The sequence below is a fragment of the Eupeodes corollae genome, chromosome 2 (genome assembly GCF_945859685.1).
Source record: "Eupeodes corollae chromosome 2, idEupCoro1.1, whole genome shotgun sequence".
Taxonomy (NCBI): domain Eukaryota; kingdom Metazoa; phylum Arthropoda; class Insecta; order Diptera; family Syrphidae; genus Eupeodes; species Eupeodes corollae.
In genome coordinates, this window is record NC_079148.1 from 152,143,208 (window position 1) to 152,287,386 (window position 144,179).

The window sequence follows — 144,179 nt, forward strand, 5'->3', positions numbered from 1 at the left end:
GGTAATCGTTGACCTATAGCGATGGCCGTTTATAATGATGGCTTGGCCAAATTCATCAAGATACTGGTAAACAATTATGGTTCGATGCTGAGTGCCGAAAAGCCAGACAAAAATCCTTTCCATTCTTGGGGCTCCTAAGGAAACAAAATAAAGATTTCTTTAAAATTATGTACGTATCAGCTAATAAAAGCTTTAAAAAACTCTGTCTATCCAAGAGGAAACAACTGGAGGAAAAAAAAGTTGCTATCATGAATTCATCAAAATCTTCTTCTGAATTTTAGGAAAGCCGCTAAAACTATCACTGGGAGAACCAACACAATTTCAGCAACATTGCATGCGTTTAAGCTCCGTGAGCATTTTAAGAGCCTACTTAACACTCCGATATTTTCTCCGCTTATGCACTATGCAGCCCCTTTTTTTAGTGATGGTTTCCTAGGTGCGCCGTTAACAACTGAAAAAAAGGGAAAAGCTCCATCTGACAACTGAGCCCAAGCGAAATTGTATACAAATTGTTCTTTTGAATTCGTAGTCACCTTAACAAAAGAATATAATATAATATTTAAGACAGAATCTGTTTCTGCAAGCTTTAAAAGGGCAATTATATATCCACTGCACAAAAAAGGATCATACGATAATCCCGAAAATTACAGAGACATCTCAGCGGCGAAGCTTTTTAGTGCTCTGATTTGTAATAGGCTTACGCAGTGGGTAAGTTACAATGAAATACTGTGGAAATTTCAAGGTGGGTTTAAGAGAAATTGCTCGATCTTAGATCAATTATTCACCCTGTTTAATATTGATCTTTTTTCGTCGATTTTCATTCAGCTTTTGATACAAGCTATACAAATTAGGAATGTCCTCCAAAATTGTAGTTCTTTTAAAAGCAATGTACGAGAACAATGTTGCATATGTATGGGATGGCGAGTTTGTTTCCGGTGGAGGAATTCAGTTTGGAAACATACCGGCTTTAATGTATGCTGATGACATAGTTTTTTTGTCCGAATCTTTCGAAGGAATACAGCGAACGATGAACCGTCTTGAAAGCTACTGTACACTTTTGAATCTGTCCGTCAATCTGGAGAAATTTAAAACGATGATCTTCAGGGAAGGAGGTGGTAAGCACGCAAACAACGAAAAATGTGGATATCAATGAGAATATGTTACAATAGTGTGGGAGTATAGATACTAAGGGATGATAGTCACTGCAAACCTCAGCGTGAGAAAACATTTTTAAAGTAAGCTGGCCGATGCAAAAAGGGCAGTTTCTTCAGTGTAGAACCGATGCATTGATAATAAATACGTTGATCATAGTTCGAAATTGAACATTTTTCATGCGGCTGCTGCCTCCATACTGCAGTATTGCTATGGGGTACAATTTTGGGGAATTCGAAGAAGTCAAAAGGTTTCTTAGGAATTTTTGTAATGGATTTTTCGATTACCGGCATGCACACCAAACTATATGCTGCATTTAGAAACAACCTTTCCACCATTATTTTTGGACACTTTTAAGATTCACTTTGAACATATTATTAAAATATTGGAGATGGATGAGGGAATGTTACCAAAACAAATACTGGAGCACATTTTAACTACTAGTCATGAAATGGGAGGAGCCGGAAAATATGGCAGAAATAAGTTCTATGGACCTAAGTAACGTGTTTAATGGGATTCTTCATAGAATAAGCCACACTCATTATGCAAAATGTAAAACGGAAGCATAATCATTACAATACAAAATGATCTACAGCAAACTGAACTTCGAAATTAAAACTAAGATGGAATTATTAATTTAAAATTATTTTGTGTTCAACTAACGAACTAACTATTGTAAAACCCTTCATTAACTTCGATAAAAACCTGGCCAAGTCTGATATTTGATTACCATTGAACCGACTTGTACTTACTTTTCCATAAAAGATTTTGTCTACCAATTTAGACCACTTTCAAAAATAGAAACAATCAAATTTATTTAATTTATTTTATTTACATTATTTTATCATACATACACTTAAATTATTTACATAATATAAAAAAGAGACAATTTTGTTAAAATAAAATTCGATTACATTTCGCTGTTCAAAATTTGTAATTTTCGTAATAGTTGGTTTTTTCACTGAATTTCTTAAAATAAATAAAATTTTTAAATCAAACAAAAAAATGCCAACGAAAATATGGCAAATGAAATAAAAAGATAAACTAAAAACTTCGTCGAGGCAATAAAGGAAAGGATACAATAATTCGATCAGGAATACAAAATAAACATTAAAAAAAATAAACAAAATTAATTTAATGAAGGTCACAGACTGCAGACGTGCGCTCATAAATTCTGATTAAGTCTAAAAATCAATCCGAAATCGAAAGCGAGAAAGAGTTTTATTAAATTCTGCGTTCGTTCATCTCCTAATTTTATTCGATTCGTATGAAAATGAATTTGATTGTGTCTGGTGATGATGCAGTTTGTAATTTTTCGAAATTGAGTATAAATCGTCTTTGGAGTAGTTGATGACTTTCGGTGTTGTAATTTTGATTGTGGTAGTGGCGGAGCCGCCGCCAGTGCCTGTGGCAATGGCGGGTGTAACCGTTTGAGGGTTCATGACTTCGATGGTGGGTAAACGAAATGGTTGAGGTGCTTGGAGTAGTGGGAGTTGTTGTTGATTTTGGAATGACAAAGCTGACTGATCAATGATATTCGAATACTGTAAATGAAGGATAATATAGGGAATGCTTTTGATTTTTTGTCAGTAGAATGATCTTAAACTTACGTAAACACTTGGATTGTATTTGGCAGCCTTTTCGAAAGCCTTGTATTTCTTAGTCTTAACATTGTACTTGCCATTGAATTTGTTAAACTTGTCATTGTAATAGAGATCAGTGTTCTTGGTGTAGTAGGTTTTTTGTGTTGACGGCACAATGGCGTGGTACTTGAAGCCATAGTTTGGTATGAATTGTGGCGAGAAGGCGGACACTGTCTGGGAATGGGGGAAGAACGAGTTGATGTAGTCTGGAGAGATGACCTTTCCGAAGACGAATTCTCGCGGCTTCTGATGGCCTGCAATGGGTTGTGATGATGATGTCTTGTAGTTGTTCGTTTCAGGTTTTGGCCGTGATGGAGGTGGGAGGACATATCTATTTTAGGGGAAGACAAATTTATATTTAATTTGTAAGTCATTGATGTGATTAATTTACTGATATTTGTTGGGATTTGGAATATCGTTTGATTGATCCTCCCATACTGGTGCTGGGTTTCGATATGGCTGTGGGGCTGGTTGCCGTGTAGTTGGAGCAGCAGGAACTATGGGACCACCTTTTGTGCCAAAATCAACCCGAATGGCTGTTGAAAGGGTTACACATGTCACGAGCAAAAGAACTTCTGGATTAAACTGAAAGAGAACAAAGTACAATAGAAAGAATTAATGATATAATCTTAAAAAAATATAAATCTTCTTAATAAAATTCGGGAAAATATAAAGCCAATATTTTATAAAAACTTTCAAATGTTATGCTTGTCAAAAAACAATAATGCTTGACTTTTGATTTAAAGAACATCCGTGTTTCTTTCCTAAAAAAAACATACATACAAATTGTGTACCTTCATGAGCTTAAGATTTTATAAAATCAATAATCGAGTTTGTTTCTCAGCTCTTTTGTCTGAAAATATTTCCATTCAATAATCAATTTGATTAATTATTATTTTTCAACAATTATAATGCTGCATTTTTAATACAAAAAAAGATAAAGAAATATAAGAACAAACAATGTCCATGCTCTTTAAGTGACATAATCTTGAGGCGAGGTATAAGACCGGTTCCAAAAGTGTCCGCTTGAATAGGAACAGCCCTTGGCTCTAAAAGTTCTTGTATTGTTTTTTAAATTTATTTTTTATTAATTATCTCATATCATTAGAAAAGTGATTAATATAAAAACCATTTGTGAGTTAATTCTGCAAGTTTATGATGATAAATAAAAATAGGTGAGACAATAGAGCACAATCGTAGAAATATAAATATGTTTTTGTTGTTGTTTTGTTCATGTTAAAAGCACAAATGACACAAACAAATATAACGTATGATAGTTTAAATTAATTCCGTAAATAATAAAACACATCAATAACAATGATCTCTTATCTGAATGATGATTAATTACAGTGATTTGTTTAACAAGTGGATAATGAAATGAATTAAATAATAATAATACAAAAAAAAATATATAAAGCAGTTGCTCTGCGCTCTCGCGGACATAACGAAGTGCGAAATAAATAACAATAAATATATGTTTGGAGTTCAACCAAACTTGAACTTGAATGATTTTTTTCTTATTTTGAATTGAAACTCATTAATGGATTATAGTGAGAGTTGTTATTTAATAGTTCATCATATCAAAATAATAAAACCTTAAAAAGTGATGGAGAATGTTATATTAAATGGATTAATAAATGATAATCTATTAAATTAAGTCTAAAAGGTATAAGTTAGCTTGAATTACAGTTTATTTCTTTTTTTTGGTTTATTATAAGCACTCTTGGAATTTTGTGTGTGTAGTAAATGTTCAGTAGAGATGAGTTTAAAAATTATTGAAAAGTAAAGTCACAAGGTTAATGGAACAACATTCTTGAGAAAATTGGGAATTGAAACCGTTATAAGAGCTGCTTCAATTAAAGATCGATTTGATAATGAGTTTTTGAAAGTATTTTCAAAATGTATACGCTGTCAACAAAGTCGTGAATTTCAGCATGAGCTAAATTAATATCTTAGGGTTAAACAGAGTTTTAAAGATTTATTATGTAATTTACTAATGATTTAAAGTGAAGATATCTTTGGGCTTGTATGTGAAGAGGTTTTATCGTTTTGACTTGCGACATATGGGATCTATATGACAAGTTTTGCATTCGTGCAAAATTTCGAACTCGAGATTTTAATCAAACATGATATTACGATGCTAGAGAAATCGACAAAAGTGGGTCCCACGATTCCGTCCGCATTTGTTTGTCTGTCTGTCCACGCTCCTACAGTCTAAATCATTGGGTCGATTGAGTTCAAACTTGGAAGTTAAGGTAATTAAGCAGATTCGTTTTAGGTTTTTTTTCATTTTTTTTTAAGATCAAAACTAACAGTGGCTCCCATAAAATTTGTTTGGTCAACAAACGAAAATTCGTATTTTCTCAATTTGGCTTCTTTAATAAGAAAAACATATTTATGTACAGCTTAGGAAAAGTACCGCTTGTAGAACCGTTTTTTCGTTTCTTAATTTTATTAACAACTTATCAACCGTTTTCAAATAATTTTGTTTGTCAATTAGCTCTTATACGGCCTCAACTATATTTGATATCAAAAGTGCAATTTTGTATTGTTTGGATTTAAAAAAAAAAATGAACTTTTTTTTCAAAATTCTATATCTCAAAAATAGGTCAATAGTTTTTTACGAAATTCAAATGTAGAGCGTATATTTACAATCACTAAATAACTGCATACCAAAAATATTTTTAGAACAATATTGAAATATTTTATATACAATTCATTCATTCATTTATTTAAAAAATCCACTTTAAAGATTTTCTAAAAAAAATTGAAAATTCGAGGATGGCCTTTAAATTTTTGGAGACAAACTTATATTTTAGGTAAAATTTTGAATCTTAAATTAGTTTTTTTTTAAAAATTATTTTACTTGTTTTAAATATAACCCCTCCCATCTCATCAGATCAAACCCTTTGCATGATCCCCGAAAGAGCGCATAATTTTGACAACATTTTGAATACACTCCTATCTTTTATCCAAATTAATGCATTTGGTACATATTTATGTATTTTATAACTATAACTATTGTAAATACCAACAATGGTCGTCCGTGTAGCGCCACTGCGTCGGATTAACGAATAAGATATGTTTAATCAACAATCTATTTTAAGTGTCTATCAAGAAGTATTATCTTGTTACCTTGGTATATATGAGTTTAAAATATTATTCTTTAAAGATTAGGTTGTTTCACACATATTTTACTTGCCTTCAGCTTTATAAAAGAATAAATACTTATTTCAAGTTAAAAAAACGCGCCAGAGAGAGTATATGAATTTTCTATTGTTACAACCTCTGCGACTACTGCTTCCGCTTGACCTCGTAGCTAAAATTCAAAACGCATAAGAGCCTGACAAAATTAACCAAACGTAATAACTCCATGTTTGCCCTGAAAACTTGTACCTGCCAATAACATTCCTCCATTATCATCATAAACATGTCCTTATTTATCTATCTGCATAAAGCTGAGAATGCCAATGAACTATTAACTACACAACCCTTAGGTGACCGCTTTACAATTTAAAAACAAATGTTCTGCCTCTTTCTTATCTTCAGATAATTTATTTTCCATCCTGGTTCTTCTAATATGAAATTAAAATAAAGCTATCCAGAGGAAAACCTTTGAAAGAACCAGTTAAATACACAAACAATTGTTTTGGTTAAGTATGCTTACAAGTATTTTTCATCACCGGGATGAGTTGTCCTTGGATGAGCTGTGTCTTGGGATAGCTAGCTTACCGACAAAACATGGTGTGTATTCGATAGGTTCGTCCAGACTAAATTTCTATTCAATCACTAAACAACTGTATAACCTGCTCTGAAGGCGCTTTGTATTGCGGACAGACCACGCATCGCTTCGGTGGTTCCTCAACTTTAAAATACCAGGCAAATGGCGAGATGTTTTGAGAGGCTACAAGAATACGACTTTCAAATTCTTCATAGACAATGGCCAAACATGGAAATGCGGAATTGTAAAATTTGTTCTCAATCTTCGAATAACACTCTAAACAGTGGAGGAAAGGCCACGTGAAGATTCTACTTTGTCAAGGGTAAGAATTTGGTTAGAACAAGCAAGTCGAACTTCAAAAGAAAACATTATCAGAGAAAATCCTGAAGTCAAGGCTTATTGGAGCTTGTTTGGTAAACTTAAAATCATCGACAACGTTATCTTCCAAGTCTTAGAGGAGGATTCTGACAAGGTGAGTGTCCGAGAAGTTGTTCTCAAAAGTTTTGTTCCAGACGTTTTGACATCGCTCGACAAAAGGGCAATTGGGGGATTATTTTGGACAAACAAAAGACTCTCACCAAGGTAAAGAATAGATATTTATGGGTAGGAAGGACGACTGACGTCAAGATCTGGTGTCTTGGTTGCCACCAATCTGCAACGCAAAGGACCCCCTTGCAGAACATGTGGAAAGCTTCAACCTAGCTACTATTCAACCTTCAACCTAGAACTATTTTACTAAGTGGCCTGAATGCTTTGCCGTGCCGAGCCAGACCGCTGAGCTAATTATTTTATTCCCTCCGACCAAGGTCGGAATTTCAAGGCTGAGCTCTTTGAAAGTGCTATGGACACCCTAGGACTAGAAAAAACTCAAACATCACCACTGCGACCTCAGCCAGATGTAATGGTTGAAAGGTTTAACCGAACTCTTTTGGACTAACTCGCTAAATTCACTTGTCAAAATCAAACAGAGTGGGACAATTATCTACAGCCAGCGCTCTTGGCTTATCGCACTGCTCAGCATGAATAGACAAAATTTTCTGAAGCTATGGTAACGTTTGGTCGGGAGCTGAGACTACCTATTGATCTGTTGTGTAGTACTCCACCAGGAGAAATAAAGACAACGCCAATCATTGTTTTTGAATTACGAAGTAAGCTTCAGAAAGTCCACCAAGTTGTCCACGATAATTTACAGGTAACGGCAGACTCCATGAAGGCCAGTTATGATTTGAAAGCAAATCCAAAATCTTTTGCACCGGGAGAAAAAGGATGGTTTTATAATCCTAAAAGACGGGTGGGTTTTTGCCCTAAACTCCAATGTGATTGGGAGTGTCCAGTCAAGGTGGTTAGGTCTCTTTTAGATCTAGTATACCATATACAAATTCCAGCAAACGAAAGTCGAGGGTAGTCCACTTAAACCGTCTTGCAGCCTACAGCGAGCCAGTTATAACCCAGTCGGATCATTGAGTCTTGAAGGGGGGGCAATGTTGCGAAAATGACTTAGTCCATCATAAAAATAAACAACACAAACAGATATTTTTTTCTGAACTCATCAGAAACAATGTTGCTGCGAAATGTCAGATGAAGGAGAACGGCTGATTGGTTATTGCAAAGAAGACGACTACAGGATTCAATTGGAAATTTTCATGGAGACTTCGGAAGGCATAAAAGGCGCGCGTTAAATGAAGTGCGCTCTCTTTTTTTTCTGACAGATCCCTAAGCAGCTAGCACACTTTCATAACATCAATCCTACAAACCAATATTACAATTTATCCATACAAAATTATACCTCTCGGAAACCAGAGGCTTTGAAATAAAATTTATTTTAAAGCTACAAATTGTTTTATTTATTTTCAAGGGTTCTTTCTTTCGTTGATTTTTACATTCTTGTTGATTTTTGCTTCAATGTTTTAAAGACAAAATGCAGAAATTTGTATATATAAAAAAGTTAATTTAAATAAAAACCATCTAAAGTTTTTTAACAAAAAAATTGAAAATTGGAGGTTTTTTCGACAAACATATATATTATTGAATTTTATATAGGGACTTTTTTAAACAGACTTTTTGCATAATAAAGTAAGTTTGTGCGATCCAGTAGTGCATTTTATTTAAGTAATGTCCAGATATCTGTGACAACTACTTAAATAGAAGGCTTTTCAAAATGAAACCTCTTATTGGAAAACCCTTAACACATACAGTATACTTCTTTATTATGCAAACAGCAAACGTTTCTGTGTGTAAACAAATAAAACAAAAACGTATTAAAAAATCAATAAATTAAAAAACTAAAAAAAGTGCGTATACGCCTCAGTGTACCCAAAATAAAAACCACAATTCCTAACAAGTTCCTAGCACCCCACTAATTCTTAAGCACAAATCATAGGCTATCACAAATGGTAAAAGAATAAAACATAATAAAAACTGGTTTGATGCCCATAGTAAAGCCGGTTAAATGTTTTAGAAACATTTGATTGCAAATTAATAAAGTCTGCCTTAATTTTAATTGTTATTATAATATAAATTACAAATTAAAGAAAACACGCTGAATTTTCACCAGAAGTAAAATGAGAAATTATAAACACGTTTAAACATCAAATAACATTTTGAATGCATTAAATATTTTTTTTTTAAATAAACCACTCGAAATCCCCTTGAGAACATTTAAAATACTCTATTTTTGCTTCCTTATTTTCATAAATTTGCCCATTCAGAGTTGAAAACCGGCGGCGGTGACGACGCAAGGCGTCATAGTAGTTTAACAATTTCTCAATATATGCTAAACAAATCCACTCACTCATTCAATGAATAAATCAAATCATTTAGATTTATCCATTTATGTGCTCATTCACATAAATTGGCAGTTACATATTTCAAATGACTCTGAACTTTAAACTGCAAATAAATAAACAATTGAATAAATTACTTAGAGAGTCATCTAAATCATGACTAGTTACTTAAGAATTTCTTAAACAACCAAAATGCATTCAATATCACATCACTTAAACTTGCAATGAAATAAATTGTTGCCTATTTTTTAATACTGAGTTCAATTTATCAATTTCAATGATTCTAAAACGCGTGTTCATTAAACAAACATGTTAATTTTTTTGAATGCCGATTAAATTGACGCCCCATATTGAATGTACTTGCATCGGTGCTGCTGCTGCATGCTCTATGGACTCGCCTCAATTTTGTAATATAATTGTTTGGTTATTGTTATGGCTTCAAAAAAACTCCTTTATTAACTTTTTTGATCTCTCAATTTAATTTGCACTTATCTCGCTCTTAGGAGTTAGGAGTGTGTTTAAATTTACCTACTGAAAAACCATTCAATCCGTACATTTAATTTTCATGCAATTTATGATGTAATCTGACCCCCAATTTTTATATTTTGTTGTCTGTAAAAGATTTTTCCAGATTACCACATCACAAAGGTGCATTGTTTAGTTGCACAGGGGAGCATTGAGGTTTGATGGAACTTTAAGGCGAATCTTTTTTAAGGGCCTTACATAAGATCCATTATTTTGATGTTAAATTTCAGGACATCTCATAATAGCACGATTTTTCAATTATCTTTCCCACCTGTTGTTCACACCTCTCAGGTTTTTTAAACCAAGTAATCCACCCATTTAGGAAGGTATATCTACCCAACCCTGTGTAAATTGCAAGCCTGTTTATGAGCGTACATACATATCAAACCTTTATGATCATTATCTCTCAAGCCTTCGTAGTTCTCCACATTAATCCACGCTTTTGATGCATGACTACTTCACAACTTACATAGATACACGAATTCATGTCTTGAATTTTAAGTTAACACCGGGATCGAATCCAGTTAGCGTTTACTTAATTTTCAACTTTGAATTGTGGCTGGTGTGGTCACTTTTGGACATCTTTTGACGCGTCGCAATCAAAAGTGATATCCATAAACTTATCTATCCAGGACGTGATGTGGTTATAAAAACCAAACGTAAACGTGACTTTTTATTTCTCATGATCTTCGATGATGGACAAAGATGGGCTTTTACTTTTCATCGACTTCTTTAAGTATAACCAATGAACTCACATTGTAAAAGAGACCCCCAAAGGTTTTTTAACTTTAATTTTAAGAATTTGCAAATTAAATTGTTCATTGTTGTCTTTGGGATAGAAATAATAATAATTGTTACTCTTGTGGTAATGAAATGACCTTCAAAAATGGCAAAATATGCAAATAAAGTCTTATTTTTCTTGATTCGTGAAATCGTGATGTTAAGTACATATACATATATAAATGCTTGAAGACGTGTTGCCTTCCGGTATTTGTATATAAACATGATTATTTCAAGTGGAAGAGGTGTCAAAGAATGTATTCAAGGTGAGACTTAAAAGCAAAATTTGAATTGAAGGTGAAAAGTTAAATCGGTTTGGCTATAGGTTGAATTAGTAATGTAGGGTTTTTTATTTTTTATTTTTATAGCACAAATTAAGATGTTATAATGTTCTGTTTTGTTATTTTTATGAATTTTTAATTATTTGCACAATTTTTGGGTATTCAAATTTTTAATTTGTAGGCCTATAAAGTAGATCATTTTTAAGATATAAATTAATAAGGAAATATCTAAGAAAATAAAAAGCCTATAACTTTGTATTCAAAAGCAACCACAGCTTACAAATTGAGATAACGAGGGAACTAAACCTTGTTATCGTTTAAACGTCTTATGAGGCTGAAATTATTAAAAAGATAACACATTCGAGGATTGTCATAATTTATCATAAGTTATAATTTTCTTCTTTCCGGATATTTATGAGTCCATGTTTTTTGCAAATTATGAGATCTTGGTTGGTAACGCAGTTCAAGTGCAGTGTTTTTAAGCAGCATGAGAAGTTTTGATAGTTGTTGACTATTTTCAAAATGTGTTGAATTTTCTGTTCAGTAAGGTTGCTGCCATGCATCTTTACCTTAAGAACGAAACTTCCCAAATGTAGAAGTTAGTTTCAAAATGTGTCCAAATTTACGGTGTTAAATGATGGACCTTGTTTATGGTCAAATGACTTCTTAAATTAGAAATATTAATAAATTTCATCCATTAAAATTGATTTTTTTGTAATACCCGTGACATGATTGTTAGTACGTTGGACTGTCATGCCAGAGGTATTGGGTTTAATCCCTGCCTGTGCCATTCTAAGTTTTGCACGGGTACTGCCTCTTGCGAGAAAGCGACAAATTCTCCAAGAGTAATTCTTGTCCCAAGGGTACCAGCCACGAACCGAAGCCTGTAAAGACGATCAAGGGAACATCGTAGTAGAACCGCAGTCGATGCTGAGAATATGGAAAGACCACTTCTCCAAATTATATAACGGCGATGACGAACCGAATTTCGCTGTAAGGCATATAGAACCACTCAACCTCAGCGACTCAGATCAACAATTCCGCCTACCCGACCTTGACGAAGTAAAGATAGCTATATCTAAACTGAAGTCAAATAAAGCTGCTGGAGCTGACGGCATCGCTGCGGAACTATTCAAAGCAGCAGGCGATGACTTGGTACGGAGCATGCACCAACTCATCTGCAAAAGCATGCCCGATGATTGGAATCTCAGCATAGTGTGCCCGATACATAAGAAAGGAGACCCTCTAAACTGCGCCAACTACAGAGGCATCAGTCTCCTTAACATTGCATATAAGATAGTCTCTGCCGTATGTGAACGTTTGAAGCCGTACGTCAACAACCTGATTGGTCCTTATCAAAGTGGGTTCAGACCAGGAAAGTCCACTATCGACCAAATATTCCCACTACGGCAGATCTTGGAAAAAACCCAGGACCTTCAAATCGATACCCACCATCCCTTTATCGATTTTAAAGCCGCGTACGACAACATCCATAGGGAAGAGTTCTACAGAGCAATGTCCAGTTTTGGCATCCCTGTCAAACTTATCCATTTGTGTAGAATGACGATAAAGAATGCACGTTGCTCTATCAAGGTCGGAAAAGATCTCACCAATGCATATGATGTCAAAAAAGGTTTTAGACAAGACGATGCACTGTCATGCGACTTCTTCAACATCTGTCTAGAAAGAATTGTGCAAAACTCAACCGTCAACACTAGAGGCACAATCTTCCAAAGGTCCATCCAATTACTCGCATACGCAGATGACATTGACATAATTGGAAGATTAAAGCGTGATGTCAGTGGAGCGTTTTTGAGCATTGCGACGGAAGCGAAGAAGATGGGTTTAGTGGTCAATGAGGGCAAGACCAAGTATATGCTGTCATCAAAAAAGGACACTGAACGACGACGTCTTGGACAAAACCTCACCATGGACAGCTATAACTTTGAAGTAGTTAGCACCGCTATTAACACAGACAACGCTGAAATGAAACGAATAATAACTCTTGCTAATAGTGCTTCTTTGGTCTTAAGGCAATTGAGAAGTAAAGTCCTCTCTCGAGCATCTTAAATCACTATATAATCTATAAGACACTAATCATCCTGGTTCTCATTTATGGCGCTGAGGCCTGGACCCTTTCAAAGAAAGATGAGAGCGTCTTAGGATGCTTCGAGAGAAAAATTCTTCGGGTGATTTTTGGTCCCGTACGCATAGATGGAGAATGGAGAAGAAGATATAACGACGAACTGTACGGGCTGTACAGCGACACTGACCTAGTTAGCAGAATTAAAGTCCAACGGCTTAGATGACTAGGTCATGTAGAGCGGATTTACATTAACGCTCCAGCCCTGAATGTCTTCGAATCCAATCCGGAGGAAAGGTGCAGTACGCGACTCAGGTGGCGCACCCAGGTGGGAGAGGACCTCAACCAACTTGTCGTGCGAAACTGGAAACAGCTAGGGACCGAGCTGGCTGGAGACGCATATTGGTTGAGGCCCAAGTCCGCCCGGTCTGTAGCGCCACCTTAAGTAAGTAAGTTATTCTTGTCATGAAAAGTGCTTTCTATCAAGTGCAAATTATCCGTACGGATTCGGTTTACCCACACTGATAACTTCCCATACTGTCTGTCGATTTGTCTTGCTTAAAATAGTTGTAGGTCTTCGTATTTTGTTAAAAAAAATTGTCAATTGAATTATTCTAAAAGAATTAAAAACTAAGAACAACATTTTGCATATGATGAAATAGTTTGGTTTCAAAATCTATATTTGTTAACATCGTTAACTAATTTTAGTAGTTTTAATTGGATTAATAAAAATAATTTTAAGTCAATACCTTCTATTCTTCAAGTGATATCGAGAACCGAACATCATTTTTACCAAATGTTCGTACTGTTTTTTTTGTAGATTTTATTTTTTATGAAAAAACGGACAGTTGAATTTGTATAAAACTACTGAATATCGAAAACAATATTTTTTGTGAAATAAAAAAGTTTGAAGACAATATTTTTAATTTTTGTAAAGCTTTCTGAGTCGAAATCTAATTTTTACCATGTATTGTTTGTTTGAAGTTTGTTTTTAGGTGTAAAAAACCTCTCAATAAGATTTTTCTCAAAATTTTACTGAATGTTGACTATTTTCTAAAGATGAAAGTAGTTTAAAGACAATATTATTTTTTTATTTTTATTTTGTTATTTTTTGTAAAAATACTGTCTATTCGATTTTTCTCAAAATTTTACCAGATGTTAAAAACGTTGTTTTTCGTTGCACAAAACTGTTTTGGATATAAAATCATTTTGTATTCGAAAATTTTCGAGGTGACATATATTTTTCCAGTTGTTTGATTTATAAAAAAAAGAGTTAATTATATTATTTTCAAAAAAAAAGTATCTGTTAGGTATCACGTTAAAATATATTATATAAAATTTAATTCAAGTCTCCAGCGTTTTCAGTTCGTAAGATATTTAGGGTTAACCAAAATGTTTAATTTTCTTGAAAGCCCTTTCTGGATCATTCTGCATTATTATCTGCATAACATAATTTATTTGAAGTCGATATCTCATCTGGTTCTTGAGCTATGGACAACGAAAAAACGTCATGAACGTACATACGCACGAACGTACGAGCACACGCACGCACAGACATCTTTCTAAAAAAAATTTATTTAGACTCTAGGGACTTTGAAACGTCGAGAAATGTCAAAATTTTCAATTTGACAAATCGGACCGATTATAATAACTTCCTATGGGAAGTCGAAGAAGGATACCAATTTGATGTTATATTAACTGATTTTGCGAAGGCTTTTGATAGAGTTAGACATACTATTTTGATTGAAAAACTGAAATAATTTGGTTTTCACTCAAAAATATTGAAATGGTTGGAGTCGTATCCAAGGGTTCGTGTACAATTCGTTTGTATTGATCATGTGCTCTCCAATCCAATTATTGTTACCTCGGGTGTCCCGCAAGGAAGCCACCTTGGTCCCCTTCTTTTGTTAATATTTATCAACGACCTGGCTGATATCTTCTTAAATTCTAGTACACTTTGCTTGCATATGAATGATTGTATTCTTTTGCAAAATGATCTCCAAAAGTTAACAGAAAGGTTTACAACTAACCAATTATCCTTGAAAGTTAATAATTGTCAAATTGTTTCCTTTTGTAGCAATTTTTCGAAAATTTCTTTTGATTACAAAGTTAATAATTTGTTCTTGAAAGAGTTTTGGAGAAAAAGGACCTTGGTATATTGTTAGATTCAAAACTTAACTTTAGCAAGCCTATAGAATGTATTGTACCTAAATCCAATTCAATGCTAGGTTTTATTAAACGTAATTCTAAAGACTTCATGGACCCTTTTGTCCTTAAATATCTATTTTATTATTATGTTAGATCAAACTTAAAACTGTTGTATAATTTGGAATCCTTACTACAATATTTTTCAAAAAGAATTGAAATGATCCAAACAAAATTTACAAGGTTTATAATTCAGAAATTAGTTTGGAACGTCGAAAATCAGTCGTACTCAACTGATAAATTTCTTGGAACTCATTCCCTTGAAAATAAAAGTAAAATGTTTTCAGTAATCTTTACGAGTGACATTTTGTTGCATCATATCAAATGTTCTTTCTTTTTAGCGTTGATAGATTTGTATGCAAATAAGAGATCGTTGCTTATTCCGAGAAAAGGAAACTATGCTCGTAATGAACCTTTAACTCGCTGTGTTAGAGAAACTAATCTCATTTCAAATCATATTGATTTTAATTTTCTTATAAACAGATACACTTTGAAAAATAATATACACTTTGGTTCTTTTCAAATTAATTAATCAAACCATTTTTATATAATTATTATTTTCAACGCTTAATTTAATAGATTAGTACGAATATTTTTTTTGTTATAAATGATTATTTATTTCTCGAATTTTTGTAATTTAATTGTAGATGTTAAGATTTCTAATGGATGTGAATACATAAATAGTAAGACGATTATGGAAACCATAATGTCCTCTCAAAGCACGATATGTGGCTTTGGCGAAATCACCATTTTTGTAGAAGAATGCATTGAGCGACAGTTAAGCGATCCATTTTCGTAAATGTCAGACTTTCAACTGAAAATAAAATTGGGTTAACAACTAAGTTTTACAGATGTTGAATTAAAACCCATACTTTTGAAACCGCAAAATGGAAAACCCGTTATAACATATCAAAGAATTTAAAATACATTAGTTTTAGGAATGTTACAGCAATTCTCTTTAAAATAATTTCCAACTGATTTCCTGAGAATAAAAAACCTTTTTCTTTGTTCCACCGCGTTCGACAGGTAATTGAAATAAAAAGAAATATGAAAAATGAAGACACAAATTAAATACCCACATAAAATAATTGCACCTAGTAGCACACACCTCGGACTCTAATTATTACTTTAATTAGTTTAATTGTAGGGCAGGTGGCCTATACTGTCGTCTATTATAAATCATATCGACTTTTTATACAGGTTTACGATTCTCAAGTATCTTAGCTAATAAAAAATAACACCACAAGACAAGAGTGGACATTATAATTCTCTGGTAATTCTTTTCTTTTAGCTAATCTGAATTTTTTTCTCATTTTTCTTTTAATAATAAATAATAAAAGCAAACCGTTAGAGTGGGAACGTAACTAATTATTTCTACCGGAAAAAAGCAAACCAATCAGAATTAAAATTAATATAAACTTCAATATAACGTAGGTACTCTGTCAATCAATACGTGTACATATATGTACTAGAATGAAGACTGATCAATGTTTTGAATAATTTAATTCATAAATTATTCCATTCCTTCCATTTTAACAACACTATGTTCTTGGAGTGGTAATTTCTTGTAGCTGCTGCTGGTTAAGAAAAAAGAAAACTAGAGTAAGGCAGTGAATAAATTGATTTGATTGCAAGAAGTTTGATGGGGCTATTAAAAACTGCAAATACCTGGTGGGAGTTTGATTTGAATTTCAAATTAATTTCTATATGCATTGAAAAATGTTTGTATTCAATTTTTTTTGTTTGTATTTTTATGTGGCTTATGAATGAGTTAGAATTTTTTTTATTTTTTTCATTCCAATAATAATAATTGAAGAGTCGTTCGATTAGTTGTTTTGATTGACATTCGGCATAGAATATGAATGGCTTTGAGATCACATGGAAAAAATATGTGGCGAACGTGCAATGGAACAGATAGAAATCAAAGTTGTTCTACGAATTAAATGAAGCTCGAGGGCTTAACGTATTGTGACAGTGTGAAAAATAAATTTTAAGCAAAATGATAAGATGCCTCACAAAATTGCTAGAATAGATTTGAATTCAGAAATTTAAACAAACAAATAAATTTTATCGGATATTTTTTTAAGGGCATGAAAACTTTAGATAAAAAATAAGGCTACAAGTTACATAGTCATTGCCTATTAAAATAAATCTAGCTATATACTTGTAGCTTCAGTATTGGCTTGAATATTGGGTTTCAATTATCAAAAGCTGCTGGTTTTCGACATAAACCTAGAGAAAATAGAGAAACCTTAAGTTGCACGAGTGAGGCAAACAGTGGAAATAAAGTTACCTAAAAATTGATGTTGCAAGTTAAACGCGTTACCTGCCAATTTACAACTACTGACTTTAATTAAATTTCGTCAATGATCCAGTGAACATTTAACTCTTTTCTATTTTAGAAACAAATGAGGACTGATGATGCCGCCATGCGGTATACCACACCAAAAAGACAATTTTTAACTTCCCATAGGAAGTTATTGTAATGCATCTGATGTGTCAAATTGAAAATTTTTTGCATTTCTCGAAGTTTCAAGGTCCCTAGAGTCGAAATAAAAGATTTTTAGAAACATGTGTGTGTGTGCGTGGGTTCGTACGTTCGCGACGTTTTTTTCGTCGTCCATAAAAAAAAGGTGAAAATTTTGGTTAACCCTAAATATCTTACTAACCAAAAACGCTAGCGACTTGAATTAAATTTAATATAATATATTGTAACGTGATATAACAAAAGTATATTTTTTGAAAAAAATACATTCGGATTATTTTATAAATCAAAAAAACCCCAAAATTTTACGACTTAGATATGATTTCATCTCCAAAACAATTTTGTGCAACGAAGAATAATGTTTTTGACATCTGGTAAAATTTTGAGAAAAATCGAATTGGCAGTTTTTTTTTATAAACAATAAAAATCTAAAAAAAAACATTACTCAAAGTTGGTAAAAATTGAATATCGATTCAAATGTCTTTTCAAAAACTTGAAATTTAGTCTTCAAACTTATTTTATCTTATAAAAAGTATTGTTTTCAACATTCTGAAAAATGTTGAGAAAAATCGAATAGACAGTTAAACTTAAAAAAAATTAATAAAAGTTGGTAGAGATTATCGACTCAAATATCTTTTTAAAACTTTGAGATATTTGCTTTAATTTACTTTATCTTTAAAAAATATTGTTGTCAACATTCAGTAAAATTTTGAAAAAAAATCGAATCGACAGTTTTTTTTTACAAAAATTTAAAACCGACAAAAAATTAACAAAAGTTGTTAAAAATTGATTTTCGACTCAAATACCTTTTTAAAACGTTAATATATTGGCTTTAATTTGATTTTATCTTTCAAAAAATATTGTTGTCAACATTCAGTAAAATTTTGAAAAAAATCGAATTGACAGTTTGTTTTACAAAAAATTAAAAACCGAAAAAAAAATTTTTACAAAAGTTGGTAAAAAATGATTTTCTACTCAAATATCTTTTCAAAACTTCAATATATTGGCTTTAATTAGCTATTAACTTTCAAAAAATATTGTTGTTAATATTCAGTAAAATTTTGAGAAAAATCGAATTGACAGTTTTTTCCCAAAAATTAAAAACCAAAAAAAAATGTATAAAAGTTGGTAAAAATTGATTATCGACTCAAATATCTTTTTAAAACTTTGAGATATTGGCTTTAATTTACTTTATCTTTAAAAAATATTGTTGTCAACATTCAGTAAAATTTTGAAAAAAAATCGAATCGACAGTTTTTTTTACAAAAAATTAAAAAGCGAAAAAAAATTAACAAAAGTTGGTAAAAATTGATTTTCGACTCAAATATCTTTTCAAAAATTTAAGACAATAGCTTCTTACTAATTTTTACTTATAAGAAACATTGTTTTCAACATTAGGGCAAATTTTCAGGAAAATCGAATTGACAGTTTTTTTTCCAAAAATTAAAAACCAAAAAAAAATGTATAAAAGTTGGTAAAAATTAATTATCGACTCAAATATCTTTTCAAAACTTCTAGATATTGGATTGAAACTAATTTTATCGTTCCAAAAATATTGTTGTTAATATTCAGTAAAATTTTGAAAAAACCGAATTGCCCGTTTTTTCCCAAAAATATAAAAACCGAAAAAAAATTAACAAAAGCTGGTAAAAAATGATTTTCGACGCAAATATCTTTTCAAAAATTTTAAATATTGGCTTCTTACTAATTTTTTCTTATAAGAAATATTGTTTTCAACATTCGATAAAATGTTGAAAAAAACCGTATTGAAAGTTTTTTTTACAAAAAATAAAACTCTAAAAAAACAATGCTAAAACTTGGTAAAAATTTACTTTCTACTCAAATAGCTTTTCAAAAATTAAAAAAATTAAAAATATTGGCTTCAAAGTTATTTTATTTCCCAGAAAATATTGTTTTCGATATTCAGTTATTTTTATATAAAAATCCAACAGTCCATTTTTTCATAAAAAATAAAATCTACAAAAAAATAGTATGCAAATTTGGTTAAAATTGATACGAGTACATATAGACAAACTTTAAGCAAGACAAACCGACAGACGGGATGGGATGTTATTAGTGTGGGTCGCATCCCAGCCTTTTTTTAAGAATAATTCGACTGACAACTTTTTTAACAAAACACGAAAACCTACAAACTTTTAAGCAAAATCGACAGACAAGATGGGAAGTTATCAGTGTTGTTGCATCCCAGCCTCTTTTTACTTGCGACATATAGGAACTATATGGCAAGTTTTGCATTCGTGCAAAATTTCGAACTCGAGATTTTAATCAAACATAATATTACGATGGTAGAGAAGTCGAAAAAAGTGGGTCCCGCGATTCCGTCCGGTCGGTTTTGTCTGTCTGTCCACGCTCCTACAGCCTAAACCATTGGGTCGATTGAGTTCAAACTTGGAACTTAAGGTTTTGAGCAGATTCGCGTTAGGCGTTTTTTTAATTTTTTTTTTAAGATCAAAACTAACAGTGGCCCCCATACAATTTTTTTGGTCAAAAAACGATAATTGGAATTTTCTCAAAAACAAACCGATAGATTTTTTTTTAATTTTCTCTAAAATTTTATTTTTTAACTAAACTTCTTTTTATAAGAAAAACATATTTTTGTATTGCTCAGGAAAGGTACCGCTCATACAACCGTTATTTTGTTTTTTAATTTTCTCAGTAACCTATGAACTGATTTTAATAAATTTTTTTCTGAATAAGCTCCTATATTGCCTTAACAATATTTGATTAACAAAAATTCAATTTTTAATTGTTTGGATTTTTTAAAAAATATTGAATTTTTCTTTTTCAAAACTCTATATCTCAAAAACGGGTCAACAGTTTTTTACGAAATTCAAACGTAAGACGTATATTTACAATCACTATACAACTGCATTCCAAAAATATTTTTAGAACAAAATTGGAAAATTTTATGTATAAAAAATTAATTTAAAAAAAAACCGCTCTAACGATTTTCAAAATAAAAATTTGAAAAATCAACGGTTTTTTTATTTATAAAATGGCATTTAAATTTTTGAAGACAAACTTCTTTTTCAGGTAAAATTTTGAATCTTAAAATATTATTTTTTAAATTATTTTAACTGTACATGAACCCGAAAGAGCGCATTATTTTGACAAAATTGTAATTACATTCCTATCTTTCATCCAAATTAATGCATTTGGTACACATTTATATGATATATTTAATCAACAATCTATTTTAAAGAGTCTATCAAGAAGTATTATCTTGGTAACTTTGTATATATGATTTTAAAATATTATTCTTTACGAATAAGGTTGTTTCACACATGATTTACTGGCCTTCGCCTATATAAAAAAATAAATACTTAGTACCTACAAGTTAAAGAAACTGGCCAGAGAGAGTATATGTATTTTCTATTAGAATCACTTTTTCAACGCATACACATTGTACCTATTTATAAAGGTATTACGTACAACTTCTACAACTACTGCTTACGTGTCACTTCTTAACTAAAATCCAAAACGCACAAGAGCCTGACTGTAAACAACACATGAACAGCAATTTCTTGTACTTGTTCGTATGCTTGTTTTTTAAAACTTTAGTGAAAAAAATAGATTGAACACTAACTCCATGTTTGCGCTGAAAACTTAAGAAGGAATGTAGTATGTTCCTTCTAGCCACCAATAATATTCCTTCATTATCATCATAAACATGTCCTTATCTATCTATCTGCATAAAGCTAAGCACGCCAAGTGAACTATTCTATGGTCGTTTTAGACATATACCTGCTACCTAACTACACAACCAATAGGCGATCGCCTTACAATTTAAACATTAATGGTCTGCCTCTTTCTTATCTTATTTATTTTCCATCCTGGTTCTTCTAATATGAAATTACAATAAAGCTATCTAAAGGAAAAGAGCTTTTAAGGAACAAGTTGAATCTATATGAATCGTATTGTAGCCATATAGTTAATAGAAACCATTTTGTATATGTTACCGGAAATGTATGAAACGTAGGAATTATATACAATTCCTAGGAAATATATACAATGTCGAGTCTATTTAGGAAATGTATAAAAAGATTTATAAAAGATTATTTACAGTACATTTTTTCTAGGAAATGTATATATTTCCTAGGAATTGTATACAACTGCTTAACAACGCTAGGAAATGTGTTAAATTAATATTATGTATGTACTCGTATATCAAAAATCTGGAAAAATAAAACATACTAACTAAAAATGAAATAAAAAGAGTTTTCTTAATTTTTTACATTATTTTTAAACGAAAGAACTTATTTATTTTTACAGGGTAAGCTGGAGTGACACTTAGAATTACATAGTATTTTATTTTTGAAGCACAAACATTTTGATGAGCTACAACCCTTCTTGCAAAGACATGTTTTGAATCCTTGTCCAGTCCCAGTTGATTGCATATTCGCAACTGTGCGTAGTGAAATTTCGGTACTAGGTACCTCTTTGGTATCCAGAATATTTGTAAGGCACACACTGAATTCAGATCTAGAACACAATTGTTTTATGATTCCATTTTTTGTTCCAATCTGATAAAGCTCGTTATCTGTTTTATTTAAGATTACACCTATAATATTTCGGGCGTCACCACGTCCTCGGTCGACTTCTGGTACGGAAATCCTTACAGAAGTTCCTATGAACACAGAAGGAAACTTGTTGTCACTTGTTTTTAACAATTTTGCCTGCCTGTTGTTGCAGATTTTGCTTAGCAGAATGACGATTTTTGTGCAGTATTACATTTTTTGAACATAATAGACAGAGCAGTTTGGACCCCTGTCCTTTCGTTACCTCTTCTGCTACAGAACAAATTGCGTGGAGTAAACATCCGCATTGTCTACAAGTGTGAGCTTCGGTCGTTTCTTTTGAATAGACAATGCATTCCTTATTATATGCACTGGCTGAAGGTACTGTGCTGGTCTCACACTGATCTAAATTATTACAGACTGTGATTGGTTCTATCATATTTACATTAAGTTTAGCCGTTGATGCCTTGGGATCTTCTTCACCATTCTGTTGATAGTTTTCAATGATTTTCTCTAAATCTTCTTCAGTTTCGATGTTTTGCGTGAAATCATTTGGTAACTGTAGGCCTACCTTAATTTTACATCCAAAAAGGGCTTCATAAGGAGTTTGCTTAATTCCAGTGTGAAAAGCCCTGTTTTTCATGAGTTGAACAAACTTTATACCCTCGCTCCAATGCGAATTATTATTGTCTTGCATCCAAGTGGTAAGCATATTTTCGATATCCTGATTCTTTATATACAATTCCTATTGCTGCTTAGGAGATTTATAGAATTCCTAGGCAATGTGTATAAAAAGAATTAATTCACACATTTCCTGGCGATTTTTGGCATTGTATACATTTCCTAGGAATTATATATAACGACGGATTACATACATTTCCGGTAACATATATACAAAGATCGTACACAAGTAAAAGCAGACTTATGAATGGAAATAAAAACAAATATCGGTAAAAGATCCTAAACAGCTGACTTAAGCATGCAAAAGTTTGTTTCATCCCCTTATTATATACAATAATAAGCCATTTTGTTTGTTATATAAAGTGCATTGATATAAATAAAACAAAAACAAATTCATCAACATTCATATGAAAGCTCTTTATGTGAAAACATATACGAGGATAGACTCAAATAAAATGAAGGAAATTGTGTTGACTTTTTGGGTCGAAAATTAATTATATCCCTTATTCTGCTGACTGCTTATAGGAATGGAAATAATATTTTTCTCTCGCTCCCGCTGAATTTCTCTACTTTCAAAACTAAAGCCACGCCAACGACTCGGCATCTGGTCCTAAAAGTTTCTGCTCATAAGATTACTATGGTTTTCATATACAAAGATCGTGCGGTTTTTTTTTGACAAATTAAAAGGCATTTATATCTTTGAAGACAAACTTATTTTACAGGTATTTTTAAAACTTATATAAGTACTTTTTTAAACAGACTCTTAGCATACAGGAGCAAGTTCGTGCGACCCAGTCGTGCATTTTATTTATTTACGTTTTGAGATCGCAAAATGGATAACCCTGTGTTTAATTATAAAAAAATCTAGTAATGATTGAACAACTTACAAATTTGAAGTAAAATTTGATTTTCCATAAAAATTCGACCGGTCTTTTGATGACGAAAGGAATGTGATGAATATGACTGAAAACCCGATTTAAAAAAATGATTTTAAAGAGTTTTTTTTTGTGGTCAAAATACTTAAATCTGATTTCATAATTTGAAAACATTTTAATCAACTTTCAAATAGTACATATTATGATTCAATCAAGTACTTTTGAAAATTGGCCTCATACAAAATTGGTCAGCATAAACCAATGACTTAACATAGCCGCATAAAGAAATAGAGATAACTTATTTTCTCATACGTCTTGCTGTTTTAAAAAATATTGAATACGATTTGAGTCCATACGAGAAGTTAAACAAATGCATAATCTCTAAACTAAAAACGAAGTTTAAGTGATTTTATAAATAAGATCTTTGATGCCCAAGTATCCAATATCAATACTTCTTCATAGAGCAATTCATTGATCGATTTAATTTGTTTGCCTACTGGACAACGACATAAAGTTCGATTGATGTGATGTAATTCTCTTTGCCTCCTGTCCATTTTTTAAACTGTCTCGAATATAAAAATAAAAATTCAATCTCAAAGGTGAAACCAATTTCAATCTCAAGGAATACAAAAAAACAACAACCAATCCATTAAGACGTCGCGTCGTCGTTGTTCTCTCAGGCAATTGTAAAACTACAACAACAACCAAACGAAAAAAAGGAACAAAAATACTTTAAATTCCCATCGCGTCTATTTGAAACTTTGATGAGGATATGTCAGAGGCAAACACTTGATCCATTCATAGCGAGTTATGGCATCTTGGGAGCCAACGCCGACTTCAAACCGAAAAGAATCTAATCACTATTATTAGACGTAACTTGTTTCGTGGATCATCAATTTGACTCGCCATCTCTTGACCAGACAGATAGACAGCTCTAGACATCTAGACAAGACAAGACGAAAATATAATAGCTTAGCTGGAGAGGGTGCACAGATCACAGGAGAGTGCAGCGATGGAATGGCAATTCACAAGGTAATCTTGGTTTTTGAAATATTTGCTCGTGCTGTCCATCGATGATGATGGTCGCCGTCGCAATCGCCGGCCGTCTATCGAGACAAGACATCCAAGGGAGACAATTATGCTAACTGGCGGTGACTTATGTGAGACCTTTAGCATCCAATCAGGACCATGTCAGAGATTGTGAACTTTTACTATCTCCAATATGGAACAACCGTGGAATTTCCCAAAACTAAATTAGTTCTAAGATAAAAACCAGGTCAGTCACTTGGCCAACAGAAAATTGCATATGGAATTTTTATATCAACTTTCAAATCCAGCTGTTTATGTTGATAATGGTGATTTGAGATGAAATCTTCGGAATTCATCAATATTGCACTATGGGGGCCTTAACGTTCCAACTACAGCCTGGCCTGGTCAGGAATTACTGCCCAAAAACGACTATCGAAAAAGGAGACCCCAGCATGCGACATTTGCCACATTAGGCATGATTACCTAACTGTCTGTCTCTCTAAAGCTAAAGTGTACAATTTGCTACCATCACTTCTGAAATAGTGGAAGGTGTTGTTTTGTGGTTATCATGGACGATAAGTTTCTCACAAAACATGTCTGCAGCATGTGCCACTGAAGAAATGCGAATGCGAATGCGAATGCTAACGCAAACACAACTTCAAGTCAAATTATTGTTATGCAAGGTGCCCGTCGAGTCGACCTTCAGTTGGAATACATTTTTGTCTTTAAATTTAAATGAGCATTTGAACTGAACGTGCCTACCTCATTTCACAGTTTTGGGTTAACTTAGAGGGTTTAAAATGTTAAGCTATCACTTTGGGTGCAATGGGTGTCGTTTAACAAATCTACACGTTTCTTTGTTTACATTCAGTTTTTCAGGGATTGTAACGCTACGTTTTGGGGTCTTTTTTGAATGTGATTTGAATATCATGCTCAGTGATTTCCATCATGTGGTGTGTCTTATGATGTTGAAGTTTTGGTTTTTTTGGAAGAATCTAAAATTAATTGATTTATGGAAATAATTTTGGGTGTTTTTTTGTTTTGCTGTTTTCTTCCGTCTTTCGGAAGTGTTGACTACAAAGTTGAATTAATCTTTGAAGAGTCGAGAAAAAAACCTTCATGGTGAGGTTTGAACTGATGCATGAAGGCGCTTTGGAAGTTGATTTTAAAGACAATGACAGGTAGATAATAAATCAGAAACATTAAGAAATTATGTGGGCGTTTGCTTTAGAGAATATTTTTTTGTTTTTATTTTAGTAAATCGTTTTTACAAGTGTTAACATTAGGGGTATTAAGAATTGAATAAATTTTAAGTTAAATAAACTAGGTCTTGGGAAATATGTGCAACCTTCTTTCTTTCTCACAACAATTTGTATTCTTTGAATTTAACAAAAATGAAAGATTTACCTCGCAAATTTTAGCAGACTTTTTGGATTTGGCCATCTTTGAGACTGAAAAAAACCACCACAGCGATAAAAAGCAACAAGCATACAAAACGACGCTTTACAGAAGAACCAGAACTACTCGGGAGCTCTATGAGCAGAAGAGGAGAGAAGAACACCGGCTTAAAGTTTCGTAAATTTTACCAAAAGAAACAAAAAACCTTCCAGTATTACCAGCCACGAATCGATGCTTTTATATTTTTAGATTCTTGGAAGCATTCTCTGATTACTCCTCGGCATAAATCTGAATCTAGGAAATCTGTGGAAAATTATGGACCTATTGCTAAACTTCAGTTAATTCCAAAAGTATTTGAAATGTTAAAAATATCAAAAGCATATTTTTCAGCATCAGCATGGCTTTGTGAGTGGTAGATCGACAGCGACTAATTTATGAATATTTCCGAAATATTGTTTTGGTTGTTTAGAAACTCGCTTCCAAGTCGACGTTATTTACATCGATTTTTCAAAGGCATTTAATCGTGTGGAGTACAATATTCTTTTGAAAAAAACTTGAGCTAATAGGGTTTCACTCTTCTCTCCTTGGCAGGATTAAAAGTTATTTGGTTGGACGTAGTCAATATGTTAAAATTGGTGATGTTTTATCAAATAAAATAATAACATTTTCAGGTGTTCCTCAAGGCAGCCACCTTGGGCCACTCCTTTTTATTCTTTTTATTAATGATTTGCTAAATTATATTTGTTATGCAAAGTGTCTCTTATTTGCCGATGGTCTCAAGATTTGTAGCTGTGTAAGATCGCCATTAGATGCTAGTAAAATTCAAACTGATATTGACTGCATTGTTAACTGGTGTAAGAATATTTAAATGTATTTATTAATTTAATTGTAGTCTCCATAGAACCATGTTACTCCAAAGATGAAAATAAATAAATAAATACAAATGGAAAGACCACTTCCAATGTACATAACGGCGATGACGAATCGAATTCCGCTAGAAAGGAGATAGAACCACTGAACCTAGTCGACGCAGATGAACAATTCGTCTTACCCAATTTCTACGATAGCTTAAGATAGCTATATCTAAACTAAAGTCCAACGTCGCATCAACTCATCCAAAAAATATGTTCGGAAGAAAGCATTCCCGATGAGTGATACACAAGAAAGGTGAACCTCTAAATTGCGCCAACTACAAAGGCATTAGTATTCTGAACATTGCCGTATTATGTAAACGTGTTTAGCCGTTCGCCAACTACCTGGTAGGTCCTTATCAGTTTTTTTTAGACCAGGAAAGTCCTTCATTAACCAAACATTCACATTACGGCAGATCTTGGAAAAACCCCAGGAACTTCAAATCGATGCCTAACATCTATTTATTGATTTGAAAGCCACGTATGACAGCATCTATGAGAAGACCTCTACTGAACAATGTCTAGTTTTGGCATCCCTGTCAAACTTGTCCGTTTGTGCAGAATGACGATGGAGAATGCACTCTGTCAAGGTTAGAAAAGATCTCACCGATGCATCTATCAAGCAACTTTTCAACATTGTTCTGGAAAGAATTGTGCAAAACTCAACTTTCAACACTACAAGCACAATCTTCCGAAGGTTCATCCAATTACTCGGATACGCAGATGATATTGACATAATTGGAAGATGAAAGCATGATGTCAGAGGAGCGTTTTTGACCATTGCGGAAGAAGCGGAGAAGATGGGTTTAGTGGTCAATTTAGTTAAGACCTAGTTATTAAAAAAAAGATATTGAACGACTAGGTCTTGGACAAGACTTCACCATGGGTAGCTAAAACTTTAAGGTAGTTGAAGACTCTGTCTACCTAGGCACCACTATAAACTGAGACAACGAAACCAGCACTGAAATCAAATGAAGAATAACTCTTGCAAATCGCTCCTTCCTTAGGCTTAGAAGGCAATTGAGTAATAAAGCCCTCTCTCGAGCATCGACAGATTGAAAATAATCTTGGTATAGTGAGTAGCGTCATAAGATAGGATACTGATAGGATTGGGACACATGTGTACACATAAATACCCGAAGATAGCATGGAGTGGAAATGTGTATTCTAATCTTATCAGTATCTTATCTCATGTTCCTTAGATTTAAGTAGGTATAAATAGTTGTAAGTAGATTAAGAACAATTGAGTCGAAATAAACATTCTCAAGAATTGAGACGTATCTTTTATTTCTCTCCATAATTATTTTCGTTGGTCCTTCGAGCCGGATTATTAGTTAACGATTGAACCAACAAGAAAAAATTGAAGAAGGTAAAGAAATTCAAACTAAAACAAAAAGCCTTAGTTAAAAACTAAGCAGGGTTGGTATTTTGAGCACAGCAATTGAGCTCAGCTAACATAAAAAAAGACTTACAAAATTCTAAGCAATACAAAATGATTTTTATTTTGTTCTTAAGTTTCTCCCACCAGATGAAAGAGACTAAGAAACAAAATGATCATTAATTAAAACAGTGTTGTACTAAATACTGACTAGCGTAAACGTGGCTTAATAACGTTAGTGAAAAAAAGGATTTGCTGTGAATGTAATTAAATCTAATTCAGGTATATCCAAAAAAGTGTCAATGTAAGAATAAAAATAACTTACGTCGATACGAGTTGTGAGTTGAGGCACAGCTAGGTCAATCTGGTGACCAAAACAAAAAGACTTCCAACGAAAATGTTTTAAAGTTCTTTGGATTAAAAACAAAAATCACCAAATCAATATGGGTTTAGAAAAGATTGCGGCAGCAACTCGGGATCTTGATATAAACTGATTTAAAAGGAGAATAAATATCCTTAAAAGAAAAATCGATGACTTTCGAGTACTGGAAGCAGTTCGTACACAACAAATTAGGTATTATATTTATATATTATTAATTATATTAGGTATATATTTTGTTTGAAGAAATGGAAAATCTCTATACAAGTGTATGATTGATACTACGAAATACTAGAAGAGTATTTCGAAGAGCTTCCTTAACTAAAATATGGTTTGCAGAATGAAGAGTTTTAAATTGTGCACTGTCCAACAGAATGAAACATAGATGGTCTCAAAGTTAATGCGCAAACCACAGAGAAGCCTAAAAAATTAAGACTATAGACCAGGATACCCTTGGACCCCAGTACCAGAATTCGAACGCAGTTAATGATGAAAAGTCGTTATTCGAATTGGTATCAGAGGCTACACTAAATGTATCCATCAACTGTGAAGAAAACGAAGAAGTAATTTGTCTGCACTTGACCAGATTGCAGACTGATAAATCGCTTGAATATGATAAAAAACAATTACACAATAAGGTATTGCTAACGCTTAATACAATGACTTCAGCGAATATCAAACTGGAAATGGAAGAGATATGTACCGAAGAAAGAACGGTTGACGAAAATGGTGTGTTCTCATCATCAATTTTCAGAATCGTTAAAAAAATATGTTAGGTTCCAAAAATCAAATTGTAATTGATTTCATATTCTTGAAACCGTCATTGTTCTTGTAATGTGTATTTTTTAATTAAATTCTCAATAACTTTAAACATTATGTAAACAAATCTAGACTAATTGAAGAATCACCCTTGTTCTAAACCAGTACTTGCTTTGTGTATATGTTCATATTAACTGACCATCAAAATCAAGTACAACTTCTCAAATTCTCCAATAAATTTTCCACTGATCCACTGACTGACTGAAACAATTTCCATGCTAATGTATCAATTTAAATAAATTACATGCGGCAAAAATAAAAAAAAAATGTTAAATGCAATGTGATTATTCCAAAGCTAAATTAATTTAATAAAACATAGAATTTTCAGTTAAAATTATTGTTGTAAGTTGCAGCGTGAGCCGTGATGTAACACTCAACTTGTGGTATTAGCTATAAACCGCAACAAGTTATGTTCACTACAGAGACTTCCTGCCTCAAAGCACCCTGACAATGAAGCCATACAATAAATACATAATTGCTTTAAGCCTGGTCATAACATACATATATGGCCATGATCTTGTATTTTGTTATTTCCATTGTCTCATGATCATGATTCAGATGATGTGAGATGATTCCACAACATGTAACTTAAAAAAAAGTCAACAAACAAAATAAAATTGAAACTTCAATCAATGGCGACAGCAGGGTTCACATAATGTGTCTCTACTTCCCCAACTTCACTTAAAGTCACGGGCATTGTCAAGACTCCATTACTTTAACTATGACCAAAAAATCTGATAATAACAACAATTATATTAAATAAATCAAGTTCAAGAAGGGATAATTGTTTTGCTGTTTTTGTTGTCATCAGCGTCGGAGTCACTTTGTCGTCCGTCGTCGTCAGTTTTTCTACAGAAAAACGTGATAAATTAGAATTAATCATCTAGAATTATTGTAAATACAGCATTCTTGAAATCCCTCAGCACAGCAAGCGTTCCCCATACTTCATCAGGGTAATAAAAATACAGAAGTGTTATACAGGGGTTTTCAATTTAAATACTTGTTAGACTAGGTTTCCTCCAACAAGTCTTGTTTTATTATTTTAAACGACCATAAGGCAATCACGCATATACTGATGACGGAAGATAAATATGTGATGTGATATTACATCAATTTACACATCGTAATATCGGTAATAGACGAGACGAGTTAGAGCAGCTACTTGGGCTTCCAAGCCTTGAAGAAAGCAATACATAAATTAATTTATGAAAATTAATTGTTTCTTTGATTTTTTAAAGAAAACGTAGTTCAAATCAACGTTTATGACGACGAATTCTATAAAACATCATATTGAAAATTTACTTGTGATTTGAGGAAGATAACTACGAAGTTTTCAAGCCTGCCGAAAAAAACTGAAGTACTTGTTTTGTTTGTGGAAATAATAGAATTAAAGAAGCCATTAAGCTATTAAGTCTGCTGGGAAGTTTTTACTTAAAAATGAAAGTTTTATTTTTAATGTGTTATATAAGACAATTACGAAGAAGGAAACTGTTCAAATTACTAACGATTTAAAAAAAGACATCGGAAATCTTAATTAGGAGATTCTTTGGGAGTTAAGAAAAGGTACTTTGGTAACGACTTCATTTGGTCTTTAGTTTGAACAGAGACTTAATTGTGAGATAATTAGCTAAGCACAAGAATTCAACTGGTACACTTGAGCTTAGAAGTGGTAATTCGGTGAAGAATTCATTGTAATGAATGATTTATAAGACTTTAATCTCAAAAATGTTATTATACATTTGATATTTTAGCAAATAGTATAGAAACAATCGAAAAAGCAATTGCCGAAACACTTATATCACTTGGCATTCTAAACGGACCGGCTAATAAGGTTTTATTGATTTAAAAAATAATACTTGGCGAACTAAATTTGAATCTGGTTTTAAAATCACTCTATCACATCAATTTTTTGAGTTAGGACCGTTTAAAACTCGAAATACAAATATCTAAAAAATAAGAACCCGAAGTTTTGATTAAACACAATATTATGACGTTAAAAAAAAGGCTTCGGCGATTTTGTCCGTTTGAATGTCTGTCATCACCCTTATAGCCTAAGCCGATTCGATGCAAACTTTTAAACTAACGTGTTAAGTTGATTGGAATAAAGCGTTTTTTTCATTTCTTAAGACCAAAAATTGTAGTAGCCTCCATACGAAATTATTTGATCGAAAATCGATAGATTTTTATGAAACTGTCGCACAATTTTGTTCCTAATTTGTTAATATAAAAAATATGTTCTTGTTTTGCTCCAGAGGTATGTTGCCCCTTAAAATTATTAATTTCTTTAATTAATGGACCGATTTAAATATTTTTGTTCAGAACAAGATCTTCTATTGCCTAAAAAATTATGTGTCGCAGCAGTCCGGTTAGAATTAGGGCCTAGTGACTTACCACTTTCAATCTTTCCTGTGTGCGAGTAATGTTGTCAGGAATGGAGGCGACCTTCAATTTTAAGCCGAATCTGAACGCAAATTTGAGAAAGAACTTTTCATGATAAGAATTACTCTTGGAAAATTTGGCAATTCGTCTTTACATAGTTTTGGAGAAAGTAAGATTATTGCACTTAATATTTCAAAGGGATTTGATAGAGTTTGGCATCAAGCTTACGAAAAATGCGTGCTATTGGTACTGATGAATCTCTTCTTTGTTGGGTTAAAAATTACTTTTCGGACCGTTCAATTCAAGTAGTATTGGATGGGTTCATATCTGATATCCACGAAATAAACGCTGGTGTGCCTCAGGGCTCCGTTTTATCTCCGACTCTCTTCCTTACATTCATAAATGATCTGTTGTCTGAAACTTCTAACCCACTGAAATGTTTCGCTGATGTCAGCACCCTCTGGTTTTCATATTCGTTTTTATATTCTTATCCTTGTTCTTCGGATGTGGACTCATATGATAAGCTCATTACATTCTGATCTTGACAGCATTGTTTAATGGGAATTTTAAAACAGTGTAGAATTTAATTCTTTGAAAACTCAATGCTGTCTGCTGTCACAAAAACGTGACCCTCCCTCAATGCAACTATCTATGGGTGTTCCTTGCATGGAGGAAATTGAACAACTATCAGTCCTAGGTATGTGCATCATAAAACACCTGTTGTGGAGTGATCACATATTTGATATGACCAAAAATGCAGCTAAGTGTTTAGGTTTTCTCCGACGATGCAAGAAGTTTTTTTACCTTTTCTGATCTGACTATAAATTAAAAATTTTTTATTCGTCCCTAACTCCAGTATAACTCTCATATTTGGGCTGAAACCACAATATCGTACCTGAGTCTTTTGAATAGAATTGAAAAAAGAGCTCTAAAAACTACAGAAGATCGTTTTCTCTCCGAGACATTTGCTTCTCTTAAACACCCCGTAACTTCTCATGACTTTCATTTTTGTATCGTTATATGAACAATGCGTAATACCCGTACTGCTAGGAATGGCCATCAGTTTACCCTTGAGCCTATTCTCAGACGTACTCTTAAGTACATAGATTCTTTCCTTAGCCGCACTACACGAATGTGGAATGATTTACCAGGCTCAATATTTCCCACTCATAACAATGTGTAGACATTCCAAACCAATGTGCATCGGTTTCTCCTTTCTAATCCAGTCCTCCTTTCCTAATTACTCGCACTATGTTTAATCATTATAAGGGTATTCATAACCCCTTTAGTGCGCGCACAATGTAAAAAACAAGAAAAAAATATTTTCGATACGCAAATCAAAATTTTTGTATCTTTTATTTCTACTACTATTATGTACAACTTCAATGTTCTAAAAATTTGACCATATGTCAATAACGTTATTCTTTGATCCTTACCATTTTGGATGTATTTGGAGAGATATTTGGGTCAATGAAATGTTGCACTTTTTGTTAAATTAGTATGGTAAAAAAACGAAGTCAATATCCCAAACGCTTCTTGAGATATACTCGAGGAAAAGAGGTATCTTAAACTTACGTTCTCTCTTAAACCATCCAATATATGTTCTAGGGACTTTGCAACGTCGAGAAATATCAACATTTTCAAATCAACAAATTAGATTGGTTACAATAACTCCATTGAGAGTTGATAAAAACCATTGTGACGATATAAAATAAGATTAGGTTTTTTTGAGGAATAAAATATAAAAATAAGTTATTTTCTAAACAGATTGTTTTGGATCCTTGAAAATATTAAAAATTGTATTTTTTAATCTGTACCTAAAATCAAAGTTCAACTACGAAAATAGCATTTTTTTACTGTAAAACCTTTTAAACTTTTTTAAAACTTTGAATAGATTCATGTAAAGACTCATAAATTAGGAATTTCTGGAAACTAAGTGATAAGGTTCTAAAAGTATTAGAATTGTATCTGTTGAGAACTATGTTTTGTTTAGCCAGTATAATGGAAATGGCAATAATTTGAAACAAATTACTTGATAAAGAACTCATAAAGTTGCATAAGAGTGTGCAACGTGAACTTGAAAGCCTAAATGCTGTATCGCAGAAAGTTGAATCACTTCTCTACGACGTCATTAAACAACCCGGCATACCGTCGTGTGATATTTCGAACGTATCCATTCGTGATGAAATCCATGAGGCAAACCTGGCTGCTGACCCTCTGCAATAAACCACCTCAGTAAATACCATTGCGGAAGACGAAGTAATCAACAAATGTGGAAATTCGTGGAAGTTATCCGATTGGAGTTTAAGAATCAGGAGGCTTGAATCTGCTTTATAAATGTCAAACGAAAATCGGTTGGGTTTCCGCCTTCAATGAGTTTCTCCAACATAATCTCCTCAGATCCAATAACTATAACAAATCTATTTGCTAAATATTTTAGCAAATCTTGTACTGAACATCTTCATGATCCCGATCCTCACTACTTTTGATACTTGATGGTTGCGCTCAAATTTCTCTTTCATCTTTCACAATTTTCAAAGTCATCCCGGCTCTCCCCCTCTTCCAATCAACTGAGTGATGTTACAAACATTAGACTGGTTAGCGAAATTGAAAACATTAATTGAAACTTCTGGAGTCCCACAAGGTAGTCACCTTGGCCCCCTACTCTTTATCTTATTTGTTAACGATGTCTGTCTTAAATTAAAAAACTCAGATACCCGGATGATAAAAACATTTTTAAGATTATCTCAACTCCATGTGATTTATAACTTTTACAAACTGATCTTAATATCTTTTTTATTTCCAAGAGTTAAAAGGTAAATGTAAACAATTGACCTTTTCGAGCAGACAAATTCCATCTAACAGAGTTTACTATGCCGTCAACGTAGTCAATTCTATTAGAGATCTTGGTATAATGTGTGAATTACTATTCCCATTTTGACCAAATTATTAATAGAGCTAATAAACCGAGAGATTTTTAAAAGGCCAAAAGAATTTTCCAATTTTCTGTCCTTGAAAATGTTTAAAGAAGTTTCGTTCAATTTGCCTTACGTGTCCTTCCTTGGGATGATACATCCAACTTGCCTCCTTATGCCGATCGATTAAAACTGATAAGTTTGCAACCCTTATACATATATTAGACCCAAAAACACTGATATATTATGCGCTCACCAATTGTTAATGGGCAATATCGATTCCCCGACTCCAGAGTGATATTCATCTCAACACCAACCCTCGAAATCTGCGATCTAATTACGGGCACTTTGAACCAATGACCGGAATTCTTCGTCACTACAACGCTGCTATGCTAGTCTTCGAATTCAACATTTCCAAATCCCATCTGCAAGATACCCTTTACTTTTTCCATTTTTGAGTCTACATTCCTAGCCCCTCCATTTTTAATTTTAAGTCTAAAAAGAGGCTGCGACCCACACTGATAACTTCCTATCCCATCTGTCGATTCGTCTTGCTTAAAAGTTCAATTTTTACCAAATTTGGGTACTATTTTTTGTAGATTTTATTTTTTATGAAAAAACGGACTGTTGGATTTTTATATAAAAATTACTAAATATCCAAAACAATATTTTCTGTGAAATAAAATAAGTTTGAAGCCAATATTTTTAATTTTTGAGAAGCTATTTGAGTCGAAAATAAATTTTTACCAAGTTTTAGTATTGTTTTTTTTTTTAGAGTTTTATTTTTTGTAAAAAAAACTGTCAATTCGCTTTTTTTAAAAATGAATGTTGAGAACAATATTTTTTAAAAGACGAAATTAAATTGAAGCCAATATTTCAAATTTTTGAAAAGATATTTGAGTCAAAAACCAATTTTTACCAACTTTTATTAATTTTTTTTAGGTTTTTATTTTTTGTAAGAAAACTGTCAATTCGAATTTTTTAAAAATTTTACGAAATGTTGAAAACAATATTTCTTATAAGATAAAATAAGTTTGAAGCCTAAATTTCAAGTTTTTGAAAAGATATTTGAATCGATATTTAATTTTTACGAACTTTGAGTAATTTTTTTTAGATTTTTATTTTTTATAAAAAAAACTGTCAATTCGATTTTTCTCAAAATTTTGCGAGATGTCAAAAACATTATTCTTCGTTGCACAAAATTATTTTAGAGATGAAATCATATTTCAGTCGTAAAATTTTGGAGGTGATACTTTTTTTTTTTCATTTTTATTGGTTTATAAAAAAAAACGTTATATTGATTTTTTTCAAAAAATATACCTGTTTCTTGAGAGCCCTTTCTGCATCTTTCTGCCTTATTATCTGTATAACAAAATTTATTTGAAGTCGATATCTCTTCTGGTTCTTGAGCTATGGACGACGAAAAAAACGTCGCGAACGTACGGACGTATGGACGTACGGACATACGGACATACGGACATACGGACGTACGGACGTACGGACGTACGAACGTACGTACACCCGCACGCACAGACATCTTTCTAAAAATCTTTTATTTCGACTCTAGGGACCTTGAAACGTCGAGAAATGTCAAAATTTTCAATTTGACAAATCGGACCCATTACAATAACTTCCTATGGGAAGTTAAAAAACGTGTAAGTTAAGTTAAATAAATACTTTGAAAAAGTATTGTTTAAAATGTCCATTAGGAAATAAACTCAATTCTGTGCGAAACTTGACGTCAAATAAATAATAAGATTTTGCATAGACTCGCAAAAACTAATCAAAAATTTTAGGTTTGAAAAGAGATAAAATTTTATCGAAATAATTGCTCATTAGGATTAATTTATTGTATTAAATATCAAAATTTTTTCGAGCAAAACTCACAGTAGGGGAAATGAAATGTGTTCAGATGAAATATTTGTTGTTTGAAAGTTATATTTGAACAGTTTATACCTTGCTTGAGGATTTGTCATAGTAAACGCGTTGCAATACACTGGAATATTTCTATTCTTAATTTGCAAAGTTAAATTTAAATAATAATTATAGAGTGTGTACAAAATAACTCCAAACTTTTTGCGTGAATTTAAAACTTAAAAAGCGTACTCTTTTTCAGCAACTTTCCGTAAGACGTCCTGTAATGAGAGGTTGCTTTGGAATAATTTTAATGCCACGAAAAATAAATTTGTAGGTTTTTTTTTTGTAAAACATTTCGCATGTCAAATCTGTGCGAGAGTTTGTCTCTAACTTAATTCATGAAAAAGAAATGAAACAATCGACAAAATAATTTAAAAATAAAGAAAATTATGTAAATTACAAAAAGTAAAGTACCCAATGCTAAACCTTGAGGCACATAAAACTAAGTTAGGAGATTATAAACAGTTAGACAGTGATTTATATTAATTGAATTGGAAAGAAGCAAGTTAAATGTCAAGATTATTTTGCTCATGATCCCTCCCAAAACTATCAATTACAACTCTCTTTTAAGTCAGTAAAGTTAAAAGTCCAAATGCCAACTTATTTCCACGTTCTGTCACAAAGAAAATATAATATTGTTTCTCTCATCACGTCCTTCAAATTAAGAGTTATACTGGAAATCCTTCACCTACATCAACTTTCTATCCAATTGACAACAATTTCAAATTGACCTTAACTGCAAATAAAAACAACATAACTATTTATATCCTCATTTATTCCGGTTATCACGTTAATATATGTATGATGCGTTTACTATAAATTACAGTACTAGTACAAAATTCATAGCCTCATCATTTTATTACTCATTGAATTTGTTCAGTACACAGTAAACGAAAAAGCATTAAGTTCCATGATGCAGGTTGAATTGAGAACTTTGGAAAAACCGGAGCCTCTATAGAATTTTGTATTTTATTTAACCTACCAGTAGAATTATTATTATTACTATTTCATTTCGTTATGCAATTTAAATTGGACAAGCCTGTATATATTTATTGTAAAATGTACGTGTTCTATAGGTGTACTCATTTTAAATTAAAAATAATAAAATCATGCAGAACAACGACATAAACTATGTTTAATATATCATAGAATTGTTTATAAAATGGGTTAACGCTTAATTTTTACTTCTGTAAATGTTAACTTTATCAAATTAAAGAGCTTTTAAAAAACATGAAAGAATAGTTACAAGCAGACCGTGGAAATAAATTAATATGTTACTCAGAATGTCATAATAAATATTTTATGATTTAAGTCAATCAAACTCAAACAACTTAAAAATTTATTTGCTTTTAGCAGGAAAATTGGAGTTAATTCAAATGTGTTTTTCCGCTAATTTTGATTACCGCAAAATTATATTTAATATGTCAGACACAGAAAGCGTTTAATTTTTAAAATTTGTATTTAATAAGTTTTATCAAATATCCTTGATCTCAATAAATAGCTGCATATGAAAATTTGCCAAAACAACTTTTACACATATCAATCTGATTGATGCTCATCAATTAAATTGAAGAAATAAGTGGTTTGTTTTTTTATAATATCAATCAAATTTACGTGATTGGTTTTTTTTGCATTTTGGTTCTTATTTTTAGGAATATTAATAAATTATTGTACAAATTAGTTGAACATGTAGACAGGGAAGGATTTACAGATTACATATGGAAGTAATTGGAGCTCTAGGTAATGATATAATGATATTCATTAAAAAAACAGTCACTTATATTTACCTGCTTTTAAACTAACCATTTGTTACTAGTAAAATATAATTCTGATCAAAATAAATTGGAGCTTTTTAGAAAGTAGATTCTTTAAGATTTTTAAATGATTATTGAAAACAGGGCGCAAAACATCGAGAGTAGCTTCGGCTGTGTGGCACGTAGCACCGTCTTGTTGAAAGCAAATGTTGCCAATATTCCTGCTCTTCAATTTTTGTAAGAAAAAATTCGTTCAACATGGCCTGATAACGATCACTATTAACTGTAACGGCCACTTCTTTCTCATTTTCGAAAATGGCCCAATTATGCCTCTGAAAATTCGCACCAAACAGTGACTCGTTTTGAGTGTATCGGCTTTTTAATATATGCGTACGGGTTTTTTTTACGAGTATAGGACGCAAGACGGATCCTCATTTTTATAAACTTTTCTAAACTAAATCCGATACGCTTCCCTTTGCTGTCCATATTTTATACTATTCAAAACTTTGCGTTTTTTAATATTTTAAACAAATATTTTCTGAATTTTTTGAGTGAATTCAAAACTTGAGAGATTAAAAAATGTTGTGTTATTTAGACTTCGTTTAATATTACCCTTTGTTAATATTACTGAAAAACTTTAGACATTTCAAGTTAAATGGAAAGTTATAGGGAAATAAAAAATTAAAATACTACAAAAAGAGCATAGGACCGGAGACGGATCCTTGAGGAACATCCATTTCGATCATCTTGTCTTAGCTAAGTTCAGTGCGATAATTTTGCCTTTGCGTTTTATTCGTTAAGTCAGTCAGTTAGTCAGAATATACTCATAATATCTTTTAAATATTCCCTGAATTTTTGAAGTGAATACGACACTCGAAAAGGTTACATCAAACAGTTCATGTACGTGATTGTTTGGTTTGTATTTCAGTTTTATATATTTTCAGAAACATTAACAAACAATATTAAACAAATAATTTGAACAGAAAGGAAATAACTTAAAATTAAATTGTACGTTGTTTAAAATAATGTTTTTTAAAAGAAGAGGAAAACTTCCATAAAATAAGTTTTTGGGGAAATCTTTAATTACAATTGTCTTTGAGTCTTCCAAATTCCAAATAAATATTGAGCAAGGCCTGTGAAAATGGTTACAAAAATTCTAAATGATAAAAACTAAAACGAGTAAAGGACCCAAGATGGAACCTTGAGGAACATCTTTTTTAGAATTTTTTTTTTAATACTTTTTGTTCTATACTTTTCCATATGAACTAAAAATGATATCCCAAATGTAAACATAAGCTCTACTCATTCCCATTACCACCCTGCTTAGTTAGGATCGTTTTTAAAAAACATATCACGGAATTATTTGAGCACATGCCATCACGGCCTCAGCTCCCACAACCATAAAGTAAAAGAACAAACAACAACACATTTGCGATCTTTGGTCGTCGTTGTCGGTCGCCGGCAAATAAATAATTATTCACAAAAGCAACAAACCGCAGACAATGACCCACAAAAGAAACGCGTTGCAATATTTCAATTTTTTTTTCAACGACAACGTGATTCTTCATATTTTTATTTTTTTTAAATGCAACTATCTACAACAAAGTCGTATTTCGTATGTGGTAAACCATTAAAAAAAAGCTCAGCATACACAATCCTATATGCTAACTTGTGCTAATGCTGACGACAACTTGCAACAAGCAACTACACCAACGACTGAAGACGACTACCGACGACGGGCAACGCACATTATACAAGTGCTAAAGGTGCATACAACACTTATGGTTTCGTGGTCGGGTGCGGATATGGTTTTTGTTTGTCCGTCATCTGTTTTATAAGCTTCAATAGTAACTTTTGTTCACAATTTCAGACATAGTCCAAAACGATAAAGAAGTTTTTATGAGTTGTGTTTTCGAAAACAATAGTGCAATTTTCCTTCAGAAAACGAGAAAGAAAATCCTCGGCTTTTAAACAGCTTAGAACTTAAGGAAAATACCCATTTCCCTAGGCTACCAAATAATTTATTCAAGATCTTTTATTTCTCTTTGCAAAAATATTAAATAAAAATAAAGTTTAGAACATTTATTTCACTGTTTACAGATCCCAATATATTACAAAAGCCTAGAGTGGTTTTGGTTCTGCCAAAATTGTAGCTAGCATACTCGATTTTTTTAAGGCTTGATTTTATCCAAATCTTTAATCCCATTTTTTTTTTTAAGTGTAACGTGAATTTTTTAGAAAACCTTCATTAGCTGTTAGCCTTCTTTTAAGTCTGCTAAAACAATTTGTGAAAAAAGCCAAAAACTGATTTAGATAAATGTTGGTATGTATATGTTGCAAATCAGTTTTTAAAACAAGGCTTATATTGCAAAAGATTTAAAAACAACGTTTAAACCTTCTTTTTTTAAGTTTTGGTACATCGCGCTTCGGCTAATTTGAGATTCAAAACCAACAAAGCATAAGATTTAAGGTTTTTCAATCCTCATAAGAAGACTCATAACAAATTTTCGACCACTTTTTGATTATTCTCTTCCAAAAAATCTTCACGGTCTTATCTACGTAAACAAGTGACTTAACAAAACCCCACAAAAAATATTCCGGTCTATATAATTCGCACGACTTTAAAGGCCCCACTCGCTCCACAGACGCACTCCCAAAAGTTTCCTTTAATAAAATGGTTGTGTCGTTGCCTATGTGATATTTAGCGTGAATCAGATAATAAATTTGATAATAAGTTTGCACCATATGCAAACGATGTTCAAATATTGACAATTCATTTTAAAGCAGCAAACCAAATTGAGCATAAATCAAGTGACAGCTGTCAAAACAACCAATTTAGGAAAATGTATTGCCAGCTTGAAAACCACAAGTCTAAAAAAGCACCCATTATAATAATTTTAAACCCAAATTCAGGGCAACAAAAAATTCTTTTCTAAAGTATTGTTTGATTTTTGGATCAGATGATTTTGTTGGTCCTTGTTGTCAATTGCTGCATCTGAGATGTCAGAAATGTTAATCCGAAGAAATATTGCTTACGGGTCAGAATACTTGTCATATTTTGAATTACTTCATTCCCAACAGCTTTTTAACATAAAATTCGATAAAAATTGCTTACAAAAATTCATTCATTAAGATTGCCACGTTCAGAAGATTTTCATATCTTAAAAAATTGACATATCTGTCAATGATATGACATTTAGATGTCACAGAGTTAATAATAACTAAATATCTCTCACTGAAAAATCCACTGCTTAAGTGGTGTCGGGAGATTTTGTGTCAAAGTGTTACAATTCAAATGTAAGGTCGCTTACTGATGACATTTTACCTCCACATAGAAGATTTATTATTATGAAACTTTAACCCATAGTCAGATACCAACTTCTGACAATTTAAAAAGTCATCAAGTGACAAATACCTGACAATAATGTTTCTGGCAATGTTGTCCTACAAAATTACGATTCTAAGATATTCGGGAAATGTTTGTTAACAAACGAATCTAAAAATATTGTATGATTTGACAGTCGTTTGTATTTAGCTTAAGATTTGAGAGATTTAAAACAAACTAAGAGTTAGATTTTTATACTTGAAATTTTCCAAAAAAAAGCTTGTTGTAATTAAAAACCCATATATTACCAATTTATGAGTCGATTAGCATTTTTTTAAATATGGATCTTAAGCAAAGTACAGTTTTTGAAAATTTCTGATAACTTTAAAAAATACAACATTACATCTCAGACTAAAAATGTCTTATTTTAAACTGATATAGAGGTAAACATGTAACATAAGTAGTTAAATGGATGTGTTACCTGATTGAATAGCTATCTCGATGAGATCAAATGAGGTTCTGGTGGAAGGTCTATTGCGTTGATATCATCTTTTTTTGTTATTTATTTATTGTTGTTGTGCTTTTGTTTTGCTGGCATTTCAATTCGATTAATCATCCTGACGACCATAGAACCAATGCCATTCAATCAGAAAGAATGATGAGTAGGTATCTGCCTTTTTCTGTTTTTGAAAAACAGATGAGCAACAAGAATTACTCAAGATCTCAAGGTTGAAACTGTGGGAAATCATAGTGTGGTGTGGGTGATTAGAGTTTATAATGTGGGGCTTTGTGGTTTAAACTTTAAATAGAATAAATTATAATATTCACTATCGGAAAAACCTTCAAAATTAATATAGTTTAATAAGGAAATAGTATTCTTTCTCTTTAAGTAAAAACCGCTGAAGCTTTAAGTAATGTAGGTTTAAAAATTAAGTTATACTTACTTTGTGCTAAGACTATTCCTGGTTTTAATCAAAATATGCTTGCAGAATTTGAATTATGTATGCATACCAAAACTTGTTAGGTTAGTAAACCATATTTTTCAAAGGAAAATAAAAGATCAATTGATTAAAAATTACTCATGAATTTCATAAAACTTTCAAAATAAAATATCTAAAGACTCCATAAAGACCAAAATGAACACTTAACTACATACATATGTATGTATGCATAAATTCTGAAAAACTTAAAGCCAATTAATGAACATTTAATCAGAGATTTGAACAATTATTTTGTGCTCATTTATATTCAAAGATCGTAAAAATTATATTACTTTAGTAAGCTTTGTAACACCTTCATTTGTAGTTAAAGCTTAAAAATTTAATATCCCAAAAGAAGTAATAATCATAAATATTATCAAATATTTGATATAATGAAATGAAAATAAAACTTGACGACTTTCAATTAGGTTACTCACATCTGAATTAAGATCTTTTGAAAACAACAATTTCAATGAGTACCTGGTGTCAAACTTAAAAAATGAAAGTATCAATTTGAACGAATGTTTCAGGTAAAAGACAGATGCTATCAATCGATGACCAATTTAAGTGAGTCCTCATACGTTTGCCGTACAGTGACATGGGTTCAGTCATTCACCAACAAAGATATCATTTATAAAAAATTTCCACTCCAAATGTTTGGATTTTATTGGTGAAATGTTTGAATTTATTGCTAAGAATTCTCAAGATTTACGATGCACTCTTGTTCTTTATTTGAACATCAAAACTTCAGCTTATTAATGGTTACCAAATATTTATGTCTATACATTGCATTGTGGGAGATTTCTACCTTTTTTTGAAATTTTTATCAATGAAACCAATTACTATAGTTTTGTTGACAAGTTTGTTATAGATAGCGATCATTGTTGATTGTTGAACAAAGTTCCTGTCATTGAAAATCAGTAAACTTGTTAGCCAGAATCGTTTTTGAAATTGTATCAAGTTGGAACACAAACATAATTTCTATTTCCAATCAAAGAGAACATAGTAAAATATCCATTCAAACATTTTACGGATTATTTAAAATGTTAATTATAATTAGTCCCTTCATTCAATTTAATTAGTCGTCTTTAAACGTCAATTTTAAAAAATAATTTGACAAAATAAAATAAAATATAAGATTAACAACAATGAAGTCCAGTTTTTCAATTGTTAGTTTCTAATAATAAACTAGTTTTTTTATCCCTTAATCTATTCAGAAATATTACCCGTGTTTTTTTGTAAATTTATAAATAGTATAGTTAAAAATTCTTACTTGAAAGAAAAAGAAGAAATTATATGCGTTCTTTGTTGATTTCCTTTGACTCAATTGTGAGAGAAGCGCTTTTCTATTAATTATTTGAGTTCGGACTGTCCAGTAGGATTATTAATATTCTGAGAACGTTGTATAATATGAACACAGCATGCGTATGGGATGGAGTTGCTCTATCAGAGGAGTTTCCAACAACAATGGGCCTAAAACAAGGCTGTATTCTAAGTGCCTTGCTTTTTGTGATGTTCATTAATGACATAACGGATACAGTCAGAGGTGGAATACAAGTTGGGGGAACAACGATTCCTGCGCTTATGTATGCAGATGATATAGTCTTCTTTGCTGAAACGGTGGATGGAATGCAAGTTATGATGAATAGATTAGGAGATTACTGCAAACACTGGAATCTCGTAGTAAACTTATAAAAATCTTAAATGAAGGTGTTCAGAGGAGGGGGGCGTCAGACTCTCGAAAAACGAAAAATGGACCTTTAATGAAGATGCTGTGGAAACTGTGCGAGAGTACAAATACCTTGGGGTCCTTATAACTTCAAACATCAACATGAAGAGGCACGGAAGGAAAATTATCCGAAGCAAAACATCAAACATAGTGCAAAGCAAAGGTTATTCCACTCTACAGCAGTGTCGATTCTTTTATATGGAGCGCAAGTCTGGGGTTATCTTTCTTTCGAAGCTGTAGAGAAACTTCTTCGATACTTTTTAAAAAGGATTTTTCGTCTATCAAAAAATACCCCAAACTATAGCTTTACTTAGAAACGGAGACACCACTTATGATAGTGAACACTCTTAGCGTGCATTTTAACTATGTTATCAAGGTTATGGAGATGAAGAATGAAAGAATTCCAAAAATTATTCTTAATAACATGATTCGGACGAAAGGATCAATGATGGTGGAGTTGGAGAGCCTGGAGACCGAATGCAGGATAAAAAAATGGATTGGTCAAGATGAAAACTCGTCTTCACTAAGATTCAAGTTCAACGACATTCTCGAAAAACTTGGAAAGGTTCTGTATGACAAAAATGTAGTAGCCGCCTTGAAAACAACCTTGGAAGTAATACGTACCTACTTAACGGCAATTCAATTAATAAGATAAGCATTGTTTTCAAAACAAGAGGGTGATTATTGAATTAGAATTATGTATGCGCATATTGCAGATATCTGTAATTTCATTGCAATATGCGCTATTTTGAAGGAGTTTCGGATAAGGTATTTTGAGAAAAGTTGCCATAATTGAAGAAAATTATTAAAATCAAAATAACAATTACATATATGTACTATATAATACGATCTTTTTTTTGTAGCTTTATTGATATATTCATATTCAAAATGTCAATCTGGTAGAAGGGCATAGGCCAGCCATTTAGACTTAAATATATATAATCACAGTTTATTATCTTTAATCTTTCATATTTTGAAAAATAAAGTTTCATAAAAAATATAACTAACTAGTTAAAAATTCTCAAGAAAACTCATCGGCAGTAGCCACATTTTTGTATTTAAAAATTGGTAAAAGAAGACCTGTCAGAATAATAGTAATAAAAAAACACAAAATTTTGGTGAAAATCAAAAGTTAAAATTAACTTCAGCTTAAAACACTAACTAAAACTAATAAAATGGACAACTTTCAAGAAGAAATAAGAAACATATGGAATTTGAGATTCTATAAAAAAAGTTTATTTAATAATTGCAGCTTTGACATTAAATAAAAACTTCATGGAGGGGGTTTATTCATAGACTACTACTTTAGCATGTGGTAATGAAGCGAGCTTGAAGCTCACCTCAATTCTTTATATACCTGAATCGAGTTGAAATGAGCTTGATTCAACTCGATTCCGGTCGAAGATCGGAGTCGAGTCAAAATTGGTGCAGAAAAACATGTGTGGAGGAAAAGGTTTTATCATTTGCGTTTTAGAAAGTGCAGCCAAACTTAATCATTTTTAAATCTTCTTGTAAAACACCAAAAAGATTTATTTAAACCTTTGATGAAAAGATAGCAAAACTTATTTATCTTTTCTATTTTTTTCTTTTGCAAAATAAACCCATTTAGTCCGTAGTTAGATTCTACTTTAACTTTTATAGGTAGTATTCTTACTGCGAATATTGTGTTTGTTATTCGTTTAAGATCATACTATACTATTGATAGGTTTTCTAACAAAAGACGGGTTTTATATTTATTTTAAGCTTGATGTCATGGTGAAAATCCTGCTCAGCCACTAATTTTAAATAAATATGTAGTTTCAAAAAATTAAGATTTCACTGATATGTAGTTTTCAAAAATAATAATTCTACGATTTTTTTGGAATCTAGGGATGCTGAAAATGATTTTAGAAAAGTAAACAAAGCTTTATGTTATTAGTTAGTTTCAAAAACACTCTAGTAAAGATATAAATCCTCGGTAGCCATATTGGTTTGCCTATTAGCTAAACCGGAAATCGGACTCATAAACGCTTTTAAGTATGCATGTGATTTCTCCTTTAATTTATGAAATTTCCCCTAAAAACTCAGTAGTCAATTCTATATATGCTTGATAACTCTTCAATTTTTCTCGTTGAATTCGTCCACATTACAAATACAACAATGTTAGCAAATGGGTCTTGGAGGGTGATACGTACGAAGGATTTATATCTTCATGTATAGTGTTTTTGGTTAGTTTAATTTATAAGTCTCAGCATTTCCCAAAAAGACCTCCCATTTTGGATACAACCAACAAATTTAAGAAAAGGGCTGAAGAAGATTCAGTTCTTTGCATTTTATTCGATTTTTGGGCTGAGAGCAAGTATCGGAAAAAAGTTTTGTTTCATTCTTTAAAAACTAATGAATAGCGAAAAAGGGTTGAAAAGTAGAAAACCCTCGGTGATACCTTGTCTGATATTCAAGATATTTCACTTATTATAAAATTTACTTATAAAAGTTATTTAGGATATCACTGAAAGGTTACATGTCCGTCAAGTTAGCATTACCACTTTAAAATTTTAGGAAACTAATAATGGAATTTATTAGCCTGAATATGTCTTAGATAGATATAGACATTAGACATTTTATTGTTTTACATACTTATTTCCCAAAAAAATTTCCCTTTCAAATGAAGAAATTCCCAAAACGAACTATTTTCATGAAAATTTAGAATAATTCTAGCTAAAAACGTTCTAACGATATTATCAACTTTTAAGTTATTGAAACAATGGTTGTAACATGTTCACTAAAAAGTTGTGCAATAAAATAGTTGTCATGCCAATTTGTCAATTTAAGTTTATTTTGACCGTTTTTGAGGGGTGGTAGTCCTGAATTAACTGTCAAGTTAGCATTACCAGGGGTTATTTAAAAAAAAACCAACCGCGTTTCCTTAAATTTGCTAACTTGATCTTCCTTCTCTCATCTTCACGATAAAAAATTTAGTGTGGGCAGATATCATCTGCCTGCAGGTTGGGAGTCAAACTGACTTCCGTGTAGAAGCAGGGATCCTATATGCTTGTCTGCAATCGGGAAAGAAGAAGTACTTTCTTGCACCTCCACGTGAGGGCTCCCGGGGAGCAAGTTAGAGAAATCAGTGCAGCTCGATGATAAATGGTACTGATCAATTCATAATTATTGAAAAGAGCACAGCTTAGAACTTCACTGAAAAAATTCTCAACTTGTGAGCTTCCTAAGATTAAATTTAACGAAAGATGGTAAACACAGGAATATCGTCCTTCTTCTTGTGTTAGGGGTTGTCTTACTGATCAAAATTATACAAACCCAATAAGTATATGTACAACATATGCAATAACATTTGGCCAAATAAGAGAAAGTAAATCCTTGCGTAAATCCTCTTGGTTACTTTAAAAAACTATGCGACTATAAAATGCGAGGGCAGCAAGTGTAAAAACTTGCCGTCAAATTAAGGCTCATAGCCAGGTGTTGATGTTGTTAGCAATTCTCTCTGCCTGCAGGTTGTTCCTAGATCATATTTTAAAAAAATTTATATTTTTAAGACTGCAGTATTTCTTCTGAAATTTATAATAATAATATATAAGAATAAGTTTTTGAATGGCTTAAGAAATTAGTGCTTAGTAAGATAAAAAACCTTTAAAACCTCATACTAAGAACATGGCCTTAATCATTCGTACAAAATCTAATTTTAGAAAAATTAAAAAATTGTCTAAAAATACAAAACATTATCTCTCAATTTTTTGCATTTAACCCTTAATTGGTCCTTTTTGTGCTAAAAGGATATAACTCACAGCTCGGTAAATGGAAATTATTAGATACCTTGAAATATTGAAAAATGTCAAAACGTTCAATTGGACAAATCGGATCGATTACAATAACTCGCTATATCAAGTTTAAAATAAGAATTAATTATTTTAAAAAACAGTTGCAATGATACATGAGACTAAAATAGAAATAAATATAAACTTACCATTTTGTTTTTAAGTCCTTGCACCATCCTTATAGTTGTTTGATGTTCGATGTCTGATGTTTGATGAAAAAAGTGTTGTTTTATTTCAATTTGTTTTTATCACATTCACTTTTAAAATCGTTGACTTTATTTAAATCACAACTAAATAAATAAAATAAAACAAAAAAATTCAAATGACTTTTACATTAAAAATAAATAAATTCATGTTATTCCATTCTCTTTGGTTACGCCACACCACCCTGTGAAATCGGATACGGTTCCGATTCGATTGCATGTAATTCAAAGAAGGAGAGTTGGATTCCAAAAATAGCAAAAAAGAGGGATGGACTTCAAAACAACCACACTTTGTCCATTGATTGAATTACTTAATAATATTATTGCTTTGGTGGCGCACTGCGCACTTTTGGAATGTACTATATTTGTTGTTCTTGTTGTTATTGCGCAAAAGTAATCGAAGACTTTAAACCAAAGTCTCTTTACCTTCTGATCAATATGGATTGCTTTGCTATATGTAAGATAAGATTGCAACTACTGCCCTTTCATGTAACATAAACTTGATGGAAGCTGGAAGTATTACATGGCTTCGGCTTCAGTAAGAAACATGAGTCTAGTAGTGGATGTGGCTTTATGTCCATAGGTACCAACATACATATATTTATACCCGATAGCCATTGTACGTAACTAGATTCAAGTCAAGCATCAAGAGAAGTCGTGCGAAGAGGAAAACATTTCATTCTTGTGTCGGTCAATGGTAAGACATTTAAGACAGATTGAGCCAAAAGATATTCTTATGGTGATTTATTAGCTCAAGGAGAGTAAAGACAGAGAGAGAGACTTTAATTTTAAATATGGTCTAATTGCAATATGTTGTCAGCTTCATACGATACGAGGAGTACCTCCACCTATAGCCTTTAGGCGACAACGACGGACGGATGGATGTTGGCAGATATTCCCAGTTTGGATTTGATAGATTTGGTCACACCTAATGATGTCTGACATGTGATTCGGGCATAATAATGTTAAGAGATAAAAATGTTTATAGCCGTTTGGCTTTCCGGATTTTTAAAAAGATATAAAGCGTTACTAAATAGTTTGGGTAATAGTCCATCAGATTTAAGATTTAATCGTTTTTTTTTGGATAGAATGCCTTAATGTCTGCCAAACGGGATTAGTTTGAGGATATTTATAAGGAAGTTGTCTGAATTGTACGAAATAATACGTGAATGTTTGTAAGGTTATTCAGCTGAAAATAGAAGTACATGAGTACGATTCCAATGAATTTAAGATTGAGCACATATGTTTAAGCCCAGATTTTCAATTTCTGACCCTAAACATTTTGGAGTAAAATCATTAAAACTAAGATTAAAAAGAAGAAATTAAAAAAGACAAAACGAGATACATACATTTAATAGAGGAATATTTCAAATGTATTTTAATTTCCGAAGAAGCAAAGAAATTAACTGGTTTCTAGGTTTTTAATGTGCCTCCCCAATTTTGTCTTAAAGAAGATTCAAGCTGTGTAGTAAAATTAAGGCTGGAAACGATAAAAAAGTCTTGGTATCATCTTGTTAGACCGTATTAACGAGGCGATATCGTTTAAAAAGTATCGAGATGAGGTTGTGTATTATTGAATGAAATTTTGAGAGATTCTCTCCAGTCTTATCCGTAATTCAGGTTTAAATCGCTAATGACTGAAAATATGAGCGAACATGTGATTTTTTAAAATACCAATTCGTAAATATTACTGAAATACAGATAGATTTTCCAAAATTCTCAAAAATACATTAATACAATTTTTCAGAAGCACCTTATATTCTGATATAAAGCTTTTTTTATAATTCGTTTATATAATTTTTAAAATTCCGTCAATATCAAAATATAAATGGAATATTTAAATTTTTACTAAAATATGAAATTTAAGGATTTTCGATAAAGTTTTTAATTTAATCCAAAACCGTCCATATAATTTCTTCATATTAATGGATTTTTTGGAAATATTTTGAATAAATAACTAAAAATTTAAAATTATTTAAGGGTTTTTATAAAAAGGGGTTTTAGAAAAGCAAGCAGACCGACTAGCATCTTGTAAAAACTCCGTTTGTTTTTGGAAACTGGCTAGAGATCTGAATAGAAAACGTTTTACTACCCCCACAAAACTGTCTTCAAATGTAATGCTTTCCCATTTCAAGGATCTTTTAAATGGCAAAAGTTTTTCTGACTGTTTCTGAAGAGACTTAGCAAAATCATAGAAGACAGAAGGTTAATCCCAAACCATCAGTTTGGCTTTTGAAATAAACATTACATGATATGCCAAGTTCATAGAATACTGGATGTAATAGGAAAAGCATTAGAAGAAAAACAAGTATGTTTAGCTATTTTCTTAGATGTTGCTCAAGCTTTTGACAAGGTTTGGCATGAGGGACTTGAGTACAAACTGCAAAGGGACTTCCCAGGCAGTATTTTGAAATATTAAAATCGTACATCTCAGACCAATTGTTTAGAGTAGGGTACGATCAAAAATACTCGGAATTGAAGAAAATAGAAGCCGGTGTACCACAAAGAAGCATCCTAGGTCCTACCCTGTATTTACTATACGCAAGTGATATTCCAGTTGGTAATCACACCATAAAGGCTACTTTTGCAGATGATACCGCAATTTTGATACCCGACAAATGTGTCTCTTAGGTAGCAGCAAAACTACAAAATGCTGTCGACACAGTGAGAGCTTGGACCGAAAAATGGTGTGTCAAACTCAATGAAACAAAATTTTTACATATAAACTTTACAAATAAAAAGATAAACAATATTCCAATATTCATTAATAAGAATCAAGCTGTACCTTATGCCAATACGGCCAAATACCTTGGAATGGTCTTGGATGCAAAGCTAATGTGGAAAGAGCACATCAAAAAGAAAAGAGAAGAACTAAAATTGAATCTTAGAAAAATATATTGGTTACTAGGTAACAGCTCTGATTTATCAATAAAAAACAAAATAATGCTGTGATCAAGTACTAAAGCCTGTTTGGACCTATAGAATCCAATTATAGGGCTGTACAAAGAAAACAAATACCGAAATCATCCAAAAATTCCAAAACAAAGTCCTTCGTGGAATAGTTAATGCGCCTTGGTACATAAGAAATACCGATCTACATCGTGACTTACAAATAGAAATGGTTAAAAAAAAGTTGTTAAAAAATACGCTGTATCGCACAACCAGAGACTGCAAAGTCATATTAATTCTGAAATGGAGTCCGTCTTGAATATAAGGAACCATGTTCGGAGATTAAGAAGAACAAAGCCTCATAAGCTTATGGTCTAAAAAAACATGGGAAAGTATTAAAAAAAGCTTTTTAAATTAATAATAAATATAGATAAAAACAAGGCTATGGTTGTTAAAAGAAATGCATGAAAAATGGAGCTATCATCGCAAAAATATTGAATGAGTGCGTTACTGCAAATACCTTGACATTACTGTTACAAATAATTTAAATTTGGAAAAATACTTAAAGAAGAAATTGGTTAAGGCTAAAACTGCTATTAGTATGACATGGAAACAATGCTTCATGAAAAAGTGTAGAGCACATAGTAGCAAGTTTAAAGTTTTTGAAGCAGAAGCTGAGAGCATACTTTTATATGGATCGCAGGTATGGGAATGTAAAAAGTACATCTCGTTTGAAATACTCCTAACGCACTTTATAAAAAGAATATTTCATTTGCCAAAAAATACGCCAAAGTACGTAATAATGCTGGAAACGGGTCTATCTCCTTTATTTATAAAAACACTGAAGTTACAAGCGGACTTCTTGCTTAACGTGTTTAAAATGAACACATCGAGGATCTAGCAACCGCTAAAAACATCTTGTATAAAGTTATTTTAAAGGTTGATGAGAAATGTAGATCTGAATATATTTCTGAAGCGTCTAGTTCCTTGTACAGAACAATTTACAGCAGATTAAATCATAACCTTGCAGAGAACAACTATTTTAAGGATTCCAATAATGTCCGTGTGATTTCTATGGTGGTCAGACTAATAAGTGAACTAATAGATTTACATTTCATTCCACACAGACCTGATTTACCCTTAAAGTGTAATATGCGCAACCTATCAGAAAGCGAGGATACCGTCAACTTCTTGTTAAAATACACCGATCTCGAAGAAATCAGAAGGAATGTATTTAGAAAAGACTTTCAATCGGAAGATCAAGTGATAAGTTTATTGAATGAAATGAATGTTGTCAATCTTTAAGAATTTTTCAAAACTGCGCTTAGATATAGAAGTGCTATAATTAACGAACATTTTTGATTGTGTTTCTATTCACTGTTTTTTAAATTATTTGTAGTCTGTCATGAACTGTTTATTGTTATAAAATTATAAATACCATTTTATATATTTAAAAGTTATTATATTGAGGGCTTTTTACATTCATTGTGTTTTGTTGTCAAACTAATAATGATTTTTCTAACATTTTTGGTGTAATGTAAAATTAACTTTAATTCAATAAAATCTGTATCTATCTATCTATCTTCGTATTTCTTTAAATTTCATCATATAAAAATAGTAATGAAATTTTTAAGTTTTCACGGAAATATAAAATTTAAGGATTTTGAGGAGCATTTTTTTCAGAAACCGTCAATTTAATTTCTTTTTGACATTGTCGTCGTTTTAGAATGTAGACGTAAACATGAAGTGTTCAAAAAAATTTATAAATTTTCATTTCAGAATATTGGCGATTTAAAAAAGTTATCAATCTCATAACATTGAGGTCAATTTTTAGTTTTTTTTTTTTAAAGTAAAACATTATTTCTAACTTCTTAAAAAAGTTTTTATCATCAAAATAACGTTTTGTTTTGCAATTTTCTAACCTTGTCATTGCAAAAAATTGGTACGACCACCAAAACTGATTTTTATCGTCAGTCACTGTTTATGATTCAACGTCAAAACATTGACCAAAATTGACCACACACCAACTTGGACTATTCGCGTCTTTCTTGGATATAAAAAAAATATTCATAAAATTAAATCGAAGTCCATTGAAAAATTTTGATTTGTGTACAATTTTGAACATGAAATTCGAAACTGTCTTCCAAACATAAAAGCGTTTACTTCCATTTTAAGTTTAAAAGAAGTCAAGACAAACACAAATTAAACATAAACCTTTCCGATTTGGACTTTCAAAAGCCAACATAGCGAATATAAACTGACAACTTTGTATCCAAATAGGCAAGAAGTAATTTAACACCACAATTTTTATTATAAAGTATCTTTTAATCAAACTTTTTGTCTTTATATGTACCTTAATGTCTGAATTCTTGTAGTTTTTTTTCACTTTTAATTAGTTTCTATTGGATTTTAAATCATTTCTGCAATAACATCTGTTAAAACTTTCAAAAAGTAATTTAAACTATCTTAACGGATATATTTCGGACTTCTTACGACTTAGCTAAGCTTAGCCATATCGCTCTCATTCCTAAGAAAAAAAAGTTCTAGAAGACAGCGAATGAAGTTGAGACTTTTTTGTTCGTCAAGTTAAAAATATGTAAGCATCATTACATATCTGTTGGAAAAACACGAGTTGGTGATAAAATCTCAATCGCATGGCTGTCAATCAGGCAAATTTACAACCTCGTTCGGTGCACCTAAGGGGCTGCCATAAACCGACAACATTATGACACATAAGTGTCAACATTGGCAACAACTCGCAACAAAATCAACAAAATACATGCATATACTCCGCTGCATAGGTGGTGCAGCAGCAGTGCAGCGGTGGCGTGCGATTTGGTGCAACAGCACAAAACTATGAATTGAAGTGTATCTTGTATCTCGGTGCGCATTAATGAGCTGATGTATGTTTAACAAATGTGTAGAACGTGCGAGCATAGAATGAGACTAGGTTTCAAGCTAAGACATTCATAAGCTAGGCTTATTGACATAGGCCGACGCGACGGTGTAATGGCGGGATTTAGGACTCGCGCCAATAGGTATAAATTCAAAAATGTTAAAACAAAAAGGTTAGCATTTCAATTGGCCACCCAAATCCATATTGATGATTGCAAAATTGTAAATCTTAGCTCGAGAACGAGGAAAAAATAATCGAATACAAAAAAATTTATAATGAAATCTACAAACTTCATTTGATATTCGACGAATGAATATTAAATCAATTTTATTGCTCGACTAATTGACGGCCAATTTGTTGGTAGTTGTTTTGGTTTTGATTTTGATTTGATGGAAACCAAAAGAAACGGTGGTATGGTCAATGGCAGCAGCAGAACGGTTGCCTAGATGAATTTATTGATCAAAATGAAGATCGTTATTTAATAATGGCATCGATTGGTATTGAATTAAATCAATTATAAATCACAACTTCTATGTATTTCAGGTTTAAAAAACATTGAATCAACACTAAACACACTTTAGAAATCTATAATTAAAACATTGGAAACTTAACAAGCCTGTCAGCATAAGAGGCGAGGCGTGGTAAATTGTAAATTATTTCTGTAAGGTTTAATATATTTTTATATATTTTTTTTGAACATGAAGGCAAAGATAAAAACTTAAGATTGATTAAATAAATAAAGTATCAAGAGTAAGTGGAAAGTTCTTGAATGGGTTTGTTAAATTTAAATTTATATTATCAAGGGAGTGTTTAAGAAAATGTTAACCTTTTAATTGATGGTTTTTTTTTTCTTGTAAGTTTCTATTTTCTGTTATCTAAAACTTAACCCGGAAGTTTAAATTGATAAGTATTTTTAACTTGTATATGTTTATTTTAACAATTTAAACATTGTTAGTATCAAGTTATAAATATTTACATGGGATGTTCATCATATAAAAAAATATTGCAATATTTTAAAAGTGATTCGCATTTGAAAAGTTTTACAAATTATTTCTCTGACAAGGTTTTTGATATTCCAAGGACTTAAAATTATGGTATGTAGATACAGATTAAGCATGATGGTTAAATGGTGTTTTTTTTGTTTTCTCATGGATTAAGTAGATATTTTTGTTCAGTAGGATTTGGCAATTCATCATGCATCTTTTTATACCAGAACTATGCTTCCAAACTGTGGAAATGTACTTTGAAAAAAGCTCATATTTTCGCTGAATTCATAGAGCACTTTGTCCGAAGAATTATATTAAGTGATGAAGCTTAAGGTGGGTGTCTATTTGAGAGTAAACGTTCTGCGAGTTACTTTCAAACTGCTGTCGAGATCGATCTCGAAAGTTGATATAGTCTGAAGAGTAGCTCGAGGAGAGTTAACTAATTACTTTCGACATTTGATCTTTTTTAAAATCACTCGCAAATGGACACATATGTTTACCACTATCCGAGATAAGCTCGCGGAATACCAACACTATTCATATTTTGCTATAGTAGCTATCGAGAGTGGAAGCAGTGGAAACTATGTCCTTTGTTCATATAAACTTGATTTGAAAATACATTCTTTTTTCGTTTTTACCTTCCAAAACTTATCTTTTAAACTGTTAAAAATTGCTGGACAGACGTTTCCAACAATTCTTCCTATTGTACATTCTGAAATCCGAAAAAGGTACTGAAGGCTGCCATATGAATCATCTGCACAGATCATACAATTAGCTTTTAGTCTTTTCCTTTGAAAATGATTTGCGCTTTATTCACTGAATGCTAAAAATATTAGTTTTACCAGCTTTCCGTTACTAGATATATTTTTAAAAATTATGGGTTCGAGCGACGTTTTGTATCAGAAGTTCAATTTTACTGACTACAATTTTGATATTGTTTAGAATCTTCAATTTGAAGCTCTCTTGTACCAGCAGACCCCGCACCGAATTGATTACGACGATCTACTCGTGGTTTGACCCAACATTTTGTTTAATTTTTTTTTAAGAACAGTGCCGGTAATTAAAGCAGCTTGTGAGAATACATGGCCAACTGATAATATGCAAGCAGAGGAAATCTATCAAGTGGACACGTTTATGAGAGTATCCCCAGCAAGAAAACTCTCAATATTCTAAATTTTTAAAATTTGGCTCTCAAATAGACAGTCTCCCGAGACTTTCTCTCGAATGTCAAATAAACACACACCTTTATTTCTGGTTGAATAGCTTCGCGAATAACCAAAAATGAAGCGGAAAATTGCAAGCACTTTGAGGCAATGCTGATTGATATATTTTTTGAAAAATGAAATCACCTATTTATAACCAAGAATACTGAGATACTTTCCATACAGTGGCCTTGACAATTAATTTGGTGACAACTTTATTTCCAGAAAGTGTTCTGGTTACTAGTCCCCTTGTTGGTGTGACTTAACACCTCTCGAATACTGTTTTATGGTTTTATGTTAAGAACCTGATACGATTAAACGTAACACCAGCCGATGTAGTAAGCAGGACCATTGCATACACATCTAACGAAGACGTATGGTATATGCCATTCATCTGTTTTCAATTGACAGTACCTTTCTATTTCGCACTATGGATCCCAAAATACCCTTTTTCTTCCGCGTTTATTCTGTTGTTTACTTCTCCTGTGCGTAGGATGGACAAAGCTTATGCCATTCGATTGTTTTCTAGATTACTGCTACGGATAGGGAATGTATTCCCGACCGAATCTTGTGTGGTCCCCTTTTTTTTTTTAAGGAAATAGCTTGTACAAGCTAGACAAAGCATCGATTACCTTCTGGCTTGCAACCAGGGACACGGAAGGAATTTAACCTTGTTTATTCCACTTTCTACTTCTTCTAAAGTGTACAACAAAAAAGACGTTATTCCCTAGTATTCTACTACAAACAGGGAACGTAATTATTACCGATCATTCCATGGTTACTATCTAAGAGTAGCTCGGAATAACTTAGTGTCGCGCTCTTGGCTAGTGCTCCGCTTCCTTAACCTCAGTCAAGATCCCAATATCCTAATATTAATATATGTATTGTTTGGTTACATGAATGACTTATAAATCTTACCCTTAAAAAAAAGACATTTTGAGAAATACCTTGTTAAAATATTTCTAAAAATGTATTGACTACGATTTTAAATAAATAAAATTGGTTGAAAATCAGATTTTCAAGTTTTAAGTCCAAGTTGGTTTTTGCTTTTTTGGAAAGAATCTTTGACAACGATGAGTCAACTTCAGCCTCTTAAAAAATTGCATCACACTTGTGCCAATAAACCAGCAAACTCTTCAAGCATAAGAATCCAATGTTTAAGTTAAAATGAAAAAAGTTGTACTGATCAATTCGACTATAACCTAGTAGTATGCCAAAACATTAATTCCAAAATTATTTGAGACCTGTATTTAAATTGAAAATTATAAAACTCATAAAAAATATATTTTGGTTTCATTGAGGTTTGAAAACAAAAACGTTGTGAAAACAAAAATGTTTGTGTAGAACGTAATAGCAAAATTTTGTCAATTTTTGTATTACTTTTTCAAAAACTTTAGTGAAATAAACTAACTAACTTTTTTGGACGTAGTACCCGTGCCGTGATAGTGACTGGGTTTGATTCCTGCATTTGATATCTAAAGGGTACTTCCTCTTGCGAGGAATTGACAAATTTTCCAATAGAAATTCTTGTCATGAAAAGTGCTTTCTCAAATAAGCCGTTCGGATTCGGCTTAAAACTGTAGGTCCCCATCATCCCTGGCAGCAGTACTCGCACACATGAACGGTTGGCAGTTTTAAGTCCCTAGGTCCTAGTTGTCAACGGACTGTTGAGCCACCCAATTTATTTGTTTAACTTTTTTGGACAGAGTTTTAAGGATTTTGCAGTCCATCCAAACTTAAAAACTATCCTTTATTCTTCAAAAGCTATTTTTGTAAGGGTTCCATATGTTTTAGTTTAAGTAAAAAATGTAAGTGTATCAAACTGACCAAATAGTATTCTTTATTGGAGTTGCGTTACTCTCAATTTTAACTGAATCAATTCTATGAGTAACTCAAATTTGAAACATTTTAAAAATTTAATAGGTCCAAAATTTGTTATTATTTTTATACAAACGCCTACTATTGAGCTATTTATTTATTTCGTAACAATTTTTTTTCTAAATTTGCAAAAACAAAAACCTACAAATTATCTTTACTTATGTTTTTAAGAAGAAATAAATTTAATTATCTTAAACACGAACTATTAAGGCCATAACTTACCTAACATAATCATCTTTTTTGATTTATGGTAAAGTTTTCGTTTTTTTTTTTGTTTTTAAGTCAATAATCAAAAAGTTCACTCAACTTTTTTTTGTTGTTTAAATAAAAACAAATCAACATCAACAACATTTTTATCGCAATAATAATGTTTGAGTATGTGATTCATCAGAGTTTTGATTTTAAATAAAACAAAAATAACAATAATTTAAGGTCTTATGCAAATTTTTCTTCTTTCTTCTTTGATTGTTTCTTTTTTTCTTTCATTTCTTTGAAAAATGACAAATTACTTAAACTAACGATTTAATAATAATTCACAAAAATTTACATCCAAATTAGTTTAAAATTGGTCTGATTTTTTTTGGGTTTGGTTGGTTTTAGTTTTGCATATTTATAAATGATTAACAACTAATTTGAATATTCATGAGGGATTATTTTGATTTTTTTAAATTTTATTTTAAAATATGTTTATTGATGAACACAAGCTTAAAACAAGAAGTGTGATAAGTTGATCAAGTTATTGTTTTTGTTTTCATGTGCGAAAATAAAATATTTATGCACATATTTTTACTGACGGAAGTATTTAGATGTTTTTTGATACGGATTAGAAATGTTTACATGATTTAAGTCATGTTCAGGAAATGTTTTGAGTGGGATCATTTTTTTTAAATTAATTTTATAGTGACATGAAAATTATTCTTAAAAAGAACAATACCTGCAAAAATTATTATAATTGCATTTTTGTGTAGTAAGAAACTTGTCAACTATAATTTTACCAATCTGTACAAAAGAGCTGATATTCGAACTTGAATTTACGGTATTTTTGATTATAGAACCTACCAAAAAGTTTTGTTTGTCATTCTATTTTAATAATATTTGAGGGAATTGTATGTTATTTTTGTCAAGAAAATACAAAAGACCTGACGTTCAAACTCGAAAGAAATGATTATTTAGAAAAAAGTTACAATTGATTTTTCAGCAAATATACAAAATAATCTATCAGTATGGGTATCTTATTAATTATTTTCATAGTTTAGCAAAACTATTGATCATTGATAAAAGACGATTATTAAATGTAAAATGTTTTGAAAACAGCTATGTCAAAATTCCAGTTACCAATGTTACTAAAGTAGAAAGAAATTCATTCAACATTGACTTTACAAACATCCATATCATCTTGCCTGGGAACCAAAACTCTCCTCATTAACTTATGTATGTATGTATATACATACGAGATCAAAAGAATAATACTTAGATATTAAAACTCCAATTTATTGTTTTTTTTTACTTTTAACAAAAATAAACCGCCTCGCGTAGTCGTTAAAACCCTTTATTAATAAGTCAAGAAAAAAAGTAACAGTACAACACGTAATGACCCTTAACCGAAAATAAAAGTGAAAAGTAGATAATGAGCCACCGAAAAGACTTTTTTTGACACAATTAACTACGCTTTCTTATTGATGCGCCTCAGTCACTGCGGTCGTAAATGATTGTAAAAATAAAACATACAAAAACTTCACAGGGCGATAGGTGGTGACAAAAGGTGATAAAGTTTATATTATTGCGCAAGAACTCTTCAACTACACACGTTACGATTGTTAAACGCGACAGGAAACAATAAAAACAAAGTTCCAATATATTATTGAGCTTACAAAGATTGATTTCTTACACAAAACTGCGACACGATATAAATATCAGTTGATTTATTTTATATATCAACTTATTACTTCCTTACAAAAGGGATGTTTTTATTTAAAAAAAATTATAATCAAATTAAAAATTAAATATATATTTCCCCAACGGTCAACGCGACAATACACGATGGCGACACGAGCCAAACTAAAATGTTGGACGCCCCAAACGCCAACCTTAAGCTGTTGCTTCTGAGTTGAGATCCACGCTGTATGATCACCGATCAGAGAAAGACACAATGCATAAAGATAAAATAAAAAAAAAAAAACAAAACAAACTTAAAATATACTAAGACGAGAATGAAAACAAAAACAAAGCACAGAGAAGACGTCTACTGCGAATGTATCTTAAAGATATAAAACACATATCCTATCGGCAGCAGCAGTGTTAAGTGTCCAGCAAGGTAGGTTTTCCGCTTTAAGTTGAAATGGTCAATTTACGCTCTACTGACTGAGAGAGGGTTGAGAAAATACCTCTCAGCTGGTGAGATGGTGAGAGAAAATTTTACCGGCTCGGCAGCATGTCAGATAAACTTATGTTCCACAATCCACATAAAAACAATTTTAAAATTGAGCGCCAAATGTGTCACAGAGACAATCATAGTTTGAAGCGAACGAGAATTAAGTCTTCTGCGATCCCCTGACATGTGTTAGATATTGGAGCGATAAGAGACTCAGCCCTCTAGGCCCCAAGCCTTCAAGTACTCTCGAACGTCGCATTCGTGGAGGCTTGAGAGAAACATTAGATAATTTAGATACATTTGTTTATAGTGCATGCTCTAAGGCCTCTGGGGACGACTGATGCGTGAAGAAGTGGGTAACGCAATATGCGTACACTACAGATTTACCTTTTCTTCTTGTGTCTTTTTGTATCCTTTGTAGAGAGCTTAGCTTGAATTTTGTAATATAGACGGAGTTGGAAAAAAAGCCGATGGCAACAAGAGTTATGGCTGCAGGATGTCGGAGTTGGGTGCAGTTTTATTATGTGTTTGAGACAACACGTGCTTTTTTTCTTCCACAACAGAAAGAAAACGTTTATTTATTTTACGAACATCCCCAGTCCCACAGACCCATAAGTGGCTGTAAAGTAGACATGTAGGATGGGATTTAGGTGGGTCAGATCTTATCTTTGATTTAAAGTTGAGTGGCAGTAGAGTCTCTCTATTAAATGACTTCATATAATACGAATACTTCACCCACTTTGTCGGAAATCGTTTGATATTATTATTTTAATCGATTTCTTACAAATACAAGTTTTGACCTGAATTGACTTTTGTGGTTGAAGTTTTTAAAAGTATAAGAAAAGAAAATGAAAGTAAAAATAAAATAAACACAAAATACTCGTAAATGATGAAATTTTTACTTAAGGAAGTAATTTGAATTTTTTGTGTTATGGTACCTTCACCGATGATCAGTTTTTTATTTCATAAACAAAACTTGAAAGGAATTTTAATTTTGTGATATTTTAAAAAATAAATGGCTATGTGGGATTAAAAATAGCAACATTTGAGGATGTTTGTTTGATTTGAGTATTTTGACTTCTTCCAGTTGAAAATTATTTTTACTTAAATAATTATTAAGAATTCCAAAAATGTGGATATTTAAAATATTATTTTAATTTAATGTAAAAAAATAATTTAAAGATTTTGTTTTGTATTTGTATCGACACAAAATGTGAAGATATGTAATTTTTTGAGACTCGAACACTTTTGAAAGATTGGAAGGCTTAAAATGAGATTTGATATTTTGAGTAACAATTTTAGTTCTGTTTCATATCGTTTGAAAAGATCACGATGGAAATATTACATTTCTATTTTGAAATGCCTTTTTTTTGATGTAAAACACGATCAACTAATTAAAAAGGTGTATAAACCTTCAACCGAACCGAATGTTACAAAGACAAAAGTGGAAACATCATAGGAGAACCACTGTCAATACTGAGGAAATAGAAAGAGCACTTATTTAGACTGAATAACGGAGACGATGAACTAAATTCCATTGCGAAGCAGGATGGTACATTCAATATAGATGACGAAAGCCAATAATCCCATCTTCCTGACTTAGATGAAGTATAGATAGCCATATTTAATCTGAAATCTGTAAAAGAGTAGATAGCTTAAATGCCGAGTTTTTCATAGCAGCTGGAGATCATTGTTTTAAAAGCAAGCACCAACTTAACCATTGAAATGGCAGGAAGAAAGCGTGCCTGATGAATAAAACTTCAGTTATTTTTTTGTATTATAGTGAAAATAGTGACCACACTTTAAACTGCACCAACTAAAGACGATTCAGTCTCTTTAACATCACATGTACATTTTTCTCTTCCATATATTATCAACAATCAAAATGGTCCTTTTCAGTGTGGCCTTAGACTATTAAAGTCGATCAAATATCCACATTACGACTGATTCTGCAAAAATACCAAGACCATCAAATTAACACCCACGATCTATTCATTGATTTCAAGGCCACATACGACAGCATCTATAAGACCCGTGTTAAGTTTTGGCACTTTGAATGAATTATGAAAAGATCCCAAATCAACACAAGAGGCACTATCTTTCAAAAGTCTGTCTTATTAATCCTTTTTGGTGTTAAAATGAGATAAGTCAGAGGTATATGCTGTCATCAAGAAAAGACCTACAACACCAACGTCTCGGATAAAACTTCACCATGCACACATGCACGGACGTTACTTTGAGGTAATAAAGAACTTTGTCTACCTAGGATCCAAAATGAAAGCAGAAAACAACACCAGCTCTGAGATCAAACAAGGAATTAATTTTGATTAAACGGGGAATTACTTTTGATAATTGCTAACAAACCTGCCGCTATATAAGAACCTCATCATCCCGTCCTGCTATATGGTGCAAAAGCACGGACTATGACAAAAACGAATGAAAGCACTTTGGGTCGTTTCGAGAGAAATGTTCTTCGGGTGCTCCATGGCCCCCTATGCAATAGAATTTGTGTGGAAAAGGAGATGGGACGACGAGCTGTACGGTTATACAGAGACGTAGACTTAGTCCAATCGTAAAAGTCCAACGCCTAAAATATGGCTGCGTCACATAAAGTGAGATTAAACCACGGAAAGCATAGGATGGCTGGGGTTTAAGTAACTCAAAAGTATAAATTGATCTCGCTCAAGTTGGAGTGCGAAACTAGAGACATCTAGCTAGCGACCAAACTAATTGAAGAACTTTGTATAGTTTAAGCCATAGTTCGCACAGTATTGTAGTTCCATCATATGTAAATTAACATTTTAATGATCGTATTGATTTCTGAAAAAGCTATAATTTTAATTTCGTTTAAAATACGAATTTATGAATCTCAAATAATCATGTGTAATTTGAAGAGGTACAAAAATATAACATAATAACTCCTAAACACCATTTAGAAAATATCTAAAATCAATTATTAAAACAAATTAAACAAAATTAAATCTTTCATGCAAACATTAAAGATTAACTTAAAACCACAAAACCTTAACAAATTAAATCTCATTAAATGTTTTTTTGTCAATTAATAATAACACTTGCATTCATCACATGTATATTCAATGTTTCCTGCATAAATTTATATGATTAATATCCAAAATCACAGCCGGAAGCTTTAAATACACAAATAACAATTCTCACTAAGCAAACAATTAAATAAACAATGAACCACACTTAAAATTGAAAAAAAAATGAACAAAACAAATAATCTTAACAATTCATAAAATTGTATTTGAATACAATACATTTAATTTCGAGGTGGTGTACTTTGAAAAAAATATGCACATATTAATCTTCTGAATAGGTTTTGGTTAACGTTTAAAAGTCATTTATTTATCATTTCAATGAATCCCCATTCTCCATCATTGACTTCTCTCCCTCTCTGTGTACTTATAGAAACAAAAGAGCTGAGCAGAAAACCTCATTTTATTTCTTTTCTTTTATTTTATTTACCTAATTGATACCAAATCGCACTTAACATTAACCTTATGTAATTGAAGTCAAGGTTTGACACTGCAAAACCATATTTGTAAGTTTCAGACACGCGACAAAAAAAATATACATCACTCAATCATCAAACCATTCATTTACATCATTAACGACAACGACGAGTGACGCGCGCGGCTTAGTCTAAGTGTTCAACTTAATGATGTGAAAACTGCTTTTAACACAAGTCGAATTGAGAGAAAAATATAAATTTACAAATAAATTTTCCATTAATCCATCATATCTAAATACACACAGAAAAAGAACGCTGGACAAAATTAATTGTTGAACTTGACAAAAGCTTATGGCGAGACTAGAATTTCAAAAGTCCTACCCCACAACATGCAAATTCGATGAGTTAGGTTTATTATAGTGAAAGGTTTGCCCTGTTGTACTTAATTATTTAAATTGTTATTAATTTAATCAGATATTATTGTCGACAGTGCAGCTGTATCAACTTGGAATAACGCCAAGGGTATCGCATAACTCACCTACAAACCTTAACAAAAAAAGCAGAACCTTTCGAAGCTAAATTATGACCCACTAGCAAAATTCAGGTTATTTTTGGGAGCAGCCATCATAATATTGCAAACGATAAAATGCAATTTATTTTTATTTTGTTTATGTTTTTATCTTTGACTATTTTGGAATTTATGGTGAATCGTTGATAATTGCCTAAATACATAGCCATGGTTTAGGTATTAATTTTTTTTGTTTTATATTTTTCAAAATGCTAATTCAGTAATTGATGTAATTTGAGGGTTGTTGTTGTTACTCAATTGAAATTAACAAATTGAATTTTGATTGATTGGATTTCATAATTTAACAAGAGGTATACTCTGCAAATAAGTAAAGATCATAGTACCTTACCTACCTATCTATTATTTATGTGGCATGCTTCCAGCTAAAGAGGTAACTTGTTATTAAATGAGAAGATTAAAAAAGTAATTTTTCTTAAATCTGGAGATTTTGCTTTTATAATTTCAGGTGCTTGTGACCACCAAAAGAGTTGTTTCTTTTTTTTATTAAATTTAATTTTTGACCATCAGATATTTGGTACTAATGTCAATTTTTAAAAAGCAATATAAATGTATTAGAGAAAAAAATAAAAAGAAAAAGAATCTGATAACTACGAAACTGCTACGCTTTTTGTACAGGTATTATCTTAACTCATTCCAACAGAGGATTTAAGGAATGAGCAAACTCACAATGCCGATGTAACCAGCCTTTTTTTGGGAATGTTTGCCCCAAAACACTTTGGCATGAAAAGGCGAGCGTTCAGTTGGATGACATAAGGGATCGAAGGTACGACTCACTGTAATGGTTTGTTCTTAAATTTAAGCTGATGGTTATTTTCAAAATCGCTCATCCAAAAGCTTTTAAAAATGCTGGAGAGCTTCCAGTTATCTCCAAAGCCAACAAGCGGGCTTGGGTAGCCCAAAACAAACAAACTTACATTCGCATTTATAATATTAGTAGGGATACATTTGTATATTTCATTTGAATTCCGTACAAATTTGTTTACCAATTTTTGAGACATTGACTTTTGAAAATAAATATTTTAACATTTTTTTTTTAAATTGAAACTGTGCCCGTTTGCTATAGATGAATCTCTTCTTGGTTGGGTTAGAAATTTTGTTAGGTCTAATCTGACAGATTCAAGTCTGACATCCACAAAAGACACACTCTAAGGCTCCGTTTTTTTCTTACACTCTTCCTTATGTGAATAAATGATTTTTTGTCTGAAATGTTTTACCCACTTAAATGTTACTCTTATTACAATACCTTAAATTTGTCATTCTCATCCTTGTTCTTGGGATGTGGTCTATGAACTACAACATATGATAAGTTCATTAAATTCTTATATTGACAGCATTGGTACAATGTCCCAAAGGTAGTACAAATATGTGGTCATTTGTAAAAACGTACAAACCACCACGCCATCCTCGGTTCCAACGCACGTCCACAGTGACACTCCCTATGTAAGCTCGATTGATAAAGCCACTTTGCTTGCACCACAATTTGCTGTTAATTCGACGCTACCGGAAAGTGCCATGAGTCCTCCTGTTCTTGAGAGCGTAAATGATTCTATGGGACAAAACTTCTTTCAAACTCGTGCAGTTACAAGAGTACTGAAAGGCCTTGGCATACACAAATCCTCTAGCACGGATAGTATCACGCCAATTGTTCTGAAGAGGTGTTCTTCAACGCTTGCAAAACAACTGCGTAAGCTTTTTCATCTTTTCTATTCTACAGATCTCTTTTAGAGCGGATGGAAAATAGCATTTGTCCAGCCTGTCCCTAAAAAAGGCCAATCCTCGTCTCCCTCTAACTATAGTCCAATAGCACTTACGCCCCTTCTTTCCAAGGTCATGGAAACGCTGATTAATTATCAGCTCAAGAATTATCTCGAAGAACGGAAGCTTCTTAATGACCTACAGTAAGGCTTTCGATGCAATAAGTCCACTGGTGATCTCATGGTTTATCTCACTGAATATTGGAACAAATCTTTACATCGTTTTGGAGAAAGTAAGATTATTGCATTTAATATTTCAAAAGCACCAAGTTCTCTTATCAAAAATGCGTGCTTTTGGTATTGATGAGTTTCTTCTTCGTTAGATTAGAAATTACATTTCTAACCGTTCAATATAAGCTGTATTGGATGGTTTAAAATCTGAAATCTATAAAATAAATGATGGTGTTCCCCAGGGCTCCGTTTTGTCTCCGAATTTACTCCTTTATTTCATAAATGATTTTTTGTCTGCCACTTTTAATTAATTACACTGTTTCGCTGACGACAGTACCCTCAGCTTTAAATATTTGTTTCTAGAACCTCATCCTTGTCATTCGGTTGTGGAACTTCAACGGCAGCATATGATAAGCTTATTAAATTCTGATCTTTGCAGCATTGTCCAATGGAGAATCAAAAACCGTGTAGAATTTAATGTTTCGAAAAATCAATGCTGTCTCCTTTCGTTATAATGTTACCCACCCTCGATGACACTATCTATGAGTGCCACTTGCATCCAGGAAACTATTCAACTGTCAGTACTTGGTATGTGTATCACAGATCACCTTTTATGGAATGATCATAGGATATTATTTCTCCGGCAGTAGAAGAAATGTTTCACCCCTTCTGATCTGGCTTTAATTTACAAAGCCTTCAAAATAATTGAATATAATCCTCATATCTGGGCAGGTATCCTTAAAACAAGTTTTAATTTCTTGGATACAATACAAAAAAGGCTTAAAAATGATAGGCGATAGAACTATAATCGAAACGTTTACATTGCTAGAACACCGCCGCAATGTTTCATGCCTTTCGTTGTTTTATCGGTATTTTTACAAACAATGTTCTGTCGAATAAGCCAGTAGCATTCTACCCATTAAACTATGCAGCCTTAATACTGGCACTTCTAGGAATGCTCATCAGTTTAACCTTGAGCTCAATTTCGGGTGTACTTTCAAGTATAGAGATTTTTTCTTAAATCTCACATCGAGAATGTGGAATGCTTTGGCCAACTCTGTTTTTCCCTCCCATTTTGATGTTCAGAACCTTAAGACCAATGTGCAAATCCTTCCCTATTTTCCTAATGCTCGCACTGTGTTTAAATATAAACATATAAAGGGAAAGGGTACTAATAACATCTTGAGTGCCTGTAAATTATGAAAAAAAACCTACTTGAGCATTTTGGAAAGAATTAAAAAGGGAGCTCTTAAAATGATAGGCGATCGTTTTCTCAGTGAGACATTTGCTACACTTGGTCACTGATTTAAGGTCCCATGGCTATTATTATTTTATCCTTATTTGCATAAACAATGATTCAGCTAAGTATCCAATTGAATTCTTTCCCTTAAACAATACCGTAACACTACTTCCTAAAATGCTCATGAATTTACACTTGAGTCACAATTATTTATTTAGCCGCACCACAAGAATGTGGAATGCTTTACAAGGATCAACGTTTCCCATTCACCCATCACAATGTGCATATATTCAAAACCAATTTGTGTCAGTAATCTCCTTAACCCTTTGGGTGCCAAGTTATGAAACAAAATTGTAGAGAAAATTCAATAAACATATATCGGGTCGTTTTTTGAGAAAATAAGAATTTTCGAAGTTTGAACAAAACATTTTTATGAGGACATGCTATTAGGGCCTGGCCCAAACAAATGGACAGGAGAACACATATTTTGGACTAACGAATGCAATATTAGCCTTTAAGTCTCAGGTAAAAATAAAAATAAAGTATCGGGACAAACCGGATCCCTGTGAAACACAAGTGAGTCTTCTTTGAAAACCTTAAAACTACATTGTTGTTTCTTGTTTGTAAGAAATGGTTTTAAAATGGCAGAATGATGAGAATTGAATTGTATTTATTTCAAAATAAATGTTCACACAATACCAGAGTTCTGATAAACCTAATAAAAACTTCAGAATTTTCGGAAGTGTCAGTAGAATTTATAAAAATAGCAGACCAGTTATCCCTTCCCATAAAATACTTTAAATTCCTTTAAAAAAATTAAAATATGTTAGAATCATTTTGAAACCATCAGCGCAAAAAAATCGAAAGGTTAGAAATCCTGCAGCACACAAACTGAATGATATGTAAATCATTGAAAAACTGCTGAATTTTTCAATTTTCAACAGTTTTCAATTGTTGAGAAACTGTTTAAATTCAAAGTCGTGGTTCAGTAAAATTTGTTGGTCCTAAAAATTAGTTCCTCTGTCCGATACCTTAATTTTCTTTATCTACTTTCATAATGTTAGGTTTGATTTAAATCTCTTGTTCAACATTTATTACGAATGCCAAATAGTTCCTTTGTGTCGAATATAAAAATAAGAAATAGTATCGGGGAGAAAATAGAGCCCTGAGGTACACCAGCTATGTACAAAAATTCTCACCTTCTTTGGTGAAATTAACTACTTTTTTTTCTTTTTCGTTAACAAAAAATTAATTGAACAAAAAGCAGAATTGCCAGAATTTGGCAATCTTAAAATAAATGTTCAGCATTATGAAAAACCGTATCCGTATTTGATAAACCAAATAAAAATCAGAATTTTAGCAAGCAGAATGTTTAAAAGCGGAAAAACAATAATGGAATAATTCAAAACTCACAAACGTTTCGAGAAATTGAAACTAAAGATTTCGTTAGATTCCAAATTCAAACTGAAGGACATTCGAATATAAGATAAATAACTTAATTTTCAATGTTTCATAACTTTTAAGTTTCTCCAAATTTAATGGGAATATGTAACGTTTCCGAATTCTCTTTTAGTCAAATTTGTTTCAAGACTTTAATTTTTCCCTTCCCAACACACATTTCCAGTGTGTACTAATTACTATTCCTTTACTATTCCTTCTCTACTATCGTAATGTAATGTTTGATCTCTTGTTTAACATTTATTACGAATGCAATGTAGTTCCTTTAAGTCACATCTAAATATAACGAATAGTATAGGGGACAAAATAGAGCCCTGAGGTACACCAGCTATGTAAAAAAATTGACTACTCTTTTTCCTTTTTCGTTAACAAAAAATAAATTGAACGAAAAGCAGAATTGACAGAATTTTAAAATAAATGTTCAGCATTATGAAAAACCCATTTCGTATCTGATAAACCGGATAAAAATCTAAATTTTAGGAAGCAGAATGTTTAAAAGAGGAAAATCAGTAATGAAATAATTTAAAACTTCGAGGTTTGTAGTCCCTCACAAACGTTTAGAAAAATTAAAACTACAAATTTTGTAAGATTTCAATTTCTACAGCATCCAAACTGATTATTAGATAAACAACTACACTTTCAATGTTTCATATGTTCAAAATTTCTCGAAATTTAATGGGAATATGTAACGATTCCGAATTCTCTTTTAGTCAAATTTGTTTCAAGACTTTAATTTTTCCCTTCCTAACACACATTTCCAGTGTATACTAATTACGAGAATTATAATATAAATCTCCCATTTCTAGACCATAGCCTGAAATGAAAATACAATCCCTCATGTCTATTTACAATTCAATTGGTTTCAATTTTCCACAACATCATCAACATCAATTGAAATATGTTCCATGAAAATTGCCTCAAGAAATGGGGGTGCCACCGTCGTTGTTGGCACAGCCAGCGTAGCGTCGTCGTCGTCGAAGTGAGTGTGGTTGCGGCCAGTGTTGGCTACACGACCTGCACCACATATCTCGTGCTATAAGTAAATTAATCCATTGATCGATGATCGCAGCATGGTACCCTCAATGTATAATTGATCGCCATTAAACTTCTATAACTCCTTTATGTGTGTTTCATTGCATTGACTGCCAACTCGCGTTATATGTACTTTCGGACTGCACAAAATAATTAATTTATTAAATCGACATACTGTACGTTAAAAATTCAAATTATTTCCCTTGATCATGGTCTTATATAATAAAGAATTATGGTTTATATTTAATTAAACAATCAAGGGGCCTTAAAAAATTGCATTTTCATTCCTATAGTCGCAATTTCCTCTATCAACTAGTTTAACGGTTAACATTTTCAAAACAAAATCACCTCCGGCATCATATAAATATAAACTGATAGATAATCATCATCAAATCTTCTCTCAGAAAGCCAAATGTAGCCTGATGGGTTTTGCGCCCTGGAGTTGGAGACTGAACTCATTTGCAGTGAGAATCCACCGACTGACATAGTTAATCATAATTCTTGACGTTGTCAATCCTTCAGAAATCAGAAAAGTCCGTTCACTTTCAAAATCAGGTTAAATTATTTAAAAGAAATAAGAAACATGTAAGAGAGCAAACAGAGACACAAAAAAAAGAGGCTACAGAAACAGATGCGGATAGCCTTGGAAACTTAGATACGCTAGATTTACACTTGTAGATACTTTTTTTTTGCTTTCAGAGATGAAGATGCAAAACGCAGTTGCACGCTCAAGTAGGTAAGTGTGCGATGCTTTAAGATTTTAAGTTTGGTCTTTGGTCGATATGGCCTTGGGGCATATTGAACCGCATTTTCGAATGTTTTCCACGGATGTTATTGATGATGAGCATTATATTGGTTTGTCCTTCTGGTTTGAACTGGTTTTGTTTTATCTTTTTTTTTAAAGAGCTTATGGGTTTGGGTATCCCAGTAGCAAAGACAAGACGATGGCACGAAACAGCCAAAAGTGTTAACTTTTTGAATGCGGTTGTTGGTGGTATAAATAAGGCTAATTTATTTAATTACAATAAACTGTTGTTTTTATTTATAGTTCGTGAGAAAGCTTTTTTTTTCTTATTTTTGAACCAATTAATGGAATGAGAATGGCTTGGCTATAATGGTTGAATGACATTTTAATCGATGTTTGTTGGAAATGATTTATGGTTATTTTTGCCCTTCAAAAGGCCAACAATAAAACTGATGAAGGGTTAAGATTGAAATTGAGATTTGAAAATAAAAGGCGATGATTAGCAACAGTTACGGTAATTTTTGAGTTGAATTTAAGTGATCATGGTCAAAGGTAAATAAATTACTTGATAAAAAGATGGAACAGCGACTCACGACAAGATGGAGACGACTTTTGAATTTGCACTCTAAATAAAACGTCAAAGTTTACAATCAATACTGTTCTGTTTTAATTTTATCTAATTTTTAAATGTTTAAATTAAAAATTACAACATATCGACGTTAGTCATAACAAAATTTTAGTTTGCATAATTATTAAGTCCGTTCACTCAATTTCTGTGAAGTATCCTGCTGAGCCAAATGAAAACCAACCACCGTAACAGCTCAAAGTTATGTGAAACTAAATGAATATGAATTTTGATAGTGGTTCAATTTAAAAAATAGTATGTTTGTAATAAAGCTATGCATGTAATTGATTTTAGAATTTGTTTAAGGTTGGTTTAAAATGTTGAATTGATAAATTAATGTTATGCTTTTTACTGCATTTAAATTGAATGAGGTTATTAATAACGTTTAAAGTTGAAATTGAATCATTTTTGTGTGAATTTTAGAAGCTTCAATGTCAGTAAGAAAACATGAAAGAACCGAGTTTAGGAATTGCCTCGTTTACAAGTCGTGTCAAAAGAAGTTTTCATCAGTCTTAAAAGATAAACATTGGATCTCGTCGAGTTGAACTTTGCCAAATATTTTCGATTTCATTATTTAGGTTAAAATGTTGTGTGCCTAGGGAATTCCTACTAAAAACACCAACAATTAGCTTGAAGAGCAATAAGGGTGATAATCATATAAATTTTAGTTCAGAAAGCTCGAAATCAAGAAACCTTAAGACCAGAAAACTCATAAACTAGTTAATCCAAGTTTTCTGTAATTACGTTCCAGGATTCTCAACTTTAAGAATTTAGAATTTTCGGAATCCCAACTTTTGGAATACTGAGTTCTTGGGATCATTGATTTTTAGGATTCAAGATATCATGAATTTTTAACTTCGGGATTATTTGACTCATTAAAAGTCACTAAAACAAAACAACTTTAAACAGTGAGTATCTACAGAGGTGAATAGCGAGCTGTAATTCTAGCAATTAATTTGACAAAACGGAGCTACATAATTGAAATCGAAAATAGGTTGAAAATAGATCGAAGTTCGATCAAAAATACTATGATACTAAATATACTCGAAGGTTATGTTAGGTTAAAGTGACTGTCCATGATGGAATCGGATACTTTTCAGCCAGTTTAATGGCCCATGAATCTTGAGGCTTCCTCCTAAGCTCAATAAAATCAGTTTGAGTCCCTTACGAGACGTGAGATATGATTTTGATAGTTTAAATCGTTAAAGAAGAATTTTATTAGGTAATTCTTGCGATTTTGAGCTAGAGCAGGGCATGTACAGTGATGGTATGCCAGTATTTGCCAAACGGCTCTAAGGCTAATAGCAGAGCTTGCAGCTATTTGTTTGCTAAATATGTCAAGAGTTGTTAAGTAGAGTGGGGTGTACAGTGCCGCAGATGGAGTCATGCGAAGCGATCCGCTTATACATAAGCTGAATGTTGGACTTTATTTAATTTATCTCGGTTTATATTTAGCTTTCTCTAAAGCAGTCCATCATACTGCCACTTACTTATTTACTTAAGGTGGTGCTGGAGTCCTGTGTGAACTAGGGCTTCATCCAACGAACTTCTCCATACTGCCACACCATACATTAAAATCGGTCAGATTAGCGATGTGTGATGTGATTCTGGGTTGTAAGCCTCATTTATTACCAATAGCTTTTTTGCAGAAAAGAGAGCTACAGTATCTTTTTTGTACTCTTTGCTGTACATTGCGTTTTCAATTTGTTTTATTTTTTTATCTAAAACAAGACTCAAGTATTTAGCCCCGTCCGAGAATTTTAATTGGATTCCGTTAATATAAAGAGGTTTGACAAATGCAATTTTGTATCTCCTCAAAAATAAGATTTTATCGGTTTTATGTGGGTTAACACCCAGATCACACAAATCAGCCCGAAGTATTAGTCTGTCTAAGGCATTTTGTAAGAGTTCTTTTAGGGTGTTAAGATGCCTTCCTGAAACTGCTATAGCAACGCATTGAGACTAGTTAAGATTTTATTCCCTACTAGGTTCTAGAGGAGAGGGGATAGAACACCACCTTGCGGAGTCCCTCTACTAACGAATCGTCTGCCAGAAGAGTTGCCCAGTTTTGAGTTAATTATTCTGCTAGTCAATATTAAAGAAAGTAACTCCCGAAGAGAACTCTCTACATTTAGAGATTTTAGTGCAGATGTAATTGCAGATGTGTCCATGCTATTAAATGCATCGATTTCAAGGAAAGCAACCATAGTGAACTCTTTATGATGGAGGGAATATTCAACAGTGCCTACTAAGGTGTGTAACGCTGTTTTCGCCGATTAAACTTTACAGTAGGCATGTTGAGACGAAGACAGAAGTCTTGTATCAATACTTGCCCCCGAAAGTTTTTTGTAGTTCGGCTGGTATTATTCCTTCTGTTCTGCAGATGTAAAAGGTTTGAAGCTATTGAGAGCCCATTGTAGCTTGTATCTTGAGATCAGGCCATATCCAATATGTTGTATTGGGACTTGAACGTATATAATTGTTGCAAGTTTCGGTAAGAGAACAACCAGGAAAGTGAGTGTCCAATAGTAAGTTTAGCGATTCATTACTTGAATTTATCCAGGAGCCGTCTGCATTTTTCAAGCAGCTTGGCATCGCTAGATTAGTTGAAAGAATTTTCCTATAGTGCCACAGAAGGATCGCCAAGAAGATCGCTTGGATTTCCTTAGTGCCTTCTTGTATATTCTCAGGGATTCTTTGTAAGAGTCCCAGTGAGAGGCTAGTCTTGCGACCTTGACTCTATTCAAAAGTTTCTTGCATTTTTTCCTGAGTCAGTCAAGCTCTGAGACCCACCATTGTCGTTTCCTCTTTCCTTTTATGTGTATAAGTGGACAAGCAATTTTCAGGGATCAGTTCATAGCTGAGGTGAGGTCTTTGAATTTGTTTTCAAGTTCATTAACAGTTAAAGAAGGATTAGATAGTCCAGGTTTTATTAAATTTTGTAATGAGTTCCAGTTTGAAGTCCAGTCAGTTTTCCGATAATTTTGAAAAGTCAATGGACTAAGGTTTTCATGCACATTGATATTGAACTGAAATATCCATGATCAGAGAACGAGTGTTCTTTGGATACTTACAAGTCCAAGATCATGTGTTGTCGAGTTTTATTGATGGAGGTTGGTTCAATTCCAAGAGGTTAGTACCAAGAATATTCTGGAAATGAATTAACAATTTATCAACCTTAGTTCCTGTTCCACTGGTATCTAATGTGAACTCAATTTTCAACTTCATCATTGGATAAGTGATAACGGTTCCAGCTTTGATTCATTTTTGAAAGACATGAAGCAGAGAAGTACAAGTCTTAACCATGTTTTAGCAAGTTGCTTAAAGATATTGAAGGACCATACTTTTGTGACAAATCTAAACAACTTATATGAAGTTATACTCTACACTTGCGAGGAATTGACAAACCCTCTAAGAGTAATTCTAGTCACGAAATTTAAATTAGCCGTTCTGATTCGGCATAAAAACTGTAGGTTAACTTCATTCCAGAAATGACTTGCAGGCAGGAATGGTTGAAAGTTGTACATAAGTCGCGAGACAAAGGATTTTTTAGGCCTGTTGGACCACATAATTTAAGTTTAAAAATGTAGTAGATAATTTCAGCATTTGTTTTAACTTTCATGAAATTAAAATGGTAGAGAAGTCAAAAAGAAGTATTTCCGTCTATCACTACAATTGAAAAGAATTTGAGACGTTAAATTGCTCGAGTAAGGGTTAACTTGGTAACTGGACCAAACATCCAAACTAATTTCGAAAGAAAATAATGGTTAAGTACGCCGTCATCTTGTTACAACCAAGTATCGTCGATTTAATTTTGTGAAAACAAGCAAATTCAAAGGTTTGTAATGAATTGCCTTAACAGGTTCACTGTTTTCATGTTTGAACTATCAAATCATTGACAACAGCAATCAAATTATCATTCCTCCAAAAAAACACCCTGTACATTTATATTGGTTAGTTTTTAATAAATCACCGATGGAATTCGTTTCGCTTTAAAACTAGGGACGTCACTTCTATTCCAATAGTTAATAATTTTGATGACATATCTTAACTGAGTTGCCTCTGGAGTTTAAATATACAAATCAAACCTTTAGCTAAGCCGATATTAACCACCTACTTCTAAACATACTTCAATCATATTAAGATTGCTATCAACGCCACTAACTTACATCCCACAATCTTTATCGAAATGTAATAACAAAAATTAACTCATTACATTTTACGAGTAGGCAATATAAGATGCCAATTAAAATGTAAGCTTTTTCGCGTGCAAAATGTAAAATGAAGTCATGAAAAGACAGCATCCGAAGAACCACATACACACACGATACGTAATGAATAAGTCTGGCTTTATGTTTTAATCTTTATGCCATTGACATTGATCACATCAAAAACGAAATAAAAAAGCTTAACAATGTTGAGAGTTCTCTGCATAAGTCAAGGACACACACAAAAATTGAGATAGCCATAATTGGCACACCACACCTTTTGACAATACATATGATATTTTCACGGATAATTAGACCAAATACCCACTCATAAACTCTTTGTCAATTTATACATTTTTTTCATCAAAAGCTTACAAATTAAAGTTTTATAATCTGATTATCAAAAGTGACCCGGGAAGCTGACAAAAAAGTTGCAGTATACGAGTATACCTGAATCTTTTTTTTATTTTTTGACGTTTGTTTAATTTTAATTTGACATTGTGATAGATTACAGGAGCGCATTCAAACAAAGCTAATGTTGAAATAAATTGGACCTGTCAAGATGAGGTAAGCAATCCAATCAAGATCTATACTGAGACCGGGACGAGGAGATTGACACTGACTAATAATTGCGGATATTGTCGAATTTAATTGCATACATATATGTTTCGTTTCTTAAAGATACAATTTAAACGACGATCAATGGTGGGTCTTTTGATGTTATTTTCTTTTTCTTATTTTGAAACAGCTGGAAGAATATAAAAGCTGCCGCAAATAGGATAGTGACAAAAGTGCACAATAGATCATCAATGTGATAATTAATATAAACTTGATGAACAACACCATATCGAATATTACGTCCAAGGTGTTCACGGTGGATTTAGCAACTTCAATTGTATCAGCGACGGCGGTGGAGAATGGAACTGAAAGTTGATCGTATTATAGTTTTGATTATTGTCTATTCATTTAGAAGAATGATACAACCAACCAGTTAAGTCGCTTAGTTCAATAATTGTGATTTCCTGATCAATTTGAAGGTAATCGAAAATTTTATCCCATCTTCCATTGGCTGAAAGTTCTATAAGATGATGAGGTAGTTTTTTCATAGTTTCAGAAGATTATAACTGACAGGTTTTTGAAAATTAATTACATATTGAATCATAAATCGATTAATGACAAGAACTTTTTTATTGTTTTTTTATTTGTTTTATTGTATGATACAATTTAATTGAGGTGTTTGTAAAATATAGGGTTTTTAAATAGGCGCGGGTAGATTTTAGAGCCGCCACCGTCTAGTGGCGGCCATTTTGTCTTGGTGACATCTGTAAAACCTTTTGTTTATTATTCAGTTGCTTATGTCAAATCATCGTGGCAAGTAACACGATTGAACAGCACTTTCACATGATAAAACTTAAGTATCAAAATGAGTGTTCGTTAACACAAACGTTGCACGCATTGCGATCATTTTGTGGTAGACGTGGTGGCCCTTCACAGTCGACTCTTCAACGTTTGGTAGCCAAGTTTTAGACGGACGGTTCAGTTAATAATTAGCCAACATCGGCCGAGAATATTGCCGCTGTTCAAAGCAGTCTATTCGTCGCTTTGCAAGAGAACTCGGCCTTTCGCAGAACTCAACTTGGCAATTTTTGCGTCGAAACTTGGGCAACACCCGTACAAGATCAAACTGAACCAGGAGGTCAAAGTAATGATCATTGACAACACAGTTTGTTCACTGACTGGGCTTCGAATCGTTTGGAAGAGGACCTTTATTTTGGCCAAAAAATCATCTTTGATGACGAGGCGCATATTTGGATGAATGGCTGTCTTAAATAGTGTGGATTTTGGGCCAGCGGTGGCGTAATTGGTCCGTATTTTTATGAAAACTACGTTAGTGAGGCAGCCACCGTCAACAGCAAGCACTACATATATTTCGTATGATCCAAATTGAACCATATGAACCTAGATTACATGTGGTTCCAGCAGGATGGCGCTCCGTGTCACACAGCAAACGCCACGATTGACATTTTCATCATCTACCCAGTCGCTTAGGAACTTAATTAATAGTCTTAAATATTTAAATATTTTAAGTTATAGTGTTAATGGTTTAAAAAGTAAACTATTGTTCTCCAACTTTTTTAATTTTGTAAAAACTTTTGATAAGGATTCTTCAATGAAAATGGCCATCAGTCCCAACTAACCCAACGAAGAGCTTCGAAAGACACCAAAACTGATCGAAAAGGTAGATCACTACTTGATTGAACGATACTAAATGGAACGTCTAAGGGTGATATCAAAGGAGAGTGCACCTTTATAATAGGAAAAGCATGCTTTGTAATAGACTATTGCCTTGTTGCTGACGATTGGTTTTACGAAATATCTGACTTTAAAATGTATGCAAGTATTTTCTCCGATCATATGCCAAGCTCTAAAATTTTGAATATGTCCAAAGTGATTCGCTAGATACCAATGAACTCTTATGCCCCATTACTAATATGGCGAAAAAATTGCAAAAGTTCGTACCAAACAGCATTGAATTTGCAAATAAATGCATTGCGATCGAAAGGAGAAGCAGTATCGATAAGCAGCGGCAAAAGTAATCAAAAGAACTCATCAACTTCAAGCTAAACAGCAATGGTTTGATAATGATTGTAGCCAAGCGAGAGATAAGGTATTTGCTTTTCTTAAGCTATTTAGAAAGTATGATACCTGTTATTTTAAACAAGAGTATGTCAAAGAAAAAGTGACGCTCACAGAAATCTGTTTGCTTAAGAAAGCTCAATACTACGAAGAAAAAGTACAGATCATAATTGGGAGTAGAAATACTAAAGAGTTTTGGAAAGCAGTTCGTATTTTAAATGGATCAAAACTTAGGATTGGTTAAACATACCCACATCGGATATAAAAAAACATTTTCAATCCCTTTTATCCCAATCGCAATTACATCAACGGTCAAAAAATGGACCAGCCATTCACAATTACAGAACTAAGAGCAGTACTAGTTGAAATGAAGGAAGCCAAAACGCCTGGAGAAGATCGAATCCCTCACGAATTTTATAAGTATTGTTCTGACGAATTTGCCAACTGTGTTTTATATCAACCCAATGAATTGTATGAAAATGATTATATCCCTCCATGCTTTGAATCATCTGTTATTCTTCCAGTTTTCAAAAAAGGAAACCAAAATGTGGTTGAAAACTATAGAGGGATTTTATAGACTTTAAATCCGCATTTGACAGTGTTGATAGAGATTTAATGTTTTATAAACTATCGGTATTAGGTCTACCATTTAAAATGTGGAAAATACTAAGAAAAATGTATACAAATTGCTCAAAAAAAGTTTGGGACGGGACCTCGATGTCGGAAAGCTTTTTGACTCCTATGGGATTGAGACAAGTATGTATCTTGAGCACACTACTGTTCTCCTTGTTCTTTGATGATATAGTTTGTTATTTAAACGGTGGTATTGATATACGAGCAGTCTAACCAAAGTCTTGATGTATGCTGAGGTCATTGTGATGTTAGCCGACACTCCCATAAAACTTCAAATGATGATTACCAAATTGGAAGAGTACTGCAAAAGATGGAACCTAACCGTCAATCGTGGAAAATCTCAAATAATGGTGTTTGGTAGTGGTAAGGGACTTCGGAGTGGTAATTTTAATTGGAAAGATGACGGGGTTCCTGTAGAAATAGCAGACAACTACAAATACCTTGGGTTGGTATAATGACGCCACAAAATAGTATAAAGTTTCATTTAGGAGAAAAACTAAAAAGTTCAAGAAATGCTATCAACTCTACTTGGTTCAGCTGCATGAAAAATAAAAATATTGGTCTACGTGCAAAATACCAGATATTTGAGGCTACTGCTCGATCAATTATGTTGTATGCAGCCCAGGTTTGGGGATACTTTCAATATGAGACTATCGATCAACTACTTAGATTTTTTCTCAAACGAGTACTACACCTGCCCATGTCAACGCCAACTTATATGTTACATATTGAAACTGGATTTCCACAAATATATATCACAACACTGAAACTACATTTCGACTACATTCTTAAAGTGCTTAACATGAAGGTATTTCGTCTTCCTAAAACAGTAGCAACCTGTGCCTTGGAAAAAAATCGTCATGTTTTGAAAAGTGGAAGCAATTGGCTGAGAAGACCGTATGTCCCCTCAATCTAGAGGCGTTTAACTTTCATCAAATGAAATCAGAGTTATACAATATTCTTCGGGTTTTTAATGAAAGTATTCACAAATCATTTATCTAAGAAGCACAATCTTCAATATACAGAATTATAATAATAATATACGTTATTTCGGAAATAACGAGTGTTAATAAAATATCTACCATTTTTAAAACACAAGGAGAGTTACTGCCGTTAAATTTTATACCCCACCGCCCAGACCTCCCAATCCCATGTAGTATGTGTAATCTGAATACTCGTGAAGATATAATGCATTTTGTGGGAATATGTCCATTACTTAAAGAAATACGAAAACTATACCTAGGAAAAGCTATTTTCACAACGGAAAAAGTTATTTATCTTTTGAATGGAAATGATTGGTCTGCTTTTTTCAAATTTATAAATTCCGCATGATTTTGTTAAATTACAATTATATTTCCAATGTGACCGACGGTTTTTGCTATGTCATAAAAGATTTGTAAACCTTATGTTAATTATTATAAATTATTGTAACTAATAAAATCATATTCTAAATCTAAAAGAAAAAAAATCATCTACTCGCCCTTATTGAAAAACCCTATATAAATCATGCTGCTGGTGTAAAAGTGGTGTAATTGTCAGTTAAGATATGAAACACATGAGTGAACAAAGTAATTGTTTCTAATATAAGGGGTTTTTCTTTTTTTGTTCAGAGTTCTGAGTTTTGAACTTTGCGTTGTCTGAACACTAATATTTCTTAGAGAATATCATTTGAATACTAGATTGTCACTAGTTATGGAATTTTGAACATTTTTCTTAACTTGGGAATCATCGATTTTGTTCATTTAAATTTTAGTTAGTTATTTAACTTTATCTCAAATGCTTAACTTCGAAAACCGTTCTCTAAACAAAAAAAGTAACATGTAACTTTAAAGCTCTGAACACTGCACAAAATCTAAATTCAAATTGTGTTCAAAACTGAAAAAGAAAACAGTTTTAAATTTGTCCAAACATTTGTTTGTTAAGGGTTGGCATCAAAATAAGAAGTTATAGTTGAGAGCAATACAAATATCGAGCTGCTGTCAAAACAATGGATCCGTCATTTTGTTTAACTTTTGACAAGCAACATCAAAATAGGCATGCTCCTTTTGTTTGAGCGGTTAATATTTCAAATATTTTAGAAATGTCCGTATTCTTTATAAATATGTATAAATAAAGTTTTCCGTCTTTGCTGTTAAAACTCTGGAATAGAATTGCATCAATTTAATTTCTCAAATAATTATAGAAGGAACACTGAGCTAACTTGACTCCAAGGCGAGAAATTCTGCTTATATTTAACTTTAATCTTTAATATGTTCCTTCAATTTGACTAAAATAATCTCAGAAACAATAAAGTTTTGACAAATGCTAATAAATTGGCTGACCAAGTTAAATAAATCTTGTAACACTTGGGACATTGCGCAGGAGGATAAAGCTGAAAAACTCCATCCGTCACTTTGTTTTGCTGATAGACACATTTAGTCATATTCATAGTTACTTGATAAGTTCTGATTTTGTTTTTGCTAAATTGAATGTTATTAATAGACATATAAAACCCATTTTACGATAATCTGGAGTCTAAAAATAAACATGATGGAACCTATGTTTAAGCTCTTTTTAAATATATTAAACGTCAAAAATAAACAAACAGATTGAGAAAATTTAGTTACGAGACATTTTATTGGAAAATTTAAAAACAAAAAATTAAAATGTCAAGAGACTTAAGCATATACATACATATACATAATCTGGATATTTGAATGCTACCAACTAACAGAAACCGAAAGCTCTACTTAACCCGACTGGACCCCTTTGAAATAGATGAAGACGATTTGTATGAAAGATATCAATTCGAGAAAAAAAACTGTCAAGTTTATGATTGACCTTCTAAATATTGTAGAATATTGAAATGTTTGCTAATATGTGCGTGCTTCCAAGTCTTTAAACCACCAGCGTGACTTCATAAAATTTCTCAACTAACAGCAAACAAAATAGTTTAAAGGGTTTCAAAGATTTTTGCTTTCCAGCTAACGCAATTTATCCTACAATCCATTTTGTATAGGTTAAGTGAAATTTTTTAGAATTTGATAAGAATATGTTTTAAACCTGTTTTTAACTAAACAGAGCTGGCAAATTCTTTATGAATAGCAGCTGTGTCTAACCTGTGTTAAATTTAGACTGAAGTTCATCTACACTCGGGTTTAAAATATGACTATAAATATGCCCCATTGACATTAGCTCTGTTCGTTTAAATTTCTTTTAATTTGTAAGTTTCTGCAAATTTTAGTCACAAGTTCTATTTTATTTTTGTATGACAGAATTTTTCATACAATGGACGTTTTTGAAGCGATTTAAGAGTTAGTTATCTCTCTTTCCATCAAGTTAGAATTAAATTGTGGGACGTCAAAATTAGTTACGTCCAATATCATACAAAAATCACAGAAGTTAAGATTAAACACAAAATTTATAAGAAAATAGTCAAAGCACAGATGGTTTTAGATCCAAATTCTAGTTAAATATCCAGCCCAGCTTGCTTTAGTTTTTCTTTTTGGTTATAAGGAAATAAAACAGCTTTTTATACCGAACGCACAACCATCAATTTCTTGACAATTTTATTTTCTGAAGTGTTTTCACTAACTGCATCGTCAATTTGAAGAAACCCCAATTTCAAACTCAAATTGTCTATGCCGAAAAACGAGCAAGTTGGAAGCCAATATTGGCGACATATTTGTGAAGAATTGGGCTCATAGATTGGACTATGTAACTCGTAGCTTCAGTGAAAAAATTCCGAAAATCATATTTTAAAAGATAAATTACATGAAATCATCTTCCAAATCGTAATAATCATGTATTACTATTGTTTAAAGCTTTTAAGATCTTGACAAAGAACGACCTGTATTTTCAACAAGATGAATGTATAAACAAATTCAATAGAACTCTTCCCTTGTCAACAATGTTTTAAAGTGAAGATCAAAAAAAAATACTTTTTTATTACTCATACGCCACAGTGAACATTTAAGTATTTTTCTTGCTTCTGCTCAACAACTTTTTTAGAGTTTCAAAACATCTAAATTCCTCTAAAACAGTAGTCTTACAACCAGTCCAGCAAATAAGGAAACCATAACATATGTAAGACGAACACAATTCTCGATACTGGCTCTATACAGCCTTCCGGCATCTTATGTTGAGCTATAAACAGCTGGTAACAGGCTCTATAATAGTTAATTAAAAATCTTCAGCATATACTACGTTTGAGTACATACATTATATCGATCGGCACAACTTCTTTAATTAAATTAGCTATGCTTAATTTATTCAAAACCAAGACTTCCTTCTATTCATTACCATAATACACTTTTGCCTTATTTGCCTTAACAATATGTTAAATTATTGCTATAAGCACGACAGGTTACTTATTTTATTACCCTTAACATTCTTGTAGTGTTTCAGAGTTCATAGTGAGAATGAAAATAAATAAAAGCATAACCAATCGAAGTGTCACAAATATCGACAATTAATGTCAATACAAGTGCCTTAAGCGATATTACATTGTTGTGACCTCTACACAATGGGTTTTTGATAAATGATAGATGACTTGAAGCCTGCGAGATCATTAATCCCGTCTTCCCACACTTTTATATGCCTTCTGTGTAAGCATCTGACACAGCCCTCTTTCAGTTTGTTTCTTTAAGCAAATCTTAAAAATAAAAGATAAATATTTTTAAGATCATTACCGTTCACGGTCGAGTATAATAAAATTATGAGGAAGATAATAACTTTTTGCAAAGAAAACACAAATTATTTCAGGACAAAAAAATCAAGTACCTAGACTTTTTAGGACAGGCATACCGACCAGGGGCTAGTTACAGTGGGACACATTTAACGAAAGAGAAAACTATTAACTCCTTATGTTTTATGATCTTGGTTAAGATTGAAGAAAGTTTTTTTATTCAATATCAAAAATATTCAAAATCAAAAGTCAAGCAAAACCACCCTATTCTTTGTTGATTTGTTTAATTTGTTTTTAATAGGCCCTGTTAATAAAAACCTAAATAAATCTAGTTCCATATAAGAAACGAATATTTTATGATGTTATCTCTCAAGATACAAAGTGGTAATAGGCTTCATGAATATCAATTAAAAAAAAATTATTTATCTAACGCACAAAATTTAAATAAAAATTAAAAATGAATTATTCAAAAAATTATCGAAAACGTGCTGAACGTGCGTAAATAAAACAATTTCTATTCTTAAAACCAAAAACAAAAAACTATGTTAATTCATTAAGTGATTGTTAAGTTGGGGATTGAACTTGATTAAGTTGCAATTTGTAGGCTCTTCTTTGTTAATTAAATTCCGGTTTTCTTTTTTAACCATTTTTGTGTCAAGAAGTACCTACACAAGAAGTGTCATAGTACATGCGTCAAATTCCTTATGACCGCACAACTTAATGACTCTATCAACTCTTTGTCATCATTAGCAGTGCCATTTAGAAACAGGCAACATCACAGTCTGTCATTGGACTCGGATCAGTTTCAAACACTCCACATTGCAAATCCATAGTCAGCCGTCCGATTGCACATAGCCTCCCTTTCTTTGTTGCACATTTGTTTTATTAAGAACCCGTTTGGGACACAATATCTCACCAGTCCAGACCAGACCTGACCAGACCAGGTACAGGTAGCAATCACTTTAGTTGTTCGTCGTAGTCCATAGCAAATTCATTATGAAAAATGTTGTGATCCTTGAATGGATGGCTTGGCACAGCAGCTAGCAGCTTGATGTGCAGCATCTAACACCAAGCATAGTCATTTGAGATGTGAATTACTGAGATTCTTTCCGATCTAATTACTTTAAATCGAAATGACAGAAGCCTAAGCTTGATTTGGTTTCTCAAAAGGTTTGATATTGCCAAGTCAAGTATAGTAGTCTGGTCAAGTTGGTTCTTATGCTGCTACCACTTCTTCTGCTGCTGCTGTAAAGTGTCAACTTGATATGCATTCTGCAGGTGCAATCGCGCAATTATTTTAAAAGATATTCCCATTTAAATATCTCATATTCATAAAATAAAAATTACAAATAAAACTTGATATGGGTAGCTTGATTAATTTAATTTCATTATTTTATCTCACAGGTTTTATTAAATTATTTATGTTAATATATTTTTGTTTTTCATTATTGTTTTTATTTTACGTTTGCTTGAAAAGATACAAAAATTGCTTCAGGGGTTTTTGTAAGTTATTCATATATGATAACTTATTGGCAGCTTTTCGGTTTTATTTTTATTGATCTGGGATATAACAAGCATCAGCTAATCACCTTTTTCTTCGCCCATCACTTTCTATTAAATGTATTAATCGTGACTCTTCATTTCTTTTATAATAATTTAAATAGATAGATAATTGTTTTTTGAATTTGGCAAAAATATTTTGCTATTGTTATATAAAATGACAGAAGCTTTTAAACCATATGGACGTTGATAGATTATTTATTAATGATGATTTTTGTCGGAAGATTTCGACCTTAAGGAAGAAACTATAATGTATAGAAATATTAAACAAAAGAGCACAAGAAATATTCATCCAAGTTTGTAGGTGTAATAACCTTAAACTAAATAAAAAGTAACCACGCATATATTAATTTATATGAATTCATATTTATTTATTTATGTAAAAACAAAATTTAAATAATTATATAGGATGACATTTATAGATAAAGTATTGAGTTTATCGAACAAGATCTTGTTCATTATAATATCAATTATTGTAAATACCTACAATGTTATTCTAGAAAATAAGTTAAGAGTACAGAAAATGAAAAATGATTAAACTAATTAATATGAAAACATGCAGAAAATATTTAATAAGATTTCTCACATCTAAACATTGTTAATATAATAATATTAATAGTCTATGAAGTGAAGTTGAATTGGCCCAGAATAATGGAATAGTCATTTTTGAACGACAACATTACTGTGTTTTTTTTTAGCATTCTATAAATAATATAGTAGAAAATTCTGAAGAAAACCCATAAGCAGTAGCCAGATATTTGCATTTGAAAATTGGTACAACTGAAAGAAGACCTGTCAGAATATTATTAAAAAAACTCAAATAGAAGAAAGTTTTGGGAAAATCAAAAGTCATAAGTAACTTCAGCAAAAAAAAGTAACAGAAACTAATAAAATGAACAATTTTGAAGAAGAAATTGTGAAGAAATTAACAATTGCAGCTTGGACATAAAATAAAAACTTCAAGAAGTGGGTTTGTTTGCAGAATACTATATTAACATGTGGTGTTGAATCAAGCTTGAAGCGAGCCTTGTTTATAAACTTGAATCGAGTTTAAATGAGCTTGATTCGACTTGATTTCGGTCAAATATCGGAGTCGAGCATATTATTATATGGTGCTTCTTCAATGTTTAACACGAAACAAACTATCTCACTTGCAGTCCATAAGAAATATGGAAACACCATTTGCATTTTAGAAAGTGCCGTGGAAACACCAAGAAGATATATTTAATTAAAACTGAGATAAACTATTTGTGGAAACATAGCAAAACTTAATTATCTTTTCTATTGTTTTTTTTTGAAAAATAAGTCTGGTTAGTCCATTTTTATTAAAAAAAATAAATATTATCAACAGCAACAGATTGATTTTTTCCCCAATGGAAAATACATGCTAACAAATGCACAAATACACAACGAACACAGCCATCGAGATGCAAATGCAATATTAATCGTACCAACATTTAAGAACAAAATCACATAAGATGCATCCGATACTCGTATAAATGTCGAAAACCCATCCGTAGTGAGATTCTACTTTAACTTTTATCGGTAGTATTCATACTGCGGATATTGTTTTGGTTATTCGTACAAAATCCTTCTATACTATTGATAGATTTTTCAACAAAACACGGGTATTAAATTATTTGTTAGGCATTAAATTAAAAAAAAAATAACATTTCGTCATCTGGAAATCTGCAAAAATTAAGATCGTGTGACCTAAGGTTTCAAAAGGATATTCTTTTGTATTATTTATTAATAGCGATAATATATCTTTTCTACATAGATGTTGTTTCGTGACCTCACTGTGTCAATAATGTGTTTGAAAAAAAAATTAAAAATTTGTTTTGAGCTATTTATAAATTTTTGTATACGAGTTTTCGCACATTTACCTTGAAATGTGGGTTTAAAAGTAAAGTATTTTATTTCCAATGCTTAGTTTGGATCTTCGATTTTTGAATGGATAAAGCTTTTAACGGAATTACCCCATTCACCATCGATATGGGCACTATTTTCCCTTGTGAAAAAGGTTGGCTGAGACACCATTAAATTTTATTTTCCAACCATAAAAATATTGATTTACTACATTCAGATCGTATTGCAGCTTGGTTTGAATAACGGAACCAGTTGAATCTGGTACGTAAATACAAGTGTCATCAGCAAAAATACCCTTTTCAAAGAATCTCAAATTCGGGAAATCGAAATAGTTTTTGCTTTTTTCGATGTCGAAGGAAAATAACAAATTTTTAATTAACTATTGAATAATTGCTTCAAAAACCTTAATCCATTTCTTGCGTGATTTTTTTTTCAATATACAAAAAGGATTCGTCAACAAGAGTTTCAAAAGGATAAAATTGATGAAAATCGATAGATGTACATTCAAAAACATCTAATAACCATTTTTACCACTTCAATAGTTGGCATAAGGTGCAAATAAAATTTAGTAGCAGGCCCACATAGAAACTGAATACAATTGTTAATTGAAAATTATTTGTAATAAAATGCAAACAATTTGTTTATATATATTTTCCTTTAAACAAAAATGTGTTCAAGCCTGTAACGTTGCAGTTGATCAAAGCTTTGCATACAGGCTTTTTCAACAGGGAAGCTACAAAAGTAGAACGACAAGGACAGCAAACGACCACATATTTTTTTCTGCTCTTTTGACATTTCTCTTCAGTAAAGTTTGCCATTTCATGATGGAAAGATATACGAGCCAACAACGATTCGGAATAATTAAAATTCACTACCGAAATTTAGAGTTAGTGACCACAACATTAAGAGCGCTACGTCCAATTTATGAACGTCATAATTGTCCTAGCAGATCAACAATTGACCATCTAGTGATCAAATTTTAAACCACAAGCACAGTACAAAATTTTCCCGTGCAAGTGGGACGAAGTGTGGATAATATTACTGCCGCTGAGGCTTTAGTTTGCAGAAAGCCCAAATGTGTCTCTCACATGGCGTTCTATAGCGTTGGGTATCTCTGTGATGTCATTGTGGTGAATTCTTGAAAACTTTTTGTTTTACATCCTTACAAGATTAAATTGACACAAGAACTAAAGCCGCTTGACCACCAGAAGCGTCTTATGTTCGTGAATTTGACTGAGCAACAACTTTAAAATGATTTTTGAATAATTTTCAGCAATGAGGCTCATTTCTGGCTGAATTTCTTTGTTAATAAACAAAATATGCGGTATTGGTCAGGCAGCAATCCACCGCCGTTAGACTATTAATTGTGGGGCTACGTCAAGTCTATAGTCTATGCGCACAAGCCAGATTTATAAGAACGATTCATGCTTTAAAGCCGTAGAAAATTTTGTTCAGAGTCTGGACTTCTGCAAGCGTTCCCATTGTGGAAACGCACTTTTTACCGAATAAAGAATTTTATAGATATCCAAAACCGTTTTTGTTTTATTTAAACAAAATGTTGTAGCGTCCTATTGAAAACCCCAATATAATCCATGTACACAAATTTAGGTTTTTTGGTGGTATAGGATTTGTATCCTTAGATTTGAATCTAAACTATATATTAAAAACATTTAATTTTCTTCTACGCTTCGTCTTAAGTACTTTTGTAAGCCTTTTTATAATAATAAAACAAGTCAAGCATGTCTACAAATTATATTGGGGTTTAAATAATACACGGATATCAATCAATCTACAAACTTTCTCTGTCACGAAATGTTAAGGTTTGACCACAGCTTTATTCAAAGAAGAACACCAGGTACTTTTGATAATTAATTATCAAAAATATCAAAATCAGTTTTTTAACTCTTAATATTTTTGAATTTGTTCAAAGAAAGTTTAGCTACAAAACTAGATTTAAAAGGGTTTTGATTATAAAGTTCTTTAAAAACTAGATAAAGATACCATCAAGTCAAAATTATGTTGGAGTATTAATATTTTGTTGTCATTTAAATTAAATTTCTAAGAAACTTAAAGCACGAAACCTTTTAAAACAAGTTTGAAAGAAACTCAAAAATATGAACGTTAAGTTTTTGTAAGTACTATTTTCCAAATAAAAAACGTCATCAAGTATTAAATTTGATTTTGTAAAGTGAAAATCCCTTGCTGTTGACAATGGGATACATTATTATTAGGATATATTATCCGATTTGTAAGCATGCAGATAAAGTTTTTATCAATTGAATGAAAGAACTTAACGAAATTATTTAATTAATTTCAAACTATATATCTTGAAATCTACTTACTTCTTTTATCATCTTTCACTTTCTGCAAAATTTTGTATGGTGCATTCCGTTTGTGGGAAGTTATTAGCATTTGTGTCGAGAAAATGGGATTTCTTTGATTTTTTGTGTGCCAATTTAAGCACAATTATCTCAAAATTCCTTCATGAGTTTTCTCAAAATTTCAAAATTATTTCAATATACAAAATCATTTTTTTACCAACACTCTGATTCTTAGTTATTCACACTAATAGCCCAAGCACATTAAAATTTTGCACCAACTACTTTGAAAAAGACTAGAACAACCCATTTCCAAATAAATATTTTCCTTCTTTTATCTACAATGAATTTAAAAATATATTCGTCTTAGAGCTCAAATAAAATGTTGGCTTTATTTTCAAAAATACTGCAAAATAAAGATTCCAAAAGAAGATGCATTTTCCAGGATATACCTATTCAAATATTTGAGTCAGTCAGTAGAAAACTATCTAAGTTATGAATACAACCAAATACAAAACATCAATATTAAATTAAACGCGTTTGAAGTAGTAATCATGCATCATTTTGCTATACTTTTAGTACTAAATTTCGAAACCCAAGTACTTAATGATTTTTAACAGCTATAATTTTTTGGGACAACATTCAAAACACAAAAATACACCAAAAGCATGTAAAGTTAATGCTTCAATTTATTAAAATTCATCTCTTCCGCCAGTTTGCTTATGATTATTTTTGACTCGTAATTTTTTGGGAAGAGATATTTTATATAAAGCAGATTCTAAAAATGTTAATAAGTTTTTTGATTTATCTCAATACAAACACTTCTTAACTTATCAAAAAAAAAAAAAACACCAAATTTTGTTCCTATAAATACTTTTGAACTAGATTTGTATCACACAAAGTGAAGTAATTTAGTTTAATGAAACTTTAACTCTGTCCTCTAAATCCCTTAAAATTGATAATTTTACTATCAAACATGCTAATGTGCATGTTAAAATCCAATTAAAAATTAATCAAAATTATACTCAATCAAATGTTACACACAGAAAACTTTTAATTCAAGAAAAGAGTTAACAAAAGCTGTTTTTTAATTTGTATTATTTAGTTTATTATTTAACAATATAAAATCCAAACCAAGCTTTTCAATTAAAGCTCCATTTTAATTATGCACATTTGATTTTCAAATCCACCAACCAATTCAACACTAAGCTTTATACAAGTTATTCATCGAAAAGTTTAAAGCCTTAGTATATGCAATGTTTATGTTATATTTAAATACTCAGCAGTGTTACCGTACAACATAAAAACACAAATTTAATATTTTTATGTGTACTTTTTTTTCAAAGTAAAGCAAGTGCTAGGAAATTTAAAAAGGGTTTTAAAAGAGGTAATTATTTAAATGGTTAAAAGTATTAAATATCAATATAGAAGAAAAAACAGAGTTGAGTAAAATATTCCACATTCTCGATGCGCACCTGGAAAAAGTACATCTAAACTTTATATGACTTCCAAAAGTGAGCTTAAGGGTTAACCGATAGGCACTCTTTTTAAAAAAATTAAAAACGTATTTTCAAATACAGAAATCATGTGAACTCAAATCCTGTTAAAACTGAGACACAATTGAATGTTTGACAATGGTCAATTTAAAGCAATTATTCAACCACTTGTTATTTTTAGAGTTTCGTATTTCGAAATTGATATGAAAATTTCATTTCGAAATGTTTATCTCAGATTTAACATTTTTAAAGAATCTCATTAAGAATTTTGAAACACTGATTTCTACCAATGCTCTTCAGCAATCATTTTAATTTTTTTGTGATTTTGTGTTTTCTTCTGGATACAATTATTTTTGAATACTAATTTTTCAAAGCTTTAAAGAATGTCCATACATTAATTCTATTTGAATAATTGGGCGAAGTAACAAAACCTATTAACTTCTCTTTGAAAACATAGAAATTCCTCGACTTTCAAATTGTAATTCAATGTATAGGAACTCATGAATTTACATTTTCAACCTAAGGAAAAATTGTTCCAGTGGGTTGAATTAATTTATTTCTAACATGCACATCGGTAAAGACGTCTCGAAGATACAATTCAACAGAAATATATTATCGCACCAACAAATCTCGTACTGAAGAGTTTGGTACAAAGAAGAAAACTGTGAATTTGAACACATTTTTGCATTTCATTGATTTCAGGTGGAATCCATCTCCATGTCATTTCCGGCAGCCAAACAACGCACTTGTCAATACATTTTTACATTCAAAACCAAGCGTAGGTTTTTTGACTCTCATCAACATCTCGAAGATACTTTGCAGAGCAGGCGTAAGATTGTTAGACGCCAAAGCAATGCGGTAAGTAGTGGATTCAGAGATGAAGGCATCTGATTATGTGAGGTAGAAATTTCAAGGGTGACCATATTCTTTTTTTTTTAGTTTGGATTTAAAAATAAATTTTCATCTAAAAAATAACTAAAAGAAAATTCTAATACATAGGTTTTAATGTATTTTAAGGGTTGATTCAAATTAAAACATTTAAAATTTAGATAAACTGTTTTATTTTCAATTTTTTTTTAGACTTCTGTATCAAAGATAAATTTCGAATTACATATTCAACATTTAAAAGACTTTCAAATATCTGAAAATTTTGTTTTGTTAAAGTTGATTGAATTCTATAATTCCTAACGTTACAATTTTAAAATTTCAGTTAAGACAGCTGGTCACTCCTTTTTTTGGTGCTTATTCTTCTCGCAGAGTTATGCTAATGAATGATCAAACAATTGGCTATGAATCAGTTCATGGAATGATGTGCGTTTGCTAAGATGCATCTACCTTACCTTACCTACCTACATATCCCTGGGAATTCAAAACTGACTGATTAGTCAATGCGAACCTCCTCAGTGAAGTCTTTCTATTGTTGGTTTTATTTTCCAAAAGATATTTTTGCATTAAGAGGTTTGTCTTTTCAGATAATTACTTGCCCACAGTATACGAGTATATTGTTAGTTTATTTCTGTGCAAACATAGCTTTAAATCGAATTAATTTCTTCCGCTAGAAATGGAAGGAAGAGTGCATGGAATAGCGCGAAGCATATACTGAAGCCGTAGCATTTGAATGTAAATATTTAATTAATTTTGTTTGATATAAACAAGAGATTAATTGACCACATTAATGTAAAGACTATGGACGATTTGGAACAATAGGAAATAATGAAGAGTTAAGTTAGTTGGGTGGCTTTTCATATGCTGATTATTTTGTATATGATGACACTCTACGTCAGAAATGGTTGGTTGGTTGTTTGGTTATAGGCTGTCGGGTCGTCGCGTCTCGTCTATAGAAAATTAATGTTGACCTAGTGCAGGTTTAATTCCAAGATAAATTGTTAATGCTTTGTTTTTGATAAGCATACGACAAGGTTGGTTATTTTTTCTTTTATAGATTTTTAACCTTGAACTTTTATTTGATAAGATAAAGATTCAAGAAAAAATAAGCTGACAGAAATTTAAATCATAATAGAATATCAGACCGAATTATTTTCTATAACGAAACTAATTTATTACATCTTCAGTAAACAGCTGAGATGTGCTTTTTAAGAGCTTTTTGGTGTCAACATATTTCAATAAATATTTGTATATCAATGACGTAGAAGACTTAGTAATAATGATGTCCATTAAAGACCTGAGCCCACGCTAGAATATTCAAAAGTCAATTTGTTCTCTCATTTTTAGATGGTCCATTAGAACTCCAAACAAATTTTTCAAAAAGAGTTTTTGGCTGGAAGAATCCTTAAAGTACTTGGTTTAAAAATGATTGTGTTTAATGTATAGCTAAATTGTTCATGATTTTCTAGTACTCAAATCCTGAAACGCGTTAGATCACTACTGCATTTTTAAAGTTGACTGACTTAGACTTTGGAAGTATGTATGATTTTTGTATGAACAATGCAATGCGCAATTGTTATTAGCAATTACCGATGCTTAAAAGTCTGCAATTTTAGTTTATAAACAAAATTAAGTGGCTATGGTCACAAAACTTAAAGCAAACTTACCATAGAAATTACTTAATTCTTAAAAGAATTCCAACAAGCCTTAAATAATAAACAAAAGACGGCTTTTGAATTTTTAACTAAAATACTGAAAGAAATGTTTTCACAATTAAATTTGTTTGACTTTGAATAATTTTCTTTAATTCATTGTTGACTTATGAGGTTCTTAAATTACTCAAACTAATATATTGAGCATAAGGAAAGCATGTTCACTGGAATTTCCTGACCAATACAAGTTAAAATTTTTGATCAACCGGCTGAGATGGTGAGTTAAGATAGTATTGTATCAAGTGGAACTGAAGTTTACATAGTCCGTCAATACAATAGGTTCACACCATTTGAAATAAAGAGGACCTATTTTTTCTTTAAATAGTTTTTCATGAATATTTTTGTCGTTGAATTTTGAAACCATGTTTATCTAAATAGAGTTAGACGCCAGTCGGGCAATCAATCTCCTTTCTGCAGGTGATTTAACTTTTGGGCGTTCTTTCATATTCTTGTCATAGTTTTCTATATTTAAAAAAAAATGCTCACAACATTTTGCGATCTTCCAATTTTTTTGCAACTAACTTTTTTCTACGTACGTTTTGATTTTAATTTTTTCTTCCGAATTAAGGCCATGTGCTGCTCGTCCCATTTTTTCTAAATTTGTATTTTGAATAATTTAATTTCACTTTGTAAAAATTTCACGAACTGATCTTTACAAATTCTGAACCAGAACTAACTTTTAAGCAGATGAAACTCATACTATTTACCGTTGGGAAACGCTCTTTTTTTTAATGCATTTTATAGTGTGCTTGCAATTTACCGTTAGGTCACATTTGATTTTGTCTCTTTCTTGTAAATAGATTGATAATGAGACATGATTTCAGAATACCAAAGCTTTTAGCAAAGCTCTATTCTGAAGAAAAACGCCTTTTCCCTTGTAAAATCTGCGAACCTATTCTATTGGCCGTCAGTGTATGAAAAATGTTTGCTTCATTAGGAAATCTTTCCCAAATATGGAGAAATAACTATTTTAGCTCAAATTTCAAGATATAACTTGAATGTTAAATAAATGATGCTTTATGGATGCATTTAGAAATTTACATACACTGTCACAAGCAAGCTGCAAATCTCGTAAATAGATGTCCTTGCAATATCTTAAGGGTTTTCTGTCTCAACTGTATCTACAATGCTTAGATTACTTCAATTTGGGGTAAGGAACCTATAGATATGTGCATTGTGGGCCAAGTAATGCAATAAACCCTCTCACACAGTTAGACAGACAGAGATGTATCAGAAAATCAGTACGACTGTGAAAGAGCTTAAGAGAGCTGAGGTATACCTCCATACATTTTTCACTATGATGATGCATAAAAGCAGTGGACGCCCCGAAAGAAGAACTTCAGGTTGTAATAGGTCCGAGGACGCAACTGACTGAGTGAATAAGTAATATGGACATTTTTTAATAAATAAATAAATTACCTTAAGACCAACAATCTTACTTTTCTTTTAAAAACGGTCCATGAAAAATTAAGTCCATGTGAATCTTTTAAGAGGTTTTTTTTTTTACTATCGTAATCTCGTAGGCATAACTTCGAGGTTGCATGGTTGTTAACTCCGCAAATGGCAACATGGCCGAAATTAAACTAGAATAACTCTTACTAATTGGCGTTTATTTGAACTTAGTAAGTAACTATTGAAAAATAAGGTTCTATCAAGAAACACCAAGAAAAGGTTTGTACAAAACCCTTATTTCTCAATCATGCTGTATGTGGTGCAGAAGCTTGGAGGCGGATGGACACTCATTTGGTATTTTCAAAAAGAAGATTTTATGTAAAATCTATGAGATAATATGTGTCAACTGGCAATGCGAGCTGTATAGCGACTTGCTAATGGACAAAACTTCGCATACAACGATTAAAATGGTAAGAGCAGTTTAAGAGAATGAATATCGAAGCTCTAGCTGGTTTAGTATTAAACTCTAAGTCAGAGGTCATAAGAAGTAGAGGAAGGACGATACACTTCACCTTGAAATTCAATCTATTACGCATGACCCAAACGCATCCATATTTTTCACAAAAGAATTTTTAAAGTTTTAGTAAATGCTAAAATTCCGAATTCTTTCTTACAACGTCAATACTTCTTAAATTCTGAACAAAATTAAAGCCATCAACAATCAAATGAAACACCAACTCCATTTTTGAATTGACTTTCTTCATTTTATTTCTTATAACATTATCATGGTAACTTGCATAAAATCGTTGTAATAGAAACTTGCAACATAAAATAAAAAATACTTTATAATTTACTTCTTTTTTGTTTTATCATAATATAAATTTAAATTTTTATTTTTATGTTCTTTTCAATAATAATTATATGTCATTAATGTCAGTCACATCGAGAAACTCTACAAAAATTCGAACACAAAAAGGATTGGAAATAACTTAAATTCTAGGAGAATTAAAAAAAAAGTAATAAAATAAAATAGAAAGACGTGTGTGAAATTTTTTGAGTACATAGAAACAATAGTAAGTTAAGTTGATATATAAAAAGCGTACAAAGAAAACTATTTACAAAATACAAACATTCTAAAATAACATAAAACATATGAAAAAGAAAGAAAAAAGAAAATAAAATATTTGCACATTTGGTTAAATTGTTATTATTCTTCTTGTAGTTGATATTTATGTTGATGTTGCTGTTGATTTTTTTGTATTGTTTATAAGCATAAGATCATTGATTTTGTTTCTCTTAAATATTTATATCACTTGATTTAATAATGATCATAGTGTCCATATTGACTTTCATAGTGTCCATTGTAACCATCATCGTAATATTGTCCATCAGCATAGTTATCATAATCGTAATGAATGGGTTGTTGTGGTGCATAATGGGACTTTGACACGACTGAAAAATAAAATAAAATTAAATTAATTTAACCTTTTCACAATAAACAAATGAACTACATTAATCAGTATCTATAAAAAACATCAATCAAATGCAAAAATAAACCTTTACAAAAGATCAAAAGTTATTATTGTAATTTATATTAACTTTATCGTTGTTAGCATTTGGCGATCAAACATTCAAACGAGTTCATCCAATATCAACAAGAGATCAAAAACTATACAAAAGAGCTGAGTGCAAACTCGATTGTCATCTAATGCAGTTCACATGCATTAAAAAAGCTGACAACAAAAAGAAACAAACTTCAAACGACGACAACACAATCATTTTATAAATAACAACAATGTTACATGAAATTTCAAAAGCATCACAATATTATAAAAAAATCAGGTCAATTGGATTCAGCAACATAAAAGAAAAACACTATGAACAGAAAAATAGCTCATTGTCTTGAAAAAAGTTAATAATTATTTCGACATTGAGGAACCACAAAGTGCGGCTTAACTAAACTCCCACCAATGGGAAAATTAAACATACTATAAGATTAAAAAAAAAAAACAAACACATAGAAGTGAGGTATCTCATAACTTTAAGATACCTACAAAAGAAAACAAAAAACGTATGAATACAGAGCTTGATTTTTTAGCTTGATTTTCCACGAGTGATGAGTTTTTGTAGGAAATTGAAAAGATTTTCAATTTGTTGTGGTTTTATTTTTAATCTTCATGGAATTAATTTATTTTATGAGTCAAAGGTTTATTTTAATTTTTGGAATCGTTGCGTGCTCTATTTATGTTAATCTGCTTAAATCCTGCCACACTTAGAGCAGCATTAACTTGAACAATGATAAATATCTATCTAAATTGATCAGATTAGGATAAGACATCATGAAGATGGAGATCATTTTCAAAAGTAAATAAATTAACCTCAAAAGAATATTTAATACCACATGAAATGTAAATACGTGTATAACAATTTCTTCCTTTAAATTGATAGTTTATTGGTTTTAAAAATGATATCCGTATGATATACCAGAAGTATCTTCTACTCATATCTATAGGAGGAGCATCAACCTCTTTGGATAAAAATTGCATTAAATATGATCATATACCTCATTATAGACACACTTTTGTGGTTAAGTAAACCACCAGCACTAATAAACTGAAGATAAAATATGAGTTTAACACAAGAAAAACAAAACCACAAACACTCTCTTCTATTATTACATCAAAACTATCTGTGGAATTGTTGGGTAAGGAGATGGACTTTAATTCGATAACATGTGATTTGCAAGAAGATGTTCATCAAATTCATCATCATGAAGTGTAAGAAATATTAAAAACTGAAAAATTAGATCACACTTTGATGAGGTATTTATCGCATTTTTTTGTATAGTTACTGTGGTAAAGTAATTTTACTTTCATCGCAATGTGAAAAGAATACTCTTAAAGTATTTTCACTATCTTTTCATTGATGCATTCATTCATTCATTCATTTAGCACAGAGTGAGTAAATGAAAGTGAATTTTAATGGTTGCATAACATTTGCAAGGGGAATCTCAATGCATTATGAATTGAATATATTAATTGTGTGACGTTGCGTCTCACGCAATGCGATTGGTATTATCATCATACTTCCACTCATCTTTTTTTCTTGTGACTGAAATGATTGAAGTTTTGCGAATTATGCGCCATTGAAGTTTTGCAAAAATTAGTGTCACGGAAGGCATTTTATTGGTTTTTATTGAGAAGTGTGTTGAGAGGATGATTTCTTTCTTAATCAAGTGCTTAGATAATAAGAAGGAAATTTCTGGTAGAAGGTCTTTGGTGATGTTTTTTTGAAGTCAATTAATCTAAGAAGAAAATTCCAAGAAGACAATACACCAGAAAAAATTGTATGGATATTTTTTAGTTTAAATTCATTTTATTGATAATCTTTTTTGTTAAATAAATAGTTATGGTTATTTTTGATACTTAAATTCTAGATAATACTATTTTTTTCCAGTTTATAAATATAACGGTAGGAAGGATTGAATTATGAGAGCCAAGAAATAGTTTATGCGGATTTCTTATTCCGATCGATATTTCAAGTGCTGATTGTTGTAGAAGTTTGCATGACGACGGAATAGCTTCACCATTCGATAAGTATCAATGCCTAAGCCGAAAAAAGAAAAATACAAAAGAAACATATTTGTATTTAACTTATTTAAAATGTATGCAATGCCAACAGAGACAACAATTTATTACTTTGTGGTAAAGGAAATAGAACTACGTGAAGAAAAGAATAAGGGTAGAAAAATAGCAAACTTCCTTATAGTATAAACTTAAGTTTTTAAATAGTTTTAGAACAAATCTTGAAATTAGAAATAACTTGTGTGAGAAAATGATTATACTTTTTATACAACATTCAAGTATTTAGACCCAATAATTGAACCAGATGCTAATTGTTTAATTTTTCCAGTCACAAAGTCACAAGATAGGTGTCTGAGTTTGAGTTAAAAAGCAATGTTCTTAAGCTTATAAGTTTAACTTAATTGGCTACGAAAATAAAAATATAGTCATTATTTTTAAAATTGCCCTTAAGCCAATGTAACAGAAATATGTGGATCAATTCATGGTACTTAACAACTTTCATAGTCCTCAAAAATGTAAGGTTACTTTCAGATATGATCACGGTTCAACGATTTATATTTGTTGTATATTTTTTTACTGAATCTAAATTTTTTGTATAGTTTTATCAAGATTTTGAAATTTTTAAATGGAATTATTTTGTAAACTTGTTTGTTTGAAATTCTTATTCATTACCTTTACTTCCTTCAAAACTAAGAGAAGACTGACTACAGAAATGATCTTGTGAAGTTTAGTCTCTTGTATGTTTATTAAAATTGGACAAAAAATGTGGTAGCCACTACTTTTTCAAAGACTTGTTCGAGAGTGAATCTAGAATTATTTTGGATTTCTATTGTAATTTTTCTATTGTAATTTTTAAATGTTTACTTTAAGATAATTATGTGACACCTTGTGAATGTTAGTAATACAATTTGGTAGCATACATAATTTTGACTTTAGTTGTTTAAAAAAATTTAAACTAATTCTTAAGATTTAAAAATGCTTGCTACACCAAAATTCTAATAAAAGGAAAAATTTTCCTAAACTCTCTAGACTCTGACTTCTTGGATCTAGAAAAATATTTTCCATCAATAATTTTCATTTGATTTTGGATTTAATGTCTTAATTGAAAGAGTTTTTTAAAAATAATAATGTTTCTAAAAATTAATCTTTTTAACCCGAAAAAGTCTTAATATTTAAATCTTTAAATAGAGAAAGTTACGTAAGCAGCCTAATATCACCTAGGTTGAGGATATTTTTGAAAAATAAAACTTACCATAAGGCGCTGGTGAGGCTAGAACAATTGGTTGTTGGACATGTTTAACAATTGGTGTGATTGTCTTGTGTATCACGGGCTTGGCAACAACAGCATGAGCATGTACTGAAGGTCCTGATTTAGAAACAACAGCATTGAAACCGTTGATGGGATCAGCTGTGTAGTCAACGGTACGAATGGAACCATCAGGTTCAACCAAGGAATATTGACCTAAGAAAAAAAAAAATAAAACAAAAGAACGTTTTTTAAATAAATATGATTAAGTCTGTAATTGTTTTAAAAGGAGAAATATTCAAAATTCTTACCCTTAACAACATCACCATCACGAGTCTCATGCTGTGACTTAACATCGCCAGTTGTGTGATCAGCTACACCATAATTGAAAGCATATTTAGGATGATCCTAAAAATTTATAGAGAAAAATAGATTTAGTCACAATTTTTTCTGTGCAAAATTCACAAATTTATCACTTAATATGCCAATCACAACTAAAGTTAACTTTAACTTTTAAAAAATGACAATTATCGAAAAAAAGTACTTTAACAATTGATTTATAAATATTATTTTTCCAGAATTCAGAAGCACTTGAGTATAACATGATATTATGCATTTGAAACAAAAGAGCTGACGTTAAAACTTGATTTTTAACTCAATTTTTTTTTTTGTGTTATTTTTATAATTTCACCACTTGACACTTCTTTCAACTCACATAATAATCCACAGCATATCCTGGATGGGCAATGACTGTTGTAGCGAACATCGCCAGACATAAAACGACAATTGTTGAAAAATTTTCCATTTTTATATTATTTTTGTATTTATTGTATTGCTGTAGAATCCTTTGATATCACAAGATTTATAAATCCTTTTGATTTTTATTTGTTTTAAAATTAAATTATTAGTTATTATAACACTTTGATTTAATCGCTTGCAAGATGCCCGGTATACTGTGCCAATTCTAAGATCAAGTTTGTGTTATATACTCAGCGAGCTCAACGTTTGGCTTTAGGGCGAACTCAAGAGAAAAAGAAACGCAAATTTTGCCCCCTAACTGAAAAGAAAATCTACACTTTGGCTGCCACCGCTACCACACTTTGATTTGATATTTTTTTTCTGATGTGTCTAACAAATAGGTGTAGCAAAAAGACAAAGAGAAGAGGGTTTGTTGACAAGCTTAACACTTGAGATTCATAAAACAAGAAGAAAAAAAACGTCTCTGAGTGGGGGTGAGTTGTCGCGAAAACTTAGTTTAACTTTGCTTTGGTTGTAGAGTTAGTGTTGTTTGTATAAAATGATTAACTAAATGGAAAATTGCGTTGGCTTCAGGTCATTCAGAATACAATGGGGTTGGGGCACACGGGTGATTAAAGTATTTTGTTTATTTTATTTGCGTTTGTTCTGTCATGATTTATTTGAATTTGTTCGTGCTCTTGTCACTTAAGAAATTGAGAACTAAATTCTTAGATAGCGAGCAACGAAGACGTTGAAGATATGCAGAAGGTTGTGGCTGCTGAGTTTTTGTGGTGATCTGATTCGATTTTTTTGTTGGTTTATGATTGAATTTATCGATATATTAAAAGGGTTACTTTGGAAAAATATAAACTACCTTGAAATTTATTTTTATAAAGAGTCAAAGATTGAACTTTAGAGTACTTGGCTTGATTTATTTATAATTGTAATACTTGAAAACAGAACATTTATTTTTAAGTATGAAATTCAATATAAGAAGAATTTATATATATAGAGTACAATTTTTAACGAACTCTTTAAATAGCTATAAGAATCATATTTGAAAACCCTACATTAGTACGTTTTTAGTGAAAAGGCTACACATAACTTTATGAAAATTTATACAATTAAAGAAAGTTATTGATAGATTTTGTATTAATCCTAAAGCTGAATGAAAATTGTGGGTATTAATGTATAACAAAAATTCAAAAATGGATGTGTTGAGATGTTGGAGATATGAAATTAGTTTCCTAATATGAAGTGTTTAGCTCTAATTTAAAATTAGATGTCACCATAGCAACCTGGCAACTCTCTAAATTTTTTAAATCACTTGTAGATATGTGTATTTTAAGAATTACAAATTTTACTACAAACGAAATGGTATTTTGACTTTAATTTACTACTAATTAATCTCCTGGAGAAAGTTTACAAAACAAATAAAGTAACTTGAATGATTGCATTTTTTTAAATGTCTATCTGATTGGTATCGGAAACAGCATATTACTTTTAAATATACTTTTAAAAAAATTAGTAGAGGTTATACGTTCATGGAAATTTCCAAAATTTCATTCGTAGATTTTGAGAAAAACGGTGGAACAAGGAAATTGATTATCATTAAAAAATACCCCTTCAAATGTAATGACTTCTCTTGGTTATTTGTTACTATTAATAGTAAAACACGATTTTTTTAAGGGTTTCTTGTTGAAGTTTAATAGCCTTTTTTTCACCAAGATCATGGAATCGAAAAACTTTTAAACTATCAGAACTAATGATTTTATGGTTTATCTCATCAAAAAGTTAACAAATCCTAACATAGTTTTGGACGACGTTAGATTATTTGACATTATATTTTAAATTCATGTGATAGAGGTTAACATCAATCTCTCTTATCTCTCATTGATGAATTGCTTCTTTGTTGGGTTAGGAATAACCTATTGAACCGTTCAACTGAAGCATTATTGGAGGTTCAAATTTTACATTCACGAAAAAAAACACTATTGTGCCCGAGAACACATTTTTCTATTTTTATAAATGATGTTTTGTCTGACACTTCTAACTCCTTTTAATTGTTTCGCTGATGACAGCACCCTTAGCTTTTCATACTCGTTTTAAGTTTCTCCTCCTTGTATTTTGGATAAGGACTACCAACTGCAGAGTGTGATAAAGTCATTCAATTTAGATCTTGACATCAATTTCTAATAGGGAATCAACAACCGTGTTGAATTTAAAGCTGCAAAATCTCGCCGAAAGAGCCTAACCCTTCCAAAATACCACTATTTATGTGTGGTACTTGAATCAAACAGCCAGTTGCATTCTTTCCTTAAACAATTCAACCGCTATACCCATACTTCAAGGAATGTTATCATCTAAAGTTTGAACACAATTTCCAAAGTAATGTTAAGTACAGCGATACTTTTTTTAGCCGAACACCACGAATGTAGAATGCTATACACAGGCTAAATATGTTCCACTTATTACAATTATCAGACATTAAAAAGCATGTGCATCGGCATCTTCTTTCTAATCTTAAAACACGAAATTAATTTAAAGTCAATTTCTCTGTCGGTTCTTGAGATATGGTCGTCGAAAAAAGGTATTCCGAAAGAACAGACGTACAAACGTATGCACAAAGCCAGACTCTAAAACAATTTTATTTAGATTTTTGCGCCTTGAAACGTCGGGAACATTCGGGTTAAATAAATACAAATAAATAAGGTGGCGCAACAGTCAGTAGAGAACCAGGGCCTAGTGACTTACAACTGTCAACCATTCTTGTGTGCGACTGATGTCAAGGATGGAGGAGACCTACAGTTTATATGCCAAATCTGAACGGCTAATTTGAGAAAGCACTTGTTCATGACAAAAATTACTCTTGGAGAAGTTGTCAATTTCTCGCAAGAGGCAGTACCCGTGAATAAAACTGTAGGTGGCACATGCAGGGATCGAACCCAAGACCTCTCGCATGACTGTCCAACGCACTTACCATCATGCTACGGACACTACTGACAACCTTCGGGTTGAATATCCTAAAAGAAAATTCCCTTTGATCTGTTGAAGTCAATGAAGTTTGGAAAGGTTCATACATTTAAACTCTGTTTTATAAGCTCAAACTTGATCTTTTGAAATGATGGTCAAATCACCCTAAAAACTTTAATTCAGATGTCAATAGATTCTGTAGTACATTTTTGACGTTATACATTTCCTGAATTTTTTAAAAAAGCTTAAGTTCAGAGTTAACTTCCATCAAATCTGTTTTTGTTTTAATATTTGAAATCATATCAAATTATATTCAATTTTAATAAATATTATTGTAAGATTTGAAAAATGTCAACTGAAAATTTAGTAACAAGTTAATGAACCTCTAAAGGTCGAAATGCAATCGAATACGAAACCAAAACTCACATTACTATGACAAATGATCGTATATGAAAAGTAATTCAAGTAGATTTTGTGGTTACCTTTAAGTTTAAAACAGAAGTAGGAGCTCCATATTAATAACTCACGACTCACTGTCTAAAAAACAAAAAATATATATAAAATAACACACAAAATGTCCCCCCTACCACAATGTCTAATTACAAGAATTTAATTAGACCATCTGATGGCTATAATTTAATTGTGACCTTGCCTTGTTTTGAGTTATTTTTATTCTATTCTGTTTTGTTTAATTTACAAGATTCTCTTGGTTATTGAAAAGAATAAGTCGTAAAATGAATCAACAAAATTAACACCAAGAGCGTTAAGTTTATGTTGAGAAGTATTATTTTATGTGCCATATTTTCTTAATAATAAATCAATCATTTAGTTAAGTGAGTCTGAGCTTAAATGCTTTTATTAGTGAATTATGCATAACGCGGCTTCATTCAAACCTAAATGACATAATGAGTCCTCTGTTTCGGCTTCAAACATCTTATTGACAATTCAACAAATGTTTTCGCTATTATATACTTTCGATTTTTCCTAACATGGTCATAACGAGTCTGTCAATTGGCTTTGGCAGTCTGACGCTTTGGTTACATGACGATCTGTAAAGGCGCATCTATAAAGGCGTGTCTCTTTTCCATGGGTTACCATTACCACGCCACATCACACCACTGCTCCGTCTGGAAAACATCCAACTAGTATCCGATATACTTCCGAGTTGAGCTTCCAAGTGATGTTTCTTTCGATATCGGTTTTCTTTGGTCTGATAGTGAATGTTCCATTGCCATCATCATAACATCACCTCTGCCACCTCCATCGCCGCCGACATAGAAGAAAGTGATATATTCATTACACCTGTCATCAAATCAAAGTTAGTTGAGGAGATGTTAATGAAGATAGCAGTTATTGACCGAAGCCAATGCCGCGCTCAATTTACTAAATTATTACATTTTTGGTTCAACGATTTGGGTCAATGCGAGGCCGATGAGGGAATTATACTCTCCTTTTCCTCAGATTGGTCAAATCTTAATCTTGCTTCTATAGTACTTAACCATGCATCAGAAATTTTATGAAGGCTAAACTCCTTAGTCCACAGCGATACGAGGCTGTGAAATTTCTTTTAAAAATTATCACATACGAGTGTCTCAGCAGCGTGAGCGTCACGCACCACATGGGAAATAATGGTAACTCTGGTGTTGCACACAAAAGGCCCTCAAAATGAAGGATTTTCCACCAGCAGCCAAATGCCTTGTATATGTGAAGTCTTATGACAAATTTCCATGCAAATTTTGTATGTTTTTAACACTTTTTTCTTTTGCAAAAAGACCCAACCCGATGGAGGAGGAAGTAATGGCACCAATTGTGGTATGCAAAACAGGCGAAAAAAATAAACATTTCGTCACGTCCATCTGAAGACAAGAAAATAGAAATAAAAGACAATGGGTTGGAAAAATATCGCTTTGCTGTCGTCATAGCCACAGAGACAAGAGAAGCACTGTAACAGTTTCCGAAAAGATTAACAACCTGCAACGGCCTAAGGCTTGATGGTGCTGATCTGTGAAGCAAACGTCGCTCGTCGTATTGGCACAAATAGAGCCCCAAGCAACCATCAGCAGCAGTAAGATCTAGTTGCTACCACTTATGCAGATAAATTGGCAAAATCAGCAATGCCAAGATTGGTCTTTTTTGGAAATTTCAGTTTTAGCAGATTAAGGTTGCTTCCATTTTGATTTGTGGATTTTTTGAAAACTATTGTTTTATTTTTTTGTAGTGTTAAGATTGCTTGCTCTTGCATTTTATTATTGCTATACTAAGATTGAGTAAGGGTGCCAATGTTGTGGTCATTTGAAACCAGTATGGCAGTTTTATTGTTATTTAAATTAATTACCACAACAAAGCTCAATAGACCTATTAATGTGCATATTCAATTGAGTATAACAATACCAGTTACACAAAAAAAAAAACAAATTAAAGAAGTTGTAAGCCTTAAGCGTATCGAATATATTCAAGTTTGATTTAAGTATGAAATTTAATAACTTATCGTCAAATTCCAATTGAGCTTAAGAATTTGATTATATCTCTATTAAGTGATTATACTTTGGTGATATATTTTTGTGTGGGGTTCATAACTGATTTTTGAAAAATTCAATCCTTATTAATTCTAATTGGAAATCTAATTAGGGGCTAATAAAAGCTATCATTGGTTTTCATCATTGAAACCAATGATTGGAATTTGTGTGTCTGAACTATGACGTCGCCATTTAAAGTTTTGAGTAGAAAATCTTTAATAATTTTTACAATATTATTATAAAAATTCGAATACCAAGTACAGTACGTTCTCGATTAACGCAACTCTCGATTCGCGCAACTCCTCGATTTTCGCAACAGCTCAATTTTTATCATTATTGACGCGGTAATCGCAACTCTTCAAAAAAATTGACTCGATAAGTGCAACTTTTGTTTTTATATGCATATCCCACAGGTTCTGTACTATTTTTGTTTTTGTCTGTTGCGTTACATTTTGTCTCGGCAGTTATTTTACCGCTACTTTTGAGAGATGGGTACGATGAAGTTGTATGAAGGTACATTTATGTATCTGTACAATGCAAAATGTTCTCATTAGTTTTATTGAATTTTGTTCAGTGAGTCGCTTGTGTTGGAAAAAATGGGTGTTACTAAAAAATAGTGAAAATTTCAATTAAAAATAAAAGTGAAATTATAGAAAAAATTAGTAAAGGAGCTTCAATAAAATCATTATGCCGTGAGTATAATGTTCATAAATCTACAGTTAGCAGAATAAAACGAAAAGAGGGTGCAATAAGAAAGTTTGTTTCTTATGCTGAATGTGGATCAGGAAGGAGGATCACATTAAAAGGTGGCGAATACCCTAAGATGGAAAAGGCTTTGTACAAGTGGTTCCTGAATCAAAGAAAGCAAAATGTGCCAATTTCCACAGAGGTCCTGAAAACAAAAGCGTGCTCATTTCATAAAAAAATTAAAGAGAGGCCAGGATCTTTTAATGCGAGCAATGGTTGGATGACAAATTTTAAGAAAAGACCAGGAATTCGCCTGTTGAAAATTTGTGGTGAAAAACTTTCAAACAAACCGCAGCTTGTAGATCCATTCTAGATTAAATTTAAGGAAAAAGTCAGAGAGCTCGATTTGACTCCCAATCAAATTTATAACGTCGATGAGTCTGGGTTATTCTATCGACTTATGCCCAACAAAACCCTTATAACTTTTAAGGAATCAACAGATCCTGGCCGAAAGACAAGCAAAGAAAGAATCACGTTTCTCGCCTGCACGAACGCATCCGGTTTACACAAAGTTAAGGTATTTGTCATCGGTAAATCTGTAAGCCCAAGATCATTTAAAAATTTTGCCCACATGCCCGTTGTATACAAGGCATCTCGGATTGAGCCTAACAAAATATTTACTCGGTTATTGCAACAACCTCGGTCATAGCAACCACCCTTGTTTTAATTAGTTGCGATAATCGAGAACGTACTGTACTTAAGAGTTTTTCCCGATATCAATCTTCATTTGTGAAATCTTAGCAAAACATTTAACTCCCTAAGTCGAAAATAATTTAAGTATGGAAAGGTCCCAAGAGAACTTATGATAATAAAAAAATAAAAGTCTAGAAAGAACCAACCCTAAAAAATATCTTAGCCTAATGTTATTTCCGATTCTAAATGTAATTGCGATTCTCTCATTAAATTTGGTGGTTAGTTTGTTCATATTTATTTCATAATGAAGTCCCTATAGAAATTTCTTGCATTTGAAAAAAAAAACACTAAATAAGTGGTTAGTTATGTATTTTATTTCTTTTCATCATTGATGCTATTGGTGCAATTTAGTTAGGTTATAGCGATTGTTGAATAATTCTGTCAGTGAAACTTTTGAAAAAAGTGAAAATGACCTACAAGAGAGTTTTTGAGTATTGCTTATTAAAATAATTCTAGAACTCATTAGCTTCATTTAAATACCAAACATTTAAAATCTCAAAATAATATTTTCAATAATAAAAACCAACGAAAGCGTCATTGAATTTAGTTTAAAACTAGGACTTTAAACTTTTTATTCTCCAGTCATTTGCCCTCGAAAAGATTTCTTAAACTAAAATGATGGGTAATTGCTACAAGTCCTAGTTTGAAAGTAAATTTAATGAAAGTAATCATATAATTGAAGGCAATTAATTAATTTTTTTGCAATCAAACAACAGAGAGTTCTTTTTGATGCCTCTTGATTGACTTATTTAATTTGAAGTAAAGTTTTATATTTAAACTTTTTTAAAAAGAGACATTTTGATTTAAATTAACATATATACGAACTATATTTTTAAAATGTAAAAATGCAACAGCAAAAAATCTTTATGTAAAGCTGCACTTATTTTTCCTCAAGAAATTTATAACTTTGTTTTAAAACTCGAAAACACTAAGAAATCAATTTTATCATGTTATTTATTTACAAAGCCCATAACGTGAGACTTAAAAAATCTATAAAAAGAGGCATGAATTTCGACCCATACTGATGACTTTAATTCCGTCTCAGTATTCGATCGATTTTTCCAAAAATTTAACAAAATATCAATAACAATATTTTGTGTGAGATGAAAAAATTTAAAGTCAATTAGTTTTTTTTTATCTCATTTTCTGAATTAACAACTAATTTAAACTAGTTTCTCTAAGTTTTTGTGTTTTGTTTTGACAAGTTTTTTAGATTTTTCTAAAATAAACAAGTAAAAGGTGGCAAAAACATTTTTTGCTTACGAAAAAATAAGTTAGATTTTAATTTCTATTTTTGTTCCCGACAAAAAAAAATTTTAAACAATTTTTGAGAATGTTAGTATAGTTTTTTTTTTTAAATTTTAATTTCGTATGGAAGACATATCGGCTTATTAGACAATTTTCTTATGTTAATAACAAAATTTCGTGCAGAATTAAATAATTTTATTACAACGTTTTCGAGTCGAAAATCATTTTTTTTATTTATCTTGTGTAGTATTTTTTGTGTATTCAAAAATTTTGGATTACAATAACTTATTTTGGAAAGGTAAATAATCTGAAGCCTTTACAAGTGTGTATGCTTCAATTAAACTTAATAAAAACTCTAAACATTTTAAAAATTTAAGCTAAAACAATCGTTTTTTGAAAGATTAAGGAAGCCAGAAGAATATCCAAGTTTTTGGCGAGTTAACACGCTGCATCCTGAAAATAAAAAAAGGCTAATTTGAACTCCAATGTTGAATTTATTCAAGTTTTCAGCTGCAAATATATTGATATTCAAAGACAAGCAGCCCCGGTTTAAAGAAAATGGGGGCTTGGGGCTATTTCAAATTTGAGGCCATCTAAAAAGATATAAAACCCAAGCAAGCTAACCCCTAATAACCCAGAACGTCCCAAACCACAAACGAGCCAACCCAATAACCCAAAGCGTCCTAAGCCCCAAGCGAGCCAACCCAATAACCAGGGAAGCTAGGAGTCCATGCTCTCAGAGACGATGGACGAGGAGTTGACATATCTAAAATCCAAGAAGATAAGATTTTTTGATACCCGGGGCTAATAATTATTTATCAGGTGTCCTTTTTTTGGTTTTTAAAAATTAAATTTGTTCATTTTGCAATCGCAAATAGAAAATTGTAAACCTAAAAACCCAGTTTGTAATTAATCCAAAAACATGAATTTAAAACCGTCAGACCGTCAGACCATTTCTTTTTGATAATTCAAAACTTTAAAAATTAAAAGTAACAAATTATGTATAGTAATTAGGATTTATTAGATTGAATGAGTAAGTATACATTATAAGTAATAATTATTAAACAAAATTTGTTTTTCTCAATTTCATTTTTACAAAATCTTGAATCAAATCATTAAACTCAATCGATCTTTCGAATGCTCGGTTTCGATTGCTAAAGGAGGTAAAGATGGTAATCTTTTATCCAACATCGAAGATCGGTACATATTTTGTATTCTTTTAAGAACCGAGACAGACCTTTCACAATTAGCTGAAGGTATTGTTACGAATGTTCTAAGATCTATATAAACTTTTGGAAAATCGTCAATCATTTGTTTTTCAATGATCCAGTTAATTATTTTAAATGGTGTAATAAGTTCAATTTTTTTCTTTTTGAACTTGAAAAAAAAAAACACTTTTGTCTGCAATTTCATCATTTATAAGCTGCTCTAGTTTGTAAGTTAATTCGATTTCTAAATCTTTGTGATAAATTTCGACTTAATTTTTGGTTTTATTTTTACTTCATTTCCACTCATACTTAAAATATTGCAAAAAAAATCCGAAGAAATCTGAGATGTAACTGTTAGCTTCAATCCTCTTGTGCATTTCTGTGAGCAATAAATATATTATTATATAAAAGTTCCAATTCTAAACTTATCCGTCGTTCAGTATTGTTGTAATTTTTCTTTTATTGAAATCACAAAATTCCTCATTAACTTCTTTGCTCAAGGTTTTCGATTCTATTTCAATTTCTGGAAAATTATGTCGTGTATTTTTTAAATATTTAATCAAAGACATAATGATGTTTTTAGCTACGTTTAAATCTTGTTCCACTTTTTGTAAATACGAATTGGTGCTGTCAAATCTATTTAAAATCTCTTTCCAGAATACCGCCATAAAGCCATTTTCAAGTTTAATAATTATTTTCGATTTTAAATATGAGCTTTTTAGTGCCTCTCTAAAAAAAACTAATATAGTAAAATATTTCAATTCGAACACCTTTAAGTCGAGCATTAATTTTTAGATACGTGTAATTCGCGTAAAGTTGAATTTTGCACACGGGAGGGTTTCGGAAAATTCAACTTAACGTACGTTGTGTAGAAAAATACGATTCAATACTTCTGCGGCAAAATTTATTTCGCAATTTTTCGCTTCTTTAACTCAAGACGGACTCGTAAAAATTTATTAATTCTAAATTTGACCACACTAGTATCGAAATGTACTTTGACGCTCATCTCTCTTAATCAAGAATAAATAAGGTATTCGAGATAATTACAAATTAGTTCAGCATATTTCCACAAAAAAAAATACGAGGCATAGAATTATTTTTTTTTTCAATCAGGAAACCCTTTGTTGAGTTAGGCTGCATGGATTTAATATTTTTTGAGTTTAAAGTTTTGGGTTAATAGAGACTTAAGCTATGCGGGTTTGACTTTTTGGAGATACTAGCGAGTAGAACTATGTGGGTTTAAAGTTTATGGGATTAATTGCGAATTGGGTTTAACGTTTTTGGGGTATATACATATGTAGCTTTCAAGTTTGTATTTTGTAGGGTCAACTAATTTTGGTTTTATTTTTGGGGTTTATTAGATTGTACAGTTTAAATATCGCGGTTTTATGGTTTAAATTTTGTAATGGGAAGGGGCCCTCGTTTCCGCTGGGCCTGATGTCCGGGGCTGCAGTCTCCCCTAGCCCCTATTGACAAGCGAAAAAGATCCATTTTATAAGTCTTATTGAAGATTCGTATCGCTTAACGATCTAAAAATTCACGAAAAGACTTATGCGTATAGAATGCCATCGTATTCTTGGAGATATAGGGAACAAGACTCCAACATTCTTCTTTTTGCCAACTCAGGGTTTGTTGGGTAATAGTGGCTCATCATATAATATCATTTCATCTACAATCCTACAATCGAGACAGATCCAGTTCAAATTAGTTTCGAAAAGAAGGCCTCGATGGCAATTCCTAAATGTCTTACTGTCCCAGAATTATGTGCGTACAAGAACTGAAATATGCGGAATTAAAAGTCTATACCATAAATAAAAATCATAAATCAAAACCTAACCTAACTCATTCCACGGTTCGCAATTTCCGCTCTACAATAATAAACCATTAAACAAAATCATCTAAAACTTAAAAAAAACAAATTATTGTTCTAGGCTTGAATGAAAAATTAGTACAATCAAGAAAAAGAATTTCATCGTAAATATGTAAATTAACTCTAAAGTCTAAATCACTTTCGATTGTTTATTTAAAATGTATCTTCAAGATATCTAAAGACATATACGAGTATACTGTCTCTTTAAAAAAAAAAAAAAATTAAAAAAACACACAGAGACCTTTCTGAAGGACGATACCATGACCATTGACCATATTATACTTACTTAGACTGTGTGATCCGGAAGATTAAAAAATTTGTTCTCTTATATAGTTCTACTTTGTTTTCATTAGCAATGTTTAATGTTTATAATCATCGAATCAAAACTAATTGTACAAAATTATTCAAAGTCTAATTCAACTCACGTTATGTGTTCTGTACAATGTATATGACTATGACGGTTGCGGTTGTTATAATTAACTCAATTTCGCTATCTTAATTATTGTTGCTCGTTTTTGTTTTTTGTGAGATTTATCTGATAGTTAAATGGTCAACAATTTATTGTCTTTGATCAGAGGCAACAGCAGCAGCGCCGAACTGACCATCGCAGCACTTAGTTTGTTTAATGGTCAAACTAAAAATGACGTCAAATTGAGGAAATTTATATGAGGATTGATGCTTTTGAAAACAACAACAAAAACCCGACCAGCCCTTTGAAAAATTATGTAACAATATATTTGTGCCTTCTGTCTGAATCATATTGAACCAAACAGTAGGAGAAAAACTTGGCTGTGTTTTGTTTTTCTTGAGATTTTCACAATTTTCCAACAAATCCAACAAAAACAATGCTCCATCTAGTAACCTATTAAGATACCTCACCGCCCTCTGCAGCCGCCATGGTACCATCGATGTTTGATGTGAGACTAAGTTGCAGAGTCTACATGAATGATGATTCCATCATATTTGAGTTGTAAAACCATAACAATTATTATTTTTATAGCGATCCAGAAGATGTATCTACAATAAGCTACATATTATTTTAAAGATATTTCTCATCATTCGCAGAGCTTAACATGACATTAGGGAGAAGATGGCAACACGATTGCTTCACGGCGATATCTTAATATCCCAGTTAATAGCTTATTGCTACATCAATTTGAAGCAAAACAAGATTGTCAAAGGGTCTTAAAAGTCTTCATAGTGACGGAGAGTATATAAATAAAGATTATAAACAAAAACAAACTTCAGATTGAAAGTGAATTTTATAAGGAGAAGGCATAAGAATTAGGACTTAATTTAAATTAAATATCTGAACTACTTAAAAGATAAAGAAGTCTTTTGAACTTGGCTTCAAACATTCTGCCCCTTTGGAATCTCTTTCATTTCTTATGTTTTGAATATAATTTATTGTTGCAACTCATAGTAGTTTTCCTTAAGTTGATTTATTCATTTTTGACTGAACTCATTTTGCACCTCAGACTAATTGAAACAACAACAAAAAAATAATCTGTAGGACTAATTAACTTAATTACAATGCAATCAAAGGCATTAGAAGAAAGAAAACAACTCGTTTTACATTCACTGTGACTTCAAAACTGCAGTGCATGAACTTAAAACACAGAAAAAGAATCAGTTCAATGTTTGCAAAACCACAATTATTGCCACAATTTATGTCGCGCAAAATATAATAAAAATCTATGAGAACTGAGACAAAAGGCGCGCGCGCGATTTGATTTAAGCACTCTCTAGGCACATCATAATGATGCGGAGCAGCAGCCACAGGCTAGAGCTAGATGATTGTTTGTTTTGAGGCGGAATTTGATCTTGGACTTTGGGATTAATAGAAAACTTAGATAGGTATTGTTTTTTTTTTGTTCGCATTTTTCAATTCAGAACAAACCACATCGTGAACTTTTATTTCATATTTTTTGATTGCGAAAGATTCAAAGGAATTTTTCAAACAAAAATATTATCTAAGGGTTTAATGAAATATTTGATTTTTATGATCAAAAATAATTTTAAAAACAAGTTGGAAATACAAGGATTTCCATGCCAAAAGTTTCAAAAGTTACCAATATTGATAAGGTTGTTCCTTAAACTATAAGAAATCAACCAAACAACGATATCCTTTCAATGCAGTATGAAAATGAAGACAAGGTTTGATAGAAAATATCATTTTGCTTACATTGAAAGCTTTAAATGTTTCATGTTTCATAATATTCCAAAAAAATTAGACAACGTTTGTTAAATATTGTAGCTTTTTAATGAAAAGTTCTTCACCTCAAGTTTTAAGATATTGTAAAATGTTAGTAGAAAGTGAAAAAATACATTTTAAAATTCTTCAAACAATTCTTCCTTTTGCAAAATTAAAATAAATATATTGTCGATATTTTGCAAAATGTATGATGAAATTTAAGAAAAGACTTTTTGCCCATTGTGTGCTTCGAAACATAATTATTTACTTTTATAAAAAGAGTGTAAACGAAACGAAGTCTCATTTCAAATTTCAATAAAAAATAGAATTTAATTTTTTGTAAGCAAATGTTAAAAATTTAAGGCAAAACTTATCTTAAGATGAAATTAATCGATATTGGGTATTTGATGTCATAAAGAATTGGAGACTGACAAATTTAATACATTTTTAATTTTCTATTGGAAATCCATTAACGCTTTAAATATGTACACAGCTGGTCAAAAAAATAGGTATGAGAAAATGTTTGATATCCACTCCTAACTTGTTGCTGTTTAGCGGTTGTTTTGAATGCAAGCAATGCAACCAAACATTTAAAAAAAAAATAAGAACAGTTTTTCTCTCTATAAATATGCTAAACTTTTTGCATTTAAGTAATGTAATGGTAAGCAGATAAGTTATTTGTGTTGGAATAAGATTCAGTGTGTTCTAAAAGTTGGCTATAAAAATAGGTGTGCTCAAAATAAAATCCAAGCTTCTTATAATATTTTTTATTTGATTGTATAAACTCTTGAGGTGGGTTGTTTTAAAGCATTTTATTAGCCTCAAACAATAGTTTTTCATTTATTATTGTTTGAATATGGGTCGTAAAGTCCACTGCTTGCCAAAGAAAAGGAAATTAGTTCGTCGACTTAGAGATAAGGGAAAGACCTACAAATTTTTTACGGAGGTCCTAAGCAGATCTCAAAATTTAATAACAAATGCTCTCAAGCGCGGAGGATTACGCAAAAATAGAGGCTGGCTGAAAAAAACATCAGCTACCACCGACCGCCTCATACTATTTCTATCTTAATCTAATCCTTTTATTTTGTCAAGGATTATAGGTGCTCAAATTGATAATGCGGTCAGTGCACGCTCGATCTAAAAGTTCCATTCCTAAGAGCTAGCAATTAAAGGTCCAGAAAATTATTTGCCTTAAACATGCTAATTGCAACAAACCGGCGGGCGTACAAAAATTGCGAAATATCTTGTGGCGTGATGAAACAAAAGTAACTTTGTTTTTATCGGATTCTGGGCTCGATTTAAGGCGACCAAAAGGTAGGGACTTCCACCCACGCTATACACCGAAAACTATTAAACACGCAGGAGGGAATATAATGGTGTGGCTGTTTTTCGTGGTACGGTATAGGTCATATATTTCGTTTGAATAACATCTTAACAAAATACGGATATAGTGAAATTTTGGAAGATGTCATGTTACCGTTTTCTGAGTAAGACTTGCCCCTCCGATGGCACTTTCACGAAGACAACACTTCTGAACATACCGCAGATCTTGTGAAAGATTGTTTTTGAGGGAAACAAGTATCTGTTGCCACATGGCCAAGTCAATGACCTAATCTCAATCCTATTGAAAACTTGTGGAATGAGCTTACGTGTTAGTTAAGGGGTCAATATTTTACTAATGTAAACCAATTGTGGGAAGCGGTTGAATTTTAAAATCAACGAAAACATACACATTTGTGTATACATACTTATTTTGTAAGTAGTGTTGTTGTTATTTTTTAGTGCGATGGACTGTCATGCCAGAGGTCTTTTGTTCCACTTAATTTTTTTTCAGGGGTACTGCCTCTAACGAGGAATTGACCAATTCTCCAAGAGTAATTTTTGTCATGAAAATTGCTTTCTCAAATTAGCTGTGCACATTCAGCTTATAACTGTAGGTTTCTTCATATATGAAAACATTACTCGCACACAGGAATGGTTGAGAGTTGTAAGTCACTCGGCCCTAATTCTTACTGTATCGCTACCTAATTTGTTTGTATTTATTTTGTAAGTAATTTACATAAATCTTATAATTATTTTTAATGGAACGAAATGTAGATTTTAAAAGTTTTAATAAATTCATTGTTTTTTTAAAATTTTCTATTTTATAGAAACACTATTTACTCCATCTTGCAATATTTTTACATAAATGCATTGAGTCTTATAACTATTTTTTCAAAATTTTACTTTATGCGCATTTGTATACAATTCTGAACACTTTGAAAAATATGGTAGCATTTAATCAAATTTTATGTTATCGATTCATTATCCCAATTGGATTTTCAACACCGATCTACAGAGTTATGCGATTTTTGTATAGATTAAACAGAGGTTTAACATCCATACTCTTAACTAGTAGTCTGTATTATTCCAACTATTCTTAATTGATATAATGCAGGAAAATGCCATGAAAATTACTTTAAGAAACATTTAAATAATTAAGTTTAGCTATGCCCTGGTTATACTCGATCTGTGGCATAACCAAAAGTAATTAAATTGTATTTAATTATTATAAAAATTGTTACAATCTGAATACAAAAGCTTTTTTGTGAACGTTATGTATTATTTTATTTAAAGCAAATAAATGCTTTACAAGTTCATGTTAACCTTTCAAACTAGACTTCAAAAAAATTTTAAATCAAAATCCTCATTGCCTACTGGTATGCAAGAGTAATTCTAAGACAAGAAACGCTTAGAGTGCAAAAAAAGTGTTGCTTGATTTTGGGCATTTTTTTAAGACTCAACTAACGGCATATTTAAAAATATGGTATGTATGTATGTTTTTTAATATTCCTTATTTCAAAGATGAACTATTAGTATAAAGATTGTGGAAATAAATAACACATTTCCAATGTTAGAAAATTAGGTACTTACAAATAGAGATAAGTAAATTTCGTATCCCAAAATACCACCATTTGTGTAGTCATCAACAACTAACTGATGAAGCATACGTGATGCAAAAAGGCGCTTTAGCTTTCGAAGAATACGCAAACTTTTCCTTAAAATTGCTTTGTTTTGCAGACAGTATTTGGAGGTGCATAGTGCTCTTTCTAAATCTGTGATTTAATTTATTCTTGGTGAGTAGAATATGGTTTTAATAATTATAAAAAAATTGATTAATTTGCTTTTCAATTGTTTACTGATCACGAAGAAAAATAGAATTTTTAATTTCCATACTAACCTTTTTTTATCCCATTTCCCATATCCAAAATGCGAATTTGAGAAAAATATACAAAATTTAAACTTAAAAGTTTGGAAAAATACTCTAACAAATTGATAGACTAAAATTAAAAACATAATACATTTGAAGTAATATGCTTTTAAAAAAAACACCAATAATGGTCTGTAGAACAAAACAGTTCTCAGGTGACGAATATGAACATTTTTCAATTCCAAAGTTGTAATGTATGCTTTTACATTAATATTTAAAAGATTTATTTTTGGATTTCTAGTAAGCTCAGCATCACCAAACAATACCAGTCGGTTTGAAATCATTTTATTTACGTTTAAGTTTAAAAATTATTACTTGATAATATTTAGTCATAATGCTTTATGACTTCAATTATGTATTTCAAAACACTTTAAACTTAGAATACTGCTCATCAATATTCCGTATGATCAAAACACTGAATCTTTAATAAGTGAATGTTTGATATTATAAAAATCAAAGAAATAAAAAGACGCGACGTAATTGCATGCTTTGTATTCAAACAAAATTGATAAGCATAAAAAAGTTTGTAGCCAACTTAAAAAAAAAAGTAATTATTCAGTCCCGGACTTTTTTTAGAACTAATAAAGGGGAACAGTGCCCGCAGTAGAAACTCTCAAAAAGGGAAAAATGTCCGATTCTGAAACATTCTTAATTGGTGCTTCTCTGGCATTAGTCTTAACGTGTTGTTATATTGGCTTCAGACTTTCTCAACACATAGGCTTTATTACTCTGAAAGAATATTTCAAACCCCACTAGTTCAACAACAAATCTTGCAGTTTTATGTGACTCGGTAGTTAATGGATTTGAAAACAGCTTGCAAACAGACATTATATTCACAGATTTTGCTAAAGCATTTGATAGGGTAAACCATGAGATCCTGATTTTTAAGCTATCGAAACTTGGCTTTCATTCTTGCTTCATCAAATGGATTTCTTCTTATTTGAAAAATCGTGTTCAGTATGTTAAAATTGGAACACATTTATCCAAACAAATTTCTGTTACTTCAGGTGTTCCTCAAGGAAGCCATATTGGACCGTTGATTTTCATCCTTTTCATTAATGACATTCCCTCCAATTTTAAATTTTCACAAAATCTGATGTATGCTGATGACGTCAAAGTATACCGGTCTATTAAATCTTCCAATGACTGCCTTCTTCTTCAGGAAGATCTTCACAAGCTGGCAAAATGGTGTGATGATAATAAATTGTTTCTGAATGTTGGAAAATGTCAAAGTTTCATTTGTCATCGGAAAATGTCGCCCATCATTTTCAATTACACCATTAACAATATAGTCCTTGAAAGAGTATTTGTTAAGAAAGATCTTGGAGTTATTTTGGATGAACGTTTTTCTTTTTCGAGTCACATTGATTATGTTGTTAATAAGGCAAACAAAATGATTGGATTCATACGAAGAAACTCAAAGGATTTTTCTGATCCTTTCACATTGAAAATATTATACATTTCGCTAGTTAGGCCAGTTCTTAATTATTGCTGCATTATTTGGAACCCTTATTATGAAATCCACTCTTTAAGACTGGAAGGTGTTCAAAGAAGATGATTTTTATTTATCAAATTGAACTGGTCTATTGAAGTTCCCTCTTATGCTACTAGATGTCTGCTTTTTAATATTCAAACACTTGATCTTAGAAGAAAGTACTTTTGTATAATGCTTATCAAAGACTTAATTAATAATCGTACTAATTTGTCCTCAATTATTGGAGCGCATAAATTTCTTTTTTCATTGCCGGATTATACGTGTAAATTTTCATTTACGGGAGAACTTCTTTACCATTTGCACGTTGTATAAGAGAAACAAATTCTGTGATAGGCCTTATAGATATTTTTGCAAATTGTTCAAGAGATGTATTTATGAAAGACCTGAAAATGGCTTTATTATTTAATCGTTAAAAATGTTTCTCGTTTTCGCATTGTATTATCTAAAAGGAATTGTTATTTATTTATTTATTTTTTAATTATTATTTATATTATTCTACTATTAACATATTACATATAAGTATACATATTAGTCTGTAAGAGTTGTACTCTGCTTGATGAAATAAATACAAATACAAAATACAAAATACAAAATACAAAATACAACCTCCCAGTTCCTGAGATTAGCAAGTTCAAACAAACAAAGTCTTCAACTTTATTTTGTTCCGTATATAATTGAACCAATACGAAAATTATCATAATAAAAATCAGTGACAAAAATTTCCTAAATAATTGTGTTTTTTTTTTAAATCAACGCCTGACTTTGAAATTTAACCACCCTTCAAATGCAAAGCAACATGAAATGCATGTAACAAATATATAAAAAAAAAAACGAAAGAAAAACAAAACGTCAAAAAAATCACATTTATATGAAGAATTTACTTGAAAACTAGCAGCTCCTTAGAAAAACACAATTTATTTTTATTCAAAGATACAGTCTTAAAATATTTTGCTTAATTATGGTTACTACAAAATTGGGATGATACTTAATTTTTTTTAAATATTCTGTTTGAAAAATTCTGATCCGAAAGTCAAAAGACCCAAGCTTTTCTTAATTATCAAAATTGCTTTTCTTCATTTACCCATTTACAGTATTTTTAATCACAGCATTTTGTGGACCAAAATTGTTCATATGGAATTTTACAGTCAAAATTTTGACACACAATACTATGGCCAACACAGTGTTTCGACTTGTAAGAGCCATTTTTTACACCAATAATGAAACAGAAATATCCTTATTTGAGTATTCCTCTATTTTATCTATGCTGTGATATTAAAGTTCATTGGATTATGATTAATAGCTGAATTTACTCGTTAAAATAATTAAACAAGCTAACCAACAACCTTGAGAAATAAATCGAATTTCATTTTCTATCCACAATTAGAAATCTGATATTTTGTAATTCAATACTCTACTCTCAACACTTAAACAAAACAAATAAAAATTAATAACAATTTAAATAAATTATCTATTTGGAGTTATCATTGTTTCATTTATTTGTTAAAGCATCCCATTGTAATGAAATTTCATTGAAAATCACACACAAACTCATTGAATATTCAATACTTTCAAAATACGCACATTTCTCTTATAAATTCTATTGTTGGATACGATTTACAAAAATAAAACAAACAAACAATAAACCGTAAAATATTTCCATTATAAAACTTTAAATTGATTTATTACACAAAACCAGTTACTATGACAAAATTATTACTATAATGTTAATTAACTGCATCCGCTTTACAAATCCATTTAATAAATTAGAAAATTTTTGCAATAACTGTAAACTTTGATAATAAACTATAATAACATAAGACATACATACTTACACTTACAATGTTAAATGGCATCACAGCAATTAATTAATTGATTAATTCTTAGGTTAATAAATGTCAAATCGTGACCAATCATACAATCTCCTCCATGAATACAACATCAAATCAAAAACAAATAAGTTTATTTTTTCAATACATTTTATTATTTGCTATATTTTATTATTTTTTATACACAATAAAAAAATAAAATAATTAACTCATAAATATAAAAAGAAAATAATAATTAAATATATTTATAGGGATCAAACACAAAATTCGTTAACATTGGCAATGAGGGTCGTTATTTAAATTCTTCTTTTTTCTATGCGGTTGAGATGAGAGAGCAATGAGAGATTGTGGGGAGGCGAGTGAATGGTGGCTGGTGGGTCAAGTTCCGAACCGACAAGTATAGAATAATTAATTATTTAAGAAGGATTTAAGTGATATATGTAATGAAGAATCAGGGGCAAGAGATCTAAAGCTATTTACAAGAGTATACAGTTCAGAGAGTATATCAACATTAAAGCTTACACATTACAATTTAAAATAAAATCATAATTTGTGTTTTATAAAGAAGACAAAGAGCATTGACTAAGAGCGATTGAGTATATAAGAGAGAGTCTTTGAAGAGTCAGAGTCGGGTTTTCTTGTTTCTGGTCCTTTCATCCATCCACGAGTCATAGCTGCTTTCCCTTGGAACTAAAACTTTAGTAATGGGCAACAGATCCATGACCACCATAGGCAGCATGTCCGTAGGCATTTGGAACATGGTGAGCTACTGAACCGTAGTGAGCTGGAGCAGCGACAAGGGGTGCGGCGGCATGGTAGACAGCTGGAGCGGCATGGGCGATGACTGGAGCTGGAGCAGCATGTACACTGGGTCCGCTCTTGGTGACGACTGCGTTGAAGCCATTGTGATCATCGGCGGTGTAGTCAACGGTGCGCACTGAACCATCGGGTTCAACCAAGGAGTATTGTCCCTTCACTACATCTCCGTCACGGACTTCGTGCTGGGACTTAACATCTCCGGTGTGGGAATCAGACACTCCATAGTTGTACGAGTATTTGGGGTGTGACTGCAAATAGAATAAAAAAAACCAAAGGTGTTTGGGTTAATCGAGAGAAGGGCCTTGATATGGTTACCATCGCCATCACATGGCATCACGATGATGGCGCGACAGTGGCGCACCTAAAGAGCACTCTATGTTTTATGTAGGTTGGTAGGTGCTGAATTGAATGAATGAAATGAGTACCTATGGTTACTCTAATTAATATTCGTGTCGTACTATAATTTGACAGCGCAGCGCCGAACACCGAACCGATGCAACGGAGTCACCTTTTCTCATGACACAGCCTGAGAATGGTAACAAAGACGGCTAAATCTGACTCACAAAGTGGTTCTCACGAGCTAAGCTAAGCTGAGCACAGCAAAGTATAAAAATAACATAGAATAATTGTATCGCCTCAAGCTTTGGCAAGGACGTTTACTTTTGTTTTTGTTGTGTTGCATTGCTTCTCTTTACTCATAGCGTACCGTACCGTGCGACATGTCCGGAGTTTGGTTTTTTACATTTTTATGTTGCTCTCGTTTGAAATGTCGGCTAAATACTTGAATTAAGTTAAGTTGAGTTTTGAGACTGTTGAAAGTGATTCTGACGTGAATATGCAATTGCTCTGAGACGGTAATTAACTGTTGTTGTTTGAAATGATGGCGATCTAATATACAAAGAGCAAATTGCGTGTTTGATTATTGTATTTTGTTTGTAGGTCTCGTGTATAGCTTGTCTATGAGAAAGGGGGCTATAACGATTGTTGTGCAATTGGTGTTGCAAAAATGGATTGTTGAGAATGCATCAGGCATTTTTTCCGAGATTTGTTGCTTTAAATTGGCATTCAAGATTCTGATGATTGATTAATAACCACACACCCAACAACAATATAGTATTTCCTTATGGGAAATGGTTATGCTTTTGTGTTGATTATTTCATATTATTCAGATGAGGAGGAAGAAATGTAGGAAGCTGCTACAGTTAACAAGAAAATTGAATTTTTTTAATTTTGAGTTTTAAGCTTTAAGTTTTTACCCCAGCTCTTTTATTTGAAGTTGAATTATGATTCATGGAATGCTCATACAGCAGATAGAAGAATTTTAATGGAACCTACTGAACTGAACTAAGGTATTGGGAAAACTATTTCAAGCTCCATCAATTTATTGCATGCAACTAGGTGAAAAATGCTATTGCTTTTGAATTAATTAAGAAATAATAAATTCATCAACAATACTTTGTATTTTTCTATGTAATTGACGACTGAATCGGACAATATGCAGGTTTTATGGAAATTATGGGATACATGAAATGTCTTTTTCTATTTCCCTTTTATGAATTTTGAATCACAAATTCAATTCAAATATGTTCGAAATATTTTTGAGGCGGAAAAAAGCCATATTTTAAGAGAATACACATTTTATTTAATTTCACAAAAATTAAATTGATTGGAAAAAAAAATAGTTCGTTCGTCAACTCTTTTGTTTAGTTCTTCTATTTATCGAAATATTGTTGTTTATCGTAAACAATGCTTAAGGTGTTTGGATTTGATTTTAAAGTGTTAGTTTCAGACAAAACTAGAAGCAGAAAAAAATGTCTTTTTTAAATTTTAAATGCTCGAAAATTGACAAAATATGAATGAATAATATCAATTTAATTTTCTTCGTTATTCAACCATATCCAAAATTATAAATTCTTTAAAATTGTGCAATTTCCAACAAAAATGGAAGATTTAAAAAAATGTCGGGCACATTTCTTACGAGCAAATATATAACAAATATGGTTTGAACCTCAACTCTTTTGTTTTCAATGTGAATTTAAAACTTATTCCGAATTTTCGTGCTCACGATTATTATGAAATCATGTTTTATGTTTTACTTACATAGTAATCCACATTATCATGATCGTGTCCAGCTCCAGCATATGCTACTGGGCCAGCAGCATAAACAGCTGGTGCACTAGCATAAATTGCTCCACCGTGTCCTAATCCAGCACCACCGTGCAATAAACCAGCGGATGCAGCGCCCATGATAGCCAAGCAAACTAAGGACTAAAATTAAAAACAAATTTTAATTTTCACTTTTCACTTAAAACAACCAAAAAAACAAAATAGCAAAAAATTTAGTTTTAATTAAAATTAAAATTGAAATTGAAATCCATCATCAACACTCACTTTGAAGAAAGCCATTTTAATATTTAAATAAAAGAGGGAACTTGGAGTGTTTGGTGTGTTGTTTTGTTAACGAATTAACTTCGTCGATTGACTCTGTTTAACTGATAACTAGAACCCAGAAGGAAGCCTCTTATATAGTTGACTCCACCCGAGCATAGTGATACTCTGGAGTGTGTGGCATACCAGTTGTGTTAACTTGTGCACAATGTTGTTGCTGTTGCTTCTACAGCATTGCTGCCACCACCACCATCTCCCTTGGCCTCTGAGCTCTGGAGGAAATACCAAAAAAAAATAAATAAAAACACACACAATTTGTTATTAAACTGTTACCGTTGCTTTAGTTGTTGTTGTTGGTTTTGTTAGTAGTTTGTTTTTGCAACAATACAACACTCGTTGAGTTTATTCACTCACTCTCTTTGGGTCAGCCAGCCTCAATGGCTCAAGCTCAGCTAAGCGTCGTCAGTCAGCATCAAGTCCACTGCTTACTAATACAAGTGCGAACGCGTGCCATTCTCAGTGTATATACTTATAGGCCAACTTAGAGTATCTATCTCAGAGTGCCCTGAAGTCTGACTCTCTCTCCGTCTCTGTTTCTCTTCGTCTTTAATTTAGTTTTGTCGGTCTAACTTTTTTTTTGTCTATGAAACGGTCGACAATTGTTTAAATTTTTATCGTGAGTTTCCCTTTTCTTGTGAAGGGGGAGGAGGGGGAAAGTACTGAGGCATTAATATAATGAATGTAAATGTATCTCTTAGCCGTTCCATTCATGCAGACATATGCCTTAAAAGAACACCATCTGAAGAGGTCGAGGGAAACATGGCCAGGAACCGTTGCTGTGCTGCTGCTGCTACTATGGGACAGGAAAGACATTAAAAAAAGCTACTATGAGCAATGGGATGCAATAGTCCAAGGTTAGATCGTCTCATAACTAAATACACATCATGCACGGTCGGTCAATTGAGCTTGCGCTTACTGACATAATGACCAAACTATATGAGACACATATCTGTCGCAAGTATAGAGCATAACGTCAGTTCGTTGTTGTTGGGCCGAGGAAATGTGGCGCGACCAAAATGAAAATGAAAATGAAAACATTTACAGATTATAGTTCCAGATGTGGACTTGCAATATAATAATCAACAAATGAACGAACGAACGAGAGGACGGACGGACGAAGGAATCAACCAACCACGGGATGAAGTAATTGTAATGAATGTGTGTCTTTTACGATTTGCATAAGAGATGTGATTTTTATTCGCTAAATAAAATTAATTTCAATGATTTATCGACGGCAGCGGCGGACCACAAAAAAAATTGATGTATTGTACTGCTCAAATTCCGCCGCCGCCCCACCCGCACTTGTCGTCGGTCTATCAGTCGGTTTGTGAGTGTGATAGAAAATTGTTCCAATTTAAATTCCACCAGTTGCCAATGTGATGCAAAAGAAAACGGTTTCTTGAATTTAAATGATGGACCATTAAATTGTCATTAAGTCAACTGACCAGAGTGATATTTGACGTTTTTCTTTTTTTCTTTATTTTGAGGAGTTAAATAAAAATTAGTCAAATATCTCTCAGAAAGATCGGGTGTAAGAGAAGTAAGGCGTTACTTAATGATAAACAATTATAGTCCAGTAGCTGCTACACATTACGGCTTGAAGCAACTTTTTAAAAACTATTTAATTTTAATAGATAATTGAAATGGCAATGTGCATGTGCACAAAAAATTCGCATTTTTAGCTGAAGGTTTGGCGAAGGATAATAATAATAATAATAATATGCGAAGCATATGCGAAATTGACAAATTGGTGTTATTAGTTAGTTAGGAAATGTCTTGAGGGTGCTAGTAAGTTTGGATACTTATATACTTATGGTTGTCAGAAAAGATAATTGCAAAAACATGCATCAGAATAATTGATCTAAAATTATTTTTGGTCTGTTTTTGATAAAGAAAAATATGCGTTAATTTTTTTTTTACAAAAAAAATTTCTATTCTGTATAAAATCTTACGTTTGACTATAAAAAAAAAATTTAAAATCAACTCTTCCAATGTCATTTTCGTACAAAATAAGGGAGGAAATTAATTAGAAACGACTTCACATTAAAAATTTACGATTAATGATCCTTAAAGTTGCCTTATAAAAATAAAGTTTTTCGAATATATGAATATCCATAATTTGTTGTTGTTAAGAAAGATGTCATTAAGTCTTTATATAAGTTCAGAATAATTTTGTGAAACCTCAAAATCTCAAGTACTAAGAAATATATTAACATCTTTTGTTTTATAGATACTGACATGAAGATATTCAGAAAAATACAGTTCCTTTTCTGTAATAATTTGAAAATAAAAAATAAAATTTCTTAACCTCGAACATTTACATCAATAATTCAATTACATTTTCATTAACAAATCTTGCATGCGTACAAAAATTAATTGAACTATTTCTATTATTTAAACAAAAATAAAGACAATTATTTTAAAACCTGATTATTTTACTTTCAGGATACAATTAAATAGAGAATGACGTTTTTGGCTGGTAAGTACTGAATCTACAAAGATAATTAAAAGTTTCCTTCTGAATAGCCTGCTATTAAAAAAGCTGTAAATTTTAAAGCTTTCATCTTTTCACATTTAAGAAGTAAACAAAAATTACTTTCAAATATATTACAAAACATAAGTTTCAACAGTGTATTGAAATACTTTAATTTACTATAAAATAGTGATCATTTCGCAGTCACAATTTGCTAAACTAACTCTTCGTTAAGCAGCTTCAAAGTCGGTAATAGTAACTTTTATGTGAAAATTTGAGATTTTGGTTGAGAATGTTACTGTAGAGCGTAGTTTTCAAAAATCTTGTTTGTCGATTTCTCTTCAATCTTTAGATCTTAAGCATTCCACATTATGACATTATATCGTATTTTGTATAAATACTTATTTTGAAGAACTTTAGAAGTTCAGTTAACACAAATACGGTCCATCACCATTGTCGTCGTATTTTTGATAGTTGGGTCTTTGAAGAACATAAAAATCAACTCTAGGAATTAGGTAAATTTTCACCTCGAAAACTACATTAATAAGCAAAATATTGTTAAATTTTGAGCTCTGAAAATCCAAGTATTTAGTTGTTGATTGGCCTGTTTATCCTATCTTCAACGTGAGGCCATTGAAAGAAGTTGGTATTGATGACGTATATTTTTAAAGAGACTACGTTACGCCAGAAAAATCTAAATTTTATCTCACCGTTTTATTTTTCAAAGAGGTATCACAATTTCCTATTAACACATTTTTTAAGGCCACATGAAAAAAGGTTTTTTTGGGAGTGTTAGTTTTAAATTGGAAAAACAAAGATGTTTTTTTAAGATTTCCATGAAATTTATTTTATTGGAAAGGCAAAGTCTTAAATTATTACTCTGTAACGTTCTTGCCAGCATTGTTTTCAAAGCATCTCTTGCCGGAATTGTTTTCAAGAATCTCTTAACGTACATTTTAGTATTATCATCCATCCAAATAAAACAGTTTAATTTATTGACGTATCCATGGTAGACTATAATTTATGATGTTCAAATGGTAGACATGTGCATTCAAGAGGACACAAGCGTCCATAGGTTTTTTTCTTAAAACCAACCTCTGTCTATCAACTCCTACTCTCACCTCCACGTGGTGAACATCGGGTGCCTAGTACCTCAACTGGAGATTGGGTTCCAACCCCAGTGGAAAGTTGTTGGGGGCAGCAAACGAGAGAGGTGGGGAGAGGTGTTTCCACTAAGGCACCTCTCCTTATCCAGACGGCAGCGGAGGAATTCCCGAGATGGAATCAACGGTGGCGTCTACAGTTCCAGTACGGTTGAACTACTTAGTGAACACCTTATAGGGCTTCTTCGGCTTATTCGGAGCCCAGGCCTGTAAGGAGCGGTTTTATCCGGCTCCCCATCCTTGGAGTTATACTTAGGATCTGGCCCTCCAGGTTGGAGGTTGTGCGTCGGGGTGACTTCCTGGCCACGTAAAAGCTTTCAAAGTTGCGAAGCACCAACAAGCCTCGGATACGGACGGATTTACTGTTGACAACCAACGCAAACGAATAAAGGACAACGAACTTCGGATATGCACGTGGAATGTTAGGTCCCTTAACAGACCACGTGCGGCCGAAGAATTAGCGGAGGCCCTAGAACGATATAAAGCAGATATCACCGCCATCCAGGAAATACGATGGGATGGGCCGGGCAAAAAGAGGATGAAAAACTGCGATATTTACTATGGTGACTGCTACCACGAAAATCAACAGCGCTTATTTGGATGCGGATTCGTCATTGGAGCCAGACTTAGGCAAGAAGTCTTGAGCTATAGGTGCATCAATGAGCGCCTCATGACCATACGCATCAAGGCTAAATTCGGCAACACTAGCCTGATATGCGCGCACGCCCCCACAGAAGAGAAAGACGACAACACCAAAGATATGTTCTTCGAGCTCTTAGACAAAACATATGAGCAGTGCCCTAGCTACGATATTAAAATAGTCCTGGGCGATTTTAATGCCAAGCTAGGAAGGGAAGACATCTTTGGTGGAATAATCGGGAAAAACAGCCTGCACGACAACACTTCCGATAATGGATTCAGGCTCATAGATTTTGCTGCGGGGCGAAACGTCATGGTAGCCAGTACGCGTTTTCCACACCTCAACATCCACAAAGGAACTTGGACTTCTCCAGATCAATCTACCGTCAACCAGATTGACCATATTGCGATCGACGCCAGACACGCTTCCAGCATTATGGATGTACGAACTTTCCGAGGAGCTAACATCGACTCGGACCACTACCTCGTTGTAGCCAGGGTAGCACTTCGGATTTCCAGACCCAAGGCAAAACAGGGATGTGCTGGGAGAAGATACAACGTCGAACGGCTACAATCGCCAGAGATCGCCAAATCCTTTTCCGACCGAGTGACAAGTAACCTCTCTCGAAGTTCTCTGCCGCCAACACAATGTATCGAAAACCAGTGGCAACATTGCCAAGATGCAATCAGAGAAGCCGCCTCTGATGTGCTGGGTTTCAAACAGCCACCAACAAGGAACCCCTGGTTTGATGAGGAATGTCGGCAGGCAAATGCAGCCAAACAACAGGCACGCAAAGCGGCGCTGCATAAAAGGACGAGAGCTGCTCGTGAGCTCTATGAGCAGAAGAGGCGAGAGGAACGCCGACTTTTCAGAAGGAAAAAGAGAGGGCATGAGAAGCGTGCGGTCGAAGATGTTGAGAGGTATAAAAGCAGGAATGAGGTTCGAAAGTTTTATGAACAGGTGAAACGAAATTCACAGGTACATAAACCTAGAACCGAAGGCTGTAAAGACGAAAGTGGAAACATCATAGTGGAACCGCAGTCAATGCTGAGGATATGGAAGGACCACTTCTGCAGACTGTATAACGGCGACGAAGAACTGAATCCAGCTGTCAGGCAGGATGACCCATTCGATATAGACGACGAAAGCCAACAATCCCGTCCTCCCGACTTAGACGAAGTAAAGATTGCCATATCTAAGTTGAAGTCTAATAAAGCCGCTGGAGCAGATGGCTTGAATGCCGAGCTCTTTAAAGCAGCTGGAGATAAGTTGGTTAGGAGCATGCACCAACTTATCTGTAAGATATGGTCGGAAGAAAACATGCCCGATGAATGGAACCTCAGTATTGTTTGCCCGATCCTGAAAAAAGGAGACCCTCTAAACTGCACCAACTATAGAGGAATAAGTCTACTTAACATATCGCCTATAAAATCTTCTCTGCCATAATATGTGAACGTCTAAAGCCCATCGTCAACAACCTGATAGGTCCTTATCAGTGTGGTTTTAGACCAGGAAAGTCCACAGTTGATCAAATATTCACATTACGGCAGATCCTGGAAAAAACTCAAGAGCACCAAATCGACACCCACCATCTTTTCATCGATTTCAAGGCCGCATATGACAGCATCTACAGGGACGAGCTGTATAGAGCCATGTCTAGTTTTGGCATCCCTGCCAAACTCGTCCGTTTGTGCAGGATGACCATGGAGAATTCACGCTGCTCCATAAAGGTTGGAAACAACGTAACAGAACCTTTTGATGTCAAAAAAGGTTTTAGACAAGGTGATGCGCTGTCATGCGATTTTTTTAACATCGTGCTTGAAAGAATAGTGCAGAGCTCACACGTCAACACTAGAGGCACTATCTTTCAAAAGTCTGTCCAATTACTGGCATATGCTGATGACATTGACATAATCGGAAGAACTCAGCGTGATGTCAATGGGGCTTTTGTGAGTATTGAGGCAGAGGCGGCAAAAATGGGTTTAACGGTTAATGAGGGCAAAACAAAGTACATGCTGTCGTCTAGAAAGGACATACAACACCGACGTTTTGGTCAAAACGTCACAATCGACAGACGTACCTTTGAGGTAGTCAAGGAATTCGTCTACCTAGGCTCCGCTGTAAACGCAGAAAACAACACCAGCGCTGAGATCAAACGCAGAATAACTCTTGCTAACCGCTGTTTATTTGGACTAAGAAAGCAATTGAGTAGTAATGTCCTCTCTCGAGGGACCAAAGTGTTGCTATATAAGACCCTTATCATCCCCGTCCTGCTATACGGTGCAGAAGCATGGACCATGACGAAAGCGGATGAAAGCACCTTGGGTCGCTTCGAGAGAAAAGTTCTTCGTGTGATCTACGGTCCCGTATGCATCGAAGGGGAGTGGAGGAGAAGATGGAACGACGAACTGTACGGGCTGTACAGCGACGTAGACTTAGCAAGAAGAGTAAAAGTCCAACGACTAAGATGGCTGGGTCACGTAGAGCGCATGGAAACCAATGCTCCGGCCCGGAAAGTCTTCGAATCCGCACCCACAGGACAGCGCAGTAGAGGAAGACCGCGGATCAGGTGGCGCGCACAAGTGGAAGGTGACCTCACCCAACTTGGAGCGCGAAACTGGAGACATCTAGCTAGGGACCGAGCTAGATGGAGAAGTTTGTTGGGTGAGGCCCTAGTTCACACAGGACTGTAGCGCCACCTTAAGTAAGTAAGTAAGTATCCATTCAGCAAAAAGTAAAAACTCTCGCTATAAATATTTCGAATTTCAAAATAATTGAAGAGTATTTGGAAGCGTTGTTCAGGCCTCAGTTTATACTTTTTAAAATGCCAAAACAAACTAAAATAAATCACTGACAAAAAAGCCAACAAAGGGAAAAGTGTTTATATATAAAAGAGTAGGCAAATGGTCCATCCCAAGACCTTAAAGATGGAATACAGTTTGCTGTTGTTAGTGTACTTTTGTACATACAACCTCTTCAACTACTGCTCACGTGTCACTTCATAACTAGCATATAAAACGCACAAGAGCCTGACTGTTAACAACACAAGCATAGCAATTTCTTGTATTTGTTTGTATGCTTGTTTTTTTTTAAACTTTAACGAAACAAATTAGCTGAACGTAATAACTCCATGTTTGCCCTGAATACTTGCAGGAAAGAAGGAATGTGATGGGATTGTAGTAAGTACCTTCTGCCTACCAATAACATTCTTTCCTTAGCATCATAAACATGTGCTTATCTATATATCTGCATAAAGCTGAGCGTGCCAATTAACTATTCTTAATTCGTTTAGACACCTACACAAACATGTTCTGCCTCTTTCTTATCTTTAGATAATTTATTTTCCATCCTGGTTCTTCTAATATGAAATTACTCAAAGGAAAAAGCTTTGAACGAACTAGTCGAATACACAAACAATTGTTTTCGTTAAGTATGGTTACAAGTATTTTTCATTTCCGGGATGAGTTGTCCTAGGATGAGTTGTGTCTTGGATGCTACTACCTTACCGACAAAAAATGGTGTTTATTCGATAAGTTCATTCAAAGACACAAACCATTTCCGTTAACATAATATTTTCCGAGTATTTCATATTTTTATTATAATAAAAAGTCAAGTTTTTTCAACAAATTATAGACTATTATTCAATAAAATAAAATTCGCATAGGTATAATACGGAAAATTCTTTTTCTTTTGACACCTTTTTTGTTAAAATTGGTTCCGTATGAGAGCCGAAAAGGGAAATAATATATGCATGTTATGATGATTCGTCCAGACTGAACAACAAAAATATTTTTAAGAAAAAAATTTAAAATTTGTTTATATAAAAAAGTGTATTTAAATAAAGCCAGTCTAACGAGTTTTAAACAAAAAATTGAAAAATGGATGTTTTTTTGACAAATCAAATGGAATTTATATCTTTGAAGATAAACTTATTTTACAGGTATATTTTTAAATCTTATATTGGTACTTTTTTAAACAGACCCTTTGCATAAAGGAACAAGTTGGTGCGATCCAGTCATGCATTTTATTTTGATTGAAAACTCAACAGTAAAATATGTACATTTTCTCGAAAATTAAAAAAATACTTTAAAACACTTTTGCGTTATTAGCATAGAACTAAGTTGGTTGGTTTTATGGATAAAAAGAACTCTAGAGTTGTGTTTATTTCTTGATATTAAAAAATACCTCCAAAATCGACAGATAACAATCTAGTTTCGAAGCTTCTAGCAACCATTTATTTAAAATATTCTCTCTTTTTCAAAAACCATTTATTTTCAATCCCAAAAACTGTAAATAATTGTTTGTTTAATTTAAAAAAATTGCTGATAATATTTCGGTTTATCAACGCTCCAAAATAAAATGGATTTTCTATAAAATTAACAAATTTTCCAGCCCAATTTTCTCAAATTTACAAACATTAAATAAATCTCTATTATTTGTTTTTCAAATTGATAAATTATCCTCAATTCAGTTACACAAATATAAATTTATTGCATAACTCAATTTCAATTCAATACAAACATAAATAGATATTAAATCGGAATAACTGACAAAGGTTAATAAATTAATGAATAAGTACATTTTTTCATTAATCAAGTTTATCGAGCATTTTTATGCCTATTCGTATACGTGCCGACTAAAAGCCAAAACCAAAAAAAGTAAGCCATAATAATTCTTTGTACAATAAGTCTTGTTGTTGACTCGACTACTCTACCATTTTATAGCCATTATTTGAATCGATTTAAACTTTCAATCCGATCGACTTGAGTTTTTACTGATGCATGTCAATTGGTCTAGTAACATTTTTAATTGGATTTTATTTTTCTTCCATACATATATTTGTTGATTCTCTTTTTTTATTTGTTATTCAGATTTGAAGATAATAGTGTGCAACGAAAAGATATATTCTTGTTTTGGCTAATTGAAGTCGGTTAAAAAATCTAAGCTTATTGATTAAGAAAAATATGGTGAGACGGAGGAAGGGGAAACGGATGTTTTATTGTTGGTTTAACTACTGAAAGGTTTATTTTTTCAAGGTTTAATTTAATTATATTTTTTGGATTTTGGTGTAATAAAAAAAGGTGCTACCTGAAATTGTTTTCAATTGTGTGTTTTTTCTTTTGTCGGTTTATTGGTATCTGATGGTGCACACACCTACAAAGGGATTTTTAATTTAAATTTGTCCTTGAAAATATGGTCTCGAGAAAAGAAATGTATGCCAATAGAAAATTGTGCAATATTTTTAGGGCTTTGAATATGAAAGACAAAAAAAAACCGCGACTTTGTAACTAATTTCCTTTCGCTACTTTAAGACACACTCGTGCATAAAATTTTCATATATTTTGTAACACAATTGGGCAAATATTAATTACCTGCAATAACGCACAAAAGCTATGATAAACGAAGCCGTTAAGAGCCCATTTATTCAGATGTAAGATATTAATCATAACCAAAGACGATTTGTTATATATCAACACCATAAGAATTAACCTGTTACATACACAAATATTATACTATATCATATAATTTTTGTGTTTTTTTGTGAAGCGTAAAATTAAGCGTTTTAGTTTTTGCATTTTACGCCACATTAATTGATTTGTAACTCTACACATCGATATTTTTGTTCCATTCATTCGATTAAGAGGATTGATTATATTAATTAAACATTATTATAGGGATTATAATATTTTTCTTTTGAATATTTTGGAAGCCACATTAGTTTTAATTTCAAGGTCATATGAAGGTTGTTATAATTGAATATTCATCAATAATTGATTAATTATTATTTAATGGGTGATTAGATTAGATATGTTGAAAAGCTCGTCTATGTGGATGCAGTTCAGTAACCTGCAGCTAATATTTGTTGCGCAAATTTTAAAATGGCTTTTGTGCAAATTTTTGCGAAGCAAAAAATATATTTATTTATTTTTGTATTTATTTATAATGCGTTAAATACTAACTTTAACAATTCTTAATACATACTTAAAAACTTAAAACTTTAACTAGCTTGTTGGAAAATATTAATTTGCAATTTATACTTTTTATATAATCATTTGGTGAATTATAGATTTCAATCAATTGACTAAAGGGGCTATGTACACCATAGTTTGATCTGCTAAAATTAGTATTCAATGGTTTCTGGAGTCTTATACTTGACCGACTAAAACTAAAGTTTAAACTACCAAGATGAAATTTGTCCCTTTATTACTCGAACATTAAAACAAAACTGCAAGTTCATCCTTTGATTTGTCAAAGAAGGAACATTTATGAGAGGAATTCTTTGGGAATAAGTCTGTAATGTATGAATATCATAAAACCACGGAAGGGATCGCAAAAACAATTCGACTGTTAACAGTCAAATATTCATATTCATATATTTATTCGCATAGATTTATACAATAAGATACAATATCTTCTAAGGCAGTATAAACCTAATTATTTAATTTACATGATGTGTTGTAAGTTACAACAAAAAAAAATAAAGCTAACAAAATTAATTCAAACAAAGAAAATTATAAGTATTAAAGAAAAGGAACAATAATACTTAATTATTTGGAAATAAAATTAATTTTAATGACTTTAATTGAGTAGGTAGGTAATGAGAGAGAAAAAGGATATAAGTTATAGAAAGAGAAAAAGAAAATCATCACTGTGTTAATGTCTCCAAGTACTCCTTGAGTTTAATCCCGAACAACTCAGTACTACATATCATCTTTATTGATCGGGGAAGAGAATTCCATGAACGTATCGCATTTATAAAAAACTGGCGCTCAGATATTAAGAACGCGTAACGTATAGGCCGAATATTTAAAGTTATTAGAGAATGCGAATGACATACCTTATTATGAAGGTAAGGTGGTTGATGAGTTTGCAAAACATTGTGTAGCAGTGTTAACCTTCTAAGCATAAAAAGATTTTCAAGAGTAACGCCATATATTGATTTGTAAAATTGAGAAACGAGATCGTACTTTCTTAAACCGAAGATATACGTATCTAGCTATGCTGTTATATGCAACATTAAGCTTACGCTTGTGCTCATAATCACAATTATTGAAAATTTCACAGCCGTAGAGCATAATAGGAATCAGAAGTGTTTTGGCTAATATGATTCTTGTTTTAAGGATGTTATTTTATGGTTAGTCCACAGCATACGAAGCTCTCCGTAAACCCTACCAATTGTTAGTCGAATATGGTGATTCCAAAAAAGTGTTTTGGTAAACGTAATTCCTAAGTTTCTTGCTGAATCGGCAAATTCAATTTGATTATTATTTAAGTATATTTTGGGGAAGTCATATGTGTCGATTAACTTTCTTGAAATCACCATGCATTTAGACTTAAGTGGGTTTATGCAAAGTCCATTTTCCTGAGACCAATTATGAACCATGGATAAATCCTCATTAACCTCAACTGCTGCATTTTCAACCAAACCCAGGGGAAAGCTTTTCCGTATCTGAACATCGTCAGCGTACATATCCACTTGACTGTTTTGCAAGAAAGCAGGCAAGTCATTTATATACATGGAAAATAATAATGGGCCAAGTATTGAACCTTGTGGGACTCCTCTGTCCAACATGAGAAGTTCAGACACGCTGCCTTTTGCCACAACTGCCTGAGATCTGCAATCCAGGTATGACTTAATTAACATTGTCGAAGGAATAGAGAAGTTAAACTTATTTATTAGCTTACAATAAAGGACATTATGGTTGACCGTATCAAATGCCTTAGAAAAGTCTAAAAGAACGAGAAAAACAACATTATCAGAGTCAACAGTTTGCCTTATATGTTTAACAACATTTATGAGAGCTGTTATACAGCTGTGCTTGGGACGAAAACCAGATTGATTTACACATAGCAAATGTTTGTTGTTTAGATATTTTGGTATTTGGGAGTTCATCATCCTTTCCATTACCTTAGAGAGAAATGATAGAATGGCAATAGGTCTAAAATCATTTTGGTTTGTTGCAATGGGTATAATTTTAGCTTGTTTTCAAGCAGTTGGAAAAATACTCTGCATAAGGATTGTGTTGAAAAGATGCGTTATATATCTAAGAATATATGGCAGTATAGCTTTAAAGAAAACAGGATGAATTTCATCAAGTCCAACTGAATTTGATTTGACTTGTATGCAGCTCTCTAAGACGTCAGCATCATCAACTGGTGAAAAACTGAAACACGGGAAAGAAAACAGACTCTGCTCAATAGATACACTCGCTGTTTCATCAACGACTTCTGGGCATGGAAGAGAGATGAATTTCCTATTGAGTTCATTACAGTCAATATTGTCAACGTTACTATTTTTTTGCTTGCCCACACCAATATCACGTAGATTTTTCCAGAGTGCATATCCAGCTTGAGACGGGTTCAGCCGGGGGGCAAAATATTTTATTTTTGCTTCGCGTATCTCACTTGTTACCTTGTTTCTCAACCTTTTAAAAACATTGTGTCAAACACCTAATCTAAAACGCTTCAAACATTTATATGACTGGTCACGTTCAGATATCAATTTTTGTATGTTGCTGTTGAACCATGGAATATTTTTTCTTGTGACAGTTTTCCTAACTAATGGAATGTGTGTTTCAAATAAGTTTTGTATATTGGTTTGAATGAAAGATACTTGTTCATCTACATCAGGCATTTCATAAACCCGAAACCATTCAATTCTCTTTAAATCATCTTCCAACTGAGTCATAAGTCCCATAGCACAATTTATCTTCTTTGAAGACTTGTAGCAACTATATAATTCACAGTAGCTCTATATAGCTCGGATTATATGGAATCTTGATTTATTCGAGAAAATATGCGTCAAAAAAAAAAACATCAAAAACATCTGAACAAAAGGACGTAAATTGAAACAGATTAGTAACAGTTAACAAAACTATGCTGGTTATCACTGATGAACTACAGTGAAAAGAAAGATTTACTCAAACAGTTTAGGTATCACGGATAGTTGAGCAATAGGTCGGTAGAACAATATTTTGTTTTTGCACTTCCAGATAAAAGGAAACAGTGAGTTACTTAAAGACGTGTTAAAAAGAACACATTACGGATGCGCAGCACATTTCTTTAAAATTGATAATGTTACACCGTCGGGAAAAGGACTAAAACATTCGTCAACTTGTAGAATACTATTGATGACAGTAACGAAATTGATAGAATTTAAGTGGGGGGAATCAGTCATTAAGTGAGGGTACCCACATGATTTCTTGATACGATTAACGAATTTCCAAAAACTATCAGGATTATTTTTAAGGTTTAATTCAATTTTATAGATGAAGTCATCATATAGGATGTTAGAGTAGTCAGTGAAAAGTTGTTTTATAATAATGAACGTCCTATTATTATCATCATCAGTTCCTGTTTGATTATACTTTATCCAAGCTTTGTTCTTTTTGTTTTTAACGTGAGAATCAAGGCATGGTGGAACACTCGAGTTATTTTAAGTCTTTTTAAATAGAATCGTTTTTAGAAATAGTCAACAAAAGTTAAATAAAAAATGTTACACAAATACACATATCGTCAATATTTAAGTTACATAATAAATGATCCCAATTGATAGTACATGATAAGTTAAAAAAGGTTTTCAAAATTACACCTACTAAAGTTGAATTCTAGTTTGTTTTTATTAGATAAATAATAAATAAATTAATAAAGTACTATACCTAATGCAGAATGATGGCGATATTCGTCCACAATTTTGTCAGCAGAAGAAATCATAGCTGCTTCAGAGCATATGGTTTCGGAGAAAAATACTAGATCGACTGTTTTTACAGAACGGTTCTTCAAACTTTTCGATAAACACTTTAATTACATCTCCTATGATAAGTGCAATCATAAAATTGAATAAGTGTGTGTCAGTTGTCATTCTCAAAAGCCCAGAATATTTGTATTTTATGATAAAGTTGTCCTAAGGACAACGGAGCTGAAATTATTATTTTTCATGGTTGGTATATAAATTGGTATTTCATTGACTTTTTGTATGAAAAAATTATTGAATTTATTAATATTTCTGCAAATTACAAATTATAACACATTTTTAAGAATCCGGAGTTACACACTCCAGCTCTTCTCCAGCCTTCACGACTTCCACTTTCCACTTGCACCTTCGTATAATGGTATCAAAAGGTTCTTTTGACTCATTTTGTTGTATAATTCTTCATTGGATATAAAATTGGGCTAGAAAACCTGTAAGGTGTTTTGTAGACGCATAATTAATAAAGGTTTGTAGTTTCTTGTGTGTAGTGTAGTTCTGCCTTCAGTAGAGAAAATACTTTCAAAATACTGAAAACTCTACAGTTTTTCTTCTGGTTGTTGAGGAATGTTTATACAAGGCTAAACATCTTAATTGTTTCTGTGTTGATTAGCCTCACGATTTCTACTTTTCTGCAACCTAGTTGTCATTTGATGAAGATTCAGTATTATATTTAATGTAGATTGTCAGAGTCCATCTATTTTCTCCGTTTCCTATCAAGCTATAAATCTTTTACCAACACGTAAAAAATTGGAAACAGTATGCAGCCCTGTCTGACTCCATTTTGGACTTCAAACTCTTCTGACAAACTGCCTTCATTAAAGACGTGACATTTAAACTTTTCATAATCTGCCCCTATAATAGAAAAGAGTTTACTCAAAATACCCCCTCGAAAAGCAAGCCTGATAAACTCCCTGTTGACACTGTTAAAACCCTTTTCAAAATCGATGAACAGGAGGATAAGAGGTGAATAATATTAAACGCACTGCTTGATGGTCATCCACAAGGTGATCAATACAGAAGTTCAAGGGGAAGGGCAGTAGCTTAAAGTTGTAGGCTTTTATCAGTACTTATTTGGGTCTAAACAGCCACGATCTTCCAAATTTGTCTCTATTCAAAAGTAAAATATATTTTAATCCTGGTTTATCCACAAAATTCCCCTCAAACTTTAAACATCTAACTTTATTAACATAAAAAGTAAGCCAATAAATGCGTGTCAAGTTCACTGTTAAATAATTTTTATATTAAGGTAAAGAAAATTCACTCAGCAACTAATTTGGGTTAACAAGTTTATTTTCAAATCTTTTAGACTTAAACGCATAGCCCGAAGGTACAAATTTCTTATATTATTTTTCCTCCACAACCACCATATACCGGTTCAATCCAAAAAAAAAAACTTAAGACAAGGAGTTTATCCACGCACTGAATAAACTTGAGCCCATAACATAACAAATGCGTTAGCACATGCAATTTGTTTGTTTTTTAGCCTGCTCATTGCACACATGATGTATTTTTGCCTTGCCACGCAACTCAATTCAAGCTAACCGGATCGATGACCTTTTTTATGTGCGTAAACAACAGCTGTGGAATTTTGTTATTTGTTTTCGGAATTCAAAATTTGATTGATTTAGACAAGGTCAGTTGCCAGAAAGCACTTAACTTACCTTTTGTTTGCTGATTACTTCCTTAAAAATTCTAGGTTTACTTAGCATAACTTAATTGAAGTTAATTTAGGTAAAAAACTTCCTTTCCCTGTACTTTCATTTGTTTAAAATTGACAAAAAAAAAAAACAGATAAAAACAAAGTTCGCAGCTCAGCTCTTTTGTTTTCTAATTAAGTAAAAAAGTAGAAAAGTGAAGTGATAATGATTCATTGAAAAAATATGTTAGTTTAATATCTCTGTTGAAGCAAGGTTAATTGCAGAAGTTGTATGATGTGGTTAAGTGACTCCAATTAATTGTAACTCATTTGTTTACTACCCAAAACCCCTTTCCTTTTCCTGCATGTACCCTAATGGTGTCCAAGTTTTTTATTTGATAGGTCCGCTTTGTTTTATGATGTTTGTCTTTTAAGAGTCTAAGGTAATGTTCAGTATGTCTAAATATATGCTGACTTGCACAAAAGTAATACTGCAAAACAAGGTAGTACTCATATACATTATAAACAAATATATTGTGCAAAGGAGAACCCGTTTTGAAGGCTATTAAAGTTTTTAACTATTGAAAATATTTTGTTTAAAAGGGTTCGCCAAGTAAAAAAAATATGCTTTTAAACCAAAAATTTAAATTAATTAAATGCATACATAAATATTTTGTTACCTAGTGTTTTTTTGTTCATATTAAATCTGATAAAAATCTCTTATGTCTTTTTTTAATTTCCTGCAGCTTATAGTCAGTAGATGTAAAGATTTGAATTTATTTACACGATAACAATCACGCCTTCGAGCTAAACAAAAAATAAATCGAAAATAAATTTCTAACTGGAGCCATTTGACGTGTGGGTACTCCTTTTTTGGAACCTCTATGTACCGCGGCGTCGGTCGTCATAGCCACCAACACCGCCACCAATGTTGTTTTTAGCCGATATGGTGTTAACATCTCTCAGGCGATGACTACTACATGTTCCTGATACTTCTAGAGCCTATAGAGAGCGTTGTTCTGCAATTTGTTTTGCTAAAATATGTAATAAAAGTGCGATGTTGATGTTTCTGCCCACAAAAGATTTTCGTGTTAATATGTGTGGCAACAATGTTTTAATCAAAGTGAATTTGATGTTGGATATGGTTGAGACATAAGAGCATGCGTGGACGGAATGGTTTATGGAAACAGATAACAAATATTGAGAAACGCATTAAGTGCATAAAATAGATAGTGACGATCGTAGAAGAACTTTTCTTAAGAAATATTGACAATAAATAGTTTGGAACAAGAATAACGAAGAGTTTATACAAAATTCGTTGTAATCTTCATGACTATTCGCCTTAGAAATTTAGGGAAATGATGAAAAAAAATTAAAAGAAAAATAAAGTTCGCTGCTTAACTCTTTTGTTTTCTAATGCAAAATAGTTGAAGTGATAATGAACATTTATGTTCCCGTTGGTGAGAGCTTAACTAAAAAAGTGGATGTGCTTAAGTGGCTTTAATTAATTGTAACTCATTTGTTTATGTCCGCTTCCCCTTTTGTCCGTTTCTTGCATAGGTCCGCTTTGTTTTATGTTGTTTATTGTTTGACTTTAAAGTGAGTATTTGACTTTCTTTATACCTGTAAATGTTTTAAATACTTCATTCGGAAATAATAATGTAAGAGCTTGCTTTTATCATATTTTATTTGAATAAAAGGGCAATAAGATATTTCTGCAGAATAAGTTACCTCTATGTTCCAATGAATTTGTGGTGATATTCTTACCTAGACTTTAAATCTAATGCATTTTTGGTGAAACCATTTCAACAATAAACTTTAAAAACCTGTAGTTTGGTCTAATTTTAAAAACTTGACCTGTAATAGGCAACATTTGTATACTTCCTAACTATTTCCCTTAACACTTGAGTTAAGTAAAGAAGGCTTTTTCTTGTTGCTATCCACACTCATTGCTTATCACCTTCAAGCCTCAATTTTAAACAATAAATTCACCCACGTGCTTTTCAAATTTGCATTTCCTGAAAAAAATGTATTCAAATACCAAAACACCACATTACAAATTAATTTTCTTTTATACTTTTACATGCAGTGATATTAATGTAACTAATAAAAACACAATAACAACTTTGATCTGTGCCTTTCACTAAAACTCTTTCAAGCCAAACCACGACAAAAAACATCAGTAATAGTATTCAAAAACCATCGGTCTATAGAATTATGGAACGACATGGACACAACAAACGTATTGCATAACCCAATTACCCTATAGCGTTGGTAATATGATGGTGCTTTAGTGGTGGCGGTGGTGGTACAGAGGGTATATAGCAAAAACGCTCTACTACACCAGATATAAGTTCAACTTAAAACCTTTTTCAGTCCAAATTTATACCAATATACCATTTTCGAATGCCTTTTTTCGATCTTGTAACAAAATTATAACGACTCATGAGGGTAGCTCTAAGTAGAAATTCCTCTTGGCGACCCACATCGCCACATCGCTCGCGCTCACCGCCGCCGCAGCAGCACCTCCCCCATAAGTCCCACTGCCCTGGTTAGTGTATTAAGAGTACTATATACTCTGTATGTCCGACAGACAAAAACACAGAGCGACCGCACAATGATCGCTAACCACGTACTAAAAAATTACACTTTTCGCTCGGCTTTCGATACAATTTTGCAATTTTCCTGATAAAATTGCCAAGATAGTGTACTGCGCGCGGGCTCATGAAAGTCAACAATAAAAACACTAACAACAACCAAAACGACCCAACTCTATAAGCCATGCATTAATTCATGTGCACCATGGTAATAGTGGCGGCTAAGTCTATCAAATTTCATGTGGACAGATGCGATGAGGCTGAGACTGAGACTGAGTCTAAAGCTGTGGTGTGGTATGGTGTGGTGTGGTATGGCATGCCTATCAAAGACAAAAAGCCTCTCAGACTCCAGCAGAAGTAGTAGTTGTTGTCCACTTATACAAGATGGAAGACAAAGGACCACGTTTTGACAGCAGCGTCCACTCTACGGTCCACCATAGGTATACATAATGGCTCCAAACACTACACACCACCTTTTGGCTGTGGCTAGATAATAGACTGTGAGTCAATTTGCGCTCACTCACAAGTCCGTTTGGTGATTAATTATTTCCAGAGTTGACTCCTATATATGTTAAACGTGCAACGTGCATTCACCCATATGTGCGACGACGACAACGCCGACGACGACGGTATTCATACAAACTTGTGTGAACGACAACGACGACTTCGACGGACCTTGCCGGAATTGGCCTTGTCAATGCCGTTTCAAAGTTGCCAGTTGCTGTGTAATACGGTCTTGCACGCTTAAGAACAGAAAAACAACTCATTGCCTGTTCCGTTCATAGGTTTTCCAGAGTGTTGCACCATATCCAAAGTCAAAACAGCAACACCAACCACCAGCTTGAGGTTTTTTTTAAAGAATACATAAAACCTACCTGTGCTTAAGAGAGACTTACAAGTCATTCAATTAGTCGCTCACTCAAGAAAATTCGTTCGCTCGTGATCATGGTGTGTAATTGGTCGAAACCATAGCGACCGCAATTTTGACAGAATCAAAATCAACAGCAACAGAAAAAAACCAAAACAATCGATTTCAGCATGATACTGAGTAGGTACAGTGCGGTACGCTATAGAAACAGAGTAACCATTTTACGTCCGGTTGAGTGAATCGAACGATTCCAATGAGGAGGGGTTCTTTTAAGGCCCAAAACAATGTCGCAACAATAAGAATATTGAATGTGCAAGCAAATTGATTTACCATAGCATTTATATTGTTATTTAGACCGCTGAGCTAGCGCTGGCGCTGCTCTGGTGCCTAAGCAGTGTTCAATTGGATTCGGTTAGCAATTATTGAAAGAAGTTATAAATTTAAGTAGTTTTTGTAGGTTCAGGAATTTAGTTCAATGACAAATATTTTTTTCATTTGTTTGTCAAATTTATTCATATTCATGTTGGCTTCAATACACAAAAATTCGATGCATACGGTCTTGCTTGGTTCATACTACAAAATAGTACTACAAACTTGGTAATTTTGGTTGCTACGAATCGATACAATATCTTCTTTTCAACGTCTTCCCTCAAGCTACTTGTTTTATATCTTTCTGGAGGTGGAGGGATCAATGTTAACTTGATTAACACTTCCTAAAACATGATCTTAATTGGGAAATAAAATTATAAGGGAGTGGGTTAAATTCAGTTAACTAGTAAGCTAAGGAATCGAGAATCCTTTTTTTAGCACTCCAGTTTTGTTCAAATTC

General features: G+C 32.1%; 3 protein-coding genes across 5 annotated transcripts; all 3 read right to left on the reverse strand.

Annotated features, from left to right (window-relative positions):
* Window positions 1-1,961: 1,961 nt before the first annotated feature.
* Window positions 1,962-60,599, reverse strand: LOC129946725 (uncharacterized). 3 transcript variants are annotated; one of them, XM_056057009.1, is made up of 5 exons: window positions 60,420-60,599; window positions 48,627-48,767; window positions 3,187-3,380; window positions 2,763-3,126; window positions 1,962-2,696 (listed from the first exon to the last, which is right to left on the reverse strand). In XM_056057009.1, exons 2-5 carry the CDS (start codon window positions 48,651-48,653, stop codon window positions 2,394-2,396), a joined length of 888 nt encoding a protein of 295 aa, XP_055912984.1. In that variant the 5' UTR covers window positions 48,654-48,767; window positions 60,420-60,599; the 3' UTR covers window positions 1,962-2,393. The 3 variants fall into 3 exon arrangements, with proteins under 3 accessions (XP_055912984.1, XP_055912983.1, XP_055912985.1); XM_056057008.1 differs by having other exon boundaries at window positions 60,403-60,599; XM_056057010.1 differs by having other exon boundaries at window positions 60,486-60,504.
* Window positions 60,600-96,105: 35,506 nt separating this feature from the next.
* LOC129944109 (larval cuticle protein A3A) lies at window positions 96,106-101,166 on the reverse strand. Its single transcript, XM_056053301.1, has 4 exons — window positions 100,913-101,166; window positions 100,509-100,605; window positions 100,204-100,413; window positions 96,106-96,819 (listed from the first exon to the last, which is right to left on the reverse strand). The coding sequence occupies exons 1-4, from the start codon at window positions 101,000-101,002 to the stop codon at window positions 96,686-96,688; spliced, it is 531 nt and encodes a 176-aa protein (XP_055909276.1). The 5' UTR covers window positions 101,003-101,166; the 3' UTR covers window positions 96,106-96,685.
* Window positions 101,167-121,087: 19,921 nt separating this feature from the next.
* LOC129944108 (cuticle protein 7) lies at window positions 121,088-124,325 on the reverse strand. The gene is made up of 3 exons (XM_056053300.1): window positions 124,166-124,325; window positions 123,875-124,042; window positions 121,088-122,022 (listed from the first exon to the last, which is right to left on the reverse strand). The coding sequence occupies exons 1-3, from the start codon at window positions 124,178-124,180 to the stop codon at window positions 121,654-121,656; spliced, it is 552 nt and encodes a 183-aa protein (XP_055909275.1). The 5' UTR covers window positions 124,181-124,325; the 3' UTR covers window positions 121,088-121,653.
* Between the last annotated feature and the right edge of the window lie 19,854 nt (window positions 124,326-144,179).

Bases quoted from the DNA above. Each gene is read 5' to 3' on its own strand.
- LOC129946725 (XM_056057009.1), bottom strand. From the start codon at position 48,653: ATGGTGCAAGGACTTAAAAACAAAATG. The intron at 3,381-48,626 runs GTAAGTTTATAT...GTTCTCTTTCAG, and splicing joins AAGGACTTAAAAACAAAATG to TTTAATCCAGAAGTTCTTTT. The intron at 2,697-2,762 runs GTAAGTTTAAGA...CTTCATTTACAG, and splicing joins AATACAATCCAAGTGTTTAC to TATTCGAATATCATTGATCA.
- LOC129944109 (XM_056053301.1), bottom strand. From the start codon at position 101,002: ATGGAAAATTTTTCAACAATTGTCGTTTTATGTCTGGCGATGTTCGCT. The intron at 100,606-100,912 runs GTGAGTTGAAAG...ATAAATTTTTAG, and splicing joins GATATGCTGTGGATTATTAT to GATCATCCTAAATATGCTTT. The intron at 96,820-100,203 runs GTAAGTTTTATT...TTTATTTTTCAG, and splicing joins AGCCTCACCAGCGCCTTATG to TCGTGTCAAAGTCCCATTAT.
- LOC129944108 (XM_056053300.1), bottom strand. The intron at 122,023-123,874 runs GTAAGTAAAACA...TTCTATTTGCAG, and splicing joins ATGATAATGTGGATTACTAT to TCACACCCCAAATACTCGTA.